This window comes from Panulirus ornatus, chromosome 10 (genome assembly GCF_036320965.1).
Source record: "Panulirus ornatus isolate Po-2019 chromosome 10, ASM3632096v1, whole genome shotgun sequence".
Lineage (NCBI taxonomy): Eukaryota > Metazoa > Arthropoda > Malacostraca > Decapoda > Palinuridae > Panulirus > Panulirus ornatus.
This window is the reverse complement of record NC_092233.1, coordinates 23,241,449-23,385,627: the sequence shown is the minus strand read 5'-3', so window position 1 is coordinate 23,385,627 and position 144,179 is coordinate 23,241,449.

Below are 144,179 nucleotides of genomic sequence, written 5' to 3'. Positions count from 1 at the left end.
TCGCATTCCACCAGAAGACAAGAGATAAAGATGAACATAAATCATAACCAAATGAAGTTCTAAGGGGCCGAAGGAATTTCCTTTTCTTTCCCTATATGGGAAAATATATGTTCTGCAACGTACGAATACTAGGAGAGTTGCAAGTACGTACACACTTCAATCATATTCCGTCTATTATGGGCACAACTAACAAGAACACTTATAACTCGTTATCCTTAAGGTTGACAGGGTGACAGCTATTACCTGATGTATCTATTACCTTTATCAATAGTATGTGAAAGACAGTTTAACTATATTTTATTGTCATTCGCTCCTCACCAGATGCTGCCATGTCTGTGATGTATCTAGGGACTAGAATGATAAAAATCTAGTTAAAAAAATCTTTCTGGGTGACTTAATACTACCAGTATCGTGGCTTCACACAATACCAAAGACATGTTTTATTCTCTGAAGGAGAGGCCAGCCGCTATATCCACTGCAAAAGCTTAAGGAAATGATAAGGCAACAATAAACTTCAACAAATCGGAGGGTAATAATGTCACTCATCGTCAAAATCCAGTTACGACTGGCTAGATGTTTGGTGAAGAGCAAGATAAAACAAAGGCATAAATGTGTCCGAGGATATGTATGAGTGACTTCAGAGGATGTGTACCTGATCCACACCATGAAACTGGGAATGGAGAGAGAGAGAGAGAGAGAGAGAGAGAGAGAGAGAGAGAGAGAGAGAGAGAGAGAGAGAGAGAGAGAGACAGAGGAGAGACAGAGAGAAAGACAGAAAGAGAGACAGAGACAGAGAGAGATATGTATGGGTAAAGCAAAAGAGTAAAGCCAGCTTCTCTCCCAGAGCTCTACCTTAGATAAATGCAATGGCCACTCCACTCCTGCGGTGGTGCTACGCCAAGACGCACGACCATAACCGCCCACGCCTCGAACTGCCGAGGAATTAAGCCATAAATAACAGATAAACACCGAAGATAACCAATGAATAAAGGTAAATCATACAGGAATATAAATCTGGTTAGCTTTAGGCCTGGGAGAGCAAGTGATCTCTACCCTAGATAACACAGACGGGGCCTCTGCGTCCTACAGTATCGAACCTCGGGTTAACAACATCCAACTGGTGTCTCTTGTGGTACACCACATCCTCTAGATACTATCCTTGCAGATGTAAGGAGGCTGTGTCATGGAAATTATTAGCACGGTATCACCCACTGACTGGCGAAACCCATTTCACAAGCAAAAGAAATAATTCCACTACTGGTTCCACAATGAATATATCCGGTAACGAAACGTATATATCCGTATCATGGATGAATATCTTATTTTTGTGTTATACAGATAAATGTGTTACTTAGCCAAAGAATGATGATGTATTTCTACTCAACATATTCGTCACATAAGTCTACCGTTGTATCACACATCCATTACTTCGAGTCGTGGCCACTGTGCATCAAAACTACTTACAGCGTCCGCAATTTGTATCATTTACATAAAATGCTACGAAAATAAAAATAAAAAGATAGAAAATTAGAATCCATTGCCTGATTTCGCCAGTATGTGGCCAGTACTCCACCCAGCCAGCCCCTGTCTTCAGCAGTGTGGCGCGTTGAGGAAACTAACCAGAAAATCTCAACATCAGATCTCTTCAGCAGGAACAGCAGCAACATCCACCCCCAGCAAGCAATTCCACCTCTTCCACGGTAAGTCTCTCACTGGGAACTGATCACGAATGACTCTCTCTCTCATCTATCTATTCCTCCCTCTCTCTCCTTACCATGAGTCCTCCTTTCACCCAGGCTTGTCGGTCTTATGGTACAATCCACCGTGTACGCCAACCCAGGAGCTCTGAGCACGATGGTACAACCCTTTGGCAGAGTCGTTTATTGCCCGATCTTTGACCTTTTAAACCTTCAAGGTTCATGTCAGTGGCCTGGTCGTCATACCTAGGGTGGCGTACTCGTCGAGCTCTAGGGGTCAATTATCTGATGATCATCGACTCCCACTTAACAATCCCCTCTGACCTCTAAACAAGAACCCATTTGGATGCTACCGTGAACACGGTCTATATTCAGTGCTCTCGAACGATTGTTATTAACTGCTCTCTCAGGTGATTATCATTTGCATAACTTCTTTTTTTAATGAATAATAAAAATGAACGATAGATGTGATGAAATATATAGAATTTCATATCCATTATTCTATTCACTACATCTTCCTCCCTCTCTCTGTAACTCTCCCTAACAAAAAAAAACTTATATCTATATAGATTACATAAAATTATATTACTATTCAGGTTACTACTACATCAGTATAAATTTTCTGCGCCAGCTGGAACTTCAGTAAAGTAATTAGGTGGATATCAAAGGAATGCCAAACACTTTAGATGTAAATGCACAGCACAGATAAAATTCCGAAATACTTAAAATCGTATCACTTCCCACTGCTTAAGCCCGACGGTACGATCCTCGGGTACGGTGGCGTGACCTTTAGCCTGGCCCATAAAGGGTCGGACCAAAGGTCACACCTTCATGCCCAAGGGTCGTACTGTCGTGCTCAATGGTCGTACCATCGTCCTCAGAGAAGTTCGTATAGTGACCAAACACATACGTCCTTCGCCTCACCTTGCTTCTCTCCTCACTCTCCTCGAACGCCGTTCCGTCTGGGAAGCTTCAAGAATTCAGTAATCATAAAACCTTAGATTCTGGGACGGGCAAATCTGTCCATCTCCCTGTGTGTTATTGTGTTGACGGCCTTCCAGGAAAAGTTGAGAGCCACCCATCACATCCAGATGGCGCGCGTCCACGGAAACTATTGCTTCAGCTTATCCGCTTTCTGGGGAGGTAGTCGGTAAAACCCCGATGTTACGAGAGAGATGCACTGCTGGATTGGGAAATGCAGAGCGGGTGTTGTGATTGACATGAGCTGATGCGGGTGTTGTGTGTATATATATGAGGGCATACATAACTGCGGTTATGATACCAAGGAGGGTAAGTGTGCGAGACGTGGGGTGGTGGTGGGGGGGGATTGTAGTTACACAATCGTATGGGTGAGTATGAGGGTATATGTACATATGCCGCGTTAGGGTGACTGTGTGTGTGGAGGTTTGCCAAGGTTTCAAGCTAAGGGTTTGTCTATATGACCAAGAGGATTATAACTCCAGCAGAGCCTGTGTTAGTGACAGTCGGGTGTTGAAATATGTGAGTGGAGAGCCGAAGCTCGCCGTGACGTGTGAACACTGGACGAAGTGTCTCATGATACATACAAATGATGGTGTGTGTGTGTGTGTGTGTGTGTGAATAGGGAGTATATATATATTTATATATATATATATATATATATATATATATATATATATATATATATATATATATATATATATATACACACACAAGGTTGTCACAGCAATATGTCAGGTGAGAGCGTATCTCGGTGTTGATGCAGTAAGGAGACGTGGTAACGTCGAGATGCAGATCTGGCCATTGTTGCCGCAGCATCCCTGTCACAAGCGGCGGGCCAGCATCTCATTTACCGGCTATTCATGCCGGCCCGGCAGATCCTAAACTACAGCGGCGCTTCGTCGGTCACTTTAGGGTCACATTAGGGGCTTCGAAGGAGCCTCCTCCTCGTCCTTCTGCCTTTTGTCCAGTGATCCGGGCGTATTTTACGACCTCTGTCCCCACACTCACCAGAGTTTATTACGTCTCAAATGTGACGCACCGCCAGTCTGGAGCGCCGACTCGTTTCTTCGTCTTTTTTTTTTTGAACGCTGGCGGTGAGAAGTGGCCGTCAAGATTCACGGAAGAGTTGCTGCAAGAGACAGATGCCAGGCGAGACACGATCATCCTCAGCTACCTGGGGTTCATCTTTTTTTTTTCATTTCATATTAACGTCGCGCAAGTGAGAGGGGGGAGGGAAGAAAAAAATGAGGACAGAAATGGAAATGGCAAGTTAATACGTTCGTTGGCGCTTTGGAGAAGTAGTGAGGTGACGCTGGTAGGTGGGTGTGGCAGTCGGCGACGGGAGGTGGTGGGTGTGGAATATTTCCATACCTTTCCATATTCCTATTTCCAGTGGCCACTTGTCCTTAATTTTATTAGTTTTATGGCAGACCTTCTCCGTCGGCGGCTTTTTGAGGAAGTTCATTTACATATACGGACTGATTCCTCGGCCTCTTCTGGAGGGTAAGGCGCGTACTGAGGTTTCCCCTTCTCCCCAAATTACTCAACTTTTATAACTGGGAAATAACAATATACCATCGAATTTCGCAAGAGTGTGTATGCACGTGTGGTCTAGAATATATATATATATATATATATATATATATATATATATATATATATATATATATATATATATATATATATACGACGTTTTACGACTAAGAGTAGGACTTTAGTGTCAACATAAACTCTGCAAGGAGTCATTTTACACCTACAAAAGCACACTTGCGTGTTCATAATAAACCTTAAACTTCACCTCATAAAAGATAGTTTTAAAAACATCTTAGCACCAATTACAGTTACCATAAAATGTTTTGTTCTTCTCCACTACGGTTAGCAAATGCGAGATGCACATGCCGGGACGCTCGAGGTGTTCCTTTAAGACCAAGAGCGGTACGATGGAAGCAAAAAGAAACAAGACAAAAAAGGTCCAATATATTATACACTTCTTCATTATACTGTCTATTTGCATCTGGAGCTGTCAAGTAGACAGAATGCTTCACACACTATCGACGATTTGGTTGCATACCAGCCAATACATTAAGACACCCAATGGTCACTTTACACCCAGCTCCTCTGGCGAGTCAGCAAAGATTTCAATTGATTCTGTGGCATTAGTGGAGCTCTGGTTACTCAGCGCTTATTTAAGGAATTCAGGCTAAAGCTCTCTCGTCAATTCGTATGCCTCATGAGAGCAAGATGGCGGCTATGGTAAACAACACGGCCTACCTACGCTTCTGCGTAACTAGGGAATTACCTTTACGAACGGTGTGGACTGTTTCGAGGCAGCGGCGCTCGAGCAGATCACCGACACGGTAGGAATCCTTACATTCCCCCCCATCCTCATCTTGTAGCCTTGGGCAACCCCTCGTGTGGCTCTTTATGAATATTAATAGTTTCGTCAGGTGAATAGCGGCCTAATTACCATCATTAGTGTAATCTTCGAGCTCACAAACCGAGCAAGGAATGGCCCGCCCTCACCCTTCCCTCCTCCCCACACCTCGGTTTCCTTTTGGATCATCAGATTCATCAGTTTAATTGTCCTAATCTTCATTAGGGGGGTGCTTGTTAACCCACCTCATTGGTCGCGGGGAGAGGTAGGTAGGAAGGTAGGTAAGGTGCCTTAAAGGTCGTCAAGGGTAACCTCCTGAGGTCGTCGTCTGCATCTGCTGTTGTATCTACAGAGTCGCGATGGTGACCCCCTTGAAGCACGATTGTACGACTCTTGAGGCACGAGTGTAAGATTACTGAGGCACGGCGATACGACCGCTGAGGCACGGCGGTACGACCCGTAGTCAATTATGAACTGGCATTTTTATACAACTTGAATTCCCCCCACACTATGGCATTATAACCAAGGGTTGTCCCGTCGTGCGTCAAGGAATGTCAGGTGCTGCTCAAGGGTCGTACAGTCGTCCCGCAAAGAACATCAAGTCTTGCTCAAGAGTCGTCTTACGTCATGCTTCAAGGAGATGAAAATGTACTGTGGTTGTATAAAATTCTTCGAAGCCAACACCTCTCCAAAGAGAATGGCGAGTTGATCCAGTCAGTACCAGCAGAGCCTTAAATATCACATATATTCACGAGCCGGGGTGAATATATGTGGTAATGCGGCCCACTTTACTGTAACAGTACAATGTCTTCACTTTTTGTATATTTCCTCACACATCTGATTGACATTATCAATTTCACTGGCTATCTGATATTCACTGATGATTACTGTATCTACTCGCGCCCAGGTTCAAAGTTTCCAATCTCACGTTAAGCCATGAGACATGGTGAAATCAGCATCAACTGAAGCCTAGAGATATGGTGAACTCAGCGTTAACTGAAGCCAGGAGATATGGTGGACTTAGCGTCAAATGAAGACAGGAGATATGGTAAACTTAGCATCACCATCAGCTCCTCGGGCTAAGTGAGGCTTGGAACTAAGCAACGCCATCACCCACGAGGACAGGGAAGGCTGGGAGTACACCAGGCAGGGAATCAATACGTGTCAAAAATGGAGGGCACAAGGAGAAGGGTTAGACCGAACTGGAGATGGATGGATGAAGTGAAAGACGTTTTGAGTACTCGGGGCCTGAACATGCAGGAGTGTGATGAACGAGCACGGAACAGAGTAAAATGGAGAGAAGTGACATACAGAGGTCGACGCGCTCTTAATGACTGAGCCAGGTATAAAAAGCGGCCTGGCTAAACCACGGACATATCTGTGGGGTCTAGTTGTGGATAGGAGGCGGTGGCTTCAGTGTATTGCACATGACATCTTGAAAATGGATGTGACCCAATGGGATCTTTTATTCGTCTGTTCCCCGCGCTACCATGCTAACGAGGGATAAGGTGAACAAGTATAAAAGAACAAATATTTATACACCAGCATTTGTCAGGCAATCAATTACCTGCCAAACACCCAGAGAGAGCTATATGGACTGTTGGGGTGTATTCGAACCGCCTGCACAGTCCGGCGACTTCAGCACGGGCCCAGGGAATTCGTTGGTAGCGCCGTTAACCACAGTCAACTTGCCTTTAACACAACTGAAAACTATTCACTCAATGAACGTATCTGCATAAGGTTATGTTCTTATATTATATATATATATATATATATATATATATATATATATATATATATATATATATATATATATATATATATATATATATATATATTTATCCCTGGGGATAGGGGAGAAAGAATACTTCCCACGTATTCCCTGCGTGTCGTAGAAGGCGACTAAAAGGGGAGGGAGCGGGGGGCTAGAAATCCTCCCCTCTCGTTTTTTTTTAATTTTCCAAAAGAGGGAACAGAGAATTGGGCCAGGTGAGGGTATTCCCTCAAAGGCCCAGTCCTCTGTTCTTAACGCTACCTCGCAAATGCGGGAAATGGCGAGTAGTTTGAAAGAAAGAAAATATATATATATATATATATATGTATGTATATATATATATATATATATATATATATATATATATATATATATATATATATATATATATATATATATATATATATATATTCACTGCTTCTAACAATTTGCCTCCCACACCATATATTCTTAATACCTTCCACAGAGCATCTCTATCAACTCTATCATATGCCTTCTCCAGATCCATAAATGCTACATACAAATGCCTTCTCCAGATCCATAAATGCTACATACAAATCCATTTGCTTTTCTAAGTATTTCTCACATACATTCTTCAAAGCCAACACCTGATCCACACATCCTCTACCACTTCTGAAACCACACTGCTCTTCCCCAATCTGATGCTCTGTACATGCCTTCACCCTCTCAATCAATATCCTCCCATATAATTTACCAGGAATACTCAGCAAACTTATACCTCTGTAATTTGAGCACTCACTCTTATCCCCTTTGCCTTTGTACAATGGCACTATGCACGCATTCCGCCAATCCTCAGGCACCTCACCATGAGTCATACATACATTAAATAACCTTACCAACCAGTCAACAATACAGTCACCCCCTTTTTTAATAAATTCCACTGCTGTCTCCCGCGTTTGCGAGGTAGCGCAAGGAAACAGACGAAAGAAATGGCCCAACCCACCCCCATACACATGTATATACATACGTCCACACACGCAACTATACATACCTACACAGCTTTCCATGGTTTACCCCAGACGTTTCACATGCCTTGATTCAATCCACTGACAGCACGTCAACCCCGGTACACCACATCGCTCCAATTCACTCTATTCCTTGCCCTCCTTTCACCCTCCTGCATGTTCAGGCCCCAATCACACAAAATCTTTTTCACTCCATCTTTCCACCTCCAATTTGGTCTCCCTCTTCTCCTCGTTCCCTCCACCTCCGACACATATATCCTCTTGGTCAATCTTTCCTCACTCATTCTCTCCATGTGCCCAAACCATTTCAAAACACCCTCTTCTACTCTCTCAACCACGCTCTTTTTATTTCCACACATCTCTCTTACCCTTACGTTACTTACTCGATCAAACCACCTCACACCACACATTGTCCCCAAACATCTCATTTCCAGCACATCCATCCTCCTGCGAACAACTCTATCCATAGCCCACGCCTCGCAACCATACAACATTGTTGGAACCACTATTCCTTCAAACATACCCATTTTTTCTTTCCGAGATAATGTTCTCGACTTCCACACATTCTTCAAGGCTCCCAGAATTTTCGCCCCCTCCCCCACCCTATGATCCACTTCCGCTTCCATGGTTCCATCCACTGCCAGATCCACTCCCAGATATCTAAAACACTTCACTTCCTCCAGTTTTTCTCCATTCAAACTCACCTCCCAATTTACTTGACCCTCAACCCTACTGTACCTAATAACCTTGCTCTTATTCACATTTACTCTTAACTTTCTTCTTTCACACACTTTACCAAACTAAGTCACCAGCTTCTGCAGTTTCTCACATGAATCAGCCACCAGCGTTGTATCATCAGCGAACAACAACTGACTCACTTCCCAAGCTCTCTCATCCCCAACAGACTTCATACTTGCCCCTCTTTCCAAAACTCTTGCATTCACCTCCCAAACAACCCCATCCATAAACAAATTAAACAACCATGGAGACATCACACACCCCTGCCGCAAACCTACATTCACTGAGAACCAATATATATATATATATATATATATTTATATATATATATATATATATATATATATATATATATATATATATATATATATATATATATATACATATATATATATATATATATATATATATATATATATATATATATATATATATATATATATATATATATATATATATATATGTAATCATACTTATTTGCTGTCTCCCGCGTTTGCGAGGTAGCGCAAGAAAACAGACGAATGAAAGGCCCAGTCCACCCACCTACACATGTATATACATAAACTCCCACACGTACATACACATACCTATACAAATACATGCATACACATGTACACACTCACACTTGCTGCACCCATCCATCCCATATATATATATATATATATATATATATATATATATATATATATATATATATATATATATATATATAAATAAATATATATATATAAATATATATATATATATAAATGCAAGAGTTTTGGAAAGAGGGGCAAGTATGAAGTCTGTTGGGGATGAGAGAGCTTGGGAAGTGAGTCAGTTGTTGTTCGCTGATGATACAGCGCTGGTGGCTGATTCATGTGAGAAACTGCAGAAGCTGGTGACTGAGTTTGGTAAAGTGTGTGGAAGAAGAAAGTAAAGAGTAAATGTGAATAAGAGCAAGGTTATTAGGTACAGTAGGGTTGAGGGTCAAGTCAATTGGGAGGTGAGTTTGAATGGAGAAAAACTGGAGGAAGTGAAGTGTTTTAGATATCTGGGAGTGGATCTGGCAGCGGATGGAACCATGGAAGCGGAAGTGGATCATAGGGTGGGGGAGGGGGCGAAAATTCTGGGGGCCTTGAAGAATGTGTGGAAGTCGAGAACATTATCTCGGAAAGCAAAAATGGGTATGTTTGAAGGAATAGTGGTTCCAACAATGTTGTATGGTTGCGAGGCGTGGGCTATGGATAGAGTTGTGCGCAGGAGGATGGATGTGCTGGAAATGAGATGTTTGAGGACAATGTGTGGTGTGAGGTGGTTTGATCGAGTGAGTAACGTAAGGGTAAGAGAGATGTGTGGAAATAAAAAGAGCGTGGTTGAGAGAGCAGAAGAGGGTGTTTTGAAGTGGTTTGGGCACATGGAGAGAATGAGTGAGGAAAGATTGACCAAGAGGATATATGTGTCGGAGGTGGAGGGAACGAGGAGAAGAGGGAGACCAAATTGGAGGTGGAAAGATGGAGTGAAAAAGATTTTGTGTGATCGGGGCCTGAACATGCAGGAGGGTGAAAGGAGGGCAAGGAATAGAGTGAATTGGAGCGATGTGGTATACCGGGGTTGACGTGCTGTCAGTGGATTGAATCAAGGCATGTGAAGCGTCTGGGGTAAACCATGGAAAGCTGTGTAGGTATGTATATTTGCGTGTGTGGACATATGTATATACATGTGTATGGGGGGTTGGGCCATTTCTTTCGTCTGTTTCCTTGCGCTACCTCGCAAACGCGGGAGACAGCGACAAAGTATAAAAAAAAAAAAAAAAAAAAAAAAAAATATATATATATATATATATATATATATATATATATATATATATATATATATATATATATATATATATATATATATTTATTTATTCATTTTGCTTTATCGCTGTCTCCCGCGTTAGCGAGGTAGCGCAAGGAAACAGACGAAAGAATGGCCCAACCCACCCACATACACATGTATATACATACACGTCCACACACGCACATATACATACCTATACATCTCAACGTATACATATATATACACACACAGACATGTACATATATACACATGTACATAATTCATACTGTCTGCCCTTATTCATTCCCGTCGCCAAACCGCCACACATGAAATGACAACCACCTCCCCCCGCATGTGCGCGAGGTTGCGCTAGAAAAGGACAACGACGGCCACATTCATTCACACTCAGTCTCTACCTGTCATGTATAATGCACCGAAACAACAGTTCCCTTTCCACATCCAGGCCCCACAAAACTATCCATGGCTTACCCTAGACGTTTCACATGCCCTGGTTCAATCGTTATTAACAGCACGTCCACCCCGGTATACCACATCGTTCCAATTCACTCTGTTCCTTGCATACCTTTCACCCTCCTGCATTTTCAGGCCCCGATCACTTAAAATCTTTTTCACTCCATCTTTCCACCTTTAATTTGGTCTTCCACTTCTCCTCGTTCCCTCCACCTCCGACACATATATCCTCTTTGCCAATCTTTCCTCACTCATTCTCTCCATGTGACCAAACCATTTCAAAACACCCTCTTCTGCTCTCTCAACCACACTCTTTTTATTACCACACATCTCTCTTACCCTTTCATTACTTACTCGATCAAACCACCTCACACCACGGATTGTCCTCAAACATCTCATTTCCAGCACATCCATTCTCCTTCGCACAACTCTATCTATAACCCACGCCCCGTAACCATATAACATTGTTGGAACCACTATTCCTTCAAACATAACCGTTTTTGCTTTCCAAGATAACGTTCTCAACTTCCATACATTTTTCAACTCTCCCAGAACTTTCGCCCCCTCCCCCACCCTATGATTCACTTCCGCTTCCATGGTTCCATCCGCTGCCAAATCCACTCCCAGATATCTAAAACACTTTACTTCCTCCAGTTTTTCTCCATTCAAACTTACCTCCCAATTGACTTGTCCCTCAACCCTACAGTGCCTAATAACCTTACTCTTATTCACATTTACTCTCAGTTTTCTTCTTTCACATACTTTACCAAACTCAGTCATCACCTTCTGCAGTTTCTCACCTGAATCAGCCACCAGCGATGTATCATCAGCGAACAACAGCTGACTCACTTCCCAAGCTCTCTCATCTACAACAGACTGCATACTTGCCCCTCTTTCCAAAACTCTTGCATTCACCTCCCTAACAACCCCATCCATAAACAAATTAAACAACCATGGAGACATCACGCACCCCTGCCGCAAACCAACATTCACTGAGAACCAATCACTTTCCTCTCTTCCTACACGAACACATGCCTTACATCCTCGATAAAAACTTTTCACTGCTTCTAACAACTTGCCTCCCACACCATATATTCTTAAAACCTTCGACAGAGCATCTCTTTCAACTCATATGCTTTCATATGCTTTCTCCAGATCCATAAATGCTACATACAAATCCACTGGCCTTTCTAAGTATTTCTCACATACAAAGTAAACACCTGATCCACACATCCTCTACCACTTCTGAAACCACACAGCTCTTCCCCAATCTGATGCTCTGTACATGCATTCAACCCTCTCAATCAATACCCTCCCATATAATTTCACAGGAATACTCAACAAACTTATACCTCTGTAATTTGAGCACTCACTTTTATCCCCTTTGCCTGTGTACGATGGCACTATGGAAGCGTTCCGCCAATCCTCAGGCACCTCACCATGAGTCATATATACATCAAATAACCTTACCAACCAGTCAACAATACAGTCACCCCCTTTTTTTTTTTTTTCCAAAGGAAGGAACAGAGAAGGGGGCTGGATGAGGATGTTTCCTCAGAGGCCCAGTCCTCTGTTCTTAACGCTACCTCGCTGACGCGGGAAATGGCGAATAGTATGAAAGAAAGAAAGATATATATATATATATACATATTTTTCTTTTTTTTATACTAATCGCCATTTCCCGCATTAGCGAGGTAGCGTTAAGAACAGAGGATGAGGATTGGGCCTTTGAGGGAATATCCTCACCTGGCCCCTTTCTCTGTTTCTTCTTTTGGAAAAAAAAAAAATGAGGGGAGGATTTCCAGCCTCCCGCTCCCTTCCCTTTTAGTCGCCTTCTACGACACGCAGGGAATACGTGGGAAGTATTCTTTCTCCCCTATCCCCAGGGATACTCAACGTATATATATACATATATATATATATATATATATATATATATATATATATATATATATATATATATATATATATATATACATACACACAGACATATACATATATACACATGTACATAATGCATACTGTCTGCCTTTATTCATTCCCATGTACATACATATATATATATATATATAAACTTCTAAGTTCATACCTAACATTTGTTATAAGGTACAAGAATTTATAGGTATATACCTATGACCTTCAAAAGATAAAGGCAGTAGACACAATTTGCAAGAGTCTCAAAGTATGAAACATGTTACCTTTTTTAAAATGACCTTCAAACCAAGGCGTGAAACATTGCATAAATATCTGTTTAGAGGCAGTGCTTAGCTCACATAAGCATCTGTCTGGAGACATTAACGAGTTAATTAGCCTTAAGCTAATTAACTCGTTATGTTTGTTTGAAGGAATAGTGGTTCCAACAATGTTGTATGGTTGCGAGGCGTGGGCTATGGATAGAGTTGTGCGCAGGAGGATGGATGTGCTGGAAATGAGATGTTTGAGGACAATGTGTGGTGTGAGGTGGTTTGATCGAGTAAGTAACGTAAGGATAAGAGAGATGTCTGGAAATAAAAAGAGCGTGGTTGAGAGAGCAGAAGAGGGTGTTTTGAAATGGTTTGGGCGCATGGAGAGAATGAGTGATTAAAAATTGACCAAGAGGATATATGTGGTGGAGGTGGAGGGAACAAGGAGAAGTGGGAGACCAAATTGGAGGTGGAAAGATGGAGTGAAAAAGATTTTGAGTGATCGGGTCCTGAACATGCAGGAGGGTGAAAGGCGGGCAAGGAATAAAGTGAATTGGATCGATGTGGTATACCGGGGTCGACGTGCTGTCAATAGATTGAATCAGGGCATGTGAAGCGTCTGGGGTAAACCATGGAAAGTTCTGTGGGGCCTGGATGTGGAAAGGGAGCTGTGGTTTCGGGCATTATTGCATGACAGCTAGAGACTGAGTGTGAACGAATGGGGCCTTTGTTGTCTTTTCCTAGCGCTACCTCGCACACATGAGGGGGGGGAGGAGGGGGACGTTATTCCATGTGTGGCGAGGTGGCGATGGGAATGAATAAAGACAGACAGTGTGAATTGTGTGCATGTGTATATATGTATGTGTCTGTGTGTGTATATATATGTGTACATTGAGATGTATGGGTATGTATATTTGCGTGTGTGGACGTGTATGTATATACATGTGTATGGGGGTGGGTTGGGCCATTTCTTTCGTCTGTTTCCTTGCGCTACCTCGCAAACGCGGGAGACAGCGACAAAAAATAAAAAAAAATATATATATATATATATATATATATATATATATATATATATATATATATATATATATATATATATGGATTTCTGCGGACTGACTGCATTTTTCTCTTAAGACAAAAACAAAAGAACAGCTGGTAGGTACAGCTGCCTATATCAAACGCAGGCCCGATTGGGGAAAAAAATAATCATTTATTCTTCAAGTAATGATAGACCTGTCTCTTAAAAGAAGATGGAGTGCAGTAGCTGGGGTTTGTTATTTTGATATATATATATATATATATATATATATATATATATATATATATATATATATATATATATATATATATATATATATTATTTTTCATTCTATATACATAAACACCCACACACACACATATACATACCTATACATTTCAATGTATACATACATATACATACACAGACATATACATATAAACATGTACATATTCATACTTGCTGCCTTTATCCATTCCCTTCGCTACCCCGCCACAAATAAAAAACAGCACACACACACAACACACACACACACACACATGCACCCGCCTCAACGCGCGCGAGGTAGCGCTAGGAAGACAACAAAGGCCACATTTGTTCACACTCAGTCTCTAGCTGTCATGTGTAATGTACCGAAACCACAGCTCCCTTTCCACATCCAGGCCCCACAAAACTTTCCATGCTTTACCCCATACGCTTCACATGACCTGATTTAATCCACGTCGACCCCGGTACACCACAACGTTCCAATTCACTCTATTCCTTGCACGCCTTTCATCCTCCTGTATTGAACGTTCAAGCCCCGATCCCTCAAAATCTTTTTCACTCTATCCTTCCACCTCCAATTTGCTCTTCCACTTCTCCTCGCTCCTTCCACCTCTGACACATACATCCATTTTGTCAATCTTTCCTCACTCATTCTCTCCATGAGACCAAACCATTTCAATACACCCTCTTCGGCTCTCTCAACCACACTCTTTTTATTACCATACATCTCTGTTACCCTTTCATTACACCTCATTTCCGAAATATCCACCCTTCTCTGCACAATCCTCTCTATAGCCCATGCCTCGCAACCATTTAACATTGTTGGAACCACTATTCCATCAAACATACCCATTTTTGCTTTCCGAGATAATATTCTCGCCTTCCACACATTCTTCAACGCTTCCCGAACCTTCGCCCCCTCCCCCACCCTGTGACTCGCTTCCACTTCATGGTTCCATCCGTGCCAAATCCACTCCCAGATATCTAAATCACTTCACTTCCTCCCACTTAACTTGTCCCTCAACCCTAATGAACTTAATTACCTTGCTCTTATTCACACTTACTCTCAGCTTTCTTCTTTCACACACTTTACCAAACTTTGTAGTTTCTCACCCAAATCAGCCACGAGCACTCCATCATCAGCGAGCAACTGACTCACTTCCCAAGCCCTCTCATCCACAACAGACTGCATACTTGCCCCTCTCTCCAAAACCCTTGCATTCACCTCCCTAACAACCCCGTCCATAAACAAATCAAACAACCAGTGTATTGCACACGAAACCTTGAAAACGTAATATATATTTATATATATATATATATATATATATATATATATATATATATATATATATATATATATATATATATATATAAGATACAGAGTCCCACTGTTCAACTCGAGAGAGAGAAAGAGAGAGAGAGAGAGAGAGAGAGAGAGAGAGAGAGAGAGAGAGAGAGAGAGAGAGAGAGAGAGATAAAGCAGAAATAGAACTAGCCAAGGCTTTTCGCTTGGCATCACTCACACAAAATCTGCGGGATACGGTGAGACTGTTGGGCGCTGTGTGAATAACGTCAATAAAGATTTGAGAGATCTGTAACTGCGGAACAGCTCAACAATATCATAGTCCTATCCATGCTAGAATGAACCGTCCTTTCTTACATGTTCTAACTTTCCCTCGTTACAAAATAACTTACTTGAACCATAAGAAGGCGGCTAAAATTGGTGCAGCTACCAACTTAATGCGGCATATAAAATGACGTATTACAGGATCACGAGCTTATGATCTGAGGAAAATTCAATTCAACTGCCTTTTTTTTTTTCTATATCAATGATGAACATTTGAACACAGGAACCATTCATAACTTCAACAACGCTACGCTACAAACAGAACACGAAAAGACTAGATTATGAAAGTTTATAAGGAAATATAAAATCTAAGAAAACAAATTATCTATAAAGCACTGAACATGATGGCTGGTATTCAGTAAAAAAAAAAAAAATCGTCAATTCAGCTGTGAATCATATCAGAAAAAAAAATATTCTAAATCACGTCAAGATCAAGTCATTAACAAAATAAAAGGATAAATATATAACCGATACTCTCTCTCTCTCTCTCTCTCTCTCTCTCTCTCTCTCTCTCTCTCTGATGACAGCTTATCATTATCATAATCTAAGCTGCTGTAGTTGTTCGTAAGTGCACCATTAACATGCCTCACCAATTAGCAGAGACTATTATATCACTGACTCTAACACTAGGCATTGTGGCATTTTACTAAACGCTACCTCATTACTTTGGACTCAGTCGTGCATCATGCTTCAAGGCAACCAAAGGTGGAAGCTTTAACTTCAGGAATCAAGGGATATATAGATTCTTATAAGTAGTGAATGTAAGCAAACGAGCCATACTGAGAAGGGTATCATAAATATATAATATATATATATATATATATATATATATATATATATATATATATATATATTTTTTTTTATTTTTTTATTTTTGCTTTGTCGCTGTCTCCCGCGTTTGCGAGGTAGCGCAAGGAAACAGACGAAAGAAATGGCCCAACCCACCCCCATACACATGTATATACATACGTCCACACACGCAAATATACATACCTACACAGCTTTCCATGGTTTACCCCAGTCGCTTCACATGCCTTGATTCACTCCACTGACAGCACGTCAACCCCGGTATACCACATCGCTCCAATTCACTCTATTCCTTGCCCTCCTTTCACCCTCCTGCATGTTCAGGCCCCGATCACACAAAATCTTTTTCACTCCATCTTTCCACCTCCAATTTGGTCTCCCTCTTCTCCTCGTTCCCTCCACCTCCGACACATATATTCTCTTGGTCAATCTTTCCTCACTCATTCTCTCCATGTGCCCGAACCATTTCAAAACACCCTCTTCTGCTCTCTCAACCACGCTCTTTTTATTTCCACACATCTCTCTTACCCTTACGTTACTTACTCGATCAAACCGCCTCACACCACACATTGTCCTCAAAAATCTCATTTCCAGCACATCCATCCTCCTGCGCACAACTCTATCCACAGCCCACGCCTCGCAACCATACAACATTGTTGGAACGACTATTCCTTCAAACATACCCATTTTTGCTTTCCGAGATAATGTTCTCGACTTCCACACATTCTTCAAGGCTCCCAGAATTTTCGCCCCCTCCCCCACCCTATGATCCACTTCCGCTTCCATGGTTCCATCCGTGCCAGATCCACTCCCAGATATCTAAAACACTTCACTTCCTCCAGTTTTTCTCCATTCAAACTCACCTCCCAATTGACTTGACCCTCAACCCTACTGTACCTAATAACCTTGCTCTTATTCACATTTACTCTTAACTTTCTTCTTTCACACACAGAGCATCAGATTGGGGAAGAGCAGTGTGGTTTCAGAAGTGGTAGAGGATGTGTGGATCAGGTGTTTGCTTTGAAGAATGTATGTGAGAAATACTTAGAAAAGCAAATGGATTTGTATGTAGCATTTATGGATCTGGAGAAGGCATACGATAGAGTTGATAGAGAAGCTCTGTGGAAGGTATTAAGAATATATGGTGTGGGAGGCAAATTGTTAGAAGCAGTGAAAAGTTTTTATCGAGGATGTAAGGCATGTGTACGTGTAGGAAGAGAGGAAAGTGATTGGTTCTCAGTGAATGTAGGTTTGAGGCAGGGGTGTGTGATGTCTCCATGGTTGTTTAATTTGTTTATGGATGAGGTTGTTAGGGAGGTGAATGCAAGAGTTTTGGAAAGAGGGGCAAGTATGAAGTCTGTTGGGGATGAGAGAGCTTGGGAAGTGAGTCAGTTGTTGTTCGCTGATTATACAGCGCTGGTGGCTGATTCATGTGAGAAACTGCAGAAGCTGGTGACTGAGTTTGGTAAAGTGTGTGAAAGATATATATATATATATATATATATATATATATATATATATATATATATATATATATATATATATATATATATATAAATATATATATATATATATATATATATATATATATATATATATATATATATATATATATATATATATACACGAATATTGTGCATATGAAAGCGCTTTCATAGAACACATAATACCCTTCAACAGCCAGGATTCGAACCAAGGACCTTTTGCGTGGTACACGGGAACTTTAACTGCTAGGCTACAATCGCCCCTAATAGGGAAATGACTACTCGATTAAATGTAATCGAATACCATTCGTCTCACGTCATGAACAACGGGGTCTACAGCCGTCAAATCCCATCAGGTTCACATCAGCAGTTACCCTAGTCCGTTCGAACGCACCCGTAGGTCAGGTACAACAATCCCGGCAGTGCCCCTCCATGTAACAGAACATATGGTTGACAGTCAGCCTTGATGCCAACAGCACCACCACCACGACGGAGGGTAGGGAGGGAGGGAGACGGGAGAGGGGTCGGTTGGTTGGTTTGGTGTGACGTACTCTACACGGTTCAGTGTCTTCGCTTAACTTTTGCCATCAAAAACCAGTTTTTCCAGAAGCAGACAACCCGCCCGCCCGCCTCCCCCCATCCCTCCTTGCCCAGCCTGCCTGTTGGCGAGCTCTCCTGGGTGATGAGGATACAGTTGTGCTCCTAGGTTTATCATCTACCGGGCGATGAATATGTTAAGCATACGTTTGATACTCCCGGACGCCGTTTTGCAGGCTATACTTCCCTTCGGCTTTACAACATCTTCGTACCAGGGCTGATGATGGGATGAGCGAACCCCTGTTTCTTTCTTTTTTCTCTCATTTTTTTTTTAAATTTCGAGGCAGTCAGTTGTCATGTGCTTCTTAAGTGGCACTTTGGAGGTTCCCCAAGTGGTTGTTGTGTCTGAGGGAGGGAGGGGGTGGGTCTGGTGGTGATCTTGTCGTGGTGGGACCCAATCACCAGTCGAGTGGTAATCTGGCTACAGTGTCTCGCATTTTCAGGCGGCCAACAGGCGGTTAACTGAGTGAAGACCCTTGCAGATGAGGAGTAAAGAGTCCCCTTAATCTCCCTGAACAATGTTATCCCGTGACCTCTGACCTGGTCAACGTTAACTTCCCTAATTACGATGGTTCGACCTTTAGAACGTAATGCCGTAACCTTTGACCTGGTCAAGGCTGACCTCCCTGAGTGCAACGGTTCAGCCAGTGAAACGTAATATTGTGACCTTTGACCTGGTCAAGGTTAACCTCCCTGAATACGACAGTTCGAGCCCTGGAATGTAATGCCTTAACATCCCTGAGTACGACGGTTCGACCCTTGAAATGTCAAAAGCCTGGACATTGTACCCATGGGTCACACCGCCGTGCTCAAGGAGTCTGAGGTTTCGAGGATTGGTGTTAGTCAATGGATATAGCTAGGTGGTACTTATGGATAGTCAGGTGGTAGTTAAGGGGTAGTCAGGTGATAGTTAAGGAGTAGTCAAGTGGTAGTTTCGGGGTAGTCAGGTGGGTAGCGTGCAACACGGCGGCTGGTCGGTGTAAATCAGTGATGGAAGACCCTCTCTAATCACCAGCTGGATAATCATCACTGGCGTACATGAGAGGAGCAATTAGAGGGAGAAGCCACGTTATGTCCGATTAAATCGCTGAGTCCTGGACACACCGGTACTCTATCTCCATATTTCCCACAACTGTTAGCATCATTCACCCATAATTACCAATCTTCAAAGCATAATCATGTTATCTGTGCGAATCTCTCGTAATTTAGAATAAATATATATATATATATATATATATATATATATATATATATATATATATATATATGTATATATGTATATATATATATATTTATATATATATATATATATATATATATATATATATATATATATATATATATATATATATATATATATATATATATATATATTTCCCCTTAATGTTATGAAGGCCACATATATGTTTATCAATGTTTATAAATAGATACATCAAGTATAATTCACAATCTCCCGCATAATGCAACAGAGAACATAATGAAAACAGATGATGCAGTGAGGAGACAAACAAATAAAGACGGAATGAAATGTGCATAAGAAATACCACACACACACACACACACACATATACATATACAGCTGGTGCTGGGATATGAGTTCCTTTGGTGGAAGTTGAGGTTAGGGCTCTTCAGGGCTGGCGCTAGGGTTGAAGTTGCTCAGGATGATACTGGGTTGGAGGTTCTGTGGTCAGTGCTGGTACTGGAGTCCCCAAAGGTTTGTTCGGGCTGAGGTTTCACCACCTGGCGTTTGGGTTGGATCTCCTCCGGCAGGTGGAAGGCTTGGTTGATCCCGGCCACCAGCTCTTCCAAGGTGGAATCGGGGTCGCTGAGCACCTTGAAGTAAGGCTCCGGCACCGATTTGTCCATGAACGTAAATATCCTGCATAATACTTTCAGTACCAGATTGTGAATGTCCTTTCTCTGTCTACTGAAAAACACATCCCAGTGGCCTACGTTCACATTGAAGTATTCGTCATCAATCGGGAGGTCATACATGGCTGTCATCAAGTACGTGGCGCGCCCGTAGTCGATGATGCTGACTTCTGGCGGTTGTGAGAGGTCGTCCGGTATCGTCACCATAATATTCTCCCAGTGGATATCATTGTGAGCCAGCCCGAGGGAGTGGAGCTCTTGGAGTCGAAGGCAGATGTGCTTCCCAATCAGGCCGAGGTACCGGTCCGGTAAGTGACGGTCATTTCTGAGCACGTACTTGAGCGTGCGGCGCCCGACGAAGGATGTTAAGATTGAGAGAGGATCGTCAGAGAAAGCCAGAAGTTCAGGCGCGCCTCCTGACCCGTTCAATCTCTCTAAGAGATAAGCTTCTAAGCCAAACATTCTCGAGTTGGTCTGTTTTCTTGCTATTTTCAAAACGGCATCATTATCCTCCCATTTAACGAGGAAAGCTATTCCATTCCGGCCCTCGCCAATGATGTTTCTCTCCGAGGCCAGGATTCGTACTTCCTCGCGCGACAGGACCGTCCTTGAGATGTGCTTTCTGTGCAGCGGCATTGCTTATAAATGTATGTATATAAATAAGGCTGGTGCAGACGTCAGGATCTGAAGAACAGAAGAAACGATATTAATAGTGCTGGATGCGCGATAACTGATCTACTACACGACACGGATACGCGATAACTGATCTACTACACGACACGGATACGCGATAACTGATCTACTACACTACACGGATACGCGATAACTAATCTACTACACGACAAGGATACGCGATAACTGATCTACTACACGACACGGATACGCGATAACTGATCTATTACACGACACGGATACGCGATAACTGATCTACTACACGACACGGATACGCGATAACTGATCTACTACACGACACGGATACGCGATAACTGATCTACTACACGACACGGATACGCGATAACTGATCTACTACACGACACGGATACGCGATAACTGATCTACTACACGACACGGATACGCGATAACTGATCTACTACACGACACGGATACGCGATAACTGATCTACTACACGACACGGATACGCGATAACTGATCTACTACACGACACGGATACGCGATAACTGATCTACTACACGACACGGATACGCGATAACTGATCTACTACACGACACGGATACGCGATAACTGATCTACTACAAGACACGGACAATACGCAATACCTGATCTACTACACTACAAGGATAATACGCAATACCTGATCTACCGCACTACACTCTCTAATACCAAAGTGATTATCAAAGACCCTAAACGGATGACTGCAGTGTACGGGATGATTCATCTCATACAAGATATGTACGACAGTATAAACTCCCATCCAGACATCATACAACATTTCAATTACTGACATTTACTTCTCAAGTGGTGGATTGATACGCACAGTTAACTCACAGGAATTCCTGCTCGATTTTTACCCTAACTGGCTAAAACTAAATTACGTAAGACAACGAAGAAATAATAATGATAATAATACAAAACTCACACGACGTGAACTAGAAAAAAGGAGACATATATCATTCATTAGCACTTGGTATATTGGTGCAGCACTTTGCTGGTGAGGTGCAACAGTTGTGAAGAATCTCTCCCCCTCTCCCTCCCTCGCTCCCTCCCTCCCTCTCTCTCTCCCTCTCTCTCTCTCTCTCTCTCTCTCTCTCTCTCTCTCTGGAAATCAAAGCCCTGGATATGGACAATAATGACACGAAATTATAACCCGCACCGGCACAGACTGCGAGGAGTAATGATACTATACGATTTTACGACCCTTAATATGAGCTACTATTACTATTCGTACGCCTTAAACTTCCCTTGGACGACTTGGAACTGGTTCTTCCTATCCGAAATCATAAATAAACGTTACCGAAAAGAAAGTTACATTTAATGTAAGAACACACACACACACACACACACACACACACACACACACACACACACACACACACACACACACACACACAAATAAAAAGACGGTACGACCCCAGTGTACGACGGTACGACCCTTGGGTACGATGGTCTCGCCTTTGACCGGACCGTTGCTCTCTTTAGCCAACTGTGTGTACAAAAAGTTACTGAAACATAGTGTCATTTATAGCAGGACCCTTACATATTACGGGTTGGGTCGTTTATTGTAGGATCCCTGCATATTACACTGTAGGACCTCTGTATATAAGGGGTCAGGTCATTCATTGTAGGACCCCTGTATATGAGGAGTTAGGTCATTTATTGTAGGACCCCTTCATATAAAGGGTTAGGTCATTTATTGTGGGACCCTGTATATAAAGGGTTAGGTCATTTATTGTGGGACCCTGTATATAAGGGGTAAGGTCATTTATTGTAGGACCCCTGTATATAAAGGGTTAGGTCATTTAATGTAGGACTCCTGTATATAAAGGGTTAGGTTCGATGGCTCAGCCCTGAGACTGCGATGTCATGTTCAGAGTGGCAATTCCAACACCGATCAGATGTTTCTTACGTGGGTGTCGGGCGGGTCTGCGGTGTTAGTGAGGCGTGCCTGCTGGTATACGTGCCTGCTGGTATACACACCTCCACGGGTGTCCTGAGGATAAGGAGGAGCAGTGATCCGCATCAGACCTTCCAGGGCTCCCGTTACTGCCCAGAAAACCCTTACACCGTTCTCTTTACACGACCTCTCGCAGCCTCGGACTAATCTCGAAATTTAGCTCATTAAATGTCAAACCATCAATTAGCCGTACCCTCCAAGACAAGAGGAGCCTACAGCTACAAGTTTCTTGCGACGGACTAATGAAAATTATAAATCTCTGAATTCCTTGGGCTCACAACGTAACGGTGTCTGACTTATTCTGACCAGAATACTTCTTCTAATTTCTCTTCTCTCTGCCTCACGTCCCGGCGCAGTTGTACCCGAGGATAATACTACCGCAACGACCAATGGGATTGAGACCTACCTACCCGGCAGACAGACTAGTACCGAGAGGGCGTGCGATCAGCATTATCGACGGCGTCAGCGCCCTCAGCTCCAGCAAGCGCTCTTAAAGTCTTCGGCTTGACAGGTTGAAGCATAGCCATGACAGGAGTCGGTGTTATTAGGAGGTGACTTATAGGGTGAAGAAAACTGCACATACTCGTCCACAGTACATCAGGGCCCACCATTTGCCGTAACCAAGACTTATGATGAGTTGAGGTTTTTACAGTTAAATTATAAGGGCGTTGAGATTTCCAGGTATTATTATCCCTTGAGGAGCCAGAGCAACGGCGATGAGGCTCCTCCAGGCCAGGTCTTTGCCCACAACAACGACGGAACATTCTTGTTTGCCACTAGGCTTCTCAAGTAACATCACGATGACTTTCTCTCTTATACGATGTCTTTCTGTTTTGCTTCACAAGTAACATTATGATGACTTTCTGACTTTCTGTCATATATGATGACTTTCTGTCTTTTACGATGACTTTCTGTCTCAACTCACGATACTAGAAACTTATAGAAACTTAAACTCCTCCAGCGTTCCATCTTAACCCTCAATACAAGAAGTTTAAGCTCTACACCGTTCTCTTTCAATCCTAAACACTAGAAGCTTACATTCCTCAGCGTTTTCTTTCAATGCTAAATACCAGCTTAAAATTCCCCCATGTTATGTCTCAACTCTGAATACCAGAGGCTTAAACTCGTACGGCGTTATATGTCTTAACCCCAAATACCAGAAGCTTAAACTCCCCAGTGTTCTGTTTCAAACCCAAATACCAGAAGCTTAAACTTTCCCAGCGTTCTCCCTTAACTCTAGATAGTGGAGGGTTAGGTTCTCAAAGCGTTATGTCTTCAATCCAAATAACTAAGCTTAAATTCCTTTCCCCGGAGTTGTTTCAGCCTTGAATACCAGAAGCTAAAACTATCCCCCCTGAAGTTACAAATGACCCAATAATCTCACCGGCAAATTCGTCCACGTTTTCTTTAAACAAGATATCAAGCACAGAAATTACAAGCAATCTTGTCAGGTGTGGATGACTATCACCAGCCCTCATGAAGGGAGAGAAGCAGACCTCTCTCTAATGCCAGACCCATACTCCGACCTGCTTAGCGAATGCTCTCCTACTTCTGCTGTTCCGATACGACTCGGTTACTTGGGGAGAGAAGTCACGCGACCTTGGCGTGCCATTACTCACCATATGCGAGTGATCATACGAGGCCACAAATCATGAGGCATTGGGTATTATGACAGGTGAGGCTGGGGGTCTGTGGTGTCCCCCGGGTAAACATTACTGAGACGGAGGAAGTGTGGCGGGAGACCTGGTGTGGAGGTCCCCGTTTCCCCGGGGCTCGGCGACACCCTCGAACAGCCACAATCGACACCCTTGGTTTGTCTCACCGACAACCCAGAGGATAGGGACGTCATGAGACTAAAGTCCCCGCGCCAGAATCAGACCTGTGCGAATCCTACAACAGCAGTGTCTCTCGCCAGCCTAGGGAGTCCTACAAGATACGTGCGTCGTAGTGTACAAAGAATTTTCATCTTATCTAAAGTCTCCTCCTTCATGCGTGTCTGGCCATCTCCTAAATCCTCGGAGGTATCTGCATGAAATTCACAACACATGCGGCACATGTGTGGACTACTACGCCAAACGAGGGCTTATGTTTACGAAGGTCGCTCCGTTACCACCTCAGAGAAGAGGTGGCTGAACCTCGATCCAACACCCCATGGCACTTAACGTCCTTAGAAGATTTTCTATTCGCAAACCGTATCATGAAAAAAAAAAAAAAAAGATAAAAACTGGAATCTTATCTAGGACTAACATCTCTTTATGTCTTATACATTCTAATTGTCTGACTTCCAGTTTAGGCATTGTACGAATATGATTTTTTTTTTCTATCATACTTCTTTTCGTAGTTGAGTTTTCATACTCTTGCTAAATAATAACGAATTCCAGTAACATAATACGAGTAAAATCAAATCTACCCTTACCGTAAAACCTTCCATCAATACAAGATATTGTGGCTTATCTTTACCTTCCACTGAGCCAAGCAAAAGATTACCTGGTATCGTGAAACACGTACCTGAACACATGTTCGACTTCTCACCGTACGTTCCTTTGCATACTTAAAATGTCCTTTCATTGGATGCCACTCCTTGCCCGTCTTCCTTTAAACTTAGGCGAAGTTCACAGACGTTATATTGTATTTGACCTTATTAATGGTCCAGACGAGAAAACCCATCACACATACCTGTCGTAATAATTACTCCAGCCTCCCACAACTTACGGTGTATTCATAGCAGTTGTTAATCCCACACTGGGATTAATTCGTAGTTATAAGAGAGAGAGAGAGAGAGAGAGAGAGAGAGAGAGAGAGAGAGAGAGAGAGAGAGAGAGAGAGAGAGAGAGAGTCCGTAGTTATCAATGGTTTGGATTACGAAATGATCAGACTACCCAGTTTTGGTTATCGGCCCAGGCCAGAAAGCCACACGATGGTATTCGTAATGATATTCTTTTTCTTTTCCAGATTAGAAAACCACCGAAAAGCGGCCAGCCGCCCTGATAATCGATTTAAGACTATAAAACCTTTCACAGTTCACCCGTAGCCATAACCGGTTTAGAAAGAGAGAGAGAGAGAGAGAGAGAGAGAGAGAGAGAGAGAGAGAGAGAGAGAGAGAGAGAGAGAGAGAGAGGAAAACGAGAACAACCGTCGTAATAATCGACCCACACCAGAAGCCATCCGAGGGGACATCCGTCATAACGATCAGTTCAACCCCCCCCCCCCCCCCAAGAAATGCTCGAAGAATGTGCGTCTACATAGTGGGCCCCACACAGGAGAAACCCACTCAGGGAGAATTCGTAATAACAGTCGTTCCAGACCGGCAAATCATCACAGACTATTGGTGGTAATGATCGGTTCAGAGTAGAGCAGGTACGAGCTATAGGTCAGCTGTCTGGGGCCAGAAGGAAAAAAAATAATTGAAGTAAAAAATAAAAGGAATTTAGTTGGGCAGAAAGAACCACTCTGGTGCCACCGTGGCCTCGTCTGTTATCTCAAATTGGGGCTCCGGCTGACTCCTCTGCTGGAGAGCTACGAGACAGTTCGGTCCGCAAGCTTGTTTTGTATTTAAATAATATTCATAAACATATGGCTCACACACTGAGAAGGAAATATACAAAAAAGGTGAGATTTTGTTGAGTGATTTCAAAGTGCCTTTCGTTGGTCTTCATGTAAAGCCATAAACGTTTGGTGAGTAATTCACTAGTTACAAACACAAGCAAATGTCACTATTGGTTACTCTTAGTTCTGAATTCAACACCAGGCATTTCCAAGACTGGAGTTTACCTCTCTCTGCCTTACATCAGACTACGGCACGTAGTCTGAAAACTCTAGAATTTCTGTAACGGTCTGATAACACAGTCTTCTGAAAACAGATCAAGGCCTTTATTATGATCAGAAACCGTCAAGTGAATTTTCTTTTAGACGCGTCAAAACACGTGAGTTTAAGTACGTGAGCATGACTGAAAATTTTGCACTACGTTTATGGAGAATACAAAGAAATGCTAACGGCAACGAAGCCACTGGATGTATTTGATGGACAATCATACTTTGCATTCCACTACACATATTCGGCAAAGAGCCACCGTTTTCGGGTATTCAATCGTCCTAGATCACAGAGGCATGGAAACGAAAATTCGTTTAGCCTCTGCCTCTTAACCGCATCCACTCTCGCTGTCTGAGTCTGCTAAGTGAAGACACCCACACACATATATTCAAAGATACTATCTTTTTCATACAGTAATCTTGTAAGGTTATCTACAGAGAAACATAATTTGCGGTAACCTGGACAGTCGATGGAAGATTCAGTAGTACAATTACTACCCTCCAGTTACCCATAGTCTTCTCCATGCCAAGCTCGCCAGCCACTTTCTCGTACCTCATCACTGGCCTGACCCTACTCACCACACAGCTTCCTCATGCCTCATTCCAGCACCCACTCACCTCATCACCATCACCAGCGTCCCTTTTCTCACTGTTCCGCATCGCCCACTCTTCACCATCACTCTCATTCCACTTCACTCATCACCCTCATAACTACATCAACTACCAATTAATCCAATATACACCTACTCGATGGGAGCCGCGAGATGGCCTACTAGTCCTAACTCACCTCCATTAACCACTAACTAAACTTGATAACTGAAGGCAATGGGTCAGGAACTGTCTCCCTCCAACACACCTTCAGAAACAAATGCCAACTGCTACTCCTCGAATGGAAGATCCTCAGCGACAGAAGCTAACAGGTAAGGAAGGTATTGATAATCCCTTACTACATAATGTTAGATCATGGGCTTCTAATAATAGTGGTGACTGCCTTGACCTTGAGGTAACCATGGTTTGACCTCCAAAACTGAGTCTAACCAAATTACACACAAAAGAAGAAAACGTTTTGAGCTTTCTATTACTAGAGGTAAAGCTAAACTGTCTTCAGCAACTCCAGATACTGTTTTAAGTTCGACAGGACCATAACTGTGCTATACTTCACATCAGTGATCTCATTGGGATAAACTCATGACGACACACGAGTTGAGTGGCATACTGCCTTAGGAGAGAAGAAAGACCCTACTAGTATATTGGAATCCTGGGCAAACACCAAGAGTAACGTGAACAGATGTTCAGATTACAACAGGAAACATCCCCTACTGCCTCCCCTACGGCAATCTTCCCCACGAAAGGGGGCCTTATTGCTGCTGGAGACAAAGCAAGTTACGTACAAGATGAGGAAGACGGGTTGTCTGAGAAACTTATCCATCGCACTCTGTTACTCCTTAACATCACAGCTGCTATGCCACCACAAACACCATCCTCCACATCCTACCACATCCAATACAACATATTTTTCTACTCCTAGCCCCACCACCATTGATGTCCTTCCACCAATTACAACCCCAGGACAGCACATTACCCTCGATGGAATGTGCTCCAACGGCCGCAATCTTCCCTACAAGACAGGGTTGCAAAATATAATCCGTCAAAGAACAAGACTAGCGACTTAACAAGCTTCTACGACAGCCACCACCTCCACGACCGTTCGTTCGCACTTATTCTCTATAAGTCAGTACCTAAAGTCGTTTCCAAGTCGTCCTCCCACAGGAAGCACGGTTGTCAGCAACGCTCTTGCCACGCCAGTCAATGACAGTATTAACCCTGATGCCGGAGCCACCATCATCGTATTTTCCACGATGCAAAGCGCAAATAAAACTGTTATAGTGGAGACGAAAAAAAAGAAGTCATTTCTCTTCCCCACCACCGATATAATGCTCGTGATGAAAGGAGAACATCCTACGCTAAATCATAATGCTATAATCCACGCTCGTTGCGTGATGTACAACATCGACCGTCGTAACTACAACTACTACCAAGACCGAGACATGTGATTTAGACGACATCACGCTAGTCCCCCACCACCAGCATCGCAACAACCAACCAACCACCCAACCACTACCACATCCTCAAATACTGGCATTACAACAACCACGTTTTTATCTTCATTACTGTGGCATGACCTGCGGGGGAACCCTGGCTTGGCTAATGTTCTATCATCATCACAATAACAACACAGATGTCATCGTTGCCTGAATGTACAGCTCAAACGAAACTTAAGGGGCAAAAGAGCATCTTGCATGTCACCAGGGCCGTCTTCATGCTACAATAAATAACTACAACCACTCTTATAACCTCACTCTCTATCTATGTAGCTATGTGTAACTTCATGACTATTTCATGACAAGCATAAGCTCATCACATGAATTTCCCATCAGGCTACACAACCTTGCTTCCACCTCCATAACCTTTCCCCACAACACCTGACCTACGCAACCCTACCCTACGACCTCTGGCACACATAACCCTTCCTCCACTTCCACAACCATCCCCTACAGCTCCTGGCCTACACAACGTTTCTTGCACGCACACAACTCCCTACAACTGGTCCATGCAACGTTTCCTCCCACATCCACAACCCTACCCCATAACCTATCTACCCGACCATCCATCCTTCCTGATAAACCTCTTTACTTCTTCACAACCCTTCAACTTAACTCATAATACTCCATGCCACTACACAACCTGTCAGTTACCCTCACAACCCCTTGACCTCACGTCTCTTCATTCCCCTTCAAAAGCTTCTTACAGACCTCACAACCAAGGCTTACCTTCTTCACACACCAAGAAACCCCTTAACTACCCTATGCCCTCGCCTACAACTCAACTTTCCCACAAAGTACTACACAATTTCTCACAATCATACCAGCTTCCTACCATAACTACATTTTCCACAACCCTCACCTTCTATATAAATCCTCAACTCTTCATCACAACACTCCACCAGACACACAACCTTCCACCTTACCTCGCTCACCTCCCACCACCATCACAACACTCCATTCTCCAACAAACCCCATCCTGATGATCCTCCATCCACCACGACAATTCTCTCCACCCTGCCGTCAACTCCCTCCATCCGACCTCATAACCCTGCACCCCCCCTCTTCCATAACTCTTCCTCCTTCAACATAACTCTCCTTAACGACGCAGCCAAGTATACCCCTCCTCCATATGGTGCACCACCCTCCCTCCCTCCCTCACAACCCCTGTAACCTCTCTCATAGCTTCACTCCTAATCACAACCCTTCAGTCTCACAAGTGTTCAAATTTCCACAAAACCCTTAAACCTCCTCATGCCCGCCGCTAAGCCGTCTCTCACAGCACCTCAACTCACACTCACAACCCTCTAACCCTTCCTAACACCCTTCCATCTTCTCTGACGGTCTCCATCCTCAATAACACTCCTTCCTCCCCCACAACTCTCTCCCTTCCCTTACACTTCTTCCTCTCCTCCATAACCCGCTCCTTTCCCACAACTCTCCACTCTCAGAGAAACCCTGAACGATCACTTTTTCACCCTCCTCCTCCCTCACAACCTCCCCCTTCCTCACAACTCGCAACCTTCTCTCACTGCTCTCCCCCTCCCTCACAAGCATCTGCCATTTCTCAAAACTCTCCCCCTCTCTCAGAACACTCTAGCGTCCCTCAGAGCCACCTTCTCACTTAAAAGCCCTTGTCCCCTTCACAACCCTACCCTTCCATCATATTCCTTCCCCTCCATCACATCCTTCCTCCTCCGTCACATCCTTCCCCATCCTAACATCCCAACTTCTTTCACAACCCCTCCGCTTCCCTCTCGGTCCCCCAGCCTCTCTCACATCTCTCCCCCTCCCTCACAACACAACACCCTCCCCCCTTCCTCTTAACCATCTTGAGCTCCTAAACACCCTGCAGCTTCCCTCGCACCCCTTACAACCCTCCCCCGTCCCTCGCACCCCCGCAGCCTCCCTAGCCATAGTCGCCGTAGTCCACCTTGTCAGCGGGCAGCCCTTAATTAGGGGAACACAGCAACAGGTGAGGCGGCGGGTGGGGGGAGCGTGGCGTGCGTGTGTCGTCGGCAGGTGAGCCCCACGCCCCCACGCCCTCTGTGACCCTCCGGGGACGTCGGGCGGGGGGCTGGGCGCGCCTGGGGCACCGCCCTGGGCGTACAGCACCTGGCGTGTGAGCGCGAGGGCGTGTGGGGACCTGGTCACCTTTAGTAATGTTACGTGTGGTGGAGGGATTTTGGCAGGTGTGTGGTGCTGTGGTGGTGGTGACGTGATGCTGGTCACGGTGCGGTGTCTGTGGTGTGGGGTGACTGCTGTGGTAGTGGTGGTGATGATGACGGTTGAAGTGTGGGAGTCTTGGTGTGGTAATGGTAGCCGTAGCGTGGAGTGACGAGTGGTGCAGTACACTGCTGTGGTGTGGTATGTGTATGCTGGTGCATTCTGGAGAAGTTTGTTCATCTGTATGACTAGGGTGCTGTGTTGTCAGCTAAGGTGGTATGCTGTGGTGGTGAGGTAAGCTTCAGTGGTGGCAGCGTGATGTGTGATGGCTTATGCTATCAAGTGTGCTGTGGCGCGGTGGTATGCTGCGCTGCGGTGACAGAGCGGTATGAGGATGATCTCCCGTGATGCCGGGTGGTGGTGGTACGATGTGGTAAGCCGCCGGATTAGTGGTGAGGTATCAATCATGATGTGCTGGCGAGGAGGAAAGATGTGGTAGTGTGTGGGTCAGGTGTGAGAAGCCTGTGTGGTGGAGATTGTTGAGGCCTGTGGTGTGGTTCGATAAGCTTCTGACAAGGAAAAACATCATACTGTGTTGGCTGCAGACATGTCAAAATCACCGACAACATCAAAGCCGTGTCGAAGAATTTCCGTGCAGAACCTCTGCTCCCAACCCCCAGGAGCATGACGGTTCGACCTTTGGGTATGATGGTCCGGCGTGCAACACGACCCCTAAGCTTAGGTGAGGTGAGAGGCCTCGCCATCTGTGACACTTGGTGGATCTGAGCACTCCTTGTTAACCACTCCATCAAGAACACTGACGTCTGATCTGTAAGTAGGAAGGGGCTCTGCGAAACGTCGTGGATAAAGGTCAACAGTCATTACCTCCACGACTGTGAACAGGAAAGGCATTACCCGCCTCAAAATTCCCAGGCTGTCACCAAAATACCTCTTGAGCTGTTAACAGTCCTGTATATAGGGAATAACAACAGCCTCTGGGAAGGTGATGAAGGCTGAAGATAAAGCCACAAAAATTTCTCTTCGTTGTTCATTGAGGGGAAATGTTTAGGGGCTGATGAAATTGGGAGCGGTTAGGTGTAGGGTTCTTGGGTGTGTGATGCCACAGAAAAACATCTAGATAATTAAAGCTACATAAAATCATATATTCGGCTTCTTTTATGAAATTCATTAATCTCTTTTACACTACTTTTGTCTGATATTTCTCCAATACTTTTACTCCTTCCATGTCAACAGCGACTGATTATACTTCGACATTTGTGAACATGTAAGGTGCCATAGTAGTGAACACGTAGTATGGTGGAAAATGGCCAAATCTAAGGTCTCTATCCTTTTCCCGTAACTCAGCTCTCTTAATTCCGGTACCACCTCTGTTGCACTAGACTGATCATTATCTATTACTTCTTTGTGCTTCCGTAAGCTCGGTGACCTAACTTGCGAAGCACATTCTACTTCTGAATTCCGTAGAAGGTGAAAACTTTGCTGAAAATTTCTTTTTTACAAGAACTTGAATGCTATTACATTATTCATCAGAAAGCATTTTGTTTTCTTTATTATTTTCCTAAGGTGGGATTCTATCGGCAGGTAAGGGACAATATCAACTTCCATGATTCTTTCACAAAGAATGTTCTTACTAATTCTCGCTACGTAATATTCATATCGAGACCTTCTTTCACTGTCTTCCATCCTCAGTACTTTACATTTACTCAGCGGAAATTTCATCAACCATCTATCATATCCTCTGGTTTCACTTGGTCCCCTTGTAAGCTGTTGCAAGTTTTCTCGCTTTTTACTTTCTTCATGACCTGTCATCATTCGCAAACATATTTTCTGGTAAGTCATTTATTTTGACCGAGAAGACCAATGGTCCCCAAAAAGAATCCTACGGCACGCCACTGGTGACCTCAAACCAGTTCACCCCCCCCCCCCCCTCAAAGATAATCTGTCCGTTTAAGGAATCTTCCATTTATTCCCGTCTGAAGTCCAGCTTCTTTAACAGTGTAGCAGTGTCAAATGCTTTCTTGCAGTCCGGATACGGGTATTTCATCCACTCTTCTCTTTTGACTAAAACGGACTTGGCTCGCTCCTAGAAATGAGAAAGGTTCGCAACACATGACCTCCTTCCCCTGAATCCGTGTTGTCTCAGTACTTTCTCCTGGTTCCTCGCTACTGAACCCAACTTCACAATTCATGTTACCATATCTCTTAACATGTTCTGTACCATAACATTTGTTGAGCTCTGTGTAGTTTCCACGAGTGCTAGTGCATCTCTTTGATTCTGGCTTCACCTTTGCCCCTATTTGATCCTCATTTACCACACAATCAAACCTGAGCATTACATAATCATTTTTCCAATCGCGTTTCATATACAATCATCCATGTAACCATATGTGTGACAAGATCTTATAATGATGGTGTATCAGTCCGTCTGTGTTCAATGACTTGCTGGTGAACGATCTTTTCAAAACAATACTGAGATCCTCCGTGGCCAATACCTTACCATCTTTTCAATGCTCATGTTCTTGCAACACCATCCTGACTGTTCTTTCGCAACTACCAATGTATACTTGTTCTGTTTCGTTAATGTTCTTTGGTGGATTATTATTCAGTCAACACCACCATGCACTTCTTTCCTACTTCCTCTTCCCATTAGCATGTGTGTGTGTGTGTGTGTGTGTGTGTGTGTGTGTGTGTGTGTGTGTGTGTGTGTGTACTTACATATATTGCTTTTGCCTTGTTTTGAAGACAATCGAATTTCTTGGACACACTGCACTCACATTAATGAATTCCTACAGTCCATTGATCTCTTACTAAAAAACGTATTTCTTTTATACAAACTTATGTAAGTATCCACGATGTTCTGTAGTCCTCTAAACCCAAGCACAGGAGAAGAATTTGCTTTTTGAGTAAATGAGACCACCATATTCATGCTGATATCACTTACAAAGGACGACAGGAAGGTGTGGGTTCTGTTGGCGTCTACGTTAGATACGAGAACGAGAAACAAGAAAGGTGGCGTTACAGTTCCTTAGAGAAACAGAATTGCACAAGGTGTTCTGATCTGTTAGTTGAGAAGTCGTATATCCAGCCACCCACAGTTTCAAATGTCATCATTTTACGCATCAAATGCACAGTGACACCAAAGGCATTTACACAGTCTGGTGTATACTACACCTATTTTTTTTCTCGCCGTCTTGATACCGTTGTTACCCTGGTTTATGTACACGGTGCGAGTCAATGAAGTCAATTCAATCTATAACCTGGTGAATCTCTTACACACATCACATGTCTCACACACACACACACACACACACACACACATCATATATAAGTTGCATCGGCTGGTCCTTATGTATACTTAACTCCTCAGCAGTTGTCTTAATAACTCAGTTTCAAACCTTCTCCATATACGCCAAGCTTTCTCTCCGTGGCCACGAAAATATCACAATATTACCCTAACCATTATCAAAATAGAAAAACCTTCTCCAGCAAAACACCCTTCGTATCACATGTCTTTCCTTCAGTACCACCACCATCATCTGAGTAGAGTCACCAACGCAACCATATCAACAGCGCCAGGGGCATTACGTCCACTACTTCCTCTCCAGAACCAACTCCTGTCCCTGTATGACTCTCCAGACCTACCCTCACGTCCCCCTTAACTCATATCTACACACTCCTACCAGCACTTAATCCTCCCAGACTCCGGCTGCAGCTTCTCCCTCCTCCCCTGCCATCACAACCACTATCCTCCCAGGCAAATATCCACCTATCATTAACCATTACTACCAACTAGTATCACAAAACTTTCCCCTCCCTTGGCAGTAATATTGCCACCAGTCCCCACCACAACTAATGCCGGTTTCTCTACGACAACAACTGTCTTTCCCCCAACGCAAAAATCCACTCCCCACTACAGTCACCCCCCCCCCCGACCTACAGAGCTCCTCCCCCAATAACCAAAACTATCACCCACGACGCACAAATCCCCTTTTTCATTACCACCCCTATCATCAACGCAGCGCAAAAAGCTCTTCCAGAAATAAGACTTCCATCATCCCTGCCGCACATCCTCTCCCTGCCAAATGGCATAGCCTCCTCGGCGGTGCTCGTCGGTACACTGGTATGCAGGTACTGCACCAGTCGCTCGATGCATATGTATATATATATATATATATATATATATATATATATATATATATATATATATATATATATATATATATATATATCCCCTTCCCATTACCACTCCTCGCATCTTCCCCCTGCCCAACTCACGAATCCACCCCGCCCCTAATAATGCCCCTCCCCCTCGATGAACACGCCTCCCCCTCCCCAGCACCACCATCACCCCCACCACCGCCAACCTTGCCAATCTTCCTCACCATCACCGCCGCACATCACCCACCGAGAGCAACGAACGCCTCCTCGGCCTCCGGGTGCCGCGGGCGGCCCCCCGAGGGGCCCCCTGGCACACACCCCCCCCCCACCACAACGTCATCCACACACGCGCCTCCTACCAAACGCCCACACGCCCGCCACGCGCCCTCTCCCACGCCGGGTAGTTACCCACCTTCCTTCGCTTGGTGTAACATGTCACACACCACAATGTCTTGTAATGCCTGATTCTAAGTGATGCAGCTATGACTGGTGTTCGTGTATGATAAATAAGGTAATATCTTATCTTCTCTGTGAAAACAGCGGCTTATTTTACCCTCCTAGGAATCAGTCAAGCTTATCTTACCCTCCAAGGAATTAGCCTGGTACTAATACTGCGAATTCTAGGACCCAGAGCAACGGAGGAGCCGCGACTTGAATCCGTCACATCACGTCTGGCAGCGGGGGATCACCTTCACTACTCAGCAAATCTTGGTCAGTAATAGGACTCGAGCCCTTCTTTCACTCCGCAACTCTGAAGTCTGTCCTGAAAGCGAGTCTCCATCTGGCGTCTAGAGTACTGCTTGGGCTGGCTCGCATTTCTCTCCAGCAGCTCCACTATTAAGCAAATCTGTTTATATAACGAGACTCGATGGTTCTTTTCTTCAACGATTGTCCTTACCAAGGGTGTGGTGGACACTGCTGAACCTGGTCTGCACTTCTCTACCAGCTCCCCACTGGGTTACTCTGGCTAACCTTGGAGAGAGGAGGAGGAGGGGGGGAAATATACGTCCAACCCTGAATCGTTACCTTGAGGCTTCACCACAACGACCACAGCGATGAGCAATCTATTTCTAACAGCCTCGTCAACCGAGAGCATCCTGGCCGCTGTTGTCACGCGACTTCTTAAGGTTCCAGTATCATTAAAACAACAGCCAACAGATGATCTTAAAGACTACACTCCCAACGTCGGAAACTCTGTTAGCCCCTCTCAGCTTTCCGGATGGTGTAACGCAGATCAGCTGAGGATTATCAGATTAAAGGATTAGTCACCCCTCTCATCTATGAGCCTTCTGCGTCACTGGTAACACATATCAACTAATGGGAAGCTGCTGCCTGAGACGGTAGCAAATGTTATATTCTAACACGTTCGGAATTCTACCAGTAACCGTTACTTTCCCGTTACAATCTGTTGTCCTATATGCACACTGCAATGACCTTGTCACTTATTGAAATTACATTTCCCCTCTGCTCTACTGTTAATATCATACAACCTTTCAGAGAACCAGCTGCTGTAAGCCACAGCCTCACAGAACCGCGCCTGAGCTTAGATGAGATGATGCCAGCATCAGAGGGAACTATCGGCGAGGAAGACTAATTAAGCTAATCATATACTGGTTACCCTGGGCTTACGGCCGTGATGAGGCAGACTCAGCCATCAGTCACAGCGGGACTTATAACCCACTTATCATGAGAAACAATAACAACAGACAACGACGGTCGCCAGTTATAATTCCAGCGTGTAACGATACTAATCCCGAAGGAAGACAGGTGTTCGGAAGAGCGGAATCCGTTCCGAGAGGTGTGTGTGTGTGTGTGTGTGTGTGTGTGTGTGTGTGTGTGTGTGTGTGTGGACACTTCCTCGAACTACCGAGACACCTGAGGCACTTTGAGCCTCGTTCACGAGAGGCAGCACTCTCCAGTGACAAGGTTCTCTCTCTCTCTGGTTAAGTGTAAGCAAAGCGCTACCGTTACCAACCCTACCACCTTCAGATGTAATCATCATACGACCACCAGTTCTTGTGTCTTTCTCAAGCCACGTCGGACACTACAGTACCACCAGACGCCTCTGCCGAACTAGAGATATATCAGGGTGCACAGATGTGCCTCACGTTACCCGACATAACCCCCTATAATCTACTTCCATACGTGGCTCTAACTTTGCAGCATCCAGGACGGACGTCTCCTAACGTATGCAAATCACCTCCGACGCGAGAATCTTCGATGTTGCCAACTGACAAACTTCCAGATTTCACAGGAGCGAAGTTCCGGTATAAGAACATACGTTCCTTTTCGAGGGCAGTCCAGACATGAAATCATCGCTGAGGAATACAATGCCAAGATGACATTACTTATAATTTGCAACGGGCAACAGGTGCCCTTTGTTCATTCAGCATAAAAGTATAAAATATAGAGGGGCACTCATTACATAGAATGAACATGGAAAAAAAAAACGAAAAAAATGTTTTATTGATTCATTATAAAATGGTGGCCACCTACACCGCTGGGAGGACCATCTTAAAGCAACACACGCTGGGCGATACGGTCACTAGCGTGAATTAGAAGCACCGTGTCCTCGTCTCCAACCCACAACACTTCGACATGCACCGACACCTTCCATCACTCGAGCAGAGGCGAGAGACCAATGGACTCGCCAACTGGTAATCTCTCTCTACTGATAATGTCATGATAATCTGAATTACAATTATTAATACATATATATCCATCGTCATGTCTCTTTACTGCGAGTTTATACAGAACATTTCTGAAGCCAACAATGTTTGGTCAGTACGCTCACTGCCGGCATAGCGCTCTTTCTGCATTCAAACTGCAGATCGTAAAGACTGCAAACAAACAATGCTGTCGATAAGTCTTCTCTTGAGGCGTAGATGATCAAGCCGAAAAATATACTTATGATATCATCCAAATGGAACCACAGTAACCGGTCTATTTTTCCTCGACGGGTGATCCAGACAGAATATACTTTTCCATATATGTGCCAAAGACTGAAGGAAATTCATTCCCCATTGGAAGCGCAAAAAAGAACGTCTCAAGGTTAATACATTTACGCAAGACGAGAGCAGAACACATGAGGGATATCCCCTGCGTCCAGAGCTCGGTTCATGAGCGAAGGAGGTGGGAATCGTATTGCTTCAGTTTGGATGGACACTGGACGCTGCTGTTTAACATGAGCTGCAGGTCGTGTGTAATCCAATATGGACACTGCTGTTTAACGAGAGCTGCAGGTCGTGTTTATTCCAACACGGACGCTGCTGCTGTTCAACACTTTACTACACAACTGATTTTCGCTTTCAATCAGTGCAGAGCGCATACGATACCCCGCCAATAGCGGTACAACACCACACCAGCGCGCAGGGGGGGAGAGTGAGAGAAAAAAAAAATAGAAAGGCTATCAATACCAATTACCATGATTGTCAGGCTCCCCAGGTTTTGTGTGCTGTGGCCTGGGGGACGTGCTGACGTCCAGACCGTCGCTACGAGCAGTACCTGTCCAACACTCAACTCTTAGTTATTCCCGATACTCCAACGGGAGGTACAGATTGGCTGTGATCTGTGTGTACGTGTGTGTGTGTGTGTGTGTGTGTGTGTGTGTGAGTGTGTATGTGTGTGTGTATGTATGTATGTATGTATGTATGTATGTATGTATGTATGTGTGTGTGTGTGTGTGTGTGTGTGTGTGTGTGTGTGTGTGTGTGTGTAACGTGCCCGGGCAACGCTGCAGGAAGGACATAAAAATAGACACAAAAGTGCGTGAAAGCGGCGGTGGTAGCGATCATGTTCCTGATAAGTTTTATCGAATTTATTTGACTGACGACGACCACCGAAAGCATCTTCTTTGTCGATGCTGTAATTTAGGAGAGGACCAGTCGGTGGCGTGGAACAAGCCCTCGCCGTCCACACAGCTGTGGTGGGGCGAAGTCCTTCTTGTGCGACGACAAAGGCAACAGAGTATTTTTCCACGACCTCCACACGGGGACACTGTTTTCGACAAGGCAAGTTTTTGTCCCACACACTTCATTTCCCCAGATCGTGACCATCCGCTTCCTGTTGCCCTCTAGTCCTTCTAGTCTCCTGTTCTCTCACCGAGTCTGAACATCTGACAATACTAGCCCTCATAACATCCCTCCCCCCCCCCACACTACTGAACCTTGATTACTCATTGTCTTCCAACATTTGGAAGGCTAATCAAAATCCTTTTTTTGTGGTTTGGGGTTAAGTCTTTCTTTCCGCCCGGTACAAACATTTCTGTCCTGCTATTGTCATAAGACCAGGCTAACCGGACCATAACATTTACAGCAGCAAGGTGACGTCTTTCGCGGTGAGTTCGATACTCTAGTTTCGTTTCCCGCCAGCACACAATCGGGATGTGCTCTTTGCTCCTACAAATCATCCCTTCAGCTGCCTCGGAGCTTGGATACCACCCCGACATATATGGAAAAAGAAAAAATCACAAAAACATACAAACACACAATAGCAAATCCCCTTCTCTCTCTCTCTCTCTCTCTCTCTCTCTCTCTCTCTCTCTCTCTCTCTCTCTCTCTCTCTCTCTCAATTCTTTGGTCCAAGTAGATGTCTTTTCCTTCTCCCTCACCCGCATACGTGGGCTGCTGGCTTTCAGTCCATTAAACATACAACATTGTTATATGTAACACCTAACAATACGAGTCGTTCTTCTTAACTCTATACACTTTCCTGCGGTGAGCGGTACGCGCTATCCTTACCTTCTGGCAAAATCTACCGTAAATACTAACTCCCAAGCAACTTCGATGGTACACGTGGGGGGAAAAATATTAATGATCCACGTAAAGCGCTAACATATAGTAGCTCATGAGGAGTTTCCGTGTCAAGAACGGTCGATCGTATAATCTTCAGCTCGATCCTGAAAACGAAATTGTATGAGCAATTTTTTCCGAACGAACACCACTAAACACGCTGGAAAACATCGGCAATCCCACGACCAGGCATCACACTACCCATGAAGCGCATCTGAAAAAAAAAAAAGACATAAAAATGAAGATCAAATTAAGCATCAAGAGTACGAAGCTCCTGACGAAGTTGATAGTTCGAGGAGTGGCGTGCTGACGGCGCCCCAGGAGCTGTATAATGACAGGAAACCGCATGTATTAATTCTTTACTCCTCCCTTGCACATCCCAGGATCCTCTTTCGTCCCCCTCCTCCTCCTCCTCTTCTTCTTCCACCTCCTCCTCCTTCTGGACCTTACTCACGCCTCCATCCACCCTCACCCTCAATCACCCATTCAACCCTCCTCGACCTCACGTCCAGCGGAGCCCTCTAACCACCCTCCTTGACCTCACGTCCTAGAGAGGAGCCCCTCAGGGCTTCACGTCCATCACCCGCGCAACAGAGCAGCAAATACCGAGGCATCTCGGGAGGGCTGCAGCCCAAACTTGAATATCGCGGAGGTTGTCGAAGGAGGGGGATGTGAGTGCCCCCTCTCCAAGATGGCCACGCCAAGTACGTGCTACCGACAGGGGAAGAGTAGACAATGAAGACAAGGCGAAAGGACGGAGATTGAAATGGAGATTAGCAGAAGGAAGAAAATGAGAGGGTGTGAGGGAGTAATGAAAGAGGTTGGTAATGTAAGTGGAGTGGGGGAGATGATGGAGCTGGATGATGCCACATGGGAGGAGGAGGAGGAGGAGGAGGAGGAGGAGGATGGTAGGGAAAGCTAAGGATGCACGTCTATACCAGACTGATATGGACGAAGAAGGTTGGGATGACGAGTTCACGTGCGTCGGTAAAGGGACGATGAACTGATAGCCAATGGGCACGCGAGAAGACCAGCAAGAGACGAGGAAGAGTGGGACACTCACGAGAGAGAGGTGAGAAATACGATAGAAAGGGACGAAAATGGAAGAAAAAGAGACGTGGAGAGGATCAAATGAGACGAAGTATAATAAGAGAAGGGTAACGGGACGACTACAGGAAAAGATGAGAAAATAGGCAAGAAAGATGGAAACATTCCACAGTTTAAATGAAAGGAAAAAATAGCAGCAATAATGGGAAATCGACATGTATGTGTGTGTGTGTGAGAGAGAGAGAGAGAGAGAGAGAGAGAGAGAGAGAGAGAGAGAGAGAGAGAGAGAGAGAGAGAGAGAGAGAGAGAGAGAGAGAGAGAGAGAGAGAGAGAGAGAGAGGAGAGATGGAAAATAAGTGAAGCGTAAAAAGTTACAAAAGATAAAGATAATGGCCAGCATAAATGAATATCAGAGTAAACGCAGAAAGGTGAGATCACAACGCACGAAAGTAAACAGGAAGAAGTGGAATCAAGAGGACCCCACATGCAGTGTAGGGGGGTAGAAATCGCGAGGGCTAAAATAATAAGGGATGGGGATGGTACTCTGCGGTTAGTGGACGAGGAAGACCAGAAGCACACAACGAGGACGGAAAAGAAGTCTCCAGGGAGGGAAGAGGGTAAAATGATTTCGGTGCTGACGGGCAGACGGAGAAAGGGCAAAGGAGAGTACAGGGAGAATTTGGTCGAGGACTGGAGGTTCGAGGGAGACTGTCGTGGACGGTAAATGGAAGGAGGAATGATGATTTGACGGGAGAGGAGGCAAGACAGGAGGCAGAGGGGGGATACAGGACTGAGGGAGAGGTTTTGGGAGGAGGCATAGGAACGTTAGGTTGCAGGACAGACAGGAGGTGACGGGAGGCACAGGAAGGAGCGGCTATAGGATACACGGAAGGGTGGCGGGAGGCACAGGAGGGTGCGGCTACAGGACAGACAGGAGGTGATGGGAGGCAAAGGAGGATGCTGCTACAGGATAGACGGAAGGGTGACGGGAGGCAGAGGAAGGTGTGGCAACAGGATAGACGGGAGGGTGAAGGGAGTGAGAGGATTGTGCGGCTACAAGACAGACAGAAGGGTGACGGGAGGCTGAGGAGGATGTGGCTGCAGGGTCGACGGGAGGCTGAGGAGGATGTGGCTGCACAGTAGACGGGAGGGTGAATCGAGACAGACAGAGCAGTAGAGCAGCAGATGGAAAATGTGAATGGAAAATGTGAAGACAGACCAACAAGGTCTATCAATATTCCCATTAGCTTAATGTATATATATATATATATATATATATATATATATATATATATATATATATATATATATATATATATATATAAAGAATAATGTAAATAGCAAGACATATAACGCCATAGTGTTTAACCTCTGACATCAATGGGTCTGGCAAATTTCTCGGTTAAACTGGAATGGGAAAATATATATATATATAACACTGTTTTTCAGATTCCATTTCAGCGCAGAGCAATTATTTCTGATTTATAGAAAGTGTACTGCAGTTCAAAACGATACTCCTGATAAATTCATTTATTCCTGGGGTTTCCGTACTTGCCGGACAGAGGAACGTGGGTTGCAAAAGACATGAGAAACACTTACATATTCATTTCACCGTATAAGGAAGGCGAAGGTGAGGTAAAAATGAAGGAAACAGTAGGACAACAGAATATCCTTCCAGTATATCAGAATCATTATATGTATAATATATATATATATATATATATATATATATATATATATATATATATATATATATATATATTCTTATATAATTTCCCGTATCCGGATTCTCTCTTCGTCTCTCTCTCCCCCCTCAAGCCGATCCTCGCGGTCTACGCGAATGAGTCATTCTTCAGTATAGTGTAGTCTGCCCCTAAATACGCCACTCTGTATCTCCACACGGGGCAGCGATATATTACTTGTTACAGTACCCAGTTACTTAGAGACAATTCGATTCCTGTTCAATTACGTTATAACCGTTGATATTTTTTTAGCGGAGTGAGTTTGTGTGACCGGGCTCCGTCGTTCCATTAGGATATTAGCTGTGAAAATATAGCGTCATGCGTTGGAACAGAAATTCCATATTGCAGTACACGAGAAACGCGATTTCTAGACCGGCGTTTCACATTTAATGATCGGGAGGGGAGGAAAAAAGTGATGTGTAACCAGCGTACTGGAACCGAGGCAAATCCCATCTTATAAACACAGAGCCTGGTTAGTTAATTGGTGGCTTGGGCTTTAGGCCCATCAAACTGCCAGGGTAATTAAGGCCGCCAATACTAAACACACCCACACAACCCCTCGCGGATGCACATATATATCTGACACCTGTTCCCCTTGCTATGGCCCCTGTGTCATGTCTGTGTGGATGTTTCTAAACATTTTCGGCCTTTAGCTGCACTCGCTCTATAAAACGTACAGCGCCCAGTCACAGTAAGAGAATAGTAAACCTTTGCTCACTTGCAGGAGTCGGGTTCGTAAACTTGCAGACGCGTATGCTTGCGAAGGAGCAAACCGCACCTAAACAGAGAGCTGTGAGTCTACACGTGCATCTAGGTCAAAAAGGAGCTGTTCCTGTGGAGCGAGCCCGTCACCCTTCGTAAAGTAATGTACCTCTCTAAACAAGTGTCTTGGTCATATACATCAGGATACATTATTACGTAGGTGTACGCAGAATACGCAACACATTTTCAGAGACTTTGAGACCAACTACAGTGGAATAAAAGTATGGGTATGATTCGCGTGGGTTAGATGTCACAAATACATATTTCCTTCTTTGGCCAAATAACGTAATCTCAGGGTACACTATACTTAACAGTGATGGGGGAAATAATGAAGTAGGCGATGATGTCTTGCTTTTGAATAAATTTCATCTTAATCCCGCGCTGAAAAAAAAAAAGCGCTTGAGGTTGAAAAACATCGACTCCCATGATATGTAGGAAATAAAGAGAAGCTTCTTGGAAATAACCACAGGATTTAGCTTAGCCTGAGAAATCTGTAATGAGCCTGATTCATCTATAATGAGAGATTTTAAGTTACCGATCTCTAAGTGGGGAGAATCCCCTTCAGGTAGCTCCAGCGTAGGCTCTACCTGACCTAAGAATTCGTTTAGAATACTACTAGCGACGTGAGACATATAAGATTTAGTTTGAGCAAGTAATGAGGACCGTGTCCATAATGATTTAGCTGGAGAAATGTTTGGTACTGCTGATCAACGACAGATAACTTATTACAACTTATAACACTACCTGTAATGATGTCATTATAAAAATCGCCAAAAAAAGAGACTAGCATATCTTGATAATCTTCTGTGCTCTCTACAGACAAGTCTGAGATCTTATTGTCAATGTAAATGATTTGGACGACGTAACTTGGCAAAGCTTCAGCTAAACTTTCAAAGTAGTAGAGGGAACGTGAGTGCCAAATTGATAAAGTTGCTTATGATGAGATAAAACGGAACAATAACTAACACGTTATGAGTTCATTACGTAAGCCTGCACAGAAAAGGTAACTTAAAGGTAAAAGTAAACATCATTCTTGAAGGGTTATATTTCTGGAAATAACACAGGATTCCCTAAGGAATTTTATGGTTATCTTTGTTAGAAATAAACAGATCCATTACTCACTCAACTTATCCCTTATTTAAGAAAAATGGAGACTTGGTTCAAGACAGTAAACTCATGGCAACGATCATTAAGAATCGTTTTCTCTTCTGCATCTGCATTTACCAGTGAACACACAACACCACTCCCAATAACATACAAGTTCAAGATGCCGTAACCAATCGGCACTAAATGAAATAAAAGTCAATAAAACGGCAGGCTCAGATAAGTTCTATCAGAAGACAATCATAGAAGAAGAAGAGGAGAAAAACGTCATAGTTAATGCGATACTTCCTATTTCCATTTAGTGACTTACTACCGGGAAAATTCCAGAGGAAAGGAAATTTGTCAATGTTAAACACCGATATTCAAAGGGGCAGTTACCAAGTGACTGCCCGGAAATTATCGCCCGCTTATCCTTACGTCTGCAGTTGGGTTACTTCTGGAGAACCATCATCCGAGAGGAGACTTAAATCATTCCGAGGATCATCACTAAATAAACGATTCTAAATCAGGTTTACGACGACATCATTTGCGTCTGACAAAACAGCTTGATTCCTATTATGATTTTGTCAATACAGTGTACGATGAAAGTAAAGCAACTGATGTCATCTGTTCTACATTTTCAGAACGGATCTGATTACGCTTCGCAGCGAAGATTAACAGCAAAGGCTGTCACACAGGAGTAGATGAGGATGTACTCAGGTGTTTTAAGAAAAAAGGCTAACGAGCCGTAAACAAAGCTTAGTGACAAATGGGCAAACCTCAGAAATGTTACACGTAACAAGTGCTGTGCTCCGTAGATCAGTCTCGGGACCGGTACTCTCATATATGAATTAATGATGATACTGGTACTAGACTGAGTTGTAGGATACCAAGATTTGCAAACGACGCTAGGCTGGGAAATAAATCTACAACAGAAATCCAACACTTACACCTTCAAACTGACAAGAGATAAACTGATGCACTGGGTTTGAAAACAGGCAAATGACTTTCAGTATCGTTATGTTCGAAGTTTTACACATCGGCAGTAAAGGTAAAAAGGCAAACAAAAGATTGATCTCTGTTGAGCTGCAAAGGCAAAGGAAGGCGGCAAAAAAAAGTGTGATAAGAATCTCTAATGACCTAGGGACAAGTAAGCAGAGCATGGAAACAGGAGGGAAGGTGAACAAGAATTGAGAGAGAGAGAGAGAGAGAGAGAGAGAGAGAGAGAGAGAGAGAGAGAGAGAGAGAGAGAGAGAGAGAGAGAGAGAGAGGGGGGCGCTTCGAATTCAAGTCTACGGAAATTATCCTCACTCTATACAATTCACTGATATGTATCCAACTCGAGCGTTGCGTTCAGTTTTGATCATCGTTCTTCACAACAGATACAGACAGAGTGGGGAAGGAAAGGACAAGTTACCGAGAAGACTCCCGGTCTGACAGCCGGTTAAGTGACGTGAACTTACTAAGCTTGGAAAAGAGAAGGTTAAGAGGCGATCAAATACAGATATTCACAATTACCGTACGACTTGATAATCTCGATCTTAAAACCTCCTTTAGGCTAAAGCTGTCTGATTTCACTCGTACCAATGGATGATACACAATCGTCGGCACACGTTATACTTCCTATGAGGGGAAGTAGTTTTCCTTCAACAGATCTGTTTACAGCTTCCACATGGAATGACTAGCCAGTTAGAGTAAATGAAACCAACACGGACGTACGCTTAAGAACAGACTTGATAAACATTTTGCCTGAAGTCCAAGACTGACAGCATCTGCGCCTCCTTTGGTACAGGAAAAGCTTACAAGTATTTCCCTCTCATCATCTGTATGCCTTTCTACTCATACCACATTATTTTCTGGGTGTTTGATATCTTGCACTACCTCAAACTGCCGCAAAAGGAACCAGTGGTCTGTTGCTGACGGAATTCCTCGGTATTTGGAGTCATTTGGATTATAATGACCATCATTCAATTTGTTACTATTATTCTTTTTCTCATCATTATCATTACAATCATTATCATCATTATCAATGTTATCATTATCATCATCATCATCATACCCATTTGTTTTTACAGGAGCCATCAAGGCATGTACCAAAGTATGCCCCAATCGAAGCCATGTCGGATGAAAAGTTAAAATAATTCATACAAAACAAATAAAACGGGTGTTTGTAGACCCGACTCTTGAAGGTGGAGAGTCTGCAGAAAAAAAGGGCATCATAACGGCATGCCCCTGCGAGGCTGGTCCCCACACAGACACTAAGGGAAACAGTAGCTAGTCGCATGCTGAAGGTCCGGGTCTTGAGCGCTGGAAACACGGGGACGGCTCAGGAAAGCAACGAGCGCAAGTGATACCAGTCGAGCAGGGAGAGGGAAGCAACATCACGTCGGACGAAAAGGGAAGGTTGAAGAGACGTTGTGACAGATGGAGAGTTGATAAGGCATGAAAATTTCCGAATCATCTCTGGCTAAGAGAGAGGTGGAAGACGAGCCGTCCTCGATAAGTGAGCAGTGCCCACAGGAAAAAAATAAGACTCTCGTGGATATGCAACAGCTGCTCAGGAGAAATATAGAAGCTGCACCTGTAGCAACCTATGCTTCTGGGAGGCAGAATGTGTGATGCTTAACACGTGGAGTTTCAAGGACGGAGTGGAGAATATGGTCTATGCTTAACATGTTGTTCCAAGGTTGAATCTCACCGTTCTGATATTCGTTAGTAGGGAACGAGTGAGATTTATAAATACATAGAAGATATTGTGTTTTTGCACTACTGAATCTAACTAGGTTATTCCTTCCCTATTTGGAGGTGCAGCACAGTTTCGAAACTGAGACAGGAAGTACGCTTAATGCGAGAAGACGCGTCGAAGTGGGTTGGGGAAGGAAAATGAACTGAAGATCGGCGTAATACTGAATCGTCGGCGTAATACTGAGCAGAAAAAGAGGAAGTCGCTATATCGTCGACTACCGCAATGGAATGACTGGAAATGAAACAATACATCAGAGGAAAGAGAGAAGCAGCGAAAGTCAAAGGAAGGTGGTTTACCTGGAGAAGGATTTTGTCACCGACTACGACATCAACCAGAACCAAAATCCCAAGAGAAGAGGATCAGAGGTTGGTAACGCAGAAAAGATAACAGCGAAAGCCGGGCTGGTGATCTGAAACAAAGGAATGAGATTCTATGTTTAAGATAGTGCGAGTCAAAGTGCTTCGAAGACTTTTAAGACACCATAAGCCCAAGTGTTAAGCCGACAGGTATGCTTATGGGTTCGAGAGTCTGTTTTAGCTGAAAGAAAGCATACTTCCAAGGCAAGTTTGAGTTTTATCATACCCAGGCTATTCGAATAGGCATGTAGATTTCGGGGCTAGTTCTGAAGCACACTCCTTTAATGACAGGAAGAGGTATGCCATCCAGCGCGCGCGTGCGCACACACACACACACACACACACACACACACACACACACACACACACACACACACACTCTCTCTCTCTCACACACACACACACACACACACACACTCTCTCTCTCTCTCTCACACACACACACACACACACACACACACGTATAACGAGGAAAGGCTAGAAGCCTTAAATTTGCTCATATTGAAGAGAAAAAAGTGAGGGGGCGATCTGATCATAACTTTAAAAGTTTTTAAACCAGATTAATGACAGACAATAAACAGTTCTTCGAAAGAAGCAGGGGAGAGACATCCAAACGACATAGCACGAAATTATGAAGTACTTACAATGTATAAGAATGGTGGATGAGAGAATAAAAGGACTGAAGACACGGTTAATGCACACATCATACAGAAATGAAAATCGTCGTATGACTGTAAAGAGAATGTTCAAGAGATGGGGCCCCGCCAGTGTAAAACTCCCTCCCCGTACAGTACCAATAAATAATAACAAAAAAATAACTACACAAACTCACACACATACTGACGGAGTGAAATAAACAAACAAAATTTTGCAAATGGCCAGTCAAAATATTCTACAATTAAGTGAAGACATAAACCTTATGGAACAGGGTATGTAGGTGAATTTCTGTAGAGCATTACGATCATGAAAGCTATTTCACAGAAAGGATTGCGTGAACAAATTGTATGAGAGTGCTGGTGAATTAACATTAGAGGGGTCACAACCCAAGAAACCTGACTAGTTACTCATGTCGCTAAATCAACCACGCTTAAACAGACTTGAATTCAAATTCAGCTCGAGTTCCAGCCAGCACGTCTCGCCTTAGCATTCTCCTCGCTCCACCACCTCAATCACTCCATGGGAAACCTTTTCTGCCTTCACCTCCCTTAAAGTCAACACCCTCCTGATTTCAACACCCTTTACCAGAACCCTCTTCTCACTTACGTTTTTTCTTCCTCTATACCAGCCGACATGGCACGGGCAAAAACAAGTTTGGGTGGGATAGGCTATGGGAAGCAGAGAGGAACGAGGGAAGCGAATTCCACTGCCTCGCTGATCAAGGAAAGGAGGCAGCATAACGGTCAGTTCTCGTGTGGATAGTGTCCACTCAGAAACTAGTGGAAGCAGTAGGCCAGTCACGGGTCGCGGGTCCTGGCCTTGGCACCAAGGCCATACGCAGGAGGCTTGTGAGAGAAGCAGAAATAATGCCGATAAGACAGACAGGACAGCAAACATTAAGCGGACGGACAGGGATGGTTGAAGAGAGGTGACAGCAGTAGAGTTGGAAAGGTGGAAAGCTTTTGATTCCACTCTGGGTCGGAGTAAGGTGGAAGGACAACCACCCCCCATATATCCGAGCAGTTCTCCAGGTATGTAAGACCCAGGTAGATATGAAGCAGAAGAAAAATGATTCCGGTGCCTATATCGACAACGCTCCCCAGCTGGCCTCACTTTAGCCCTCTCACCTCACTTCACCTCAGCATCACACAACACACACACACACACACACACACACACACACATCAGCACCAGGAAGCCCCATGAGAGCAGAATGCCTCCCCCGGCTACGTCACATTACCTCCCTAACCACTATAATACCGAGGAATTATCGTGAAATGTGTCCGGACTCCGCCCATAGTAACTCAAACCTTCTACCAAAACTTTCAACATGTTTCGCCTTACCAGAAGCCACCACTTGAGGGCCGGCCGCCGCTTATCTAAGTCCTGAAGTCTGATTGGTCCTTGGCAGTTCTAAGGGTACGGCGGTTGGTCGGCCACTCCTACCGCTCGAGCGAGTGTCCTTAAGAATTTCGCCGGTAGGATTAGACTGCAGGTATGTATTTAGTGCTCATTATTCTGCTTCAATCAGGCTTTACTCTCACTTAACCCTAGATTTATCGTCCATGTTGAAGTATTAGCGACTCCTAGCAAGGGAGGGAGGAGGGAATCAGGGTACTTATCTTTTTCTTTTTTTTTTTTCATCATCCATGGAAGCTGAGGTTATGGTGGCGGCTGTGGGACTCGTCACTGGCCAGGCTGCCTGCCTGCGTCTACCCTAGTCGTGTTATGGTGACAGAAGGAAGGAGAGGGTAACTTTCCTATGAGTCGTGTTATGGTTTAACGGGAGAGTCAGACTTGGTTTTCTGTCGTGTTAAACTTTCGTTGTAGTCGTGTTGTGGTTGATGGGGAAAAGTTTAATCAAACTTTCGTTTCTGTCGTGTTATGGTTTCAGGCGTGCTTTGGTTTACGAGGAGAGTTAACTTTCCCTTGTGTCGAGTTACGGTTTACGACGAGAGACGCCTTTCATTGAAGTCGTGTTCTGGTTTACGAAAAGTCGACTTTCCTTTTAGTCGTGCTTTGGGATACGGTGAAAACTGGCTTTCCTTTTAGTTATATTGTGGTGTACGAAGAAAGATGACTTTCCTTTTAGTCGTGTTATTGTTTACCGAATTGGCTGACTTTGTTTTATTTGTGTTATGGTTTACGGAGAAAGCTGAGTTTCCTTACAGTAGTGCTACAGCTTACAGGGACTATCAAATTTCCTTTCAGCCATGTGATGGTTCATGGGAATAATTAAACTTTCATTTTAGTGGTGTCATGGTTTATGGAGAAGGTTAACTTTCGTTTTAGCTTTGTTATGGTTTGCATGGAAGTTTAACTTTCGATTCAGCCGTGTTACAGTTTACGGGGAGGTTCAACTTTCGCTTTAGTCGTGCTTTGGTTTAAGGGGAGAGTTAACTTTCATTCTAAAGCCACCACAGCCATGTAAGAGCACCCTCTAAGTCTACGACCATTATTTTCCCTTTTAGCACTGTCATCAACTATTGTCTTCTAACGGAGTCTTCGGCTGTTGCTTTTTGTGGAAACTGTAAAGCGTCAAAACGTTTTCCATCGTGAGTGCAAGAAATGGGATGGAACGGCGAGAGTCCAAGATGTATTTTGACTGGCGTGAAAAAGCTTCTTATCTCGCTTTTACTGGCCTCCTGAGCACGACCATACAACCTTTGGCACCAGAGCTTGGCCTCCGACCTAACTCTGCGAGTCAGGTCAAAGGCAACGACATCATTAGTGAGGGTCTTACCGCCCATCTTGAAAAGGTCATGCCTTGGGTCGGGCAGTCGTGTCTCAGTGTCGTACCGTCATGATCACGCCGCCGTGCTCAAGGGTCATACCACCGTACTCAAGGGTCAACATCGTATCCAAGGATCATAATGTCTTTCTCGAAGGTCACACCGTCGTGCTCAAATGTCACAACGTCGTGCTCAAGGATCGTACCCTTGTGCTCAAGGGTCGAATCCGACTTGCTCAAGGGGTGAGGTGACCTAGCCCATCCTTAACCCCGTCCTTCCATGTCCTTACCTTGCAGCGTTAAGTGCTCCTACGAGGCACTTTACGGCCACAATCATGTACTTGGCGACTACACCATGTACTTAACCCTGTGGTTGTCGCTGGTGGTTAGGTTAAACACCTTCCAGGTCCTCCACCAGTTGTTCAGCGCAACACCTGCTACAGTTTACAACCTCGGCCAGTCACCGTTTGAACCCCTAGGCCAAGTCAGGCTAGTGCTCAGGCATGGGGAAGTTTCTGAAGCCCTTAGGCACTATGGCGAGGCCCTCTGGGCACGACGTTTACAATTCTCGGGTATTATGGCCTGGCTTTTTCGTCCGAGCCTCTCAGGGTCTGGGCTAAGACCAGGTCATTATGCCTAAGGGGCGTATGTTCGTGCTCAAGAGCTTATAGAGGTTCTCGACCATCTTTTGTTCAATAGGTCTCATAAATTACCATCGGCCACCAGTCCTCGGGTAAACGAGTATGGTATAAGCTGGTTCTTCCGTGCGTGCTGGCCCGCGCCACAACGCACGACAGCCGGGTTCTGCGTATGGTAATGAAGATCTCGTGTCTGGTGATCGCGATCAGCGAGGATAGTGCCCCAGGTCACTGTCCATGGTAGTCCAGGTCACCGTGCATGGTAAACGAGGTCACCGCACATGGTAACGCAGGTCACAGTTCACGAGGGACCCACGTCACCGTGCAAGGAAGCCCAGGTCACTGTGCAAGATAGCCCATATCACCGTCCACGAGGTACCAAGGTTAACGTCAATACCGACGAAGACCTCTACTGGCCCGCTCATTAGCCCTGCTTGCATAAAGGCACGTTCCTCCCCTCCTGCTGGGCCACTTAGGCTAATCCTCAGCTGCTTGCCAGGCTCTTCCAGCCGGTCCTCTCAAGGCTGTCGAGAAGTACTCAGGAGGAGGTGCCTTTGATCCTCAGCAGCTGGCTGGCTAGCCTCCCTCCCTCAGTTCTTGCTGCTGGTTTTCCCTCCTCCTCCTCCACACACACCCTACAGCTCTCTTCCCTCAGCCCCTTAAGCTGGCGATAACATCAGCTCTTGCAGATGGTCCTTCCTCAGCCCAGGTAGCTGAATCTTCCTCAGACTCACCAGCCAGGTCTAACTTTATCTTGGCCGCTGCTTTGACTTGGTCTTAGTAACTGGTACTTTACTCAGTCCCAGCAACTTGTTCTACTACAACCTCAGCAGTTGATTACTTCCTGAACTTCAGCAGCTGGTTCGGTCATGAATCTAACCTTACCTTAACTTCAGCAGTTGGTTCGGTCATGAACCTAACCTAACCAAGGCGTAGCTTTCCCATGTCAACTAACTGCAGGAAGCAGCTGGTTCAGCCTTAACCCAACCAATTCTTATGTTTTCCCTCATATTCAACAACTGTTCTTTCCCCCTCTCCAGCAGCTGGTTTTTCTCCAAATCCATCAGCTGGTTCTTCGAAATCAGTACTTGGAACCTACCCATCTCTATTGGCTAGTTCTGCCCAAAGGCGCAATAAAAAGGTTCATATTCTTAATCCATAACCCATTTGTTCTTCAACTCTAGTGAACGGTTCAACCTACTTTGACAGTTACGTATGTAGCTCTTTATGTTATATTTACAATCATTGTAACGTCTTGTTCTTTACCTATAACTTAACCCTTAATTTTCCTGTCAGTCAAACTTAGAACCATATTGCAAACCGGCGATCAATTTCAATAAACTTCCTTATGCACCATTTTTTACAAAAGAGGATAATTCTTTTTAAAAATAAACAAAAAAGCCAGCATGTTTTTGACAACTGTGACGCTTAAGGTCACGGAATCTGAGCAAAATGATCATAAACCACAAAAGGTTCTAACTCTAAACTTGTGGAACCAAGAGCATTAGCCAAGTAACAAAAGAGCAACAGATTACCAAGGGCCACGGCCATAGTGAGAGTGTATGTGGTCTTAGAAGCATCCTGAACACCTGAAGAAGGTGATGAAGACTTTCGAATGTTGGACGAAGCTCGATGTCGACGGCCTCAACAACCCTGGCAACCAACCAACCACCGAAAAGCGCAGCAGCAGCAGCAGCAGCTGTAGCGGAGCAGCAGAGTTGCAGTGGAACTGTAGTTCAGAGGCAGGAGGTCGGTAGTAGAGTGGAGTTGTAATACAGGAGCATCAGAACAGCAGCAATGGAACAACGCTTGCGAGGCGTCATCGAAACAACAGAAACGCAGCAATGAAGCTATGCAAAGAAGCAGTAGAAGACCACAGCAGCTGCTGAGTAACGGTAAAGCAGCAACAGAGCAGAGGTAATACGGCAAGGAGGAAAAGATTAATAGTATCATAACAACAGCAATAAGAAAATATGAGAAAGAACAGCAGCCAAAACAACAATGGAGCACCAGAACGTAAGAGCAATAACACAAGAAAAATAACGCAATATATATATATATATATATATATATATATATATATATATATATATATATATATATATATATATATATATATATATATATTTATTTATTTATATTTATTTTGCTTTGTCGCTGTCTCCCGCGTTTGCGAGGTAGCGCAAGGAAACAGACGAAAGAAATGGCCCAACCCACCCCCATACCCAATGTATACACACACACGTCCACACACGCAAATATACATACCTATACATCTCAATGTACACATATATATACATACACAGACACATACATATATACCCATGTACACAATTCACACTGTCTGCCTTTATTCATTCCCATCGCCACCTCGCCACACATGGAATACCTTCCCCCTCCCCCCTCATGTGTGCGAGGCAGCACTAGGGAAAGACAACAAAGGCCCCATTCGTTCACACTCAGTCTCCAGCTGCCACGCAATAATGCCCGAAACCACAGCTCCCTTTCCACATCCAGGCCCCACACAGCCTTCCACGGCCCACCCCAAACGCTTCACATGCCCTGATTCAATCCACTGACAGCACGTCAACCCCGGTATACCACATCGATCCAATTCACTCTATTCCTTGCCCTCCTTTCACCCTCCTGCATGTTCAGGCCCCGATCACACAAAATATATATATATATATATATATGTATCCAAGCCTAAGCCAGGTACCCATTTTATCGACCAACCCTAAGGGTGGATGAACAGCTGGGTAAACTATGGACCGACTGCCGCGACCAGGACTCGTACCTATGAGCTCGACCGTGGTCGGCCCACGAATGCGTCACGGTTAGGAACGCAAACCGCCACACCACGGGAGCCCTACACTTTATTTTACAAATTCCGGGCAAGACGACACAAACTCCCCCAATCTGAGAGGCCCTACTCGTCTAAATGTGAAGAAGGGGAGTCCCTTGAGCGTCCTCACACATGTGACAAACGTCGTTCTTATGCGTCCCGTTCACTCATACCCACCATACAGCATGTGCAGTTCACTGGTATTAACCTCAAAACCAAAAGCACGATGGAACGTTTCTTCTGTCACACTTGAATGCTGCTATTTACTATACAACTTACATACTCTCTGTCCATCACACCTGACTTATTACGTCCCTCACGTCAGATATATCCTCAGTTCGTCACATGAGACACATTTATTAGCATGTCCTTCGCACGAGTCATAACCTAATCACTTAAACCCGACATTCCTTCTGTTCCATGTATTTCATAAATCCTCTGATTTACATTTCTGACATAACCTCTGTTTTACATTCAGCTTAGCATAGTCTGTTCTTTACCAAATCGGTATATCTTTTCCGATATTTTACATTACCAGCTTCATATACGGTATTCCATCTGTTGGACGAACCTACATACATGCTGTTGCACATAACTACATAACTATCTCACGTATTTGATATATCCGGTCCCACATACCTGAAAACACCCTGCATAGGACGCCTGATGCATTCTAATACATTCTATGTCCCACTCACATACTGTCCCACGCAAATTGCATGCAGTGTCCCGCTCCAAACGTTAGTCACAGCCTCTGACCTTCATGTCTGTTATACATCCTTTTTCTGCATACCTGACGTGTTCTTCCAATATCTCGAACGTCATCTTATCACACATACCTGACATAGTCCGTCCCACACATGCAATACACATCGGACACATCCCATCCCCCACACATCCAACACACACACCTGACATATCCAGTCCCACACATGCAATACACAGTCAATACTCCATGTCAGACATACCCACACACTTAAGAACAATATTCGTCTTGTCTCTCACAGACCTACAACGTCAACCACTCTCCAAGCCACCGAGGTTCTAATGACACAACACTTCATGAAAAAAGAAGACAATAATACAGGAGCATAATACAAGACGTAACATCCAAAAAAGAAAATAAAAACAGTGACTCTGAACTGTGTTATATCCTGCAAGGCTGGACAACCGCGTGTGGACGCGCAGGCAGGTGATCTTCCCTGACTTCTAGTGAATTATGAGAGGTGGGGAGAGGAGGCAAGGTAAGCAAGTCATCCTCCACCAGCAGGGCCCTAACCTCTCGCAAGGACATCCCATCACAAGTTGTATCTTATATTTCGTCTGCGCTGGCGGTCTCTCTCTCTCTCTCTCTCTCTCTCTCTCTCTCTCTCTCTCTCTCTCTCTCTCTCTCTCTCTCTCTCGTTCGCTATTAATGGAATCTTTCAACTTTTACATTAAATCTTTGAGATCAAATAAGAATAGTTTATGTATATGTTACTTCCTTTTCCATTTCACTTTTATCACTACTAAGTTTTGTCGTGTTATTTTTTTCAGCTATTAATTTCGCAGTTTGATAAGCCTTTTTATCGTAAACTCATTTAAAGCCAGCTGTCTTTCAGACAATGGGAAATCTTGAAAAATGTTTTTTCCTTTTGTCTTGTTAAAAGATAAAGCTAGAAATGATATCAGGTTTCTCAACTTTATCCATACGTTACAAGGACTTTTCCGAGATGGGGCAATGCACGTATGGGGCAGGTTGTTTAAGGTAACAAAAGCACTGCATGAGGATCAAGTGGAGTTCCCAAGGTTTGCATCAAACCTCTGGATAAATTCCTTCTTGATTCCTTCGTAAAATCCTCTCTGGATGTAGGAGTTCATGCACTCTCAGCAAGTCATTTTTTTTCTCATATCTATATATGATCAAGATCCGGAGCAGCTGAACTTGATCCAGATGATAAGCTTTCATTACGGACTTTCCCAGACGAAGCAACAGGTTTCACCAATTTTTAAACGGTGGTAAATCAAGCGTGCAATCTAAATTCAGTGTGATTATGGAGACAATGTGTTCAACTTCCTGTCGTTAGTAATGAAATACTAAGTTAAGCTGGGATGATCATTTACGGGAATGAAAACGTACGAATCCCTGAGCTAACCTGTCCCCCCTATGGGTAAGCAATTAAATGAGTGGAATCCATTAAACACTTAAACTAACCTGTTGTGGTACAGCTCAGGATGAGGTTTCCTGCATCAAAATGCACTATAAACTTTAGCTAACCTATCCTCAATGTGGCCAGATCAAAGCTTCCAGGCTCTAAGTGTCGTACTTGTATGTAATTGTTTCCGGAGTCAGAACGTATTAAAAGTTTATCTAATGTTGTATCTCTTTTTTTTTTTACTCTGTATGAAGCGAGCATTTTCCTTCTTTGCATTCCTACCCACACTTAATACCGGAAGAAGCGAAAATATTGCATACTTCACCAAAGCATAATATATATATATATATATATATATATATATATATATATATATATATATATATATATATATATATATATATATATATATATGCAACAATCACCACTAGAAAGAGAAAATAAAGACAGTGAGTAATTTCGTTCATTACATCTGAAGATGTAATAAACGAAAGTACTCACCGTTTTTATTATCTCTTTCCAGTGCTGATTGCTGCATACATCTCTTCACGGAGAAGTGTAGGTTCTGAATGTATGTATCATATATTGGAAAAGATCACAATTTTGCGCGTGATCAAGTATATTCCTAAGAGCCCACGGGGAAAATGAAACACGATAAGTTCCCAAGCGCACTTTCGTAGTGATGATGTGAGAGGGAGTTGGAATGAATATTCTGAAGGTTTGTTGAATGTGTTTGATGATAAGAGTGGCAGGTATAGGGTGTTTTGGTCGGGGTGATGTGCGAAGTGAGAGGGTCAGGGAGAATGTTTTGGTGAAGAGATAAGAGGTAGTGAAAGCTTTGCGGAAGATGAAAGCCGGCAAGGCGGAGGCTTTAGATGGTATTGCAGTGGAATTTATATAAAAAAAAGGGGGGGGGGGTGACTGTGTCGTTGATTGGTTAGTAAGGATATTCAATGTATGGATGGTTCATGGTGAAGTACCTGAGGATTGGCGGAATGCAAGCATAGTGCCATTGTACAAAGGTAAAGGGGATAAAGGCGAGTGTTCAAGTTACAGAGGTATAAGTTTGTTGAGTATTCTTGGGAAATTATATGGGAGGGTATTGATTGAGAGGGTGAAGGAATGTACAGAGCATCAGTTTGGGGAAGAGCAGTGTAGTTTCAGAAGTGGTAGAGGATGTGTGGATCAGGTGTTTGCTTTGAAGAATGTATGTGAGAAATAATTAGGAAAACAGATGGATTGCGAGGTATTGCCCTGGTTCAATCCATTGACAGCACGTCAACCCCGGTATACCACATCGTTCCAATTCACTCTATTCCTTGCACACCTTTTACCCCTCTGCATGTTCAGGCCCCGGTCACCCAAAATCTTTTTTACTCCATCCTTCCACCTCCAATTTGGTCTCCCACGTCTCCTCGTTCCCTCCACCTCTGACACATACACCCTCTTGGTCAATCTTTCCTCATTCATTCTCTCAATGTGACTAAACCATTTCAAAACACCCTCTTCTGCTCTCTCAACCACACTGTTTTTATTACCACACATCTCTCTTACCCTATTATTACTTACTCGATCAAACCACCTCACACCACATATTGTCCTCAAACATCTCATTTCCAGCACATCAATCCTCCTCCGCACAACTCTATCCATAGCCCACGCCTCGCAACCATATAACATTGTTGGAACCACTATTCCTTCAAACATACCCATTTTTGCTTTCCGAGATAATGTTCTCGACTTCCACACATTCTTCAACGTTCCCAGAACTTTCGCCCCCTCCCCCACCCTATGATTCACTTCCGCTTCCATGGTTCCATCCGCTGCTAAACCCTTTCCCAGATATCTAAAACACTCACTTCCTCCAGTTATTCTCCATTCAAACTTACCACCCAATTGACTTGTCCCTCAACCCTACTGTACCTAATAACCTTGCTCTTATTCACATTTACTCTCAGCTTTCTTCTTTCACACACTTTACTAAACTCAGTCACCAGCTTTTGCAGTTTCTCACATGAATCAGCCACTAGCGCTGTATCATCAGCGAACAACAACTGGCTCACTTCCCAGGCTCTCTCATCCACAACAGACTGCATACTTGCCCCTCTTTCCAAAACTCTTGCATTTACCTCCCTAACAGCCCCATCCATAAACAAATTAAACAACCATGGAGACATCACACACCCCTGCCGCAAACCTACATTCACTGAGAACCAATCACTTTCCTCTCTTCCTACACGTACGCATGCCTTACATCCTCGATAAAAACTTTTCACTGCTTCTAACAACTTGCCTCCCACACCATATATTCTTAATACCTTCCACAGAGCATCTCTATCACCTCTATCATATGCCTTCTCCAGATCCATAAATGCCACATACAAATCCATTTGCTTTTCTAAGTATTTCTCACATACATTCTTCGAAGCAAACACCTGATCCACACATCCTCTACCACTTCTGAAACCACACTGCTCTTCCCCAATCTGATGCTCTGTACATGTCTTCACCCTCTCAATCAATACCCTCCCCTATAATTTCCCAGGAATACTCAACAAACTTATACTTCTGTAATTTGAGCACTCACTTTTATCCCCTTTGCCTTTGTACAATGGCACTATGCAAGCATTCCGCCAATCCTCAGGCACCTCACCATGAGACAAACATACATTAAATGACCTTACCAACCAGTTAACAATACAATCACCCCCTTTTTAGATGAATTCTACTGCAATATCATCCAAACCCACTGCCTTGCCGGCTTTCATCTTCCGCAAAGCTTTCACTACCTCTTCTCTGTTTACCAAATCATTTTCCCTTACCCTCTCACTATGCACACCACCTCGACCAAAACACCCTATATATATATATATATATATATATATATATATATATATATATATATATATATATATATATATATATTGGAAAGGATTTCAATTTTGCGCGTGATCAAGTATATTTCTATGAGTCCACGGGGAAAATGAAACACGATAACTTCCCAAGTGCATTTTCGTGTAATAATCTCATCAGGGGAGACACAAGAGAGAAATATAACAATCAGTTGATATACAACGAAGAGACGTGGCTACGACGCCATTTGGTAAACATGCAATTGTCCAAGACAGACAACGAGCGTATCATAAACTATTATGTGGACAAGAAGGTGAACTGTTTACAAATTTTATTAACAATTAAGCTATCCAATTCATATAGACCATCACTAATATCAAGATTATAATTCTTTGTTTATTTAATAATACATTCAATGATGTTTCTCGTGGTACTGGAGTTAAGAGTTAATAACTGAGGTGGCATTACTCCAGTCAATACAATGATCATAGTTTTTAACGTGATTAAGCAAGGCATTTGATTCTTAACTTGTTCTTATACTATATTTATGTTGCTTAAGTCTAACAGAAAGATCCTTACCAGTCTGCCAACATAAAACTTATCACAATTTCTACATCGCACTTTATAGATGCAACCATGATAATTTTCTGGTGAGTTCCTGATTAAGATATTCTTTATAGTATTATTGTTGCTGAAGGCAACATTTACATTAAAGGATTTAAGTAACATGGGAAGTAAAGGAAAATTATAATCAAAAGGAAGAACTAAAAGATTCTTGGTGTTAATGGGAGGTTTGGGCTCAACTCTATAAAATGATTTCTTTGCTAACTTAAAGGATTTATCAATGAAAGATCTAGGGCACTTTAACTTAGATGAAATAGAATATATCTTCTAAAGCTTATAATCAATATACTCTGGGCTGCAAATACGTAATGCCCTAAGGAACATAGACTGAAATGATGATAATTTAACTCTGTCATGTTGAGATGAGTAATAACGGATGTATGAGCATACATTCGTAGGTTTTCTATATATGCTAATCTTAAACTTGTTTCCTTACCTATGGATCATGCAATCTAAAAATGGTAATATACCATTATTTTCATTTTCTACAGTAAGTTTGATGGAAGGCATTAAATTGTTAAGTAAGGGGAGAAATGTTGGTAAATTTTCATTTGTTAGCCAAACACAAAGAACATCATCTACATACCTAAACCAAACTGCATTAGAAGGTAAGATATCCTTTAGCAATTTTGTTTCAAAAAATTCCGTATAAAAATATTACATAGTACAGGCGAAAGAGTGTTACTCATTGCCATACCAAATTTTTGAGCATAATAATCTCCGTTGAATTGAAATACACAGTCTTTTATACGCAATTTCATCGGTTCAGTGAAAACAGACTTTGAAACAGGTAGATGAATATCATCGAAGACATCAAATAACTATTCTAAAAGGTCATCAACTGGAACTTTTGTGAAAAGTGAGGAAACATCAAAGCTAACAAGTTTGAAATCAAAATCGATAATGATATTGTTAAGCTTGTTAACTAAATCTATATTGTTCATGATATTAGAATTAGATAACTTAGCCACTAAAAGGCTTAATATAGAAACTATCCATTGAGACAATTTATATGCGATGGAGCCTACTGAACTCACTATAGGTCTTGCTGGAAAAATTTCTTTATAGTGAGTTCAGTAGGCTCCATCACATGTAAACTGTCAAAATGGTTGCGCGCGTAGCGGGATCCCCATACAACGCAGAAGGAGGGGAGAGATTCTGAGGCAGGAGGATAAGGTTAGATAGAAACATACATTGCCCTCGGGAAAACAAGTTTTGCAGAATACACCACGCCAACAATCGAGACAAGCAACTAGGCTTAAAAGTGCATCACACCGAAGTGTCACTGCAGAAAACAGCATACAGGAAATTGGATGACGTGATGAAAAGAAAAACAAATTGATGTGGTCGCTATACCGCTTCAGACTTCCGCTGGTTTAGCTAAATCTCTTTTTCATTTCGAAAAATCCCCTAAGATTCCAGTCAAAAAACCAATGTTCCACACACGGATTCCACCGGTTCTGTTATAAAAAAAAAAAAAAAAAAATCACTGCATCTTGGGGTCGTAGTTTTATACTGCGAAACCGAGGAGAGACGAGGCCACTTGTATGAATATATGGCATTACTCGAAGAGATACAGGAGCGGGCTGCCTAACGATATACACATGAAGCACGCAAAGTGAAACTTGCCGGTAAACGCACGTAGATTCTCCAAAGAAGATATGAAGACAGATAAATATCCACCAAAATTAACTTCACCAATTCCACCATTAATACAGCTATGTATAATAAACTGAGGACCTCTTTCATAGAAACCTTAAGCTGCTAAAATATAGGGGGGAAAAAAAAAGACAGGTAAGCACTACCTATGTGGCATCTATGTGGACCACTGTTCTTTATAACATACACATGACCCTCAACTATGAGTAATGGTACAATAAAAAAAAAATCTTGTCTGCGTATGACATTCTTTTATTGTATTTAGAGGATAACTATGACATTCCAAAGCATTACAATTTTTAAGAATCACTGATCAGTATCATCACAAATCCTTACGTTATACTAGGTGTACATCACAGATTTCTGGCTATTTTGTAAAAAATAAATTTCATGTAGTTTTTTCGGAGTAATGATGCTTCGGAATTACGATGCTTCAGATCTGTGTGATGTAACTTCGCCATTTCTCGCAAACGCAGGAAATGGCGAATAGTTTGAAAGAAAAAAGAATATATATATATATATATATATATATATATATATATATATATATATATATATATATTTTTTTTTTTTTTTGCTTTGTCGCTGTCTCCCGCGTTTGCGAGGTAGCGCAAGGAAACAGACGAAAGAAATGGCACAACCCACCCCCATACACAATGTATATCCATACACGTCCACACGCGCAAATATACATACCTATACATCTCAACGTACACATATATATACACACACAGACACATACATATATACCCATGCACACAATTCACACTGTCTGCCTTTATTCAGTCCCATCGCCACCTCGCCACACATGGAATACCATCCCCCTCCCCAATCATGCGTGCGAGGTAGCACTAGGAAAAGACAACAAAGGCCCCATTCGTTCACACTCAGTCTCTAGCTGTCATGCAATAATGCCCGAAACCACAGCTCCCTTTCCACATCCAGGCAACACAAAACTTTCCATGGTTTACCCCAGACGCTTCACATGCCCTGATTCAATCCACTGACAGCACGTCAACCCCGGTATACCACATCGATCCAATGCACTCTATTCCTTGCCCTCCTTTCACCCTCCAGCATATTCAGACCCCGATCACACAAAATCTTTTTCATTCCATTTTTCCACCTCCAATTTGGTCTCCCACTTCTCCTCGTTCCCTCTACCTCCGACACATATATCCTCTTGGTCAATCTTTCCTCACTCATTCTCTCCATGTGCCCAAACCATTTCAAAACACCCTCTTCTGCTCTCTCAACCACGCTCTTTTTATTTCCACACATCTCTCTTACCCTTACATTACTTACTCGATCAAACCACCTCACACCACACATTGTCCTCAAACATCTCATTTCCAGCACATCCACCCTCCTGCGCACAATTCTATCCATAGCCCACGCCTCGCACCCATACAACATTGTTGGAACCACTATTCCTTCAAACATACCCATTTTTGCTTTCCGAGATAATGTTCTCGACTTCCACACACTCTTCAAGGCTCCCAGGATTTTCGCCCCCTCCCCCACCCTATGATCCACTTCCGCTTCCATGGTTCCATCCGCTGCCAGATCCACTCCCAGATATCTAAAACACTTTACTTCCTCCAGTTTTTCTCCATTCAAACTTACCTCCCACATGACTTGACCCTCAACCCTACTGTACCTAATAACCTTGCTCTTATTCACATTTACTCTTAACTTTCTTCTTTCACATACTTTACCAAACTCAGTCACCAGCTTCTGCAGTTTCTCACATGAATCAGCCACCAGCGCTGTATCATCAGCGAACAACAACTGACTCACTTCCCAAGCTCTTTCATCCACAACAGACTTCATACTTGCCCCTCTTTCCAAAACTCTTGCATTCACCTCCCTAACAACCCCATCCATAAACAAATTAAACAACCATGGAGACATCACACACCCCTGCCGCAAACCTACATTCACTGAGAACCAATCACTTTCCTCTCTTCCTACACGTACACATGCCTTACATCCTCGATAAAAATTTTTCACTGCTTCTAACAACTTGCCTCCCACACCATATATTCTTAATACCTTCCACAGAGCATCTCTATCAACTCTATCATATGCCTTCTCCAGATCCATAAATGCTACATACAAATCCATTTGCTTTTCTAAGTATTTCTCACATACATTCTTCAAAGCAAACACCTGATCCACACATCCTCTACCACTTCTGAAACCACACTGCTCTTCCCCAATCTGATGCTCTGTACATGCCTTCACCCTCTCAATCAATACCCTCCCATATAATTTACCAGGAATACTCAACAAACTTATACCTCTGAAATTTGAGCACTCACTCTTATCCCCTTTGCCTTTGTACAATGGCACTATGCACGCATTCCGCCAATCCTCAGGCACCTCACCATGAGTCATACATACATTAAATAACCTTACCAACCAGTCAACAATACAGTCACCCCCTTTTTTAATAAATTCCACTGCAATACCATCCAAACCTGCTGCCTTGCCGGCTTTCATCTTCCGCAAAGCTTTTACTACCTCTTCTCTGTCTACCAAATAATTTTCCCTAACCCTCTCACTTTGCACACCACCTCGACCAAAACACCCTATATCTGCCACTCTATCATCAAACACATTCAACAAACCTTCAAAATACTCACTCCATCTCCTTCTCACATCACCACTACTTGTTATCACCTCCCCATTTGCGCCCTTCACTGAAGTTCCCATTTGCTCCCTTGTCTTACGCACTTTATTTACCTCCTTCCAGAACATCTTTTTATTCTCCCTAAAATTTAATGATACTCTTTCACCCCAACTCTCATTTGCCCTCTTTTTCACCTCTTGCACCTTCATATATATATGAAGCTAACTTAGAAAGAGGATCACGAAGCAGCTAGTATAAACACCGAAAAAATTCAGTTAATCTATTCATTAGGAAATTTGAATATAGAGCCTAGTTCATAAGTAGCTACACATGAAATGGTTCCCTCGGTTGAAATTGACATACATGGCCTAGCTTCTACATCAGAATGATCTTCAAATTCTACCGCTTAGAAAAGCACTATGGTGAAGAGCAAGGCATGCTAAAAGACTATGGTAGTTTAACTACCAGTTAAACAGCCAGGATGGATATCCAGTAAGACAATTTTCTAAATCATAACCTACTGTAGAGCGGAATAACGACAAAAGTTTGGTTAAATGTAGTCGTCGAGGTAAATGTAACTAAACTGGTGCCAATCCAAACACCTTAACCAAAGAACAATACATATATCAGGGATTCCAGTTACACAACAATAGTCTGCATCAGTATGTATTGTATAACACTACATTTGTTCCAGTTTAACTCAAATTTATGAAAGCCACCTAGTTCAGTACACTGTATACTCTACAGCGAACGGAAATAATTCGTTATATCTATATCCCACACTCACCATCTATACTTAACCTGATGAGTTGGTACTGCATGGCTGGGTGTGGAATAGACTTCCTGAAATACATTCGAGAACTAATTTCAAAGGCCCGAAATGAGATAGGCGTTTCAATCGCCTTACGTAAGGTCATGATTGCCGCTATAGCACAAAAACCTGTGTTTCCTTACTGTAACGTGACGAGATAAGGCGAGCTTTATCATCAACTTTCACAATTCTTGAATATGCAATTGTGCGTTTTTAAGGAAAATTATTTGAGTCACTGCTTCCAGTATATAATGTTTAAGTAATCAATTATAACCTTGTCACTTTCAACCTCAGCATCTGGTAAGTTGTGAATCATTATGTTTCACGGGAAAATTAACCCAGTTACCGGTAACCAAAGATCAAATAATTTTTTCACACTGGTTATTCGCTGTCTAACATATTTTCCTTCATTCTCTCTATATTATCAGACTTATCATCGACCTTTCCAGTAGAATTAAACCTTGTGCAAATATCGATAATCATATGAATATCGATAATCATACAAATATCGATAATCATACAAATATCGATTCTAGTGAGCGAAAATATCAATTCTAATTGCACTAGGTGCAGCAAGGTCGGAAAACAGCTCATACACATCACCATCTTTATATTTTGGCAAAGTGTTAGGTTGAAGAGTAGATAAATCAACCTTATCCAACTCCAAGAAAGGGGACTTCACCTTTCATTTATCCGATCTTAGCTTACCTTGATTACGTAACCATGAGGTTGACATAAGGGAAAAAACAATGTCAAACAGAACCTGGTTGGCAAAATAACATTCAACCCACCGATGCCTAGTTATCATAATAACCACATCAATTTCTATTTCAAACACTACCGTCTTGGATGAATGCTATGCGTCACTGAATAATGTATTACCATGATCATATGTGTAAAGAAAAAAAAAGAGATTCGAGTTAATAATGTTTTCTTTTAAAAGAAAATGAAGGGAATCCTAAATAGTAAGCGACGGGAACGATTTTTTGAAACTTGGCCTTGTATTACAAGTAATATGAGAAAAACAAAATACAGCAAATGCTATATATTCTTTTCATGATATCAATGATACACTTAATAAAGAGTGCTTTTAAAGATATAAGCATTCTAAGCCCCAAAACTAAATTGAGTAAAGAAACAAACATCACGTAACACATGCTAATACATATAAGTCTTCTACGCTAAAACAAAAAATAACTTGCCGAACCAAAACCAAGTTATGCGAGCGTGGAAGATAAGATAATTGCTTACCGTGATGATGGCGCTTTGAGAAATTCAAGAAATTTTTCCAGGTTGGGAGTACAGGTTTCAAGATGCAGCCTAGCTCTAAGCAAACGTAAGTAAACTAACTTCCGGCTCTGGAATTTGTATCCCAGCTTTTTGACATCTTTTTAATTCCTGACATTAATCAAAGCCTGATGGTCTTCCGAAAAAGCCGAACACACATTTGTTAACATCGGTTCTGTACAACGATCACTTGTTGGCCAGTCTGTTACCTTCATCCCTACAGTAACCCTTAGTTTCAACACAAGTTTCTTCAGTGTGTTCCTCAATTAACACTTCACAATCCATTGGTGCTTAGTAAGACGCTTTCTTTTACCTCTTTTTTCCCAAATTTTGGTCCAACTAACTTTCCAGAGGTTCTTTGTACGGCATATTTTACCAATAAATTCTTATGATATATTGGCAATAATCGGTCAAACGTTATTATACCGATATTTTCTAGCGTCATTTTCTCACTGACTTAATTTACGTTCAGGTAGGTTAACGGCACAATAAACAAAAAAAAAGCTAAGGGTACGTTCATTGTGACCTTAAAATTGAACCTTTGGCTCAACAGAACTACTTTGAATGCCGAATTTTCCAAAAACTTTTCTATCGAAAAAATCGATAAATTCATCAACAAATTGTTAAGGTAAACAAATAAAGTCGGCTTAATATCGTTTTGACCCTAAGAACAAAATAATAAATTTCTCTCCTGTCTTATTAATTAGAGCTAATATCGATAAGCAGTTATGACTCTGTACTTAGAAAACTTATTCCAAGTTCACTAATCTAAATCTTATTTTTGCAGCAGTAAACGACATTAGGATACGAATAACTGTCTTGATAACAGCAGCACTATTTTCACTTGGCATATTGCATTTTTTCCTGCAGAGATCTAACAACAAATGAGTTAACTGTGACACATGTCCCACCATCAGGTCGGAACCCACAGGCCAAAACACCATCACCGGTTCAACCATTAATCAAAGCTTGTCCTTTACCCACCTTACAAAATGTCCCAAATGTTTTGAATAATACAACCGTCCACGAGCATATTCCCGTCACGTCTCGCTGCCGCACAAACTCAACAAAAATAAATGACACAATCCACGGACGTGTGTGTGTGTGTCTGTGTGTGTGTGTGTGTGTGTGTGTGCGCGTGTGTGTGTGTTTGTGTGTATTAAACAAAAGAGCATCGCAATGCTCAAGATAACAGTTTACTTTTTCTGAAAAAAAAAAAAAAAACATTCAGGTACATCTAAAGGTATACCATACAAATCTACTAAATCATGTAAAGTTTCAGCAACAGGCCTCACTTATCGTGTAGTTTCGCCAAGAAAAATAAATAAATGCCAAAGTGGAAGAAGTTCTTGACTGAAATTAGACGCACAAAGAAAAAAATCCAAGTTAATGTACATCAATTTCTCTTATACTGTGTATCTTTTTTTTTTCTTTATTAATGCCTATTTTACATAAATAAAAAATGTTGCTGAAAATAAAACAAAAAAAGAGGCAGTGAAATAAAGGCATATCCAAAGCCACACACCAAGACAAGAACAGAAGACATAACACTTACATGACAAAACGCGGTTACCAGTCTGTTGTGTCACATCAGGGTACTTGAGAGGGACCCCTGAATACAACTTACCTGAAAAATAAAACCCGAAAATAATCGATATGCTCTGGTACGAAGGACAGAACGTCACCAATGGGAATAAGAAAATGGAAAATCTGGAAAAAATTTAGAATAGCAATTGAGGTTGGGGGGGGGTTTCAGGTTGTTATATATAACGGTATGTCTAAACATAGTTATTAAAAGTCCTATGTAAACTACTTCAGAGTTGAGGAATAGTCTCTTTTAAAATACCTCGTATAAAAGACCTCCGATTTCTCTGATGAAGCTTACTTCCTCACTCAGCCAGCAAGCCTATCAACAACAGAGTTGAGGCTGATCGAAATTGTAATCGCTGAGCAACCAACGTTCCAACAAATTCAAACTTGGGTGAGCTAGCAGTTTTAAAACTTACTAATTACGTCATTTATATTCGTCACAGATATTGTGGGAGCAATTTACCTATTATTTTCCCCACACATTATGACAGAACGAAACTTTCCTTTCCTCTTTGGCTAATGATCATAAAGCACCGACGTACACAGACAATGAGGATGTGACCAACGCCCCCCACCATGGCTCGATCCTCCTCGTCACAGCCCTGGAGCCGGCACACTTCCCCTTCCCATGCTGTGTAGAGCCTATCATTATGTCATGGCTCTAACCTGCCTTAATCTTCCAAACATTTTGTAAAAAGGTTGGAGAGATTACATATATATATATTTTGGATGGTACCTTCCATAGCACCCTTGTCTACGAAATCAAAGCACTACCCCCAGACTAACGAGACACCTGACAATCATGAGAAGTGCCGTGAGTGACGGCCGGGAGCCGTAACAAAGTAAGATCGCCATTAGTGACGGTAGGGTAGACAGTTCGCTCTGAACAAGTTGCATAACGGCTCCATTTACACACACACACACACACACACAGACACACACACACACGCACAGAGGCCGCCACCGATCAGTGAGGTGGTACTAGAGCTTGGATATTGGAGGAGCCAGTGACGGCGGGGCACTTATCCAGCACTACAGATGCTAAGTTCCCCTCTCTAGTACAGGCTGCTGTCTTCATTTTCGGCACCACATATATGTGGGACGCTGTCTTTTCAAACACACTTCATCCTACACATATGTGACATAATACTCGACAAAATTAACTCACGCGACTTTCCAACCATAAATCATTCAGCGGTGAGCGCTACGCGTTAGCTCTGTCTGATAAAATGGTGTCACTGGTAGCCCCTAAGAGCGTGGATTTCTCTCCTTGTGCTGTTCAAGTGGGTAATTACACACACACACACATACACACACACTCCTAAGCCTAAGGTACGTACACACTAATCAACTATCTCAAAAACCTTCCCACTAAAGTTAGTTCATCTGTTCCTGTTTCTTAGTGTTACAGCCTCAAGACTCTTTTGTGAGGGGGGTCCTAGGGTTTTGTGTATGTGTGTGTGTGTGTGTGTGTGTGTGTGTGTGTGTGTATGCGTGCGTGTACACTATCCCTGGGGATAGGGGAGAAAGAATACTTCCCACGTATTCCCTGCGTGTCGTAGAAGGCGACTAAAAGGGAAGGGAGCGGGGGGCTGGAAATCCTCCCCTCTTGTTTTTTTTTTCTTTTCCCCAAAGAAGGAACAGGGAAGGGGGCCAGATGAGGATATTCCCTCAAAGGCCCAGTCCTCTGTTCTTAACGCTACCTCGCTAACGCGGGAGACAGCGACAAAGCAAAATAAGTAAATAAAAAATATATATACATACATATATTTATTCATCGATCTATATTCATTATCAATCATACTTTGTCACTGTCTCCCGCGTTGGTGAGGTAGTGCTAGGAAAGGACAAAAGGCCACATTCGCTCACACTCAGTCTCTAGCTGTCATGTGTAATGCACCGAAATCACAGCTCCCTTTCCACATCCAGGCCCCACAAAACTTTCCATGGTATACCCCAGACGCGTCACATGCCCTGGTTCAATCCACTGACAGCACGTCGACCCCAGTATACCACATCGTTCTAATTCACTCTGTTCCTTGCACGCCTTTCATTCTCCTGTATGCTCAGGCCCCGATCGCGCAAATTTTTTTTCACTTCATCCTTCCACCTCCAAATTGGTGTCCCACTTATCCTTGTTTCCTCCACCTCTGACACATATATCCTCTTTGTCAATCTTTCCTCACTCATTCTCTCCATGTGACCAAACCATTTCAACACACCCTCTTCTGCTCTCTCAACCACACTCTTTTTATTACCACACATCCCTCTCACCCTTTCATTACTTACTCGATGAAACCACCTCACACCACATATTGTCCTCAAACATCTCATTTCCAACACATCCACCCTCCTCCGCACAACCCTATCTATAGCCCATGCCTCACAACCATATAACATTGTTGGGACCACTATTCCTTCAAACATACCCATTTTTGCTCTCCGAGATAACGTTCGCCCCTTATAATTTTCCAAAAACGGGAACAGAGAAGGGGGCCAAGTGAGGATATTACTTCTAAGGCTCAGTCCTCTGTTCTTAAAGCTACCTCGCTAACGCAGGAAATGGCGCACATGTATGAAATATATATATATATATATATATATATATATATATATATATATATATATATATATATATATATATATATATATATATATACGTGTAGGAAGAGAGGAAAGTGATTGGTTCTCTGTGAATGTAGGTTTGCGGCAGGGGTGTGTGATGTCTCCATGGTTGTTTAATTTGTTTATGGATGGGGTTGTTAAGGAGGTGAATACCAGAGTTTTGGAAAGAGAGGCAAGTATGCAGTCTGCTGTGGATGAGAGAGCTTGGGAAGTGAGTCAGTTGTTGTTCGCTGATGATACAGCGCTGGTGGCGGATTCGGGTGAGAAACTGCAGAAGCTGGTGACTGAGTTTGGTAAACTGTGAAAGAAGAAGGCTGAGAGTAAATGTGAATAAGAGCAAGGTTATTAGGTACAGTAGGGTTGAGGGACAAGTCAATTGGGAGGTAAGTTTTAATGGAGAAATACTGGAGGAAGTGAAGTGTTTTAGATATCTGGAAGTGGACTTGGCAGCGGATGGAACCATGGGAGCGGAAGTGAATCATAGGGTGGGGGAGGAGGCGAAAGTTCTGGGAGCGTTGAAGAATGTGTGGAAGTCGAGAACATTATCTCGGAAAACAAAAATGGGTATGTTTGAAGGAATAGTGGTTCCGACAATGTTATATGGGTGCGAGGCGTGAGTCATGGAGAGAGTAGTGCGGAGGAGGGTGGATGTGCTGGAAATAAGATGCTTGAGGACAATATGTGGTGTGAGGTGGTTTGATCGAGTAAGTAATGTAAGGGTAAGAGAGATGTGTGGTAATAAAAAGCATGTGGTTGAGAGAGCAGAAGAGGATGTTTTGAAATGGTTTGGTCACATGGAGAGAATGAGTGAGGAAAGATTGTCCAAGAGGATATATGTGTCAGAGGTGGAAGGAACCAGGAGAAGTGGGAGACCAAATTGGAGGTGGAAAGATGGAGTGAAAAAGATTTTGAGTGATCGGGGCCTGAACATGCAGGAGGGTGAAAGGTGTGCAAGGAATAGGGTGAATTGTAACGATATGGTATACCGGGGTCGACGTGCTGTCAATGGAGTGAACCAAGGCATGTGAAGTGTCTGGAGAAAGTTCTGTGGGGCCTGGATGAGGAAAGGGAGCTGTGGTTTCGGTGCATTATTACATGACAGCTAGAGACTGAGTGTGAACGAATGTGGCCTTTGTTGTCTTTTCCTAGCGCTACCTTGCGCACATGAGGGGGAGGGGGTTGCTATTTCATGTGTGGCGGGGTGGCGATGGGAATGAATAAAGGCAGACAGTATGAATTATGTACATGTGTATATATGTATATGTCTCTGTGTGTATATATATGTATACGTTGAGATGCATAAGTATGTATATTTGCGTGTGTGGACGCGTATGTATATACATATGTATGTGGGTGAGTTGGGCCATTCTTTCGTCTGTTTCCTTGCGCTACCTCGCTAACGCGAGAGACAGCGACAAAGCAAAATAAATAAAATAAATAAATGTATATATATATATATGTATATATATATATAAATATATATATATATATATATATATATATATATATATATATATATATATATATATATATATATATATATATATATATATATATATATATATCATTACAGCCAACTGAGAGATTAATAAGATAATTGAAAGAAAAATATCTATCTCCATTAAGTAAATAAACAATACATTCCAAACATGTTGATTTATTCCGTGACAGACAGAATTGAATACCTTCACCTGTCAAGTGCTAATATAATTGAGAAACATCTATTCCAACGCTCAGGATGGGCAAAAACCCACAGAAACATTTTTAGTTATGTAAGGGTTAAGGACAGATATAAAAAATGAGATTATCTACAAAAATATATCCTTCTATCAAGGTTTAAGAGGACAATATTTTACTTTACTGTACAAATGAGGACAGAATGAAAGTTTTAGCACAGTGACCACCTAAACTTTGCAGGGAATCAACACAGATACTGGCTGTAAAAAAGCGCTGATGTTGGTACTAAATAATATCTATGTAATACAAAACTTAGCTTAAATGTTAATATAGTAAAAAATATCAGGCAATCTTGCTTGGATTCTAAGATTGAAAGAAGATTTCCTAAATTGCTTAAAGTTTTGAACTGGAACTAACCATTAAGCAAATGCAAAGTATAAACTTCCCTTGCAAATGATGTGATGAATATAGTTCAGACTAAAATTTCTAATCAAATATAATTCAGTAATAACACTTAATTGCAGTAAACGTGAGAATCTTGACGTGAAAGAACAGTCTTGCAGCAAACAGTAATCACGAAGGATGACTCAGTAATGAGAGTGGAAACGGAGAATGACCATCATGATGATTATATCACAGTGGAATTACGTACCGTTCTACAGTTATATGCAGTAACCTCTATCTTAAACCACTGTACGTCAGATGGTTATACAGAAATAAACAATTTCGTTGCTCTAACAGAATTACCAGCTGTAACACTCTAATGAGATGTACTGGTTATGAAAAATCATGATAACTGTGCCATTACTAATATGTAAACAAGCATCTCTCTCTCTCTCTCTCTCTCTCTCTCTCTCTCTCTCTCTCTCTCTCTCTCTCTCTCTCTCTCTCTCTCATATATATATATATATATATATATATATATATATATATATATATATATATATTCTTTCTTTCTTTCTTTCAAACTATTCGCCATTTCCCGCATTAGCGAGGTAGCGTCAAAACAGAGGACTGGGCCTTTGAGGGAATACCCTCACCTGGCCCAATTCTCTGTTCCTTCTTTTGGAAAATTGAAAAAAAAAAAAAAAAAAAAAAACGAGAGGGGAGGACTTCCAGCCCCCCGCTCCCTCCCCTTTTAGTCGCCTTCTACGACACGCAGGGAATACGTGGGAAGTATTCTTAATCCCCTATCCCCAGGGATAGGGGATATATATATATATATATATATATATATATATATATATATATATATATATATATATATATATATATATATATATATCCATCTATCTATTTCTCTCTCTCTCTCTCTCTCTCTCTCTCTCTCTCTCTCTCTCTATATATATATATATATATATATATATATATATATATATATATATATATATATATATATATATATATATATATATATATATATATATATATATATATATATATATATATATATATATATATATATATATATATATATATATATATATATATATATATTTCTATGAGTCCATGGGGAAAATAGAACACGATAAGTTCCCAAGTGCACTTTCGTGTAATAATCACATCATCAGGGGAGACACAAGAGAGAAATATTACAGTCTGTTGATATACTTTGTTATGGTGAGATGAGTAATAATGGATATATGAGCATACATTTGTAGGTTTTAGCATATACAGAAAACCTACTAATGTATGCTCACACATCCATTATTACTTATCTCAACATGAAAGTTAAATTATCATCACTTCAATCTATGTTCCTTTGGGCATTACGTATATGCAGAGCAGAGTATATTGATAATGAGTTTGCGAAGATATATTCTATTGGATCTAAGTTAAAGTACCCTAGGTCTTTCATTGATAAATCTCTGAAGTTCGCAAAGAAATCATTTTATAGAGTTGAGCCCAAACCTCCCATTGTCAACAAGATCTTTTAGTTCTCCCTTTTAATAATAATTCTACTTTACTTCCCATATTGCTTAAATCCTTTAATGTAAATGTTGCCTTCAGCAACAATAATACTATAAAGAATATCTTAATCAGGAACTCACCAGAAAATTATCGTGGTTGCATCTATAAAGTTCTATGATGAAATTGTGAGAAGTTTTATGTTCGGTAAACTGGTAAGGATCTTTCTGTTAGACTTAAGCAACATAAATATAGTATAAGAACAAGAAAAGAATCAAATGGCTTGTTTGATCACGTTAAAACTATGATCATTGTACTGACTGGAGTAATGCCATTTCAGTTATTAACTCTAACTCCAGTACCACGAGAAATATCACTGAATCTTCTATCATCAAATACACAAAGAATTACAGTCTTAATATCAGTGAAGGTCTATACTAATTTGATAACTTTATTGTTGATAAAATTTGCAAACAATTCACCTTCTTGTCTACATAATAAGCTTATGATACGCTCGTTGTCTTTCTTGGACAATTACATGTTACCAAATGGCGTCCTAGCTACGTCTCTTCGTGGTATATCAACTGACTGTTATATTTCTCTCTTGTGTCTCCCCTGATGGTGTGATTATTACACGAAAGTGCAATTGGGAACTTATCGTGTTTCATTTTCCCCGTGAACTCATAGGAATACATATTTTTTTATATCATACTTTGTCGCTGTCTCCTGCGTTAGCGAAGTAGCGCAAGGAAACAGGCGAAAGAATGGCCCAACCCACCCACATACATATGTATATACATACACGTCCACACAAGCACATATACATACCTATACGTCTCAACGTATACATATATATATACACACACACAGACACATGAATATATACAGATGTACATAATTCATACTGTCTGCCCTTATTCATTCTCGTCGCGACTCCGCCACACATGAAATGACAACCCCCCTCTCCCGCACGTGCGCGAGGTAGCGCTAGGAAAAGACAACAAAGGCCACATTCGTTCACACTCAGTCTCTATCTGTCATGTATAATGCACCGAAACCACAGCTCCGTTTCCACATCCAGGCCCCACAGAACTTTCCATGGTTTACCCCGGACGCTTCACATGCCCTGGTTCAATCCATTGACAGCACGTCGACCCCGGTATACAACATCGTTCCAATTCGCTCTATTCCTTACACGCCTTTCAGCCTCCTGCATGTTCAGGCCCCGATCACTCAGAATCTTTTTCACTCCATCTTTCCACCTCCACTTTGGTCTCCCACTTCTCCTCGTTCCCTCCACCTCTGACATATATATCCTCTTTGTCAATCTTTCCTCACTCATCCTCTCCATGTGACCAAACCATTTCAAAACACCCTCTTCTGCTCTCTCAACCACACTCTTTTTATTACCACACATCTCTCTTACCCTTTCATTACTTACTCGGTCAAACCACCTCACACCACATATTGTCCTCAAACATCTCATTTCCAGCACATCCACCCTCCTCCGCACAACTCTATCTATAGCCCACGCCTCGCATCCATATAGCATTGTCAGAACCACTATTCCTTCAAACATACCCATTTTTGCTTTCCGAGATAATTTTCTCGCCTTCCACACATTTTTCAACGCTCTTTTCATTGGGCATGGAACTTTATACAATCACTTGGCAATAGGAAGGTACAGGAAAATTCTGTTGGAATCTGGGTAGATAAATAAAACATTGGTTTGTACATTGAAAGACAGGGAAGTGTTGATTTCCTTAACGACTGGCTGCAAATGATTCATATAGTAAAATCCATTTTCCACGACTCTAAGAAATGGGAAGATAAAAGCCGATGGTGACCTGGGAGACGACTGTTACTGGATCAGGTACAATAATATTATGTCTTACAGATGTCTACAGGGGAACAGACTAGAGTCCCTTCGATGCGGTTTGAAAACTCGATAAGTTTAACTCTATCATAAATGCTTATTTTGGTACACTGTTGCACATCGTCGAAAGTATGGTTTGTGAACCATCTACTTCTAATTCACACAAAGACATTTAAATGAATTAGAACTACCTCTCTGTAACGATTATTACACAATGAGTTGTGGTCAGTAAAACTACTCCACTTCAGAAATGGAGAGGACGCACTGATTAGGCAAGGAACTGAAGAAAAGTAATATTTCTCCAAGAAATATAACTTTTGTAATTATAATGTAACGACGGTAATGGCATATTACTGCGGTCATAAAGTGCATCCTCCTGCTGTCAGGCGGGAGTTGGAGGGAGGATACAAGCATGATGACTCTAGAGGGTAAACAGCAAATATGCACTATACTGGATGTAGCTATCAAGAGAGCTATCATGAGTTACGGTATGAATCATCTTCAGCTTACGAAAATGTCTTGTAATGTGATATGTACTTTGATCAATTCCGTGAATAAAACTGGAAATAAACGTTCGTTATTCAGTTCAGAGAGATTTTAGAATATAATTTCTTTAACAGGTTGTCTGTGAAGTGGAAATCCAGTGTTTAAGGATCTGCTTGAGTGGTGGTTCCTAGCCTTTGTGGGTTGGTGTATTCCTTGGTCCAAGAATAAGACATAAAACGACCCATTGTCATTGTACATCACGTATCCCCGGGGTGACAAGGCTTCACCAACCCCCTCGAGGGGTCTATGGATCCCAGATTGGGAACCAGTGTACTAGGCACATATCTGTGTAACGGAAATTATTCCAAATATAGCTGTTAAGTACAGCGCGAGTGGATGAGTGTGACAGAAAACACAGATTTTTCATCATTTACGAGAGAGAGAGAGAGAGAGAGAGAGAGAGTGAAATTTTTGTCTTCTTTCAATATTCGAAATTTCGTTTGTACGCAAGAGAATAGTGAAGGCGAATGTGGTCTTGGAATTATCCTAAACACATGAAGAAGGTGTTTTCGGTTATGTGGACGCAGCAGGACGCAGACGACGGCCTTAGTGACCCAGGCAGTTTGATAAGCCTAAAGCCCAAACAACCAACACACAGGGGCAATTTACAGCGAGCGTCGTAGATCTTGGAGTTATTTTAACACCTGAGGAAATAAGAAAAAAGAAAACTTTTCGGTTGATGGATACACGTAGCTTGACGTTGACGGCGTTAAAATCACCGTGGCTACTGTGAGAGGCCTTAAACCCAAACAACCAACAAATCATCGTATGAACAAAGTCGACTCTTGATGATGAATATGATCACCTGAAATGAGACCAGGACCCATTACCCTACCATCATTCATTCGCCTGACTCATTTGTTTCTACCGCACTACCAGGAACCCTCTAACAAACGCCCAACACCAAAGTCTTCAGCTCGCAAAACCAGTCCCGCCAGTCAACAGCCAAGAAAATTACTTTTAAATTGTTCTTGGTCATGGTATGGACAAATAGGCAAGAGAGATTTCACAGAAACTAGGATATCAAGTGTGGTTAAATTACTTCAAAGTAACAGACATGTGTTTGAAAATGTATATAAATTTTTATACAAGAAAGATATAACGATGAAAATACGTCTGTAAGTACAGGTACACAGAGATGTTAAGTATATTAACTGAAGCCTAGCATATCAACGTTGACAGATCTAAGCAAGTGCATTATCTATATCAAACATATCTTTATTTCCGTGGGAAATGTTATAGTTCATTTAAACAAAAAATGCAATACATATAATGCACGACATATATTGTAGCAAAGTCTTTAAAACAATACATAAAAAACATGGAAAATATACTTAGTGATAATTGCATTTCATGCGTGAAAAGGATAATAAAAAGAGCATTAAAATAAGTCATGTCTTCAGAATTATATAAGTATTATTCATATAACTAAAGTGGGAACGATTGCATCTCAGGGAGAAAAATATTAAGACAAGGTAGCCTAGTGGTGTACGCGGATAGTTTTTCAACGTGTGTGTGTGTGTGTGTGTGTGTGTGTGTGTGTGTGTGTGTAACATGAAGGATCGTGCGGTAAGATCTGGTTGGTTGTAAGAGTTGATGCCACTATACAAGTACATGAAGGATATATATTATACAATATCCCAGTAATAAAAAAGAAAAAAATAAGGTGAGAGTGTTCAGTTCCAGGTTGGTACGTTTATCGCTGGATATTAGCATAATGACGAGTGTGTGCTCTCATACAGTCATGGAAATTAAAGCGAGGGTGAGCGGTATAGGACACACTTTACCGAAGGAACAAGAACGAGAAACTGGAGCAGTGATCCAGTTTCTAAAAGGAATGAGGAAAAAAAGAATAAGGAATATCTAGTGTAGAAATTCGCGCAGGACATACTGGATCTCTCTCTCTCTTTTCTCTCTCTCTCTCTCTCTCTCTCTCTCTCTCTCTCTCTCTCTCTCTCTCTCTCTCTCTCTCTCTCTCTCTCTCTCTCCCTCTGTCTCTCTCTCTCACACACACACACACACACACACACAACCCAGTCGTGGGCCAACCAGGCCTCCTGTTGTCTGTCTTTTTCATGTAAACTCATTTAAACAACCGAAAACTTACAAACATTTCTCCCTTTGCTTAACAATTTTGTACCTGCTATCAACTTTACTGTGGAAGTGGAAAATAATTGTACGTTACCATTCTTAGATTGCATGATCCGTACAGAGAGAAACATGTTTAAGTTTAGTATATACAGAAAACCCATTATTACTCAGCTCAACATGACAGAGTTAAATTCCAGTCGATGTTCTTTAGGGCATTACTTATATGCAGTCCGGAAATTTTTGATGATGAGTTTGAGAACATATATTCCACTGGATCCAAGTTAAAGTATCCTAGATCTTTCATTGATATATACTTCACGATGGCAAAGAAATCATTTTACAGAGTTAAACTCAAACTTCCCCGTGATACATTACTTCCCAGGTTGCTTAAATCCTTTAATGTAAATGTTACCTTCAGCAATAACAATACTATAAAGAATCTCTTAATAGAAGAAACACCAGAAAATTCTGCAGGCTGTGTTTACACAATATCTTGTAAAAATCTTAATGTTTTATGCTGGGCAGACCAGTAAGGATCTCTATGTTAGGGTTAAGCAACATAAATATAGTATAAGAATAGGACAAGAATCAAATGCTTTGTTTAATCATGTTAAAAATTATGACCATAGTATTGAATGGAGTAATTCCTATTCAGTTAACTGTAACCCCTTTACCAAGTGAAATATCACTGAAGCTTCTATTATTAAATACACAAAATTTTAACATTAATACTAGCGAAAGTTTATACAAATTGAATAGCTCTGTTGTAAGCAAAATTTGTAAACAGTTCTCTTTCCTGTCCACATAATGAAAATTTTGACAGGTGTGTTGCCAGACCCAAACACGCCAACCCGCACACCACTATTCGGTAACAATAGCGTCTTAGATACCTCTCTTCCTTTTATATCAATCGACTGTTGTGCGTCTTTTATCTAATTCTAGTATCTCCCCTGATGATGTGATCATTACACGAAAGTGCACTTGGGAACTTATCGTGATTCATTTTCTTTTTTTTTTTATATACTAGATCATGCTCACCACTGTGACCTCTTGCAATATACATTTATCTATCTATCTATCTATCTATCTATCTATCTATCTATATATAATGAGCCAAAGGTCTGTTTCCTATCTAACAGGTGGCAGTAGAGATATGGTCTTTACCACGACCAAGGGACAATCCTCACAACCGCCACTCGCGTCCTGACCAAACTCTGTTCACACTCAAGCACTGAGGTGGTTGGCACTACCGTACGCTCGTCGTGATGCTTGACCACGACGACAATGATGAAGGAAGAGAGAGAGAAGCTAGTGAAGGAAATGGAAAGTGGAGGAGGTCCAGCAGCAGCCCCTACACGACGCTTTCTTTTGCATTACACAACATCCGGGAAACACCAACCTTAAAGCAAGAGAGAGAGAGAGAGAGAGAGAGAGAGAGAGAGAGAGAGAGAGAGAGAGAGAGAGAAGAGAGAGAGAGAGAGAGAATAAATGAATATGGAAGCATTGAATCCTGTGGTGTTTACGACTGGGCAATCTTCCTCCGCCTCATTACATCCCCTCGCCAGTTTTTTTTTATGTTCCTTTTATGCCTTTCATCCCAGGGCCCCAGTCATAAATGACACCGTAATTATCTCTGTCTCTGACGCAAGCCCAGGGAGAGAGAGAGAGAGAGAGAGAGAGAGAGAGAGAGAGAGAGAGAGAGAGAGAGAGAGAGAGAGAGAGAGAGAGAGAGAGAGAGAGAGAGAGAGAGAGCTCTGCCTGCGGCGGCGGCGGCGGCGACTTTCATTGTGCTTGTGGGCTCCTGACCCCTGGTGACGACGGTCGCGGCCGCCACCCCCCCAGCCACAGGAGAGCGTATACGGGTCGTCGTCGTTCTTCTTCCTCCTCTGGTCATAGAGATGTCACGAGCTCACGACAGACCGAGGTGCTGCTTCGCAACGACTTACGATATTAGATGCAACTATCGCAATCTGCTCTCTCTCTCTCTCTCTCTCTCTCTCTCTCTCTCTCTCTCTCTCTCTCTCTCTCTCTCTCTCTCTCTCTCTCTCTCTCTCTCACACACACACTAGCATCAGAACCACCGTAGCTCAAGTTCTTGGACCACTGCGCTTCCTCTACCCCTGGACCAAACGCTTCCCACCCAACCCCTTCAGTTGCTGGACCGGTGCATTTGCCTGATCTGCTATATACCAAACCGTACTCTACCAGCTAGCCTCTGGGTCAACCCCACATCGTCTTCAGCTCTCGCACCAGAACATTACTTTCTCGGTCCCTGGAATCAAAACATCCCTGCAACACCCAGAACCAACACACATTCCCTTCGCGAACCTGTCGCGCCAATAAGTCTGCCTTCACCACAACGACCAGCCTATATAATCCTTTTCCTTTTCACTAAAGTTTTCCTTCACTGCCTGGGCCAGTGCACTCCCGTCCGTTGCTGGACTGGCACAACCTCTCACCTTCTGGAGCAAGACATCGCCGCAGCGCCAACGTCTGTCTAGCCGGAGTTTCTTACAAAAGCAACCCTTCCTGGTCTGTACTTTTAGGTGGGAGCACGGGGGGGAGACAATGGAAACGAGAGAGAAAAGTATGAGAGTAAATCAACGAAAGAAATGCTGAGAGAGAATGAAATCCAGATGAACATGAGAAAAGATAAAAACGCAAAATCAACAAAACAGTAAAACACTTAAGGAATGGTATAGGCAGGTTTAAGACCTGGCATGCAAAGCTGGAATGAGAGTACCAGATAGTACAAGGTTAAGGAAGGGTAATACCGATGAGACAGAGGATATGCATCCCAAGGAGAGAGAGAGAGAGAGAGAGAGAGAGAGAGAGAGAGAGAGAGAGAGAGAGAGAGAGAGAGAGAGAGAGAGAGAGAGAGAGGAAACTGTAAAGATCAAGAGCAGGAACAATAAAACTGGGACAATTAACACGTCTTGGGGGCGAGTTCAGAGACGCAGCGGCTCGTCTTTGAGGCATGGAAAAGTAAAAGTGGAAATTATGATCATCGTCAGAGGAACACAATTATGTGATCGTAAGTAACGGTAGAGGAGACGAGAGGCCTACCCTGGAAGACGTTCACTCGGGCGGCAGAGGAGACCAGAGAGGAGACACCCAACCCCAGGAGACATTCATATGTGCAGCGGTAGAGACGGAAGAGGGCGGACATTCGCGATTGGGCAGTTGTGGAGAAAAGACAGACAGACGATGGCGCTACGGCGACGTCTTTGCTCCAGAAGGTGAGAGGATGTGTCAGTCCAGCAACATACGGGAGCACTACACTCGCCCAGGCAACGAAGGAAGACATTAGGAAGAGGATAGTAGGATATCCTGCTCTGGGAGACGCCCAGCTGGGATCGTATAGCATAACTTACGGAGGAAACTTGAGAACAAAATAAAGTCTTCGTCAGTCCTTGAGCTGATCTAATACGTAAATTTGCATATCTTCCATCTATCTATCTACTTATCTACCTCCTTCGGTGTCGGTTTATATAGCTTTCTATATATCGATTAACCATCTATGTCTAATCAAGCTCTAATAGAATACACGAGTAGAAAATAGAATATATAGACAAATAAGTATATAAATGAATACAGTGTCAGTCATGCCTCGGGTTTAACAGTGTAAGTCAGTGCTCGGGTATGACAGAGTCAATCATGCAATGGGTATGACAGTGTCAGTCATTACTAGGGTATGACAATATCTGTAATGCCTCACGTATGACAGTGTCAATCATGCCTTGGGTATGGCAGTGTCAGTCAATACTCAGGTATGACCGTGTCAGTTATGTCTTGGGTATGTCAGTGTCAAGTGGGTATGACAGCATCAGCCATGTCTCGAGTATGACACTGTCAGTCATGCCTCGGGTACATTGCTGTTAGTCATGCCTCTAGTATGACAGTGTCAATCATCATACCGACACGACACCAACCTCTCGAAGCGTCACTATGACGCTTGTCATTTCAAGCAGTTTGCCTGTCATTCAAGGTCAAAGGTGTAGTATATTCTCACCCCCCCCCCCCCCCCCCTCTCTCTCTCTCTCTCTCTCTCTCTCTCTCTCTCTCTCTCTCTCTCTCTCTCTCTCTCTCTCTCTCAGGTTTTCCATGTCTTTACAACTCACACACACACACACACACACACACACTACACTACACTACACTATAGTTTCACCCTAGGTTAAGATCACCAAATTTAACAACCTCCACTGAATCTAATTGAATAATTATCGCATGTAATCTCATTCCTGTTTAATGCTGTAATCTAGAATGCAGCTCTTAGCCACGAGGCAAATTAATTCCAGGGTGTTTCATACCACTATTTAATTGAGTCGGCGGCCATGCCTCGGTCTCCGAAGACGGAGTGACACAGAAACGAACGTCTATGTAAACTGCCAAGGATCTATCGTCTGTAAATGCTGTGGCGTGACACAGATCTGTTGTCAGTATGGGATGTGCTACTGTGTAGGAAAGGAGGTGTTGTCCCTATGGGACGTGCTACCGCGCCACACGGGTCTGTTACCTATGTAGGACGTGCTATTGTGTGACACAGATCTGTTGCCCGTGTGGGATGACATAGTGACACATAGATCAGTTTCTTGTTAGATACGTGTTATAGTTTGACACAGACCTACTTCCTGTATGTGGTACAGCGTTTCACAAATCTATTGTCTATATGGGATGTAATACTGCGTGACACAGATCTATTGATCTAGGCGCTACGGTGTGTCACAGATATGTTGCTAACTCGGAAATCGCCTATACTTTCACATAGACCAACCGGCTACGTGGGATGTGCCACAGTCTAACGCACTTCCTTCTTGCGTGGATGTACCGAAGCGTCTGTCACCCAGCCGTGTGACCAGAGACTGCCAGTAACGCGACAGGTCTGTGTAGGACTAGCTAAATGTCACGGACTGTGAGGCTAAGTAGACGAATACACGAGAGCCAGTGTTTTAAGAACATGATAGGCTTATATAAGCGGGCAGCCGCGATCTGCAAATAATGGACACCGGCCAAACTCCGACAGTCTCGACCACTCTGGTGTGTGTGTGTGTGTGTGTGTGTGTGTGTGTGTGTGTGTGTGTGTGTGTGTGTGTGTGTGTGTGTCTGAGAGAGAGAGAGAGAGAGAGAGAGAGAGAGAGAGAGAGAGAGAGAGAGAGAGAGAGAGAGAGAGAGAGAGATTACAATTTGTGTTACGATGAGTTTTACACACTCGTGCTGCTCTCTCTCTCTCTCTCTCTCTCTCTCTCTCTCTCTCTCTCTCTATATATATATATATATATATATATATATATATATATATATATATATATATATATATACCGTGTTTGAACCTGGTGTTACCGGGCTCCACCTGCAAGAGGTTGCCCCACGAGTGAAATCTCGCCTTTGGCAGGGGGTTGTATCACTGGGAGTACCAAGGTCTTGTCAAAGGACTTCTCACTCCAAAGGGATTCTATCTTTCCTTTATACTGGATGTAGCAAAGCCTTGGGCTGCAGGAGCCTTTCGGAAGAAAGACCTGGATAATGTTGATAATAATAATAATAATAATAATAATAATAATAATAATAATAATAATAATAATATGAATAATAACAATAATAATAATAATAATAATAATAATGATAATAATAATAATAATAATAATAATAATAATAAATGATAATGATAATAATAATAATAACGGTAATAATAATAATAATAATAATAATAATAATAATGATAATAATAATAATAATAATAATATTATTATTATTATTATTATTATTATTATTATTATTATTATTATTAATAACAATAATAACATTAACGATAATATTTTTTTTTTTTCCCCCCCAAAAGAAGGAACAGAGAAGAGGGCCAGGTGAGGATATTCCCCCAAAGACCCAGTCCTCTGTTCTTAACGCTACCTCGCTATCGCGGGAAATGGCAAATAGTATGAAAGAAGAAGAAAATAATAATAATAACAATAATAATGATAATGATAGTAATTTCTTAACCTTTATGTATACATACACATACACTTCCCCTACCCTACCTTACGCCCAGCATCCATTCGTCATTCAGCCCCATCGAGCAGACTTTAGAGTTAGGCTGGCTGTAAGCCGGATGCCCCCCTGTCCTGGATTCGAACTTAGGTCAGTTAATGTAGCGAGGAGCCGCAATGCCGACCCCTGTACTACGAGGGTGTGTGTGTCTGTGTGTGTGTGTGTGTGTGTGTGCGCGCGTGTGTTGGGGGAAATGTAGATCACTCCTTCTGTAAGAAGCAGTTTAACTGTCAGGCTACTAGAGTTTCTTTAGGAATAGTTTGACTACCAAAGCCTGGCGGATTGTCTAACATGCGAACTATCTAAGTAGGAAGGGGGGAGGTGATCAACGCAAACGAGCACATATCCTCTCTCTCTCTCTCTCTCTCTCTCTCTCTCTCTCTCTCTCTCTCTCTCTCTCTCTCTCATTACATCACCAGAGTCCCTCCGTCTAAGTGGACTCGACAAGTCTGACGTTCGGCAGGACATTGAAAAACGATCTACATATAATTATCGGATATATTTGCCACGTAGCGAGAAAGAGGTATTAAAAAGGAAAAAAAAAAAAAAAAAGGCTTCGCTGGCCATCTGTGCGCGGTAAGTAAGAACTCTTGGTACATAATACGGCGGCAGACTAACGTGTTCAGCTATAAAAATGGCTCTTAGGGCTCCAGTTTTCCGGTTTTGCCGCCAGGCCAGAACTTATCCGGTAATGAGCAAGTCTGGTGGCCGTCCGTGTGCGCGCGGCCGCGTGCGGCTCTGTGTGTGTGTGTGTGTGTGTGTGTGTGTGTGTGTAACTTAACGATGCTGTACCGCTGTCTGTGCTTAGCACCCGCGTCAACGCGTAGGTACGTATTTGCACTGGTGTGTACACTTATACTTACACATGCTAGCACCTACGGTCACTCATCCGTACTTTTGAGTCGCGCGTTCCTGCATGGATGCGTCTTGCAAGTAGCTTACAAGGAGCATGTCTCTCTACAAGGGTGCGTCGCGTCTATACTTGTGGGAATCACACACGAAGCATTTTGTACGCAAGAACTATATAACGGTGGGTGCGTTTTTCACAGGAAATCTTTACTACATATGTAATGTGTTTATTTGCTTATATTAATATAATCTTACGGTTTAGTTATACGTGACCTCAGTTTACGGCTAGTATAAGAAAATAGCTAATATCACCCATAGTACAATAGCACTTTCTGTCTTATCGACCCCACAAGTTTTGTTGATTCCTTGGGAAACCATGACACACCTAAGGCATCATCAATCTGAAACATCATAGAGCCCACCTTAACCTAACCTACCCTAAAAATAGCTAGGTTACCTTAATTTTAGGATTACGTTAACTTTTACACTATCTAACACCTTTTTTTTTCGACATGATGATGTTTCGAAGTCAAGATGCTTAGGGATGCAAAGGCGCACCCGATTCGTCGGATGCAACGTTCGTTCGCGTCCACATTCCACTCTCACGCACACACACACACACACACCACCACCACCACCACCCATCATCTGCTCGAGATAAACAATCATTTACTGGCCTGGCATCCTTATCTGATGGGAGCCAAGCCATCAAGAGCTTTCCCCATTGGATCTATCCACGGGTTTTATTACGAGTGAAATTCGCCTTTTACAACTGCAGTACCAGTCATTATCACCTTAACGACAGCTGAGAAAACTAACATCAGTGGGAGAAACACTACGACTACTGTGATTTAAGAACTACGTTACGGGAATGTGTTAAAGGCAGAATAATAATGTACACAGAGAAATGGCATTTGTGTTGTTATTGACTTAAACGGTATGTGGGAAGGAGATCTACACTCGTGTGTCTTTAAAACTTTCTCATCCAATACTCTTCATCTGAACGTTTTCAAATGCCTGCGCTTTTCACCTTCACACAGCTGACCTGCTGCACCTACAGGGCGCCAGATTTTGTATGTAAGTGCTTACGAATCTGAGAAAAGTTTTAAGTTACCGCACACCAGCCTCGAAGGCCGCTTTGGGGCCATCAAAGACCAGTGTTAAAAAACCAGTATGCACAGGTTGGTAATACTACAGTGTATAAGTATCCAATGTTATATTTACAACTTGTCTGGGGAACACCTAGGAAGGCCCTAGGAAAGATCTGGGTAGAGCCTGGAGAGGACCTAAGTAAAAGCGGGGTAAAACGTAAGGGCAAACCGAAGATGTGGGAAGGACCTAGGGAAGATCTAGAGAAGACCTAGGGAAGATTTAATGAAGATCTGGGGTGAATCTAGGGAAAACGTGGAAAGACTTAGGGAGAGCCTTGAAAAGAACTGTTGAGGAACTGGGTAAGATCTAGGGAAAACCTGGAGAAGACTTCAGGAAGGATAATGGGAAGGAACTTTGAAAGATCTAGGGATGACTTTATTTGAGCGTTACGTTTTAACATTTTCACGGCCGAACGGGAGCACATACAGGCCCCTAATTTTGGATGTAGATACTTCAGAAACTGGACAGGGTTTTAAGCTACCACAAGTTGGTCTTGAAGGCCTGGGACGGCCATTTTTCTCGAACAGCGCCAGGTATCCTTGCTAGTGTATCATAAAAGTACTTTACATCTTTTCTAAATAGTTTCTTGCATAACATCATGTGATGAATCTGATTATTTTATCTTTACATCTTTCCAAGAAGCTATCACTACTCACGCCATCAAAACGGTTTGAAAATTCAAAAAAGGCTGCGATCAAGCCGCTCCCTACTCTTTTCTTTAACATGGCAGACAAATCTATGGCCACTACCCACTTACCACAACTCATCTCTCTTAATTCTGGTACAGTGTTTGTAACCTTCCTGTGGACCTTCTCTACTTGTTCTTTGTGCTTCTTTAAGAGTTGTGACCAAACCTGAAAAGCAGGCTTTGGCCTAATACATGATGTGAAAAGTTATCCGAATATTTCTTCAGTGACGTATATCAAGCAATTCTAATATTTGCCGGCAAATAGTTTGCCTCCTTTGCTATACTCTTAAAGTGGAGCTGTGGTGATAGCTTACATACAAAGCTGACTCACACGTCTCTCTCACACACAAACTTTAATGTCTTATTTCCAGCTTATAATAACTGTATCGAGGCATTCTTTCAATACAAGCATCCTCATTACCTTGAATTCTCTAACGGTGAATTCAATAAACCATGTCCGAGCAACTCTCAAGTTTGTCTAGGTCCCCTTGTAAGGTTGAAGCATTCCTCGACATTCTTAACTTCCTTCATGACCTTGGCATCATCCGCAAACACACTCAGGCAGGATGTTTGTAAGAGCAATGGTCCCATGACCGAACCCCGCAGCACGCCGCTGATGACCCACCTCATTTCGACAAGGCTCCTCTGACATGAGTCATTTTTGTTTCCCTCCGCTAAGATAATTGACTCTCCATCGAAGGAGTCTTCGTTTCATTCCTTCCTAAAAATCCAGCTTCTTTACCATCTTCCTGTGTACCGCAGTCAAATGCCATCTGGCAATCCAGATACAGACAATCCACATAATCCTCTCTTATATCTAAAGCGAGATCGCTCTCTCGTAGAAGTCTAAAAAGGTTCGTTACACATGACTTCCTTCCTATGAATTCGCGCTGTCTCTCAATCAAGTGTGTGTGTGTGTGTGTGTGTGTGTGTGTGATCGTATGCGTCAGTATAAGTGGGCTGTGTATATATATGTCAGCGTGAGTGTTTGTACATTAACGTGAAAGCTGGAATATCCGTCCTGAATGTATATATCTACATCATTTGTAACTTGACAGCTGGACTTCACGACAGCATATGACGCCTTTAGTGATACGAGCAACTATGAACCCTATGGGAGTACTAGTAACGAATCATTAATCCAGAACACCCAATAAACACTGAGGGTAAACCATTCTGATGACGCTGACCAATCCCCACAACCCACAGTTAGAAGTATTAACTAACTTTGCTTCCCCCCCCCCCCCCAGCCACACTGCATGCAAGAAGCAGCTGGGCAAAATAAATGCGTTCGGAAACGAGAGGCGACGAACCGGACCGGCCAGTTTTTGACACATTACAACTCGTCACTGGACCGATGTGGGTGGACTAACACGTTTTCTATGACGTCTGGTGCGACAGGCGGTACGCGACAGTCAGGACGCCAGACGGCAAGCGACCTGATCACATCGCCGACGCGAGACTTCTACGTAGTTTTTTCGAGAGAGAGAAAAAGAAATAGAATAAAAAAGTTTTTTTTTTATCGGCCAACCTTGGCCTGCAAACGACCACGGATGGTTTAGTATGCAGGGCGTTGTGGTCTCCTTCCTCACAGGAATTGACCAAACGACCTCTTGGCTCTCACGCCATTCGTCCAGTCCTCCTCCTTTCCCCCCGCCCAGCTCCCTCCACAGCCAAACTTCCTCCACTCCGCCCCCCACCTCCCCTTCCTTCCTGCAGCCACTCCCAATCCCTCCTCTCTCGGCCACCCATCACCCGCTATCTTCACGTACACAAGAGTCCAAAGCTTACCAGGATGTAATGTTTCCCCGCATTAAATGATAATCATCGTGGTACGGCAGCCATTTCCCCAACCGACACTCAATGCGACGGGAGGTCGTAACATTTTTCAAATACTGCGTTCACTTGTTTCCGGAGATCTGCTGACTATATCATTTAAAACAATCTGGAGCATAAAAGTATTCGGCAAGTATTTATTGATAATAATAGTAATAATAATAATGAAATAATGATAATGGATTATTATTATTATTATTATTATCATAATTATCATTATGCTATAACTAAATGAATGTAAACTGATCTCACATTTTTCTTTTGTTCTTTTGGTTCTAGAAGCAACGTCGAGAAATATTCACACCAAGACAACGCCACTAATTTCTAAAGGTTGTCTTACATTCGCAAAGATAAATAAAGAAAAATATCCCCTGGAAAATTTCATTTTCTAAACTCCCTTACAATACACGATTAAGAAGGCCCACGCATCATACACGTGGCGGCAACACTGTACCCTACCAGCCCCCACGCATCATATACGTGCTGCCGGCAACACTGTACCCTGCTAGCCCCCGCGCATCATACACGTGGCGGCAAACTGTACCCTACCAGCCCCCACGCATCATATACGTGCTGCGGGCAACACTGTACCTGCTAGCCCCCGCGCATCATATACGTGCTGCGGGCAACACTGTACCCTGCTAGCCCCCGCGCATCATACACGTGGCGGCACACTGTACCCTGCTAGCCCCCGCGCATCATACACGTGACGGCACACTGTACCCTGCTAGCCCCCGCGCATCATACACGTGGCGGCAACACTGTGCCCTGCTAGCAGCAGCGGCAGCAGTAGGCAGTATGTTAAATCATATCCACTTATCAGGGGGAAGGTCTGACTCCTGGAAAATGACACCATATTAGTCGGAGATGACGTTTCATTACGTCATTAAGCGGACATGTGATACCCACAAATTTAGCGTCTGTAGACGAGCATTTGAATTTCAGGACATATATCAATATGTTTATTTCCAGGAAGATTTAATTTGCTCTTTAAAGATAAATACCGGTAGTGTATTACGGCAATGGAGTATAATGTTCACTGCTAACAAGTCGCATGTCGGAAATTGCTAAAAGAAAAAAAAAAAAAAGTCGCCGGAAATTAATAACAGGAAATTACTTAGAAAAAATTAATGCGTTTATTTAGGGACACTGATAAACTACAAGTACAGGGTTGCCATCTGTAAGAAATGTATACTGCCGTACACGAGTCTATGAATGTATCATTGTCTGCACTTCACTTACAGTATTTAGGCATATTCATACATCCGCACATTCAGGTCCAGACGACCATAGGTTAAGAGGTAAACAGCTCTGCTGACTGCTGGCTGGAGAGACGGAGTTCCAGGGAGCTGGAGGGTTAAGGAGGAAACTGATGCATGGAACCTGAGGAGTGAGTCGACTCAGACAAAGTCAGGCGTACGGGAAGAGGTAAGGCATGTGGCTCAAGCAAAGTGTTCCTCTGTCGGTCAGACAAGAATTTATGCAGATACCTTGAACCTTAAAACACCAAGACCCTTTTTTTTAAGGGGGGGAGGGGGGTTGCTTTTGCAGTAGTTAAGAAGTTAGCCACGTCTACCGGCTTGGAACACTGGTTATGAAGCATTCCTCCATATCCTTCAATTCTGCTCTTTCTTCTTCTCTCACTCGATCTCAATCTCGTCTCAACATAACTTCCTCAATACACTCAGGACTGGACAGGATTTTTCCGTGGGAGAGACGATATCTGGTTAACGTTACACATATCACTACGGTGGAAAATGTCTCTGCTTATGCTTATCTGAACTCGTCTTCGTGCTTCAAAGGAGTCTGTCAATTTCTTTAATGCCTCCAAGGCCCAGTATCTGCCCATCTCTTTATTGAAAAATTCTCACAATTTTCCTCTCTCCTTCGACGGATCTGTAATTCCAGTTCCTGGCTCAATGAACATACTTGGTATTGCTGTAACATCCACACAATCCTGGACACCCTACATTAGGGAAATAGCTAGGTCTACCTCTGGGAAACTCGGAGACCTATTAAGGTGTTTAAAGTTCCTTTCTTCCCAACATTAGTTCCGTTTATACAAAGGACTGATCCGTCATTGTACGGAGGATTGCTTTCACATCTAGGGTAGTTCTAACTCTGCATCCTTACTCGACAGTTGAAACGAAAGCGGTCCGACTTATCAGCTCTCACAGGTAACTTCACAACTTGTCCCACTTGCCCTACATCTTAATGGTGGTTCACTTTCCCTCTTCTATAGCCATTACTTTGGTTTTGCTTCGAAGAGCTGGCTGCTTGTGTGCCGCCCATCATCAGCTAAACCACACAACACTCGGAAAGCTCCTTCGTCACGTTATTACTGTGTGGCCGTTGGCAACTCAAGGGTGGGCCTTACTGACAATTGTTTCTATCCCTACACCTCAGGGCTATGGAACTCTCTATCTCTCTCATGTCTTTCTCAGTAACTGTGGCCTGGCGTTCTTTAAAAGACAGATTTTTCACTACCTCTAAAATCTGTAATACTTTTCCTTGTCTATTTCCCTTTCTCTGACCTCTTTATATTTCAGTCAATGTGGACTTTTGTCCGTGAATGGAGCTTCCAATGTAAATATTCATATATATATATATATATATATATATATATATATATATATATATATATATATATATATATATATATATACGAACAAAGTGCATATGAACGCGCACCTTCATAGGACATACAAACTTCCAACAGTCAGGATCGAACACGTGACCCCTGTGCAACAGGCGGGAGCGCTACCGCTAGGCTATGATCGCCCCTATACGGAAATGACTATTCGAATACTATGTAATCGAATACTATGTAATCGAATACCCTTCGTCTCACGTTGGTGAGCAACGTGGTCTACACCGGTCATTTCCCATCAGGCTTGCACAGCCAGGAGATAGCATTTTACCGAACCTAACTGTACAACGCGGGGTGATCAAAGCCTAACAGTAGCGCTCCCTCCTGTAGCACAGGGGTCCCGGGTTCGATCCTGGCTGTTGGAGGTTTGTATGTTCTATGAAGGTGCGCGTTCATATGCACTATATATATATATATATATATATATATATATATATATATATATATATATATATATATATATATATATATATGGGGATAGGAGAGAAAGAATACTTCCTACGCATTCCCTGTGTGTCGTAGAAGGAGACTAAAGGGGACAGGGAATCCTCCCCTCCAGTTTTTACCTTTCCAAAAGAAGGGATAGAGAAAGGGCAAAGTGAAGAGTTTTCCCACTAAGACTCAGTCCTCTGTTCTGGAACGCTACCTCGCTAATATGGGAAATGGCAAATGTGTATAAAAAAAAATGTGTTTGTATGTGTGTGTGTGTGTGTGTGGCTACTATCATTTGTTTATGATTTTTCATGATCATTTGTGCGTTACGGGGAAAGAGTTTTATACACGTGTTGCCCCGTCTCTTAACCTTGTATATATGTGTACCCAAAATGCACTAAACAGTCGACTCCCCAACTCAGTTTATAAAATCCACCTCACAAGACATACACCCATCAGAAGCAACAGTCCCCAGACAAACACGAGTCACACTTTCCTGTCTACACTTTGGACGACAACCCTCCGTACACGGTAACAAACACAGTTTCAGCATATCCCAAAGCCCATCATGCCCTCATTGCATGTACCATAAGAAAGACACCGAGCGCATCCTACTCAGTTCCCCTACACTTTCTGCACATAGGTGTACACATCACAACGCCTTATGACCTATCGTCCTGGCCAGCGGACGCAGTCGGCTTCCTGAGCGCTGCAGGAGCCTCATAATGAAAGGAACCCTGGGGCAGGATATTATATATATTTTTTTTTCTTTTTTTTTTTTTTTATACTTTGTCGCTGTCTCCCGCGTTTGCGAGGTAGCGCAAGGAAACAGACGAAAGAAATGGCCCAACCCTCCCCATACACATGTACATACACACGTCCACACACGCAAATATACATACCTACACAGCTTTCCATGGTTTACCCCGGACGCTTCACATGCCTTGATTCAATCCACTGACAGCACGTCAACCCCTGTATACCACATCGCTCCAATTCACTCTATTCCTTGCCCTCCTTTCACCCTCCTGCATGTTCAGGCCCCGATCACACAAAATCCTTTTCACTCCATCTTTCCACCTCCAATTTGGTCTCCCTCTTCTCCTCGTTCCCTCCACCTCCGACACATATATCCTCTTGGTCAATCTTTCCTCACTCATTCTCTCCATGTGCCCAAACCATTTCATATATATATATATATATATATATATATATATATATATATATATATATATATATATATAGATAGATAGATAGATAGATAGATAGATAGATAGATAGATAAATAGATAGATAGATAGATAGATCTACGACGAGTTATCCATGATGCAGAGAGAGAGAGAGAGAGAGAGAGAGAGAGAGAGAGAGAGAGAGAGAGAGAGAGAGAGAGAGAGAGAGAGAGAATGATATATTTCTAACAAACTGATAAAAACGATGACGCAAATAACAAATCCAGTTTTATGCCTCAGAAAAAATATCACAGACGCCCAACTGTGTAATGTAATTTTCAAGAGAAATAAACATATTGGAGTGTTTTCACTGTATGACACCTGAGTCTCATACTATCATCTTTTTTCTATGAATATGAAACCAATCAATCTTGATGCGCTTTCGTTCTATGTCTTACAGCTCGTGAGATTCCCCGAACTAAGTGTAATATCTTAATCATCTGTAATACGGAGGGAGATTCTTATTCCCTTTTCTATGGCATTTTAACCCCTTGAGCACGGCAATGCGACCACTGAGCACGACAGTACAACCCATGAGCACGACAGTACGACTCTTGAGCACGGCAGTGCGGCACCTAAGCAAGACAGTATGACCTTCAAGCACGACGGTGCAACTATTTGGTATGGCTGTCTGGCCTTCTGACCTGACCCTTTGAAAGATCTGGCCAAAAGACGAGGTCGCTGTACCCTAAGTTAGTATCGTCACTGTAAAGATCGCCCTGTCTTACTCAAGGGTCGTAACGTCGTGGGATCGCACCTGCGAGCTCAAAGATCATGATTCTCAAAAGGACTGCATCGTCGTGCTCAAGGATCGCTCCATCGTGCCCAAATACTGTACCGTCATGCTCAAGGATCGTACCGTCGTGCTCAAGGATCGTGTCATCAGGCTCAAAGATCGCACCGTCGTGCCCAAGGATCACTCCATCGTATTCGAGGGGTTGAATCATTTAAAGAAACACAGGATTGCTGATGTCTAGACGTCTCACCGTCCTTTGAGGCAAGGACATGAAGTTTAGACTCCCATACGGATAAAACCTCCTAAAACCTCTTGGAATATACACCACTTCAACGCTACCATCTGAGAGACAGTTACAATTCGGAAGTCTCTTGTTCACCAGACACCTAACAGTATAAAGGAGAACAATATAATATACACCTCCTTCAGCCGCACCAGTCGAGCATCATATATCAGGGACGCCATGGATCGCCAGGCGGCAAGCAGCTCAGGAACAGCACAGCCGCGCCCTACGCCACTATAACCTTACGTAGTTCACGCCTACATCTTGAATATGTGTAGTGCAGACCGACTGTGAGTTGGGGGGTAAAAACTCCTTCGACCTCCAGACGGTTGGTCGCATTTAACTATGGGATATTAATCTGAAGGTCTCTTAAAGGGTACCGATCTCTGAATTCGTTGACGAAGATTTGCTGAGGGCGTTGGTCTAGTGAATTATTTTTAACAGTTGGTCCGGGACATTCGCCAGTGCATTAAGAAGAGCAATTCAGCACAGTTAGTACGGCGAGTTAGTTCAGCCTGGCAATCTCTCGGGCGAAAGCTTTTGCGGATTAGTTCTGATGATTAGTTTGGCTTACTCTGTAGCATCGCAAATGAAGATGTGTCACAATCACCAGGGTTATATGACCAGCGTGGAGAACATCTTAAGACGGATGGAAAACTCTTGCAAGACCAATAAAAGTAAAAGTAAAAAAGACAGTTAGAATACATGATGATGTCCACTGTCTTTTGTATATATATATATATATATATATATATATATATATATATATATATATATATATAAGACCTGAGTCGCACATTAGCCGCCATTAATCTTGAAGTATTCATGACGGACAGAGACTTTTCCTCCTCCGAGATTATACTACACAAGCTGAACTCCTCAAGATGTCAAATATGGATGCCATCAGCTGGTCACAATGAGGATTTACCTTCATTTTTTCCCCTCTTTACCTTCATTTCTTCCCTCTATATTTTCCTTTACTTTCCCTCAATATTTACCTTTATTTCCACCCTCTACATTTACCTTCATTTCTCCCTCTTTATCTTTTATTTTTCTATAAATTTACGACTGTGAGGACGCAGAGCGAAGAACCAACTCTTCAGTGACAGCAAAATCTTTAGATATTGGATGTATTTCCACTGTCTAAATTCACGGTACCTTTCACTAATGTAGAATATATATATATATATATATATATATATATATATATATATATATATATATATATATATATATATATATATATCCACACATGAAAAGACAACAAAGGCTACATTCGTCCACAATCAGTCTCTAGCTGTCATGAATAATGCACCGAAACCACAACTCCCTTTCCACACCCAGGCCCCACAGAACTCTCCATGGTTTACCCCAGACGCTTCACATGCCCTGCTTCAATCCAATGACAGCACGTCGACCCCGGTAAACCACATCGTTCCAATTCACTCTATTCCTTAAACACCTTTCACCCTCCTGCATGTTCAGTCCCCGATCGCTCAAAATCTTATACACTCCATCCCTCCACCTCCAATTTGTTACCCCACTTCTCGTTCCCTCCACCTCAGACACGTATATCTTCTTTGTCAATCTTTCCTCACTCATTCTCACCATGTGACCAAACCATTTCAATTTCAATATACCCTCTTCTGCTCTCTCAACCACACTTTTTACCACCACACATCTCTCTTAGCCTTCCATTCATTACTTACTCGATCAAACCACCTCACACCACATACTGTCCTCAAACATCTCATTTCCAGCACATCCATCCTCCTCCGCACAACCCTATCTATAGTCCACGCCTTGCAACCATACAACATTGTTGGAACCACTATTCCTTCAAACATACCCATTTTTGCTTTCCGAGATAATGTTATCGCCTTCTACACATTTTTCAGCGCTCCCAGAAATTTAGACCCCTCACCCACTCTGTGACTCGCTTCCGCTTCCGTGGTTCTATCCGCCGCCAAATCCACTCCCAGATATCTAAAACACTTTACTTCCTCCAGTTTTTCTCCATTCAAACTTATCTCCCAATTGACCTGTCCCTCAACCCTACTGAACCTAACAACCTTGCTCTTATTCACATTTACTCTCAGCTTTCTTCTTTCACACACTTTACCAAATTCAGTCACCAGCTTCTGCAGTTTCTCACATGAATCAGCCACCAGCGCTGTATCATCAGCGAACAACAACTGATTCATTTCCCAAGCCCTCTCATCCATGGCAGACTGCATACTTGCCCCTCTATCCAAAACTCTTGCATTCACCTCCCTAACAACCCTATCCATAAACAACTTGAACCATGGAGACATCACGCACCTGTGCCGCAAACCGACATTCACTCAGAACCAATCACTTTCCTCTCTTCCTACTCATACACATGCCTTACGTCCTCGATAAAAACTTTCACTGCTTCCAGCAACTTGCCTTCCACACCATATATTCTTAATATCTTCCACAGAGCATCTCTATCACCTCTCTATCATATGCCTTCTCCAGATCCATAAATGCTACATACAAATCCATTTGTTTTTCTAAGTATTTCTCACATACATTCTTCAAAGCAAACACCTGATCCCCACATCCTCCACCACTTCTGAAACCACACTGCTCTTCCCCAATCTGATGCTCTGTACATGCCTTCACCCTCTCAATCAATGCACTCCCATATAATTTCCCAGGAATACTCAATACACTTATACCTCTGTAATTTGAACATTCACCCTTATCCCCTTTGCTTTGTACAATGGCAGTATGCATGGATTCCGCTAATCCTCAGACACCTCACCATGAGTCATACATACATTAAATATCCTTACCAACCAGTCAACAACACAGTCAACCCCTTTCTTTAATAAATAAAACTGCAATACCATCCAAACCCACCGCCTTGCCGGCTTTCATCTTCCACAAAGCTTTCACTACCTCTTCTCTGTTTACCAAATCATTCTCCATAACCCTCTCACTTCGCACACCACCTCGACCAAAACATCCTACATCTGCCACTTTATCATCTAACACATTCAATAAACCTTCAAAATACTCACTCCAACTCCTTCTCACATCACCATTATTTGTTATTACTTCCCCATTTGCCACCTTCACCGATGTTCCCATTTGTTCTCTTGTCTTACGCACTTTATTTACCTCCTTCCAAAATATCTTCTTATTCTCCCTAAAATTTAATGATACTCTCTCACCCCAACTCTCATTTACCCTCTTTTTCCCCTCTCGCACCTTTCTCTTAACCTCCTGCCTCTTTCTTTAATACATATCCCAATCATTTTCACTATTTCCCTTCAAAAATCGTCCAAACGCCTCTCTCTTTTCTTTCACAAACAATCTTACTTCTTCATCCCACCACTCACTACCCTTTCTGATCTGCCCACCTCCCACACTTCTCATGCCAAAAACATCTTTTGCGCAAGCCACCACTGCTTCCCTAAATACATCCCATTCCTCCCCCACTCCCCTTACGTCCTTTGTTCTCACATTTTTCCACTGTGCATTCAGTGTCTCCAGGTACTTCCTCACATAAGTCTCCTTCTCAAGCTCACTTACTCTCACCACTCTCTTCACTCCAACGTTCTCTCTTCTTCTCTGAAAACCTCTACAAATCTTCAACTTCGCCTCCACAAGATAATGATCAGACATCCCTCCAGTTGCACCTCTCAGCACATTAACATCCAAAAGTCTCTCTCTCACGCGCCTATCAATTAACACGTAATCCATTAACGCTCTCTGGCCATCCCTCCTACTTACATAATTATACTTATGTATATCTCTCTTTTTAAACCAGGTATTCCCAATCACCAGTCCTTTTTCAGCACATAAATCTACAGGCTCTTCACTATTTCCATTTACAACAATGAATACCCCATGTACACTAATTATTCCCTCAACTGTCACATTACTCAACTTTGCATTCAAATCACCCATCACTATAACCAGGTCTCGTGCATCAAAACTACTAACACACTCACTCAGCTGCTCCCAAAACACTTGCCTCTCATGATCTTTCTTCTCATGCCCAGGTGCATAGGCACCAATAATCACCCATCTCTCTCCATCCACTTTCAGTTTTACCCATATCAATTTAGAGTTTACTTTCTTAGTGTATCACATACTCCCACCACTCCTGTTTCAGGAGTAGTACTACTCCTTCCCTTGCTCTTGTCCTCTCACCAAGCCCTGACTTTAACCCCAAAACATTTCACAACCCTTGAGCGTCGTTTCACTCAGAGCCAAAACTTCTAGGTTCCTTTCCTCAAACATACTACCTATCTCTCCTTTTTCTCATCTTGGTTACATCCACACATTTAGACACCCCAATCTGAGCCTTTGCGGAGGAGGAGCACTCACCGTGTGACTCCTTCCTCTGATTCCCATTTTAGAAAGTTAAAACACACACACACACACACACACACACACACACACACACACATATATATATATATATATATATATATATATATATATATATATATATATATATATATATATATATATATAGGTACAGTAGGGTTGAGGGTCAAGTCAATTGGGAGGTAAGTTTGAATGGAGAAAAACTGGAGGAAGTAAAGTGTTTTAGATATCTGGGAGTGGATCTGGCAGCGGAAGGAACCATGGAAGCGTAAGTGAATCATAGGGTGAGGGAGGGGGCGAAAATCCTAGGAGCCTTGAAGAATGTGTGGAAGTCGAGAACATTATCTCGGAAAGCAAAAATGAGTATGTTTGAAGGAATAGTGGTTCCAACAATGTTGTATGGTTGCGAGGCGTGGGCTATGGATAGAGTTGTGCACAGGAGGGTGGATGTGCTGGAAATGAGATGTTTGAGGACAGTATGTGGTGTGAGGTGGTTTGATTGAGTAAGTAATGTAAGGGTAAGAGAGATGTGTGGAAATAAAAAGAGTGTGGTTGAGAGAGTAGAAGTGGGTGTTTTGAAATGGTTTGGGCACATGGAGAGAATGAGTGAGGAAAGATTGACCAAGAGGATATATGCGTCGGAGGTGGAGGGAACGAGGAGAAGTGGGAGACCAAATTGGAGGTGGAAAGATGGAGTGTAAATGATTTTGTGTGATCGGGGCCTGAACATGCAGGAGGGTGAAAGGAGGGCAAGGAATAGAGTGAATTGGACCGATGTGGTATACCGGGGCTGACGTGCTGTCAGTGGATTGAATCAGGGTATGTGAAGAGTCTGGGGTAAACCATGGAAAGCTACGTAGGTATGTATATTTGCGTGTGTGGACGTATGTATATACATGTGTATGGGGGTGGGTTGGGCCATTTCTTTCGTCTGTTTCCTTGCGCTACCTCGCAAACGCGGGAGACAGCGGCAAAAAAAAAAAAAAAAAAAAAAAAAAAAAAAATATATATATATATATATATATATATATATATATATATATATATATATATATATATATATATATATATATATATATATATATATATTTATATCCCTGGGGGTAGGGGAGAAAGAATACTTCCCACGTATTCCCTGCGTGTCGTAGAAGGCGACTAAAAGGGGAGGGAGCGGGTGGCTGGAAATCCTCCCCTCTCGTTTTTTTTCAATTTTCCAAAAGAAGGAACAGAGAAGGGGGCCAGGTGAGGATATTCCCTCGAAGGCCCAGTCCTCTGTTCTTAACGCTACCTCGCTATCGCGGGAAATGGCGAATAGTACGAAAGAAAAAAAATATATATATATATATATATCAAGGTGAGTGAGGACGTAGCCGAAGGCGGGCAAGACAAGATGTGTGGTATATACTTGCATGTTGGGTTGACTGCCAGTCCATTGTTATTTGTTACACCTACATATTCATAGAGATTAAACACACATACACACACACACACACACACACACACACACACACACACACAAACACACCAAAGACAGACAGACACATAGACACACAACCAGTTTTTTGTAGACACACATTAAATATATATATATATATATATATATATATATATATATATATATATATATATATATATATATATATATATATATATATATGCATATATATATATATATATATATATATATACATATATATATATATATATATATATATATATATATATATATATATATATATATATATATATACCTCGCAAACGCGGGAGACAGCGACAAAGTATAAAAAAATATATATATATATATATATATATATATATATATATATATATATATATATATATATATATACGCAAGATTGACCACAATTTACAGGACATCCCAAAATTAAATTGTCATTCAAAATGAGACTTCATATATATGTACAGCACGTCAAATGAACACAACTAATGGGCTCTGTGTTCTTATCAAGAATGTACAGCACAAAATGTGTTATCAAAGTTTTATCTTCATTTGTTCTTTCTTTGGCAATACAGCACTATGCATACACTAACCAAGGAACTGCAAACATTTTTCAAAAAATTTATTGGATGATACAAATATTTCAACCAGACAAACCAGTCGTGGGCCAATCAGGCCTTCTGTTGTCTGTCTTTGTCATGTAAACTCATGTAAACTCATGAATGATCAAGGCATTGGAAGGTATATACATCGAGGATCTTCCTTGCACAAAAAAAAGAAAAAAAATACTCATAAACTTCAGAGACAAATTAACCCACACATCAGGTGTAGTAGTGAATGCTTCACGCTTTGCGGCACCAAACATCAAATTGCACTCACAAAAAAAAAGGGCTCAAGTCGTGAGTACTCACAGGAACAGAGAGCTCGAGCAAAAGTGCAGAGCATCTGAGTCAAGAGCTGGGCACTCCAAGACTGAGAAAGATTATACATGACCAATGAATACAAAGTTCATCAGTCACCTCTACCTCATGGATTGCTTAGGTAACGTCTACCTCATGGATTGCTTAGGTAAAGTCTACCTCATGGATTGCTTAGGTAACGTCTACCTCATGGACTGCTTAGGTAACGTCTACCTGATGGATTGCTTAGGTAACGTTTACCTCATGGACTGCTTAGGTAACGTCTACCTCATGGACTGCTAAGGTAACGTCTACCTCATGGACTGCTTAGGTAAGATGATGATGGGGGACACAAGGAACTCAAAACAGACACATGTGGACTGTTTAAACCTTAAGGCGGACACGGTCACTTTTTTCCGGCAAAACTATTTGGTCTGACGACGCAGACTTTCAAACTACATGGACCTCCGTTGACCTATGTGCGAGCAAAGCTCTGTTTAGCATAAGACTGAGAGTCGAAATATCTTTTTTAAAACCAAAACCAACGAAGTACAGCCGGGGGTAGCAATGGCCAGCCTAGGAGCTTTGGATGTCATCAGGCGCCTTCCTTTTCGATGGCACTGTTGAATATAAACAACACTGAAGATTAACTTTAGAAATGCTTGTTATGTGAGACCATGGTTGAAACAGAGTAATGAATGCAGGTACATGATCTTCGTGGAAGATGAAGCAAGTCCGCCACAACGGAGCAACTGATGATGGGATCTTTTTCTGTTATTCCAACATGTGGGATGATTTGGTCGACGTGGAGTAAAAATTTGAACAAAAGGCATGTTCCTCAGACCTAACACCCCTACGGCTCTCTTCATAACGAGGGAGTACAAAGAACCAGACTTCTCGTTTCTAAGTCTGCAAGTACTGAAGATCTTAATAACGTTTGCAATCACTGATAAATTTCACCACGATGGTCAGCTACAGCCTAACGTCAAAACGTTTGTGATTCCGTCTCCTGGCGGATTAAGATATGCATTCAGATGAATGGCCTTCATTGTGAGGATCAGCTACGAACTACGTTCTGTAATGTTCAGATACCCAATGTACGTGGGATGACAAATTACCAGATGATAATCCTAGATCCGAGAAGCAACTGGTTATTCTAGGGCGAGGGAGACTGTTGAGGGTGTTGGCCACTGTCGACACACATGCAGGTAAATTCTCGTGGTTCTATGTCAGACAGGAGGCCAGCTGGAGGGTGTATTTCCCTTGGATGTCGTGGTAAAGTGTCAGACGGCGGGGGGGGGGGGGGGGGGGCATCTGGTGATGTAATTTCCCTCAGGATCACACAAATGGGATGATGTTAGACAGGAGCATTCAAATGTCAATGGATTCACACTGGGGGGGATGCTTCCAGACAGGTGCTGAGGACTCCATATACAAAATGAACACCAACAGGGTAGGTGGATGTTAACCTGAAGGTTTAAGAGGATTTTCATCTCAACAGTGACTGGCTGTTGCTACTGGGCGTGTCGGGCAGAAGGCGATGGTTTCTGGCTGGTGGAACTTTGTCACGCAGATGGTGAGAGGAGGAGCAACTTTAAATACTCAACAGGAAGATTACTCACATGTAGTGCGGTGAGCTGCGGCTGAGACAGGTGTAGGGGAATGGGTTAGAAAAGAAGGGTGAAAGGAAACCCCATTGGAAGCAGAGGCGGAAGGAGGAGAATGTAATGAAGAGGTGGAAGAAACAGAGGTGAAGGAGGAAAAGGAAGAAAGGATTAGGTATAAACTAAAAATGGTACTAAAGAGAAAACCAATACCAGGGAATAGGTTTATAGAAAAAGAAAAAGATCTACTAAGAGCACTCAAATAAAAGAATATCAAATTAAAGAGAATGGTGAAACAACATGGAAAAGGCAGTACAGGGCGGCACTGCCAGGGAATAGGTTTATAGAAAAAGAAAAAGATCTACTAAGAGCACTCAAATAAAAGAATATCAAATTAAAGAGAATGGTGAAACAACATGGAAAAGGCAGTACAGGGCGGCACTGCCAGACGAAACGGATTTTATGGGCAGGAAAGAAGAGAGAGAAGAGAATCTGCTTGAGCTACAAGACCCGTGGACCCATCACACACACACACACACACACACACACACACACACACACACACACACACACACACACAGGCAACACACCAATGGTGAACACGACGGCTGAATATTAAAAAACAAATTAAAGGGGACAACATAAGCGATCGTCTTAATAACTGAAATTCATCGCAAAGATTACAATCGCCTGACCTTTCACCCTACAACCTCTAGAGCACGACCAGTGGGTTATCTCTGACCACCACCGATACGAATCAGGTCAATGGCCACGCCATCATTCTTTAGGCCCGTACCATCGTGACTCAGAGAAATATATCTTGGCCTGTCAGACCAATGTACTGACCTCACAAATCCCTGTAATGCCCGACCATGCCAGGGACACAAGACCAGACTCCAGGTATAAGGAGCAGGAAGGGACAGTCATGTAAAACAAAAGGAAATCAACGTAATTAATGAAGAAACCGTAACAAAATCCACGTCCCCTCCCATACGACCAGAGGCTTGACTAATGAAACAGGGAGCAAATAAGATCTCAATATTGACACTTGTCACATCGGAAATTCTCGCTAATCTCTGAAATCTGACATTGTGAGTGATTTTCCCTCGATAATAACAGTCGTAGACTCGGTAAACTTTATATTATGCAGGGATGGCCAAAACGTCCCAAACGCGTAACACAAAAATTTAAACAAAAATCGTGGCATAGCCAATCTTTTAAACTAAAACAACCATTTAACGTGAACTCTCAGCGGTTTTTCTAAAAGAAAAGAAATACGAAAAAAAATTGTGACCTTGTTAGACACTCGCATATATACCAAACCAGCGTATGTCAAAATGACCCAAATCTTCCATAATATTCTTTCTATAATTTTGCAGCATATCTCTTAGCAGTGCTTAACTCTATGCAGCTGGTGTAAGCACATAGCAGCAGCAGACCATACCGAAGGACATGTGGCTCTTTGGTTATCACTCGGCCACAACTTGACACCTGTGGGAGGAGGGAGGAGTGGGAGATATCTGTGGCTCGGCCTGGCGAGATGGTGCTCAGGCAGGGAGGACAGCGCTTGCATGCAGCTTGGGTCCTGGTGTTCAGGCAGGGAGGACTGCAGCCTCCGACTGTTAACTAAGTTTATTTCCTTCTTTCCCATGCGGTCATGCATAATGCATGCATGTATAAAAAAAGAAAATGAAGATTATGTTATAATTACGGAGATGATGAATTGCATAATAAGTATAATTCAGGGATGGAAGTGCAGAAAGTCTTCAAACAAGAACTGGGATGATACGGCATCAGAGAAACTATCCCGAAATGGCTTTTGTGATGGTCAGAGAAGAACTGGTTGCATGGTATGTTCTAATTACTAACTGAACAACCCCAACACCGCTATAGTATCATGTACGAAGGACTTCTCAATGGCTATCTCATTCCAAGGCTATCTCATTCTAATTCAAGTCCGCATTTTCTTTTTCTTTTACACCTCCATCCCTGTATCATCTTACATTTAGCAAAATGTCTCAAAGTCGTTAATGAATCAGATTGGTTCATTACATCAGCTATGTTTTTTCTCTTCAGAACGCCCACTGAGAATTAATCAGGAGAAAATATTAGCTTTCCCTTAACTTTTAATCGGTATTAAGACGGCACGAGGGTGATAGCTCTCGCGATCGTTCCCAGCGTACAAATTATCAATTGAGTTCCCCAGCGGACGGCCGAAAAACTTGAAACTCAGGGAGATATCTCACAGTGCCCTGGCTCGGGAGAGCTCACGTGTGCAGGATGGGGGCCCGAGTGTCGAAGACGGGAGCCAACTGTGCAGGATAAGAGGGGAACAACTTGTGGAGGGTTGGGCCAAGTGTAGAGGGCTGGGCCGTGTGTGGAGGAGGGATGCCGTTGAATGTGGAGGATAAGGCCGAGTGGATGGAGCGGTATGGAGGATAAGGCCAAGTGTGGAGTATGGATGAGGATAAGCGTGGAGGATAAATGGAACCGAGTGTAGAGGATGAACAGGGCCTCGTGTGGGGAAAGTGGAGGATGGATGGGGCCTGGATGTGGAGAATGGATGGGACCAAGTGTGGAGGATGGATTGGAGTGAGTGTGGAGGATGGGCCGAGTGTCGTAAGATGCCATGGTGGGATCCCTCACCAGCCGGAGAGAGAGAGAGAGAGAGAGAGAGAGAGAGAGAGAGAGAGAGAGAGAGAGAGAGAGAGAGAGAGAGAGAGAGAGAGAGAGAGAGAGAGCAGCGGCCACTTGACAAAACCAGCACGTAGACCGTAATTATCGGCAATTATCTCAACTGCTCCGAAAAGATGCCAGAGTTTTTCATTTGTTTCGAGAGTATTTTTCGTTTTTTCTTTTTTTTTTGTTCCCATGAACATTTCTATTTTTTCTAACGATTTCATTTCCAGCATCTTGTTATTAACATAGAGAATAACACGAGTTTATCTTTCATACTCGCAATAAAACATCATAGAAAAAAAAGCTCATGTTGACCTTTTGTTTTTTAAAAGAGTGAGATGATTCCTCATAAAAACAGCTCCTCGGGGATAAATGGCCTCGTTTCTCGAGGGCCCCAGAAAGACTACGTCTGCTTAACCCTGCTACCCCGCTGCTCTCTACGCCATATATTTTCATATACAGTTCACATAACTCTACCCTGCTAATAAAAGTCATTAAGGGAAGCCTGGGGTAGTATATACTTGTATTATCTAATAAGTGTCAGGGTAAAGAGAGAGTAGGAGGGGGGAGGGGGAGGGGGAAGGGGGAACCGGTGAGTGGCAGCTCAAGCTGGTACCCCGGAACGGGGACCAGGAGGACGGAGGGCCCCTCCCTGCAGTTTTAAATGTCTTGTTTGTTTCGCTAGGAGGGCTGTGTGAATGTTGATGTGTGTGTGTGTGTGTGTGTGTGTGTGTGTGTGTGTGTGTTTACAGTCACAGGTGAGCACTGTTTACAGCCATGGTTATATTGAGATGGATGGTATGTTCAGTCATTAGTGCCATGATATATATATATATATATATATATATATATATATATATATATATATATATATATATATATATATATATATTATCCCTTGGGATAGGGGAGAAAGAATACTTCCCACGCATTTCCCCGCGTGTCGTAGAAGGCGACTAAAGGGGACGGGAGCAGGGGGCTAGAAACCCTCCCCTCCTTGTATTTCAACTTTCTAAAAGGGGAAACAGAAGGAGTCACGCGGGGAGTGCTCATCCTCCTCGAAGGCTCAGATTGGGGTGTTTAAATGTGTGTGGATGTAACCAAGATGAGAAAAAAGGAGAGACAGGTAGTATGTTTGAGGAAAGGAACCTGGATGTTTTGGCTCTGAGTGAAACGAAGCTCAAGGGTAAAGGGAAAGAGTGGTTTGGGAATGTTTTGGGAGTAAAGTCAGGGGTTGGTGAGAGGACAAGAGCAAAGGAAGGAGTAGCACTACTCCCGAAACAGGAGTTGTGGGAGTATGTGATAGAGTGTAAGAAAGAAAATTCTAGATTGATATGGGTAAAACTGAAAATGGATGGAGAGAGATGGGAGATTATTGGAGCCTATGCACCTGGGCATGAGAAGAAAGATCCTGAGAGGCAAGTATTTTGGGAGCAGCTGAGTGAGTGTGTTAGCAGTTTTGATGCACGAGACCGGGTTATAGTGAAGGGTGATTTGAATGTAAAGTTGCGTAATGTGGCAGCTGAGGAAATAATTGGTGTACATAGGGTGTTCAGAGTTGTAAATGGAAATGGTGAAGAGCTTGTAGATTTGTGTGCTGAAAAAGGACTGGTGATTGGGAATACCTGGTTTAAAAGGAGAGATATACATACGTATACGTACGTAAGTAGGAGAGATGGCCAGAGAGCGTTATTGGATCACATGTTAATTAATAGGAGCGTGAAAGAGAGACTTTTGGATGTTAATGTGCTGAGAGGTGCAACTGGAGGGGTGTCTGATCATTATCTTGTGGAAGCGAAGGTGAAGATTTGTAGAAGTTTTCAGAAAAGATGAGAGAATGTTGGGGTGAAGAGAGTGGTGAGAGTAAGTGAGATTGGGAAGAATACTTGTGTGAGGAAGTACCAGGAGAGACTGACTGCAGAATGGAAAAAGGTGAGAGCAAAGGACGTAAGGGGAGTGGGAGAGGAATGTGAGGTATTTAGAGAAGCAGTGATGGCTTGCGCAAAAGATGCTTGTGGCATAAGAAGCGTGGGAGGTGGACAGATTAGAAAGGGCAGTGAGTGGTGGGATGAAGAAGTAAGATTATTAGCGAAAGAGAAGAGACAGGCATTTGGACGAGTTTTGCAGGGAAATAGCGCAAATGACTGGGAGATGTATAAAAGAAAGAGGCAGGAGGTCATGAGAAAGGTGCAAGAGGTGAAAAAGAGGGCAAATGAGAGCTGAGGTGAGAGAGTATCATTAAATTGTAGGGAGAACAAAAAGATGATTTGGAAGGAGGTAGATAAAGTGCGTGAGACAAGAGAACCAATGGGGACATCGGTGAAGGGGGCTAATGGGAAGGTAATAACAAGTAGTGGTGATGTGAAAAGGTGATGGAGTGAGTATTTTGAAGGTTTGTTGAATGTGTTAGATGATGGCAGATATAGGGTGTTTTGGTCGAGGTTGTGTACGAAGTGACAGACTCAGGCAGAATGATTTGGTAAACAGAGAGGGGGTAGAGAAAGCTTTGCGGAAGATGAAAGCCGGCAAGGCAGCAGGTTTGGATGGTATTGCAGTGGAATTTATTAAAAAAGGGAGGTGACTGTGTTGTAGACTTGTTCCTTAGGATATTCAATGTATGTATAGCCCATAGTGAAGTGCCTAAGGATTGGCGGAATGCATGCATAGTGCCTTTGTACAAAGGCAAAGGGGATAAAGGTGAGTGTTCAAATTACAGAGGTATAAGTTTATTGAGTATTACTGGGAAATTATATGGGAGGGTACTGATTGAGAGGGTAAAAGCATGTACAAAACAACAGATTGGGGAAAAGCAGTGTGATTTCAGAAGTGGTAGAGGATGTGTGGATTAGATGTTTGCTTTGAAGAATGTATGTGAGAAATACTTAGAAAAACAAATAGATTTGTATGTAGCATTTATGGATCTGGAGAAGGCATATGATAGAGTTGATAGAGATGCTCTGTGGAAGGTATTAAGAGTTTATGGTGTGGGAGGCAAGTTGGTGGAAGCAGTGAATGGTTTTTATCGAGGATGTAAGGTATGTGTCCGAGTAGGAAGAGAGGAAAGTGACTGGTTCTCAGTGAATGTCGGTTTGCGGCAGGGGTGCGTGATGTCTCCATGGTTGTTCATTTGTTTATGGATGGGGTGGTTAGGGAGGCGAATGAAAGAGTTTTGGAGAAAGGGGCAAGTATGCAGTCTGTTGTGGATGAGAGGGCTTGGGAAGTGAGTCAGTTGATGTTCGCTGATGATACAGAGCTGATGGCTGATTCGGGTGAGGGTGAGACACTGCAGAAGCTGGTGACTGAGTGTGGTAAAGTGTGTGAAAGAAGAAAGATGAGAGTAAATGTAAATAAGAGCAAGGTTATTCGGTAGAGTAGGGTTGAGGGACAAGTCAATTGGGACGTAAGTTTGAATGGAAAAAAAACTGGAGGAAGTGAAGTGTTTTAGATATCTGGGAGTGGATTTGGCAGCAGATGGAATCATGGAAGCAGAAGTGAGTCACAGGGTGGGGGAGGGGGCGAAATTTCTGGGAGCGTTAAAAATGTGTGGAAGGCGAGAAAATTATCTCGGAAAGCAAAAATGGGTGTTTGAAGGAATAGTGGTTCCAACAATGTTATGTGGTTGAGAGGCGTGGGATATGAATAGGGTTGTGCGGAGGGGAGTGGGTGTGTTGGAAATGTGATGCTTGAGACAATATGTGGTGTGAGGTGGTTTGATCGAGTAAGTAATGGAAGGGTAAGAGAGATGTGTGGTAATAAAAAGAGTGTGGTTGAAAGAGCAGAAGCGGGTGTTTTGAAATGGTTTGGTCACATGGAGAGAATGAGTGAGGAAAGATTGACAAAGAGGATATATGTGTCAGAGGTGGAGGGAACAAGGAAAAGCGGGAGACGAAATTGGAGGAGGAAGGATGGAGTGAAAAAGATTTTGAGCAATCGGGGCCTGAACATGCAAGAGGCTGAAAGGCGTGCAAGGAATAGAGTGAATTGGAACGATGTGGTATACCGGGGTCGACGTGCTGTCAATGGATTGAACCAGTGTATGTGAAGCGTCTGGGGTAGACCATGGAAAGTTTTGTGGGGCCTGGATGTGGAAAGGGAGCTGTGATTTCAGTGCATTATACATGGCAGATAGAGACTGAGTGTGAACGAATGTGGCCTTTGTTGTCTTTTCCTAGCGCTACCTCGTGCGCGTGCGGGGGGAGGGGGATGTCTTTTTTTATGTTTGGCGGGGTAGCGACGGGAATGAGTAAAGGCAGCAAGTATGAATTAACCATGTGTATATATGTATATGTCTGTGTATGTATATATATATATATATATGTATACGTTGAAATGTATAGGAATGTATATGTGCATATGTATGTGGGTGGGTTGGGCCATTCTCTCGTTTGTTTCCTTGCGCTACCTCGCTAATGCGGAAGACAGCAACAAAGTATACTATATATATATATATATATATATATATATATATATATATATATATATATATATATATATACATACATACATACATACATACATACATGCATACATACATACATACATACATGCATACATACATACAGATAGATAAATAGATAGATAGATAGATAGACAGATAGATAGATAGATATTCCTATGAGTCCACGGGGAAAATGAAACACGATAAGTCCCCAAGTGCGACTTTCATGTATTAATCACATTCTTAGGGGAGACACACGAGAAATATAAGAGTCAGTTGATAAACAACGAAGAAAAGTAGCTAGGACGCCATATGGTAAACATGCGATTGAATTCAATCGCATGTTCACCATATGGCGTGTCTATATCTACTTGTATGACTTGACACATGTTCTTGGCCAACTGACTGAATGAGACGCTGATTCGCATGGATATCATCCATCAACCTCCGTCACTGATTGGCTTGTATCTACATCACCCACGGCTGAGCGACCAACACACCTTTTGATAATCTTTCAGCGGATTTACATCTACGAAGAAAAAAAAAAAGGCAATTGGTTAGTTAGTTGAGTTACGAGTTTTTAAAGGCCAATATCGGCCAGTCGTTCTGAATACGGGCTGGTTGGTTAAAGAAGTTGGTCGACTGGTTGAAACTGGGTCGACCGGTTGAGTTTCATCTCGGCTAACTCGTCCGCTACAGATGTACAGATGTTTATGAATATTTGAATGTTCTGATGATGAATGTTATCCCTTCCCCCGCCCCCTTTATGTAGGCAGCTAGGTCGAGTGTGTAACGCAGGTAGTCAATTACGTATCGCCTGACAGGTGGTTAGAAAACTAGTTAACGAAGCTGGTGAAGAGGGTCAGTAGGTTGGTGGTGGTTTGGGTAGTTATGTGGGTATGTGATTGGGTAGGTAAGCCAGTTTAGACTGTGATGGGAATCATAGATAAAGTGGTAAGTAGGCAGAAAGAAAGGATGCTGGGTCTAATAGAGATCGGTAACATCAACTATGAGAAATATAGAAAGACAATTCACAGAGGGTATAGGAGGAGCAAGGGAGTAATTTTCACGGGTAGGAAGGTTATAATGAATGTGTCTCCTGAGACAAGTGTTATTCTACCAGCCCACAGGCAAGTGCTTGTGTGTGTACACACACAAGCTCATTCAATGATCACATCGCAGCCGACTGCGCATGTATGTTCCATACTTGATCACCGTTTTCCGGGTTAGCAAGTCAGCGCCAAGAACAGACGGAGAAAGGCCACATCCTCTCATATCCATTCTCTTGCTGTCATATGTAATCTACCAAAACCACAGCTCCCTATCCACAACCGGGGCCCCACTGACCTTTCTATGGTTTCCCACGGCCGCTTCATATGCCTTGGTGCAGTGCGTCGACAGCACGTCGACTCCAGTATACCATATTGTTCTAATTCCCTCTATCCCCTGTTCATCTTTCATCCTCCTGCATGTTCAAATTCCAGTCGCTCAAATCTTCTTCAGTTTATCCTTTCATCAGTTAGGTCTCCCCTTTCATCCCCTTTCAATCTGTCCCTTACACTTCTAACACAAATATCCTCTTTGTCAACCTCTCCTCACTCATTCTCATGTCCAAACCATTTCAGTATACCCTCTTTAGCTCTCTTAATCACACTTTTTATTATCATAGCTCTCTCTTTCTTATTCTTTTATTATCTATTCAGTCAAACCACCTAACATCAAATACTATCATGAAACAATTTATTAGCAATACATCCACCCTCCTTCGCATATCAGAAAGGGTAGTGAGTGGTGAAATGAAGAAGTAAGATTATTAGTAGAAGAGAAGAGAGGCATTTGGTCAAATTTATGCAGGGAAATAGTGGATATATATATATATATATATATATATATATATATATATATATATATATATATATATATATATATATATATATATATATATATATATTTTTTTTTTTTCTTTTTTTTTGCTTTGTCGCTGTCTCCCGCGTTTGCGAGGTAGCGCAAGGAAACAGACGAAAGAAATGGCCCAACTCACCCCCATACACATGTATATACATACGTCCACACACGCAAATATACATACCTACACAGCTTTCCATGGTTTACCCCAGACGCTTCACATGCCCTGATTCAATCCACTGACAGCACGTCAACCCCGGTATACCACATCGATCCAATTCACTCTATTCCTTGCCCTCCTTTCACCCTCCTGCATGTTCAGGCCCCGATCACACAAAATCTTTTTCACTCCATCTTTCCACCTCCAATTTGGTCTCCCACTTCTCCTCGTTCCCTCCACCTCCGACACATATATCCTCTTGGTCAATCTTTCCTCACTCATTCTCTCCATGTGCCCGAACCATTTCAAAACACCCTCTTCTGCTCTCTCAACCACGCTCTTTTTATTTCCACACATCTCTCTTACCCTTACGTTACTTACTCGATCAAACCACCTCACACCACACATTGTCCTCAAACATCTCATTTCCAGCACATCCATCCTCTTGCGCACAACTCTATCCATAGCCCACGCCTCGCAACCATACAACATTGTTGGAACCACTATTCCTTCAAACATACCCATTTTTGCTTTCCGAGATAATGTTCTCGACTTCCACACATTCTTCAAGGCTCCCAGGATTTTCGTCCCCCTCCCCCACCCTATGATCCACTTCCGCTTCCATGGTTCCATCCGCTGCCAGATCCACTCCCAGATATCTAAAACACTTTACTTCCTCCAGTTTTTCTCCATTCAAACTTACCTCCCAATGGACTTGACCCTCAACCCTACTGTACCTAATAACCTTGCTCTTATTCACATTTACTCTTAACTTTCTTCTTTCACACATTTTACCAAACTCAGTCACCAGCTTCTGCAGTTTCTCACATGAATCAGCCACCAGCGCTGTATCATCAGCGAACAACAACTGACTCACTTCCCAAGCTCTCTCATCCCCAACAGACTTCATACTTGCCCCTCTTTCCAAAACTCTTGCATTCACCTCCCTAACAACCCCATCCATAAACAAATTAAACAACCATGGAGACATCACACACCCCTGCCGCAAACCTACATTCACTGAGAAGCAATCACTTTCCTCTCTTCCTACACGTACACATGCCTTACATCCTCGATAAAAACTTTTCACTGCTTCTAACAACTTGCCTCCCACACCATATATTCTTAATACCTTCCACAGAGCATCTCTATCAACTCTATCATATGCCTTCTCCAGATCCATAAATGCTACATACAAATCCATTTGCTTTTCTAAGTATTTCTCACATACATTCTTCAAAGCAAACACCTGATCCACACATCCTCTACCACACTGCTCTTCCCAATCTGATGCTCTGTACATGCCTTTACCCTCTCAATCAATACCCTCCCATATAATTTACCAGGAATACTCAACAAACTTATACCTCTGTAATTTGAGCACTCACTCTTATCCCCTTTGCCTTTGTACAATGGCACTATGCACGCATTCCGCCAATCCTCAGGCACCTCACCATGAGTCATACATACATTAAATAACCTTACCAACCAGTCAATAATACAGTCACCCCCTTTTTTAATAAATTCCACTGCAATACCATCCAAACCTGCTGCCTTGCCGGCTTTCATCTTCCGCAAAGCTTTTACTACCTCTTCTCTGTTTACCAAATCATATTCCCTAATCCTCTCACTTTGCACACCACCTCGACCAAAACATCCTATATCTGCCACTCTATCATCAAACACATTCAACAAACCTTCAAAATACTCACTCCATCTCCTTCTCACATCACTCCTACTTGTTATCACCTCCCCATTTGCGCCCTTCACTGAAGTTCCCATTTGCTCCCTTGTCTTACGCACTTTATTTACCTCCTTCCAGAACATCTTTTTATTCTCCCTAAAATTTAATGATACTCTCTCACCCCAACTCTCATTTGCCCTCTTTTTCACCTCTTGCACCAATACATATATATATATATATATATATATATATATATATATATATATATATATATATATATATATATACATATATACACCCATCTTACTCTGCATCCGTATGGAACACACCTTCAATGAGGTCCTACGATAATAGTAATGATGAAAATAATAATAATAATAATAATAATAATAATAATAATAATAATAATAATAATAATAATAATAATAACAATAATAATAATAATAATAATACTTTCCTTGCGTCACAATTTTTGTGGATTATCGACTTACCCTTTAAAAAAGAACTTTCACACATCAACATTCCTACAAACATCTATCTCTGATCTAACAGAAAATTATATTAGAAAATGACTGATTCCAATCCAAGTCGTTTGAGCTCTAAAATTTCAGAGCTGCAATAAAACTTCAGAGTTCGAACGAAGATACATAAGAGTAATTCACAAGTATGGTAGATTAAAAGTACAAAAGTGGAGGTCTTGAACCACGGGTACAGATGTTGGGTTAGATCAGTGAAACCAAGTGAAACCAATCAGCACTGCCTAATCAATACTTAACCCCCAGGCACAGGGCTCTGCCCCAGCAGGATCTATTGAACCTAACGCAATCTGACAGGCTGGCAATCGCCCTGGAAACCCCTCCTTCTGAAAGAACTACTGTGTTCTACTGGGTATTTGCTCACGCTGGCCAATGTTCCGAACAGTTTATGCTTCGCTTGTCTCATCAACATGTGTGGTGCTAGAAATTCCACCCTCAGTACTCACAATCTGCAATATCTTTTGCAGTCATGTTAGTTTGGAAGAGCAGCCTGGACACGATGCAGCCATCTTCCCGCGAACAATATCAGTTTGTAGTGCAGCGCTGATCCACTGTCCCTCCCTACAGTGTCCACCTTACTGACGACGCCTTGACTGGCTGGCAGTTAACAGCGTGTGAGATGAAACTGGGTCGCTTCTAAATCTTGTCGTGTATTAATCTTTCTACAATATTCAACGCGTTTCTGTTGCTTAAGAACTATAAAACATAACAGCCTGTAGGTGTGTGATATGCACGACACAGTATGTCGCTGTGATAATCTATGAGTTATAGGCGTATGCGTGGCTACTTTATTTCCTATCCTATCACTCTTGCCAGTCAAGACGACTCGTGAAGGTGGCACCTCCGCCTCAGAGGCCAGGGAGAGGAGGATAAGATTCACCACCACCAGTTTCAACAGCAACCCAAAGCTTTAGCGGGTAGCGAGTCATAAATGACTGAGGAAATATACTTACATTGAAATGTACTGGTGTTTTCTACCCGACATACAAATCACAGGTGTATAAATATGCCCACTCACATACACCTCTCAGATATATATATATATATATATATATATATATATATATATATATATATATATATATATATATATATATATGCACGAGACTGGGTTATAGTGATGGGTGATTTGAATGCAAAGGTGAGTTATGTGGCAGTTGAGGGTATAATTGGTGTACATGGAGTTTCAGTGTTGTAAATGAAAGTGGTGAAGAGCTTGTATATTTGTGTGCTGAAAAAGGACTGGTGATTGGGAATACCAGGTTTAAAAAGAGACATATACATAAGTATACGAATGTAAGTAGGAGAGATGGCTAGAGAGCATTATAGGATTACGTTTTAATTGATGGGCATGTGAAAGAGACTTTTGAATGTTAATGTGCTGAGAGGGGCAACTGGAGGGATGTCTTCTGGAAGCGAAGGTGGAGATTTGTAGAGGTTTTCAGAAAAGAAGAGAGAATGTTGGGGTGAAGAGAGTGGTGAGAGTAAGTGAGCTTGGAAAGGAGACTTGTGTGAGGAAGTACCAAGAGAGATTGAGTGCAGAATGGAAAAAGGTGAGAGCAATTGACGTAAGGGGAGTGGGAGAGGAATGGGATGTATTTAGGGAAGCAGTGATGGCTTGCGCAAAAGATGCTTGTGGCAAGAGAAAGGTGGGAGATGGGCAGGTTAGAAAGGGTAGTGAGTGGTGGGATGAAGAAGTAAGACTGTTAGTGAAAGAGAAGAGAAAGAAGTTTAGACGATTTTTGTAGGAAAGTAATGCGAATGACTGGGAGATGTATAAAAGAATGAGGCAGGAGGTCAAGAGAATGGTGCAAGGGGAGAAAAAGAGGGCAAATGAGAGTTGGGGTGAGAGAGTATCATTAAATTCTAGAATGAATAAGATGTTTTGGAAGGAAGTAATTAAAGTGGGTAAGACAAGACAACAAATGGAAACATCGGCGAAGGGGGCCAATAGAGAGGTAATAACAAGTAGTGGTGAAGTGAGAAGGAGATGGAATGAGTATTTTTAAGGTTTGTTGAATGTGTTTGATGACAGAGTGGCAGATATAAGGTGTTTTGGTCGAGGTGATGTGCCAAGTGAGAGGGTCAGGGAGAATGGTTTGATAAAGAGAGACGAGGTAGTCAAAGCTTTGCTGAAGATGAAAGCCCGCAAGGCGGCGGGTTTGGATGGTATTGCAGTAGAATTCATTAAAAAAGGGGGTGACTGTGCTGCTGACTGGTTGGTAAGGATATTCAATGTATGTATGGTTAATGGTGAAGTGCCTAAGGATTGGCGGAATGCATGCATACTGCTGCTGTATAAAGGCAAAGGGGATGAAGGTGAGAGTTCAAACTACAGAGGTATAAGTGTGTTGAGTATTCCTGGGAAATTATATGAGAGGGTATTGATTTGAGAGGGTAAAGGCATGTACAGAGCTCCAGATTGGGGAAGAGCAGTGTGGTTTCAAAAGTGGTAGAGGATGTGTGGATCAGGTGCTTGCTTAGAAGAATGTATGTGAGGAATACTTAGAAAAACAGTTGGTTCTGTATATAGCATTTATGGATCTGGAGAAGGCATATGAAAGAGTTGATAGAGATGCTTTGTGTATATAGCATTTATGGATCTGGAGAAGTCATATGAAAGAGTTGATAGAGATGCTTTGTGGAAGGTATTACAAGTATATGGTGTGGGAGGTAAGTTGCTAGAAGCAGTGAAAAGTTTTTATCAAGGATGTAAGGCAGGTGTACAAGTAAGAAGAGAAGAAAGTGATTGGTTCCCACTGAAGGTCGGTTTGCGGCAAGAGTGCGTGATGTCTTCATGGGCGTTTAATTTGTTTATGGATGGAGTTCTTAGGGAGGTGAATGCAAGAGTTTTGGAGAGAGGAGCAAGTATACAGTCTGTTGTGAATGAGAGGGTTTGGGAAGTGAGTCAGTTGATGTTCGCTGATGATACAGCGCTGGTGGCTGACTCGGGTGAGAAACTGCACAAGCTGGTGACTGAGTTTGGTAAAGTGTGTGAAAGAAGAAAGCTGAGAGTAAATGTGAACAAGAGCAAGGTTATTAGGTACAGTAGGGCTGAGGGACAAGTCAATTGGGAGGTAAGTTTGAATGGAGAAAAACTGGAGGAAGTGAAAAGTCTTAGATATCTGGGATTGGATTTGGCAGCGGATGGAACCATGGAAGCGGAAGTAAGTCACAGGGTGGGGGAGGGGGCGAAGGTTCTGGGACCGTTGAAGAATGTGTGGAAGGCGAGAACGTTATCTCGGAGAGCAAAAATGGGTATGTTTGAAGGAATAGTGGTTCCAACAATGTTATATGGGTGCAAAGCATGGGCTATAGATAGGATTGTGCGGAGGAGGGTGGATGTGTTGGAAATGAAATGTATGAGGTCAATATGTGGTGTGAGGTGGTTTGATCGACTAAGTAATGAAAGGGTAAGAGAGATGTGCGGTGATAAAAAGAGTGTGGTTGAGAGAGCAGAAGAGGGTGGGTGAATTGAAATGTTTGGTCGTATGGAGAGAATGAGTGAGGAAAGATTGACAAAGAAGATATATGTGTCACAGGTGGAGGGAACGAGAAGTGGGAGACGAAATTGGAGGTGGAAGAATGGAGTGAAAAAGATTTTGAGCGATCGGGGACTGAACATACAGGAGGGTGAAAGGCGTGCAAGGAATAGAGTGAATTGGAATGATGTGGTATACCGGGGTCGACCTGCTGTCAACGGATTGAACCAGAGCATGCGAAGCGTCTGGAGTAAACCATGGAAAGTTTTGTGGGGCCTGGATGTGGAAAGGGAGCTGTGGTTTCGGTGCACTATACATGACAGCTAGAGACTGAGTGTGAACGAATGTGGCCTTTGTTGTCTTTTCCTAGCGCTACGTCGAGCGCGCGCGGGGGGTGCCATTTCATGTGTGGCGCGGTGGCGGTGGGAATGGGTGAAGACAGCAAATATGAAAATGTGCATGTGTATATGTGTATATGTCTGTGTATGTATATGTATGCATAAGTTGAAATGTATAGGTATATACATATATTTTTTTTTTCAAACTATTCGCCATTTCCCGCGTTAGCGAGGTAGCGTTAAGAACAGAGGATTGGGCCTTTGAGGGAATATCCTCACCTGGCCCCCTTCTCTGTTCCTTCTTTTGGAAAATTAAAAAAAAAAAAAAATGATGAGAGGGGAGGATTTCCAGCCCCCCGCTCCCTCCCCTTTTAGTCGCCTTCTACGACACGCAGGGAACACGTGGGAAGTATTCTTTCTCCCCTATCCCAAGGGATATATATATATATATATATATATATATATATATATATATATATATATATATATATATATATATATATATATGCGTGTGTGGGCGTTTATGTATATATACGTGTATGTGGGTGGGTTGGGCCATTTCTTTCGTCCGTTTCCTTGCGCTAACTCAATAACGCAGGAGACAGCGACTAAGTATATATATATATATATATATATATATATATATATATATATATATATATATATATATATATATTCTTTCTTTCTTTCAAACTATTCGCCATTTCCCGCATTAGCGAGGTAGCGTTAAGAACAGAGGACTGGGCCTTCGAGGGAATACCCTCACCTGGCCCAATTCTCTGGGCTGGAAATCCTCCCCTCTCGGTTTGTTTGTTTTTTTTTTTTAATTTTCCAAAAGAAGGAACAGATATATATATATATATATATATATATATATATATATATATATATATATATATATATATATATATATATATATATATATATATATATATCAGCGGAGATGTGGGAATGTGTCAACACTTCCCACCATCGACAGAAAATAAAAAAACCTAGATGGGACCTGATGAAAAGTTCCCTCATCACAAACAATTAAACCAATAATAGCCTACGTTGCAGGCAGGATGACCGGGCATCTGACGCTACCCATCTTGTTAACCCAATATTTTAATACAAGAAAACCACTGTTGCTGGGCCCCTGCATCATCCGCAGACCACCGCTATCGTCGGGAACCCCCCCCCCGTGTAATTGCCATCAGGAAGCGAAAACACAGCTTTTACCGGGGCAGTGAGCCGTAACTGAAGGTCTTGAGCATGGACGAACTGCCGACTCTCACACAAGCACTAGGTCCGCTCTAATTGCTAACTGCCGCAGATCAGACGTTTTGCTCTTGTTAGGATTGCCGGGAGATGAGGAGGAGCCGTGGGACAGACTTCCTTGTGGGTTACTTCGTGGTACCTGGATACAAATTCATCTGCTTATCCATTGATTATCATAGTTATATATCTTTGATAGGGTGGTGTGAGGGAGCTCTACACAGAATTTTTTTTTCCCACAAATGATAAATGAAACTAATCTCAGCATAAAGAGCTGAGGGAGAATGAGAAAACAGGAGAGAGAGAGAGAGAGAGAGAGAGAGAGAGAGAGAGAGAGAGAGAGAGAGAGAGAGAGAGAGAGAGAGAGAGAGAGAGAGAGAGAGATTGCCAAGGAGGCAAACAGGAAAACTGGAACGGAGATGAAGAACTATTAACTGTTCGCCAAGAACTTTTGAACAGAGACGATCATGACTAGTGCTGACAACAGGTTCTCAAACATTCGCAAAAATAATGTTAGTTTACAAGACAGTTATATGCCTTCCACCCCACGAGGCCGGCGTGCCTCTCTCTTAACTACTGGATGCTCCGCTCCCACCGAACTTACTGGAAGACACGGCTCCTCTGGCTGGCTTGACATCGGGTCTGGGTCCTCTCGTTCCACTCCACAGAAGGTTGACCGACCCTCGAGCACGGCGGTACGACCCTTGCGTGAGGGTCTTTGACACGACCTCTGGTGGGTCAGATCACAGGCCAAGGTCTTCTTCACGCTCAGGAGTTGTGCTGTCGCGTTCAAAAGGGTTGTACCGTCCAGCTCTAGTGGGTCGTAACACCGCATTCAAAAGGGTCTTACCATCGTGCTCAATCGTCATAATTCCGAAGGTCTTGCATAACTGGTTCCATCGTTTGCACTCGAACTGGTCGACGAAACTCAGGCGCGTTTCGGAACGTCATATTGAACCCGAACCTTTTTTGAACACCTTGAAACATGTTTCAACGCTTACATCCTCGTCGATGCTCACTTCTCCCCCCCCCCCAACACACACACACACACACACACACACACACACACACACACCACACACATGCACACACACACACACAGACACACGCACCAGGTCAATTTTCAGCCATTCTATGTCTTCATTTTCCATATTCATTCAATGAATACAGCCGAACCCTTGCGCAGATCAAGTCTGGGAATCAATTAGCGCATGCAAAACTTGCCCCTTCTATCTCAAATGTAATCTTCGGTGCATATAATTTGGGGGTTCAGCTCTGGCCTATCGCACTGATGAATTCGTGATATATAGGAAGTACGCGCCCGATCCTCTAAAGAGCTCTCATAACAATGGGAGATAATACGATTCCGTTCCTTATTTGCACAGGGTAATTAACTTGTGAAGAATAACTAGTTGTGGGGGACAACTAGGAATGCTGTAGTGTTGTAGGGTTCGACAGCCTAGAACCATATACCTGAGTGAACGTTACGTACAAGGCCTGTGGTGCTGCTTTTCGTATTACGTTTGATTTGTAGCTGCGTCCGTCGCCTGACGAGTTGTGTGAACCTGTGGTGCTGCTTTTCGTATTACGTTTGATTTGTAGCTGCGTCCGTCGCCTGACGAGTTGTGTGAATAATCCTTTTTTTTTGGTTTCATGTGTTTGTGGTTGAGGCCGTTGGTTAACCAGTTGCGTGAATAACGCTTCGTTATTTCATGGGTTTTGTGCGTTAGATCATTTGCAAGCCGGTGCTTTTGGGATTACGTGTTTGTGGTTGAGCCTCTTGGTTAAACAAATGTCAACAATGCTTTTTTGTCAAGTTGCACGACACGTGTTCTTGGTAATGTTTCCTACCCACTGCTGAAGCTGGTGGAACTCCTGTGAATAACTATGTTTCAGTGTCACTGCCACTGCCTTGTTCCTCAAGTTTACCTAGTTACCTTTATCTTGTTACTGATTATCCTGCGTTACGATAAACTGCCATTCAGTTACTGCTGATGTTGTTCGCCCTAATCAGCTCGTGCTTCAAAGATCCCGCGGGCTCCTGAAAATCCTGTTGCAGGCTGTGCCTCAAAGTTGCCGTTGGATAACCTGTTGTAAGTTATACCTGAAGAGCTTCCGCTGTATGCGCTGCTGTAGGCTATGCCTCAAGAGTTTCCGCTGGATGCTCTGTTGCAGGTTATGATGACTCAGAGTTCCCACGGAGTACTGTTGTAGGCTATGCCTCACAGTATCCTCTATCTACCGTGTTGCAGGATATACCTAAAGTTTCCGCTAGATACCCCGTTGTAGGTTATGACTCATGTTTCTGCTGGGTACCTTGCTGTAGGATATGCGTCAAAGTTTCCAGTGAACACTCTACTGTAGGTTATGGCTCAAAGTTTCTGCTGGATACCCTGTTGCAGGCTACGCCTTACAGCGTTTTCTAAACACTCTACTATAGGATATGTCTAAGTTTCCGTTCGATATCCTGATCTAGGCTATGTCTCAGAGTTTCTGCTAGAAACTCACTTGTAAGATATGCCTTAAGAGTTTCCGCTGGGTACCCAGTTCTAAGCTATGCCTCACAAAGTTTTCGCAGAGTACCCTGTTGGAGGCTATAAATCAGTCTTCCCCCGGTACTCCGTTGTAGGGTATGCCTCAAACTTTCCCTAGAGTACCTTGTTGTAGGCTATGCCTTACAGTTTCCGCAGGTTACCCTGTAGTAGGCTATGCCTCACAGTTTCCGCAGGGTACCGTGTTGTAGGCTATGCCTCACAGTTTCCGCAGGGTACCGTGTTGTAGGCTATGCCTCAGAGCTTCTCGTGGGTCGTTGGGTTGCCATCATCATCACCGGCGTTCTGGTCTCATTAGCATTTTCGCGTTGTTCCCTCATGAGGCGAAATTGGATGCTTCGCCTTGTTAGAATAATTCTTGGTATTACTCCTGTCAGCGTTATTATCGGTCATTACTTCTCTCCTTTCTCTTCTTCTCCTTCTTCTTCTTCTTCTTCTTCTTCTATATCTTTCTTTTTTTCTTTTTCAGTCATTACTTCTTTCTCTTGTTTTCTATATCTTTCTTCTATTTTTTCTACTTTTACATTCTTTTTTCTCCCTTTTCTTCTCCTCCTTCACTACCATTATTATCAACACCATCTTTCCTCCGTTATTTATCTTTTTATTATCATTATCATATTCTTTCTTCTCCTCCTCCTCTTCCTCACTTTATCTTTTCATCTTCTTTGCCTTCACCTCCCCGTGTGGTCTTCGCACTATGACTCGCTAATTCACAAGGGTTTGCTAACCTCAAGCTGCCCGGCGAAGGCGTCCGGTTACCGTGGTCCCACAGGCGCGAACCAAGGACCGGGGTGGCGTCCGATACTGGTGGTCTGAGGGACGCAAAACAAGGACAGGGGCAGCGTCCAGTTCCCGTGGACTCACAAACGCAAACCAAAGACCGGGTAGGCGTCCGGTTCCCGTGGTCTCACAGACGCAAACCAAGGGCCTGTGTGGCGTCCGATACTAGTGGTTTCATGGACCCAAACCAAGAACCGGGTCAGCCGTCCGATATTGGTGGTCTGACGGACGCAAGCTAAGGACCGGGTCAGCCGTCCGTTACCGGTGGACCCACGGACGTACATCAAGGATGGGTGAACCCACTGATCTTATCTCCACAACACAAATCATAAATTTTTCCTTGCTTGCCTGGAATGCACCAATACTCTCCCCTTAAACACCAATACAATTCATTACCATTAATCAGATGACTAAAAAGCGAAATAATTGTGTATATATATATATATATATATATATATATATATATATATATATATATATATATATATATGAGGTAGTTTCACCGAGAAAAATAGTGAAAGGGTAAGAGAGATGTGTAATAAAAGTGTGAATGAGGGTGTGTTGAAATGATTTGGACATATGGAGAGAATGAGTGAGGAAAAGTTGACAAAGAGGATATATGTGTCAGAAATGGGTGAACAAGGAGAATAGGAAGACCAGAGTGGAGATGAGAGGGTGCAGTGAAAAAGATATTCAGTAATATGGGCCTTAACATACAGGAGGATGAAAGGCGTGCACGGGATAAGCTGAACTGGAACTATTTGGTATACAGGGGTCGGCGTACAGTTAATGGACTGAACCAAGGAACGTGAGGCATGCGGGTTAAACCATGGAAAGGTCTGTCGATAGGGAGCTGTGGTTTCCGTGCATTACACATGACAACTAGAGAATAGATGTGAGCGGTATGAAACCCTTCTTCGTCTGTTCCTGGCACTAACTCCCTAACAAGGATCACAGCGACAAAGTATAATAAAAAAAAAAAAAAAAATATATATATATATATATATATATATATATATATATATATATATATATATATATATATAAGGATCACAATTTTGCGCGTGATCAAGATATTCCTATGAGTCCACGGGGAAAATGAAACACGAAAAGTTCCCAAGTGCACTTTCGTGTAATAATCACATCATCAGGGGAGACACAAGAGAGAAATATAACAGTCAGTTGATATACATCGAAGAGACGAAGCTAGGACGCCATTTGGTAAACATGTGATTGTCCAAAACATGGACAAAACATTCACTGAGAACCAATCACTTTCCTCTCTTCCTACACGTACACATGCCTTACATCCTTGATAAAAACTTTTCACTGTTTCTAACAACTTGCCTCCCACACCATATATTCTTAATAACTTCCACAGAGCATCTCTATCAACTCTATCATATGCCTTCTCCAGATCCATAAATGCTACATACAAATCCATTTGCTTATCTAAGTATTTCTAACATACATGCTTCAAAGCAAACACCTGATCCACACATCCTCTACCACTTCTGAAACCACACTGCTCTTCCCCAATCTGATGCTCTGTACATGCCTTCACCCTCTCAATCAATACCCTCCTATATAATTTACCAGAAATACTAAACAAACTTATACCTCTGTATTTTGAGCACTCACTCTTATCCCCTCTGCCTTTGTACAATGGCACTATGCACGCATTCCGCCAATCCTCAGGCACCTCACCATGAGTCATACATACATTAAATAACCTTACCAACTAGTCAATAATACAGTCACCCCCTTTTTTAATAAATTCCACTGCAATACCATCCAAACCTGCTGCCTTGCCGGCTTTCATCTTCCGCAAAGCTTTTACTACCTCTTCTCTGTTTATCAAATCATTTTCCGTAACCCTCTCACTTTGCACACCACCTCGACCAAAACACCCTATATCTGCCACTCTATCATCAAACACATTCAACAAACTTTCAAAATACTCACTCCATCTCCTTCTCACATCACCACTACTTGTTATCACCTCCCCATTTGCGCCCTTCACTGAAGGTCCCATTTGCTCCCTTGTCTTACGCACTTTATTTACCTCCTTCCAGAACATCTTTTTATTCTCCCTAAAATTTATTGATACTCTCTCACCCCAACTCTCTTTTGCCCTCTTTTTCACCTCTTGCACCTTTCTCTTGACCTCCTGTCTCTTTCTTTTATACATCTCCCACTCAATTGCATTTTTTCCCTGCAAAAATCGTCCAAATGCCTCTCTCTTCTCTTTCACTAATAAACTTACTTCTTCATCCCACCACTCACTACCCTTTCTAATCAACCCACCTCCCACTCTTCTCATGCCACAAGCATCTTTTGCGCAATCCATCACTGATTCCCTAAATACATCCCATTCCTCGCCCACTCCCCTTATTTCCATTGTTCTCACCTTTTTCCATTCTGTACTCAGTCTCTCCTGGTACTTCCTCACACAAGTCTCCTTCACAAGCTCACTTACTCTCACCACCCTCTTCACCCCAACATTCACTCTTCTTTTCTGAAAACTCTGAGTGAAACGAAGCTCAAGGGTAAAGGGGAAGAGTGGTTTGGGAATGTCTTGGGAGTAAAGTCAGGGGTTAGTGAGAGGACAAGAGCAAGGGAAGGAGTAGCAGTACTCCTGAAACAGGAGTTGTGGGAGTATGTGATAGAATGTAAGAAAGTAAATTCTCGATTAATATGCGTAAAACTGAAAGTTGATGGAGAGAGATGGGTGATTATTGGTGCATATGCACCTGGGCATGAGAAGAAAGATCATGAGAGACAAGTGTTTTGGGAGCAGCTGAATGAGTGTGTTAGTGGTTTTGATGCACGAGACCGGGTTATAGTGATGGGTGATTTGAATGCAAAGGTGAGTAATGTGGCAGTTGAGGGAATAATTGGTATACATAGGGTGTTCAGTGTTCTAAATGGAAATGGTGAAGAGCTTGTAGATTTATGTGCTGAAAAAGGACTGGTGATTGGGAATACCTGGTTTAAAAAGCGAGATATACATAAGTATACGTATGTAAGTAGGAGATGGCCAGAGAGCGTTATTGGATTACGTGTTAATTGACAGGCGCGCGAAAGAGAGACTTTTGGATGTTAATGTGCTGAGAGGTGCAACTGGAGGGATGTCTGATCATTATCTTGTGGAGGCTAAGGTGAAGCTTTGTATATATATATATATATATATATATATATATATATATATATATATATATATATATATATATATATACATATATATATATATATATATATATATATATATATATATATATATATATATATATATATATATATATATATATATATATATATTCCAGGCACACATAATATCAAAAGTCAATCAATCACCTGCAAGGTAGGTATGCGAGCGTGTGTGTGTGTGTGTGTGTGTGTGTGTGTGTGTGTGTGTTTGGGGGGGGGGGGGGTCTCAGGAAAATCCCATACATCATCCACGATCGAAGAACATCCTCCCAAATTCAAAACTTTAATCCGTTCCGTCGGATTCCTGGAAAAAATAAATCTCTGGCGTTGCGTGATGGAGCACATCCATAAGTTTTCGCCAAGTACGACTTTAGTTCGGGTGATTATTTCCAGTGGGAAATACTATTTATTCCGTATAAACACGGGTAAAACTTGAGGGCGAGTCAACCACAGTGGAACTCTCGCTCCAACACACACACACACACACACTTCTTAAAAATATGCTCCTCCTTCTCGAGTCTTTAACTCACGGGTGTCAAAGTGAAGTGATTAGCAATTCTGATGGGGGGGGAGAGAGAGAGAGAGAGAGAGAGAGAGAGAGAGAGAGAGAGAGAGAGAGAGAGAGAGAGAGAGAGAGAGAGAGAAAAACTGATCATAATTCCAGGTGTTGTTCTCTTTCATATTTAGAAAAGCCTGGATGCTCTACGCAGAGAAACCCATAGCGAGACTGCGTTTAGTTAAAGAGGTTGAGGAGAGTATGAAATAAATCATGGAAATTAAACGAATCCCTCGCATTCACTCGACTGTAGACGATTTATGCCTCATCGTTCCAGCCCATGAGTCTTAGAGGGGTCTGAGGTTGGCCGGTGAGGTGGTTCTCGGGCTGGGTGATGACGCGTGGGGCTGGCTGGCTGGCAGGCTTTGTGAGGTTCTAGGGCTTGTTGCTGTGGAGTCCAGGGGAGGCTGATAGCCTTACTAAGGAAGGGGTCACGGGGTTGGCTGTGTGCCGGGAGAGTGGGTGAGGTTCTGGGATAAGGTGATGGGATATCTAGGGGAGGGATGCTGTTTTGATTGGTGGGGTTCTAAGGATCTAGTTCTAGGTGGTAGGGTTCGGTCAAGGGTCTAGTTTTAGTTGATTCTTAAAGTTCATATTTGCTCTCATTGTCACAAAAATGATGATAATCGATAACATTATTATAATCATTATCATCAGCATTGATATCATCATCTGTATTATTATTACCATTGGAAATGGGGTAGAAAGCAGAAAAGGTAACTAAAGGGAGCGGATGTGGATGGATGGAAAGCCTCCATTCCTGTAATATTACTTTCTGAAAGTTATGATAGAAGAAGGGGCGAGGGATAATTATTCCTCGAGGGCCCATGCCAGGTTGTTTAAATGTTTATCGCTGTAACCAAGACGGGAAAGAAGGAAGGAACAGGTGCTATGTCTTGTGAAAGAATGCTGGATGCTCTGGCTCTGAGCGAAGCAGAGTTGACGGGTAAGAGAGTGAAGTGGTTCGAAAATTTTCTGCGGGAAAACTCCGGGTTTAGTAAGACGGCAAGAGGGATGGGAAAAATGACACTGCAGGAGTGGAATGAGCTGTGGGACTGCGCTTCCGAGTGCAAGAGACTGAGCACCAGGTTGATGTGGGATAGAATGAAAGAATATGAGAGGTGGCCGAATTGGTGGTGCCTAGGTAGCACGATATGACATTAATGATGATGAAATGACTACGTTTTGGGAGGGTATGAGTGAAGACTCTGGAAGTTTTGATACAAGGAATTGAATCATATCTGTACGGGATCTGGACGTATGGGTGGGTGTGTGGGGCAGTAAAGGAGGGTAGAAAAGCTAATCATGTTGAGTATTGAAACAGTGATGACAATCCGCAATAAATGGCATAGGAAATGGTACACACGTCAGGACGGGTGAGCGAGTGGGTTTTGTGATTTATCGTTATGCATCTTAACAGTTATGCAAAAGTGGGACCGCTGGATGTTAGAACGTGCAGAGAGAGGGGGAGGCATATGAAATGGCTACCTAAATGCTGATGAAGGTGAGAGTGAGAGATGTTGGTAGGTACTAGGCAAGATGAAACAATCAGTGTGAGACAGGCGCATAGGGGAAAACAGATGACAGGTGGCTCTATTTTTGGCTAATGACGAGATAATCTACCAAATGGTATTCTACTACTAGCCACTTTTCAAATCCCCTCAGACAAGAACAGATGGCGAAGGCGAAATACTATTCCCTGATGGAGTAAAAGTAAACCAAGCGTGAAATCTTACAGGAAATTGTGAATATGAGTGATAAAAAATACTGTCTAAACTAATATATGTTAATCTATTCTCTAGTGGAGATTTAATGAGGGAGGGCCATCCTTCCCGTATCACAATGAAATAAAACGCAACAGTGTAAGTGTATGTGTGAATATATATATATATATATATATATATATATATAATATATATATATATATATATATATATATATATATATATATATATATAATATATATATATAAATATATCTTTCTTTCTTTCATACTATTCGCCATTTCCCGCGTTAGCAAGGTAGCGTTAAGAACAGAGGACTGGGCCTCTGAGGGAATATCCTCACCTGGCCTCGTTCTCTGTTCCTTCTTTTGGAAAATCAAAAAAAAATGAGAGGGGAGGATTTCCAGCCCCCCGCTCCCTCCCCTTTTAGTCGCCTTCTACGACACGCAGGGAATACGTGGGAAGTATTCTTTCTCCCCTATCCCCAGGGATAAATATAAATATATATATATATATATATTTTTTTTTTTTTTTGCTTTGTCGCTGTCTCCCGCATCTGCGAGGTAGCGCAAGGAAACAGACGAAAGAAATGGCCCAACCCACCCCCATACACATGTATATACATACACGTCCACACACGCAAATATACATACCTACACAGCTTTCCATGGTTTACCCCAGACGCTTCACATGCCCTGATTCAATCCACTGACAGCACGTCAACCCCGGTATACCACATCGATCCAATTCACTCTATTCCTTGCCCTCCTTTCACCCTCCTGCATGTTCAGGCCCCGATCACACAAAATCTTTTTCACTCCATCTTTCCACCTCCAATTTGGTCTCCCTCTTCTCCTCGTTCCCTCCACCTCCGACACATATATCCTCTTGGTCAATCTTTCCTCACTCATTCTCTCCATGTGCCCAAACCATTTCAAAACACCCTCTTCTGCTCTCTCAACCACGCTCTTTTTATTTCCACACATCTCTCTTACCCTTACGTTACTTACTCGATCAAACCACCTCACATCACACATTGTCCTCAAACATCTCATTTCCAGCACATCCATCCTCCTGCGCACAACTCTATCCATAGCCCAAGCCTCGCAACCATACAACATTGTTGGAACCACTATTCCTTCAAACATACCCATTTTTGCTTTCCGAGATAATGTTCTCGACTTCCACACATTTTTCAAGGCTCCCAGAATTTTCGCCCCCTCCCCCACCCTATGATCCACTTCCGCTTCCATGGTTCCATCCGCTGCCAGATCCACTCCCAGATATCTAAAACACTTTACTTCCTCCAGTTTTTCTCCATTCAAACTCACCTCCCAATTGACTTGACCCTCAACCCTACTGTACCTAATAACCTTGCTCTTCTTCACATTTACTCTTAACTTTCTTCTTTCACACACTTTACAAAACTCAGTCACCAGCTTCTGCAGTTTCTCACATGAATCAGCCACGAGCGCTGTATCATCAGCGAACAACAACTGACTCACTTCCCAAGCTCTCTCATCCCCAACAGACTTCATACTTGCCCCTCTTTCCAAAACTCTTGCATTCACCTCCCTAACAACCCCATCCATAAACAAATTAAACAACCATGGAGACATCACACACCCCTGCCGCAAACCTACATTCACTGAGAACCAATCACTTTCCTCTCTTCCTACACGTACACATGCCTTACATCCTCGATAAAAACTTTTCACTGCTTCTAGCAACTTGCCTCCCACACCATATATTCTTAATACCTTCCACAGAGCATCTCTCTCAACTCTATCATATGCCTTCTCCAGATCCATAAATGCTACATACAAATCCATTTGCTTTTCTAAGTATTTCTCACATACATTCTTCAAAGCAAACACCTGATCCACACATCCTCTACCACTTCTGAAACCACACTGCTCTTCCCCAATCTGATATATATATATATATATATATATATATATATATATATATATATATATATATATATATATATATATATATATTTATTTTTTATTATACTTTGTCGCAGTCTCCCGCGTTTGCGAGGTAGCGCAAGGAAACAGACGAAAGAAATGGTCCCCCCCCCATACACATGTATATACATACGTCCACACACGCAAATATACATACCTACACAGCTTTCCATGGTTTACCCCAGACGCTTCACATGCCTTGCTTCAATCCACTGACAGCACGTCAACCCCGGTATACCACATCGCTCCAATTCACTCTATTCCTTGCCCTCCTTTCACCCTCCTGCATGCTCAAGCCCCGATCACACAAAATCTTTTTCACTCCATCTTTCCACCTCCAATTTGGTCTCCCTCTTCTCCTTGTTCCCTCCACCTCCGACACATATATCCTCTTGGTCAATCTTTCCTCACTCATCCTCTCCATGTGCCCAAACAACTTCAAAACACCCTCTTCTGCTCTCTCAACCACGCTCTTTTTATTTCCACACATCTCTCTTACCCTTACGTTACTCACTCGATCAAACCACCTCACACCACACATTGTCCTCAAACATCTCATTTCCAGCACATCCATCCTCCTGCGCACAACTCTATCCATAGCCCACGCCTCGCAACCATACAACATTGTTGGAACCACTATTCCTTCAAACATACCCATTTTTGCTTTCCGAGATAATGTTCTCGACTTCCACACATTCTTCAAGGCCCCCAGGATTTTCGCCCTCTCCCCCACCCTATGATCCACTTCCGCTTCCATGGTTCCATCCGCTGCCAGATCCACTCCCAGATACCTAAAACACTTCACTTCCTCCAGTTTTTCTCCATTCAAACTCACCTCCAAATTGACTTGACCCTCAACCCTACTGTACCTAATAACCTTGTTCTTATTCGCATTTACTCTTAACTTTCTTCTTCCACACACTTTACCAAACTCAGTCACCAGCGTCTGCAGTTTCTCACATGAATCAGCCACCAGCGCTGTATCATCAGCGAACAACAACTGACTCACTTCCCAAGCTCTCTCATCCCCAACAGACTTCATACTTGCCCCTCTTTCCAAAACTCTTGCATTTACCTCCCTAACAACCCTATCCATAAACAAATTAAACAACCATGGAGACATCACACACCCCTGCCGCAAACCTACATTCACTGAGAACCAATCACTTTCCTCTCTTCCTACACGCACACATGCCTTACATCCTCGATAAAAACTTTTCACTGCTTCTAACAACTTTCCTCCCACACCATATATTCTTAATACCTTCCACAGAGCATCTCTATCAACTCTATCATATGCCTTCTCCAGATCCATAAATGCTACATACAAATCCATTTGCTTTTCTAAGTATTTCTCACATACATTCTTCAAAGCAAACACCTGATCCACACATCCTCTACCACTTCTGAAACCACACTGCTCTTCCCCAATCTGATGCTCTGTACATGCCTTCACCCTCTCAATCAATACCCTCCCATATGATTTACCAGGAATACTCAACAAACTTATACCTCTGTAATTTGAGCACTCACTCTTATCCCCTTTGCCTTTGTACAATGGCACTATGCACGCATTCCGCCAATCCTCAGGCACCTCACCATGAGTCATACATACATTAAATAACCTTACCAACCAGTCAACAATACAGTCACCCCCTTTTTTAATAAATTCCACTGCAATACCATCCAAACCTGCTGCCTTGCCGGCTTTCATCTTCCGCAAAGCTTTCACTACCTCTTCTCTGTTTACCAAATCATTTTCCCTAACCCTATCACTTTGCACACCACCTCGACCAAAACACCCTATATCTGCCACTCTATCATCAAACACATTCAACAAACCTTCAAAATACTCACTCCATCTCCTTCTCACATCACCACTACTTGTTATCACCTCCCCATTTGCGCCCTTCACTGAAGTTCCCATTTGCTCCCTTGTCTTACGCACTTTATTTACCTCCTTCCAGAACATCTTTTTATTCTCCCTAAAATTTAATGATACTCTCTCACCCCAACTCTCATTTGCCCTTTTTTTCACCTCTCGCACCTTTCTCTTGACCTCCTGTCTCTTTCTTTTATACATCTCCCACTCAATTGCATTTTTTCCCTGCAAAAATCGTCCAAATGCCTCTCTCTTCTCTTTCACTAATATAGGTTTATAATGTAGGTTTGCGGCAGGGGTGTGTGATGTCTCCATGGTTGTTTAATTTGTTTATGGATGGGGTTGTTAGGGAGGTAAATGCAAGAGTTTTGGAAAGAGGGGCAAGTATGAAGTCTGTTGGGGATGAGAGAGCTTGGGAAGTGAGTCAGTTGTTGTTCGCTGATGATACAGCGCTGGTGGCTGATTCATGTGAGAAACTGCAGACGCTGGTGACTGAGTTTGGTAAAGTGTGTGGAAGAAGAAAGTTAAGAGTAAATGTGAATAAGAGCAAGGTTATTAGGTACAGTAGGGTTGAGGGTCAAGTCAATTGGGAGGTGAGTTTGAATGGAGAAAAACTGGAGGAAATGAAGTGTTTTAGATATCTGGGAGTGGATCTGGCAGCGGATGGAACCATGGAAGCGGAAGTGGATCATAGGGTGGGGGAGGGGGCGAAAATTCTGGGGGCCTTGAAGAATGTGTGGAAGTCGAGAACATTATCTCGGAAAGCAAAAATGGGTATGTTTGAAGGAATAGTGGTTCCAACAATGTTGTATGGTTGCGAGGCGTGGGCTATGGATAGAGTAGTGCGCAGGAGGATGGATGTGCTGGAAATGAGATGTTTGAGGACAATGTGTGGTGTGAGGTGGTTTGATCGAGTGAGTAACGTAAGGGTAAGAGAGATGTGTGGAAATAAAAAGAGCGTGGTTGAGAGAGCAGAAGAGGGTGTTTTGAAGTGGTTTGGGCACATGGAGAGAATGAGTGAGGAAAGATTGACCAAGAGGATATATGTGTCGGAGGTGGAGGGAACGAGGAGAAGAGGGAGACCAAATTGGAGGTGGAAAGATGGAGTGAAAAAGATTTTGTGTGATCGGGGCCTGAACATGCAGGAGGGTGAAAGGAGGGCAAGGAATAGAGTGAATTGGAGCGATGTGGTATACCGGGGTTGACGTGCTGTCAGTGGATTGAATCAAGGCATGTGAAGCGTCTGGGGTAAACCATGGAAAGCTGTGTAGGTGTGTATATTTGCGTGTGTGGACGTATGTATATACATGTGTATGGGGGGGGGGGGGGGGTTGGGCCATTTCTTTCGTCTGTTTCCTTGCGCTACCTCGCAAACGCGGGAGACAGCGACAAAGTATAATAAAAAAAATATATATATATATATAAAGTATATGCTTGTCAATGTATTCTCTTTTGGTTGAAATCTAAATTGATAGATCATATGTCTCACCATTTTTCTCATCTAGGCATCAATCACATCAATCCATTAACAATGTCTAACAATACCATGTTCCTTGGTTCAAAAATTAATTTGAAAAGAAACTCTTTACGTTAGACCGATGCATCTCTTAATGAACTGTTTGGTATTCAAAATATGCTATTTATGATTAACACTGTCAAATTACTGTGAGAAAAGATTTGATCATCTTAACCTCTTCTTAGAGTTGAAATTAGTTTTGTAACTCTGTACTTATTCAAAAAAAATTTTCGCCTTTATGTGTGATTTGCAGACCAGAACTGACCACCTTACTCAAAACGTGGCCTTAATAACATTCTTAAGAGTGTTAGTGAAGTTTCTGGTGTTCTGTGGTCGCAGGTTCTTACTATATATCCTATCATTCGTGTGCATTACATCTGGCAGCCACACTCAGCTTATTGTTACTTAGATTTTTGGTAATAGTTACCCGAAAGTTCTTTTCTCCTTTTACTCTGGAAAGTGAAACTGGAAATATCTTACTATCAGGTTTGGTACCATCTACAAACTGCATAAGCTTACATCTATCCACGGATCTTCACATATTATTTTTTTTTCTCATTTACAGCTTTACCGTTTTTCCCCACACCAGCAGATTTTGATCTTAGATTTAGTGTACATTTCTAAGTGGTTTAAGAGCGACCCCTGTGGCATCCCACAGACAGAAACATCACAATTTAAAAACACGATTCTTTCTGTCGGTGAGCCTGTCACTTATCCAGTCACACAAATCGTCTCCCAAACCATGATATCTCAATTTACTTGGCAGTCCCGCATGTGGCACGTTTCAAATGCATTTTTCAAGTCTCTTACACAACAAAAAAGAGTACCAATGAATCCCGACTGTAGTACAAATCATTACGAAACTAACAAATTTGTCGGAAAAGATTTTTTTGTGTGTTGTTGTTGTTGTTGTTGTGGAAGCCATGCTGATTGTTACTACACTGTTCCTTTGAAATATCTGACAATATTTTCTCAATGTTTTGCCTAGAAGTGATGGAAGGCCCACTGGACGGGAATGGGTGGCGTATTTCCTAAGACCATTTCCCTATGGAAGGGTGAAATTTCCAGTTTCTCGTCATCCGTGTCTTCAATTTCCCCTTAGTGATACCTCAAACCTTGAGCTTATGGGAAGCATCAGTTGCCATCGTCTAAAAACTCTTGGGGCTAGGTTGTCTGAGCCACTTGGTTTGGTCAAGGTTGAACTGGAACCAAGTTTTTTTTTCAGTAATCTGTGGCCTTTTTCGAGCATCCATCAGCTCCACCTGTCTTGATCTAGTCTTCGATGTAATCTCCGCGACTCCAGTATACATACGTCTTTCTGAAGTTTAGAGACGGAACTGAAGGATCAGCTAAATGTGGAAGCAATTTTTGTATCATTATTATTTATATACCGTCATTGTGATCTATAATTGGGCCCGTTATATCTTTTATATTCTAATTTCTTGTTCTCACATACCCAAGCAAAAAAAAATCTTTTGTGTTATCTTTAACAATCTGGGAACTTTTGTTGTGTTAATCATCTTCATATATTCTTCACGATCTACACTGTTGTGTTCTGACTGACATTTCTTTCGTACTTTTTTGCTATGATCAAATAGTTCCTCAGTTTTCCTATTCATCCAGACTGGTTGTGAGTTTTTCCTCGTTATTTTTTCTAATATCTCGGTACGTTCTCTCAATAAGACGTAATTCATTTTTCATTTTTCTAATATATACTCCACCTGATCTTCAACGGCGTCGACATTAAGGAGTCTGATCTAGTTAATCGCATGACTCCAATTCACAATTTTCTCTTACCTGCATCGAAATTCTTTTTCATAATTAATTTCATCTGCTGTATCTGTTTGTTGTTCATAAAAACGTGGTGCTCACTGCTTGCTCAAGCTTTATCTTACCTTCAGTTGATCAAGCAGCTGTTGGGGGTGAAAAACCGAGCCAAGAATGTTACTGGCGCACGTACAGCTCATTTGTGTAAACGAATGAGGAAAAGAATGTATGTTACAATTTTAAATCTATGTTATACTTAATGAGGGAAACTGGTGATTAAGGGGGATTATATCGTGCATACAGCAGCTAATAGGATAAGAACAATGTCGTTTCAAGGAACATTCAGGGTGAGACAAGCATCTGATTTTAAGAATGAGTGTGAAAATTACTTGGGGAAAGACGTGACTTGCATTGGGCATTTATGGATCTGAAGAGAGCGTATGACAGAACTGTTTGAGATGCCTGATGGATGGTGCTACTCTACTGGATATAAGGAAAGTTGCTAAACTGTATTCTCATCAAATACTGATGGGAGAGAAGGGCAAATGCTCAAGGTGAAACAGAGGGAAGCATGTGTTCCATTTTGAAGGTGGGTCTGCATCAGTAATGTCTAGCGAGGAACAGGACTACAGTAAGCTGAGAGTGTAACAAGTTGTTTGTGGATGACAAAGCTCTGACGGCAGACCCCAAAGACAAACTATGACGGATGGTGAAGTGCTAAGGATAAAATATAAAAGAAGAGATAAAATATGACGAGGTGCGACAAGACTGTTTGAGTGCGAGTTTAAAGGGAGCGGAACCGATAGAAAAGGAGTGCGTTAGACACCTGGCATTGAACGGGGCTGGGAAGCTGAAGGATCCCTGGGCGTAAACAGAAGTTCAAAGATCCTGAAGCGAACTCTTACCACCCGGCTAATCTCTCATTACGTCGGTCTGACTCTCCCACAGGCACAGGAAGCATATGTATTCTGCCAACCCTCTTTCCTGTCTAAGAACATGTCTAGGAGAGTCGTAAGATTTTCGTAAGTTTCGCTCACGTAAAGTGAATGGCCAACAGGAAGAGAGGAAAAGCCCTTTGTACAGTGATATTGTTCTCTGAACTTCGCCCGGGAAAATACCTGTGGAAAGTCTCCAATCTTAAGATTCGTACTCTTTGCCCACCGAATTACAACGGATACGTTGTTACAATACGCCAGAGATTCACGTCTTGCTGAAAACTTAACAAGGGATTCAACACTGTTTCGTAACTGGTAGAAAGCTGTGTCTGGAGCGACTAGGATCCATTCCTTCAGCCGTGATCTAGTTATTCCAGCGAACTCATCCGGAAAAAAGGCTATAAATCTAGCACCAAGTCTGTGGCGTCAACGTAATTAACTTCGGTAGGTGATTTTCACCTGGCCTTTTTCTCACTGTTTTCATCTTGGCATGGCGTCCCACCTTAGGTTTCATCGTCAGAATCAGTGTTAAGATTCCTCAAAAGTTTGAAGTGGTTCTGGAGCAAGAATTTCGCTTGCCAATGCAAGACGGGCCGCATACCACAGAGAAGACACGGGAGCCAGTCGGACGTTCGCCATGTTTCTTTAACAATTATACCCACACAAATTAGTCGTCAAGAAGTAGCAGTCGTCGAGATGGTTTGTTGGCTTCCTTCAAACCAACTGCCTCATCAATGAGACCAAAGTGAATATGAATATACGCCACTGGTTAGCTGCATTAAACCAGACTTGATACAGGGGGTGGGGAGTAAATATCCTGAAACACTTCACGAAAACCGCTAAGTAATCATGCCTGAAACACCACGAAAACCGCCAAAGTTTCCATGCAAAACCGCCAAAGTTTCCATGCAACTCAGACATGGCAGGTCGGTGTAACTGACGGTGGGATGAACAAGTGAATAACTGACAGACAATTCAGTGCTCGCAGGGATCTGATTAATTGCATATCGTTGATTAAATGATGATCGATCGACTGAATATCTAATCGGTCTGACTGGTTGGTATTCGGGTCTTGACTGCCCAAAACAGTTAATTGATTGATAAATTGATTAAGCAGTCTTCAGTCAACTGATGAATGAGTAATGAGTGAGTGATTGCTTTAATGATGAATGATTTAAGGATCAACAAAGCAGATGAATGACTGACAAGGTGAAAGAGTTCTGAATTATGCATGTATCTTTGCACACACACACACACACACACACACACATACACACACACACACACACACACACACCATTCATCGACCAACCAAAAGGAGAGGGTGAACACTTGGGACTGTTTCTGGGACGACTGCCGCGCCTAGGATTCGAACCCATTCGTGCTGATCATGGTCAGTAACGCTATACGGCACACCACGGAAGCCCGGGTTCTTCTGTGTGTGTGTGTGTGTGTGTGTGTGTGTGTGTGTGTGTGTGTGTGTGTGTGTCATATTTTTTCAAAGGTGTTCGCCGTTTCCCTGTAGCAAGAGAGCGCTAGGAACAGAAGAACGGCTATCCAATGACTTGTATCACCTCCAAAGGTGTCATCCGCTACCATTTACTGTAATTACTCACTTGAGTTGGCCACCATAGCAATGTCATCAATAAAGAGAAAATGACACCCCAAAACACCTAAATCCCAGCAGACCGCAGACCTGTCCCTTTCTCCAAGATCCTCGTATTCACCTCCCTCACCATCCCTCCTACAGAGAGATTGAATAAATATGGTGACATTACACTTCCTTGCCGCAAAAACCCACCTTCACACAGAACCACTCACCCTCCTCTCTTCCTACCAATTCACACGCCTTACTTCCTGAATGGAAACTCCTTACTGTTCCTAGTAGCTCTCTTCCTACTTCATAAATTCGTAACACCTTCCATAGAGCATCTCTATCAACCGTATCATATGCTTTCTCCAGATCCATAAAAGCCACGTACAGATCCTTCTGGTTCCCTGGGGATTTTTCACACAGATTCTTTGAAGCAATCCACACAACTTCTGCCACTCCTAAAGCTACATTGTTCCTCCCCAATCTGATGATGTTTGCACGCCACCATCCTCTAAGGCACAACCCTCTCATACACCGCACAAAGTACACTCAACAAATTAATACCTACATAAATCGAAACATTCATTTTTCTCCTCTTCCTTACCTTTATACAATGGTACTATACAGGACTTCCTCCAATCGACAGGCACCTCGTCTTGAGTAATACATACAAGTAAAATCAGAATTAGGCTGTTGACAACACTGTCAACCCCTTTCTTGTGAAATTCAACAGCTATCCCATCCACTCCAGCCGCTTTGTAATACTGCATCTTAAGTAAGGCTTTCATCCCCTCTATTCTTTTCACTGAACCACTTGTCATGACTCCCTCCCTCGCTTCGTATACCTTCACGTCCCAAACACACATCTGCTGCCTTATCATCTAAAACATAAATCAGTCCTTCAAAATACTCACTCCATCTCCTCCTCACTTCTTACTTGCATATTACCACCTCCTCATCTTTTTTATTCTCCGTAAACATCAGCAACTGCAACATTCCGCTTTTTCAGTTCCTGAACGCTCCTCTTGACCTTTCCCACTTCTTCCTGTGAGTCTCCCAATCATCTGCATTCCTTCCCTGCAGGCCACACCATACATCTCTCCTCACTCTCACTTAACAACTTAACTACCTCATCCTACCATTAACTGCCATCTTTTACATGCCCGCATATTTCACCTGCATACGATACACTTCTATCGCACATGTAAGCAACGCTTCCCCAAACTACTTCCCATTCCTTGCCCACTCCCTGGTATCTCTTCACACAAACCTCTTTTCCATGCTCACTCATTTCTATGACGCTTTTCCCACCCACACCATTTCTTCTTTTCCTAAAGCACCTTACAAACATTCACCCCCGCTTCCGCCAGGAAGCGATAAGGCGTCTCACCAGCTGGCTTACTCAATGCACTTATATCCAAAAGTCTCTCTTCAACACGCCTATCAATCAGGACATAATCCTGTGATGCCCACTCACCCTTAACCCACTCACCCACGTGCACTCTGTCCCTCTTTTTGAATCGGGTATTCCCATTCATCAGCCCTTTTTAGCACACAACTCCATAAGCTGTTCACCATTTCTATTTTCATTTACAACAGGTTTTCCCGTGTCCCGTCATATGTTCAGCTACTTCATCACCAGCTCTTACAATCAAATCACCCACCACTATAACTGGATCCCTGGCAACAAAATTGCTGACGCCCACACTAAGCTCCCACCAAAACATTCGCATCTCTTCCTCATTCCTTTCGCTATCAGGTGCATTAGAACTAACAAGCACCCACATGAGTCTGGGGTTATATATATATATATATATATATATATATATATATATATATATATATATATATATATATATATATATATATATATATATATATTATTCATTATACTTTGTCGCTGTCTCCCGCGTTAGCGAGGTAGCTCAAGGAAACAGACGAAAGAATGGCCCAACCCACCCACATACACATGCATATACATACACGTCCACACACGCACATATACATACCTATACATTTCAACGTATACATATATATACATACACAGACATATACATATATACACATGTACATAATTCATACTTACTGCCTTCATTCATTCCCGTCGCCACCCCGCCACACATGGAATGACAACCACCTCCCCCCGCATGCGCGCGAGGTAGCGCTAGGAAAAGACAACAAAGGCCACATTCGCTTACACTCAGTCTCTAGCTGTCATGTATAATATACTGCAAGATTGCAAGAGGTCACAATGGTGCACAAGGAAAATGAAACACGATAAGTTCCCAAGTGCACTCTCGTGTAATGATCACATCGTCAGGGAAGATACAATAATGAAACAGAAGACGAAGAACAGTCAGTTGATATACAAGGTAGAGACGCGTCTCTTCCTTGTATATCAACTGACTGTGATGATTACACGAAGTGCACTTGGGAACTTGACAAGCTTCATTTTCCTTGTGGTTAAAAGCAAATGTGGGTGTGTGTGTGTGTGTGTGTGTGTGTGTGTGTGCAATTACATAATCAACAATCACTTATACAGTACGGAGAGGAAGTTCTGTCCTCGTGGGACCCTAATAACTGAGCAATATCTATCATGCTACTTTCTAATATCTTGTATATTATCAGCATTCACTGTTTCATCGCATTTCATTCATCCATTGCTCTGGTTCCATAAAAATACTTTACAGCTTTCCTAGCACAAGTCTTGCTCAACTTCCTGTTAAAGCCTCAGATTGTTCTATCTTTGCATCTTTCGAAGAAGTGTTCACTGTCAACATCATCAATCTGGTTGAAAAACTTGAAGACTAAGATCAAGTCACCCTTTATTCTTTTCTCTTCCATGTTTGCGGCCTCTTAATTTGTCACTAGCAGTCAGCTTAAGAAATCTGGTAAAATTTTTCTAACCTTATCTGGACCTTCATTAGCTCACTGTGCTTCTTGAAGTGTCGTGACCAAACCTGAGAAGTATGCTGAATATTATAACCTTTTACACGCACAGTGCTTGGATGACATCTTAATTTTTGTCAGCAGACAGTTTTTCTCCTTTACATTTCCCCATAGGTCGAGCTCTGCCTGGCTCCTCTCACAGCTTCTCCCTAGCTGGTTAATGTTTGTACCAAAGCCTTATAGCCTTGTGTCCCGTACTCCTTACATTACATTCATTCATGTTGAATTTCATCAACTATATATGAGGCCATTTCTAGAGTTTGTCAAGGTCCCCTTGTAGGTTAATGCAGTCCTCATCCTTTAATATCCTCATGACCTTAGTATCATCCGCAAACACTCATGTGTAAGAGTCCAGCCCTTCTGGCACATCATGTAGAAGAAGAGGAGCAAAGGTACCAGGACCGAACCCTGTGGCACAGCACTGGTGACACCAACCTAATTTGAGAGGGCGCACCTGATATGAAACCTTTGGTCCCTTCCACCAAGATAATTTTCAATCAACTGAGGGAATCTCCCACTTACACCTGCCAGAGGGTCCAGTTCCTTTACCAACCGTCTATCTGGGTATAGTGTCAAACGCTTTCTGGCACTCTAAGAGCACATTATCAGACTATCCATCTCTTTTTGTACAGACCGTAGCTCTCTTCCTCATAGAAATCTCGGAGATTTGCTCAACCATGACCTTCCCATGCATTCGTATCGTCTCTCACTCGGGTTGTTTTTCCATTGCAAGCTGTCATTCATTTGCTTTCTGACCATCTTTTCCAGAGTTTTGCAAACAACATCTGTCAGAGAAGCTAGTCTGTAGTTCAGTGTAATTCTGCTATCTCCTCCCTCAATGACAGGTACGACATCTGTCCTCTTACCTTCCCCTTGGCACTACACTCTCCTCCAAAGACAGACCGAACACGACTTCAAGCAACCTGTCAAGTGTACCTGCACATTTCTAACACATATGGAAAAACTCCATCAGGATCATGAGCCTTATATGGGTGTGTGTGTGTGTGTGTGTGTGTGTGTGTGTGTGTTTCTGTACCCTCCTATCATTATGAACGTCAAGGCTGAGTGTGACGGACGGGGAAGGTGGATAAGACTTGATGTGGGTGCCCAGCACCCATTTACCCCCCTTCCTCCACCTCTCCCCACACCCCCGCGTCTCTCTGCCAGTCAACACTATTCATCTACTCCCCACAGCTCCTCCCACACCCTACTCCGCCGTCCACACCGCCTACTTGGTATTCCTCTCCGGCGCTCTACGTCCGCGGAGTAATTTATATTTCCGCCGAGAGTCGATGTTACCAGGTAATCCACAAATTAGATCTTCACATTCACCTGTCGGCTCGCGTATTTATATCCGGCGAGTCGGAGAACCATTACGGGCGAAATGATATTAGGACGGCGATCGCGAGCGTCAGTCTGCTTGGGTCTACCCCCTCCTCCACCCCAACTCACCCTACCGCTTCAGCACCGCACCGGAAGCACCATGTTTTCGTCCCGGTACCCCCGCATAATGCATGGCTTCCCGGCCATGTGCTGTGTGCTTAATCTTTATATATATAAATGTGTGTCGCACTACTTTATGTGACTGTCTGAGGGATGTGAGATTTGGTATACTGGGCGGTGGGTCGGGTTGCCGTACAAGGTGGGACTCTTACATTAACTTCCCCTCTCGTTTGGCAGTTGACTCTCGTTTTCTGTTGCATGCATCTCCGCTGGTATGTGTTTGTGAGTATGTTGTCCGTGGTGGTGTGGCTGAGGAGTGTGTTGGAGGTATGGTGGTGTGGCTGAGGAGTGTGTTGGAGGTATGGTGGTGTTACTGAGGAGTGTGATGGAGATATGGTGGTGTGGCTGAGGAGTGTTTCGGAGGTATGGTGGTGTGGTTGAGGAGTGTGTTGGAGGTATAGTGGTGTGGCTGAGGAGTATGTTATCAGTGTGGTGGTGTGGCTGAGGAGTGTGTTGGAGGTGGGGTGGTGTGGCTGAAGAGAGTGTGTTGGAGGTGTGACGGCTGCAGTTGCTGAGGAGAATTGTTGAAGGTGTGGCGGTGTGGCTGAGGAAAGTGTTGGGGTGTGGAAGCAGAGGTGGATGATATCTCTATGGAATAATATGGGTTGTATTCATTACTAAGGGAATACGCAGGTATGTGCAACTGGAGATGGGGAAGGAAAAGTGATAAATAACAGGAAACAGGACAGATAACATGAAGGAAAGGGGGATAAACAACGACGGGAAGGAAAAGGGATAAGTAACAGGAAGGAAAAGCGATAAACATCGGGAATAAAGAGGGGATGAATATAGATATGAGTAGTATCCCACAAGGAGACCGCTGCTGATGAAAGTATTTGGAACAGATGCTTGAAGATGAGGAAAAAAAAGAGAACTGCTGATATGAATGAAAGAAATGAGGAAATGGGCGGTGGGGTGATCTGGCAGTGTGAGCGAGGAGATAGGTGGATGACGTCGGGTTAGTGTGGTGTGGTGACACAGGAACCATAGGTACATACTGCAAGCTCCTCCTCCAGCAGTAACAGTAGCAGGAGAAGTAGGAGCAGCAGAAACTGGATATTTGCGGGTCTGGGGGGAAACACTGGATGGAGAGGACTGGTTTCTAAGAGGAGTAGGGATAGGAGAGATATGGAGATTGATTGAGAGAGTTGAAAGGTGGATGGTTGGGTTAGTGTATCTCAAAGTCATATCAGGGCTCCAGTTGACTGCCTGGCTTCCCTCCAACTGGTGGTTCAAGATGGATGAGA